General features: G+C 41.4%; 1 protein-coding gene, 1 long non-coding RNA gene and 4 pseudogenes across 4 annotated transcripts; 4 read left to right on the top strand and 2 right to left on the bottom strand.

The window, feature by feature from the left end:
• Positions 1-48,127: 48,127 nt before the first annotated feature.
• On the top strand, positions 48,128-50,388 carry LOC100429333 (malate dehydrogenase, cytoplasmic pseudogene; annotated as a pseudogene).
• A 21,330-nt stretch (positions 50,389-71,718) lies between these two features.
• On the top strand, positions 71,719-90,817 carry MYLIP (myosin regulatory light chain interacting protein). 2 transcript variants are annotated; one of them, NM_001261795.2, is made up of 7 exons: positions 71,943-72,048; positions 73,195-73,385; positions 84,147-84,332; positions 85,246-85,443; positions 85,925-86,089; positions 87,119-87,539; positions 89,215-89,408. In NM_001261795.2, exons 1-7 carry the CDS (start codon positions 71,962-71,964, stop codon positions 89,302-89,304), a joined length of 1,338 nt encoding a protein of 445 aa, NP_001248724.1. In that variant the 5' UTR covers positions 71,943-71,961; the 3' UTR covers positions 89,305-89,408. The 2 variants fall into 2 exon arrangements, with proteins under 2 accessions (XP_014991041.1, NP_001248724.1); XM_015135555.3 differs by lacking the exon at positions 85,246-85,443 and having other exon boundaries at positions 71,719-72,048; positions 89,215-90,817.
• A 126-nt stretch (positions 90,818-90,943) lies between these two features.
• LOC114677954 (small nucleolar RNA U3) lies at positions 90,944-91,024 on the bottom strand (annotated as a pseudogene).
• A 12,946-nt stretch (positions 91,025-103,970) lies between these two features.
• Positions 103,971-104,841, top strand: LOC114677757 (p53 apoptosis effector related to PMP-22 pseudogene; annotated as a pseudogene).
• Positions 104,842-105,403: 562 nt separating this feature from the next.
• LOC114677692 (uncharacterized) lies at positions 105,404-132,461 on the bottom strand. 2 transcript variants are annotated; one of them, XR_013416812.1, is made up of 4 exons: positions 132,401-132,461; positions 111,895-112,000; positions 110,935-110,993; positions 105,404-105,993 (listed from the first exon to the last, which is right to left on the bottom strand). It is a non-coding gene; the product is annotated as an uncharacterized LOC114677692 (long non-coding RNA). The 2 variants fall into 2 exon arrangements; XR_013416811.1 differs by lacking the exon at positions 132,401-132,461 and adding an exon at positions 123,567-123,911.
• LOC100424487 (large ribosomal subunit protein mL42 pseudogene) lies at positions 114,872-115,260 on the top strand (annotated as a pseudogene).
• Positions 132,462-144,179: the final 11,718 nt, after the last annotated feature.

Genomic DNA, 144,179 nt, shown 5'->3' with positions numbered 1-144,179 from the left:
CTTAGCTTCTATTAGTCATCTTTGACTCATTCTTGTACCTCCTGCATCCAGCTCACTGCCAAGACTTACTGATTCTATCTCTATCTCTTATATCACCTCCACTTTTGTTTTTTTGTTTTTGTTTCTTTGACATGGAGTTTCGCTCTTGTTGCCCAGGCTGGAGTGCAATGGCACAATCTCAGCTCACTGCAACCTCCACCTCTAAGGTTCAAATGATTCTCCTGCCTCAGCCTTCCGAGTAGCTGGGATTACAGGTGTGAGCCACGCCCAGCTAATTTTGTATTTTTAGTAGAAGCAGGGTTTCTCCATGTTGGTCAGGCTGCTCTCGAACTCCCCACCTCAGGTGATCCGCCCACCTCAGGTGATCCGCCCACCTCAGCCTCCCAAAGTGCTGGGATTACAGGCATGAGCCACCGTGCCCGGCCCACTTTTTTTTTTTTTTTTTCAATTCCTACTGTGCTGTCCTGATTCAGGCAGATCCTCCTTATTTCTGATCTGAATTCCTATAGCACATTCCACATTGGCCTCCTCACCCTTTATTTTCTCTCTTTCCAGTCCATTCTGTATACTGAGACTAAATTAATCTTCCAGAACTGCAGTTCACATCACAGCCCTCTCTTGGGCAAAACCCTGTGAGTGCCCAGTGTCTGTAGAATGAAGCTCCTGGCATCAAAGCTGTCCAGCGTAGGCCCAACAGACTCTGACTCCCACGATTCTCCTGAACGTCCTCTGTACCTCCAGCCCTAGCATGAGGCATGCATTTGAACAGAACATCGTGTGTGCCTCCATACCATCCCCTTCTTCCACACGGGATACCTCTGTTTCCCTCCTCCTCTTCCCTCTCCTTCACTTCCTCACTACGGACTCACCTGAACATTTCTGCTTGCTACAATTATAGGTATTCTTTATGTCTGAGCTTAAATGCCGCCTCTATGAATCAGCCTCCTTCCATCTCATCAAACAGATTCTATTTCTCATCCTTTGAATCCCTACAGCACATTCTGGATATTTATATAAAGTAATTTTCCCTCTGTGGTACAGCCACGTGTGTTTGTGTAATCTTCCCCTCACCGCTGTGAGTTTTCTAGGTCCTGGCCCTATGTCTTATCCATCGTTGTCTCCACTGCAGTCCCTAAGTGCTGTTGTAGAATTTAGCCTAGATTGAGAACTCAATACATGTTTATTGAGTGAAAGATGTTTATTGATATTAAAAATGTTAATGTTTCAATATCCAATGTAAACACAAAAACAAAAGATGGTTGGGATAAAGTCTTAAGACATGAGAGGCCAAGACTAAGAATTCAAGAATATGTTTCCAGCACTGAGCTGCGCCTACCTGGCATGTATAATATATAATTATTGTGGAGGTAGTGTCACGTAGCCTCTCAAGGCAGATAGAAGATATTCCTTAAAGAATCCCTTGCTGTTTGTCCTGATTATGAATGACTTTTCCCAGGCACTTGTGTTCCTAGAAGGGAGTAGACTCCCTGGTAGTGGCACCCTGAAGTGCTTATTTTCCTCAGTAAATTAATCAACCGGGGCTTTGGTTTGCAAATCAGACCAGTGTGGAATCTTCTTTCAGGGCCTGATCCTTGCTGGCAGAGTGCCAAAGGCTTCTAGGTGTGCAGACAGCCAAGACCTTAGTTCTATACTTAGATGCCATAGAAGAGTGAAAAACCAAGACAAAAACCAAACAAGTGGAAATATCATCCTTTAATAATCTTCCTCTCCTTTTCTTAAAACAAGACTAAATGCTCCTTTGGGACTCTAGTACTTCAGGATCTTCTGATTCATGCCAAACCGACGTAAATCATCTCTCCTGCCCTCTGCTCAGGACCAAGAGGAAAGTTTCAAGGACAGGGCATGGGAGTGGGGGCGTAGGACCAGAAGGTTACATAAAGCAAGAGCTGGGGAGAACCCTCTGCCCACCCAGGCCCTCCATCTTTCCCTTAAAAACCTGTATTCCTTCCAATCCTCCTTGCTCCTGTTGAGCCATCCCCACTTTTTCCTTGGGCTGTTTGTCTCTGCCTGGGAGTCTGAATGTCAGGCTGTGTGTGTCTGTGTGCATCTGTCTCTGCTAATCTGTGATGCTATTAAAGTCGTTGGGATTGTAAACACATATATCAATATGCAAATTTATGCAACAACTAATGCGTAACTTAGCATTTTACTTTTGAGCCAAAAGACTACACATGACTACTTACAATGATTCTATGTCCCCCAGAAACTTTTGGGTATGAAAAAAACAAATCTCTGCAGCTCATCTGGTTTAGCCATTGTCTCTGTTGTTGTTTCAGTCACCAGGAGAAAGCAGTCAGGGAATGTTAGCAAAAGGGCTGAAGACTGTGGAATCCGCCCTAAAAAAGAAAGCAAAAAAGAGAAGTGTACAAACTGCTAGCATATGGAAGCCAAGAAGGGAAACTTCATACTGAAGACACTGAGCATAATCATTTTTAAATGGCAATGTGAGCTGGAAAATGTTTTGCTAACCAGTCTTTGGAGGATTGAGCTCTACACTAGAGAAGGAGGAATCAATAATCTTAAATGACCTGAGAAGAAAGCAAATAGCTGGAAATACTCATACACACCATAGAATTAATGAGTAAAGCAAGCTCCAGTTTGCTATATGGGTCTACGTACTTAGAAGAATAGATTTTTTATGCAAGTAAAGTCCTGGTACTTCCTATTTATTTTATTATTCGATAAATCAAGAGACTTAAAGGATCTAGCTATTTTGAGACCTTTGTTATATTTTTAAAAATCAAAAAAGTTTTATTCTCAATTTTCTGCCCTTACCATCCAAGGACAGCCAAGGTCACTTCTCACTGCTAGAACAGACCCATTCTGTAATGTCAGATACTCAAGCTAATGATTCAGGGATTGAGTTTCTTGTCAACTAGCTTCAAATTCATATGTTAAACAATTCTCAGAGGAAGCCTGACTAGTCAAGCAGGTGCTCCAAGCCCCCAAGGGAAGGGGAAAGAGGCTTGGACGGGCCTGTAGGTATAGTGGAAAGCTTGGGCTGCTCAGCTGCTCATGAGTAAACAAAAATGAGAAGGGACAGGAGAGGCAGCTCTGCCCAGCATTTTACATACAGAGATGTTTTGCTGTGCAGTTGCCTCTGTGACACAGCCAATTTCTTATCTTCTCTGCCTCCTTTTCTCTCCTTAGGTTCAGTTGGCTCTAGAATTCCCTCTGACAGGGCTTTTTATGGTGTCCACAATGTGTCAGTTAGGATCATTTTGGGCTACATCTAACAAAAAGCCAACTGCAGAGGCCTCACCAAAGGGGGCTTTAGTTTTTCTAGCTGAATGAAAAGTCCACATGTTGGCAGAGCAGGGCAGAGACTTGAGGAAGCCATGGAGGGTCCTTCAACCAGAGTCCTTCTAGTTTCTTGCTCTGCTGTCCTGACTGTGGTTTTTGTCTTCCTGGTTGCAGGCTGGGTACTACAGGTGAGGCAGCCAGGTGGGAGGGAGTCCTTGGAGAAACTCCAACCAGCCTGCCCACCGGGGTGGAGCCACAGGAAGTTCACAACATTTGCAGCAGGGAGGAGCCTGGCCCCTCCTCTTCCTGTGTGGAACCTGGGATTCAAACGACATCTAGCAGGAGACTCTGGCCTTGTGGAGAGTCCCTGTTTCCCCCTTTTCTTCCTTTTCACCCAATAAAACCCTGCTTTACTCACCCTTCAAACTGTCTGTGAACCTAAATTTTCATGGCCATGGGACAGACAAGGATCCTGTCTTTAGCTGGGCTAAGGAAAAGTCCTGCAACACAGGTACAGAAATGGTGTAGGAAGAAGTGGGAAAGGAAGAAGGAAAGGGAGTATGCTAGCTGAGCCTTTCTCTTTTCATGAGATAAACAATAGATTCCCAGAAGCCCCTCCCTATAGACTTCAGTTTTGTCACCAATCCGGGTCACATGGCTACTCCTACCCATAAGAGGGCCCAAGGGAGTAAGCATTTTTAACTGAGCCCATCATCATCCTGAATGAATTTACCTTCTCTTTGTAAAAAAGGAGTCGACATTGGGTAAGCAATGAATTAATCAAGACTGTTTTCCTGAGCAGTTATCAAATGCGAGGGTGGTGCAGGGTGTCATCTACATTAGAAGATGTGTCTTACACCTTTCTATTATACAATGAACAAAGTGTTACTTAACAAATGTGTGTTGATTTAGGTTAAATTCAAATAGGTCAGACAGAGGAGCCATAATTTCAATCAGACCCTGAAATCTAAGTGAAATGCAGGTAGGGAAGAATATATGGAAGGATATTTCAACCTGAGACAATCATCTAAAGCTGTGGACTCAAGTTTTTTTCTACCAAACACACTAGACCAATGATATATTTAAGTGTGATGCATGTCACCCATTTTTAATAAAGTGCATATGAAGGCAAATGAAGGTAACATCACAAGGAAACCCTGGAATTCTCTTTGCTTTCTTTAAGACCCTGACAAGCAACTGTATTTATTTTTATTTTTTTATTTTTTTTACTCTTTGAGACTGTGTCTCGCTCTGTCACCCAGGCTGGAGTGCAGTGGCACAATCTTGGCTCACTGCAACCTCCACCTCCCGCGTTCAAGCAATTCTCCTGCCTCAGCCTCCCAAGTAGCTGGGACTACAGGTGTGCACCACCACGCCCAGCTAATGTTTGTATTTTTAGTAGAGACAGGATTTCACCATGTTAGCCAGGATGGTCTCGATCTCTTGACCTCGTGATCTGCCCACCTTGGCCTCCCAAAGTGAAGTATCTGTATTTTAAGTACTACCAGTGACTCCCATTCTGTTGATTGCAGTAAAAAATGTCTACTTCTAGTTGTTATGGTCCCTTTCAACACCAAGGGAACCGCCTCTTGGATATGCTTAAGCATGTAAATGGTAGCATAAAGAAAATGTTTCCCTTTATAAGTAGCACCTCACTGAGACTTGTTTCTCTGTCAAATGAGTCCACTGAACCAATATCTGCTTTTCTTTCTAACTCAAAACTAGAGTGGATGTCAGTCATCCTGAAATGAGGATGAAAGAAATTGCAGTGTCTTCCCCTCAATTGCTATAGCAGGGGATGTACATTGACTAGCTTCGGACTGGCTTCATGAACACGTCCTGTGCAGTTACACAGGGCCCTGCACTTCGTTTAAAGCTCTGTTGCCACCATCTTGAAACTTGAGGAGTTTTTTGACAAGGAACCCTGTGTTTTCCTTTGTCATTGGGCCCACACGTTACGTAGCTACTGTTATAGGCCATTATAGGAGAGTGCCTAAGAAGTCAGGCATGGAGTGGGCATGTCTAGCCCAAATCTCTGGTCTAATTTCTACTAGCTGAGCAATTTTCACAAATGATTTCACCTCTCTAAACCTCAGCTTTACCACCTGTAAAGTAATGATGATGATAATTGTATCAACATCACAAGGTTGTTGGAAGAATCAAATATGATAATGTGTTTAAAAAAATACTGAGTACTGGCCGGGTGCGGTGACTCACGCCTGTAATCCCAGCACTTTGGGAGGCCAAAGCCAGTGGATCACAAGGTCAGGAGATTGAGACCATCCTGGCTAACACGGTGAAACCCCGTCTCTACTAAAAATGCAAAAAAATTCTTTGGGCGTGGTGGCGGGCTCCTGTAGTCCCAGTTACTCAAGAGGCTGAGGCAGGAGAATGGCATGAACCCAGGAGGTGGAGCTTGCAGTGAGCCAAGATCGCACCACTGCTCTCCCGCCTGGATGACAGAGCAACACTCCGTCTAAAAAAAAAAAAAAATTAAAAAAAAAAATACTGATTACAGCACCTGAAACATATCAGGTACACAATAAAAAACAACAATTATGATTTGCTACATTTCATATATTAAATTTATTCAGCAAAATATTTATTGAGCACCTACTATGTGCCAGGCACTGTCCTAGATACTTGGGATAAGTCTGTGAATAAAATAGACCAAGATTTCCACCCTAGGCCTGGGAGAGGACTTTCACAACAAGCCCAGTGAATATAAGTGAATGTAATTGGAGGTAAGAGGTAAATGGGTAAAGAAAAAACAAGGCAGGATAAACAGGGTAAGGCAGATGGAGAGGACAGTTCGCAGCATCAAATGAGGAGCTTCAATGAAAAGACTTAAAGAGGTCAGCGAACTCTTCTGGGAGAAAAGTATTCGAGAAGAGGTTTCCTCAGTAATGGAGGGCAATGCTTAACAGAGCCTCCACTAAAAGTTATATTCTTCCCAGTAAAGGCTGGATAAGTCCATCCACCAGCAATCCCTCTCCACAGCACAGAGGAAATACTTTGTAATTAGTCATTGCTAAAACATTTTATAGAGTTGGAGGTTGCAACTCAAGCATTGGCATACATTTATAACACCCAATTAGGGAAACAGTTCATTTTATTAAAGTGTAGTTTTGAGGAATAAAAACAGAGACAGAACATTTGTTATTTTTATTTTTTATTTTTTTTGAGATGGAGTTTCACTCTTTTACCCAGGATGGAGTATAGTGGGGCGATCTCTGCTCAATGAAACCCTCATCTTCCGGTTTTAAGTGATTCTCTTGCCTCAGCCTCCCGAGTAGCTAGGATTACAGGCACCCACCATCATGCCCAGCTAATTTCTGTACTTTTGGTAGAGACGGAGTTTCATCACTTTGGCCAGGCTAGTCTTGAACTCCTGATCTGCCCACCTTAGCCTCCCAAAGTTTTGGGATTACAGGCATGAGCCACCATACATACAAGTATTTAAAATAACCAAGAGAAGAGTTTCTTCTGAACTGACAAGTCCAGGATGTGAACAACTGGGCCAGCATGGATGATGAAAGATCGAAGGCCCAGTAGGCATTAATGAAGAGAGAAGACCAAGACCAAGCCAGGACCATGGTGCTCCTCTCAGCCACACCTGGCAAAGCTTTGTCATGGGGAGGAATTGTTAGAAAGCACCAGACCCACTCTGTATCCATCCTGTGTGCTATCGGTGGTAGGTTTTGCATAGCAAACAGTTTAGAATATTCTATTAATATGTCATTCCAGAATATGGGATCTGTTCTGCTTAAGGTATAATTAAGTAGATGACCAACTGGCAATTACCACCATAATCCTGGTATCTAGGCTAAAAAGAATAACAAAGCAACCTCTTTTATAGAATAGATCCTAAACAAGATCTGCTGTTATGTGAGAGTGCCAAATTGATCCTAAACAAGATCTGTTGTTATGTGAGAGTGCCAAATTACCAAGTCAACCAGAAGAGGCGGAGGAAGAAGGCAAGGAGGGCTAGAAGGAGGAGGAGAAGGAAGGAAGGAAGGAAGGAAGAAAGGAAGGAAGGAAGGAAGGAAGGAAGGAAGGAAGGAAGGAAGGAAGGAAGGAAGGAAGGAAGGGAGGGAGGGAGGGAGGGAGGGAGGGAGGGAGGGAGGGAGGGACAGAGGGAGGGAGGAGAGAGGAAGAGAGGGAGGAGAAAAGCCACACAAAAATTTTGAGTTCCTAGTCATACCATTTGAGGCTTGTGTGTGCTGTTAGGGAAACCTCCTACTTTGATGTAAAGAAGAGGAGCCACAGACAAATTGTCAACTTATAGAGTGTTGAAAATATAAGTCCAAAACCGAAATATAATGGAGTCAATTTTAAATCTTTCACTGAACAAAAGTAAAAGAAACCATGAAGTGAGTATAATTTGACATTCCAAAGACAATATTCCTGCAACTGGTGTATGGGATAATTAGATGTTCACAATAGAAATTTCAACACTATAGTGGTTTGGTCTCTGCAGTAAAATCTTAATAATTTAAATCCCACTAATGCACATAAGAACTGAGCTAAACTTTACCTTTGTACCATCTATGAGGAAACAGATTGCTTAGCAAATTAAATATGAATAAGGATTTAGATGGGTTATTTAACTTACCAAGAAAGCAAAATGCTCCTTAGCAGCACCACTCACATTTAATGTATTAATTAAGGTAAAAATTGGAAAATTGTGTCAGTGTATATTACTGGCTAAAACTTCACTTATTTTAAATACAGTATTGAGTAATGTAGATCACACTTCTTTATTTTAAATTAGTGAACTTTATATCCTTTTAGGCAGATTCTAGGTCTGGCTAAGGCCCATAGGAAAGAGCATCGAATTGCCTAGTCCTGGAGTTAATACAGACGATGATTCTGTCTGGTAATTTCTTCTCAAGCTAACTTGCCGTGAGAATGGAGTCTCTGTTTTCCAACACATCTTTGAAAACAAGCTCTAAAAGGCTGACATGTGGCAACTGTCAAGCTCCCACCTGAATTCTAGTTCCCTGGACATGGAAACTCTTTTTAACCAGCTTTGCACATTTTTCACTAACAAATGATTTCTCCAGCTCCAGCATTGTGCCGCGACTCATCTGCTTTCCTAAGCACAGTCCACATGCAGGCAGTTGTTCTTGTCATAAATCCGCTGTGCCGTTTGGTCTCCTGTGTGATACTGTCTGTGACACATGAGGTGCCTTCCCTCTGCAGTAATACCCTCATTCACCATGCTCAGCCACAGGGTTTGTTTGAGCTGAGCACTGGGGTTAATTGCCCACCTGTCCTCAGAGACTGGCCAGCCCTTCTCAGACGTCTTTCATGCTGGCTGAACCCAGGGGATGACTACCCTAAGGGCAGTGCTCAAAGGGAAAGAACAAAGGGAAGGAAATGGCTGGCACTTCATTTTCTTTGGGAATGAAGGGAAGTGGATGATGTAGCCACAAGCTTAGTCACTTCCTCGAATCTGTTCAAGGATAATTGAGATGCATTAAATCCTTCTGAAAAGAAATGGGAGAGTGCTGAATTTTACCTGTTCCCCGAGTCAAAGGCATCCCTAGCAAGATAGTCTCTTCCCATAACAAACACACACACAAGAACACATCAAGTGCAAAAACATAGAGAGCGACAATATCACTAATCATCAGAGAACTGCAAATGAAAACCACAGTGAGATACCATTTCATACCCATGGGATGATGACTATCAAAAAAAAAAAAACGGACGATAATAATTGGTGAGGATGTAGATAAATTGGAGCCCTTTTGCATTGCTGGTAGGAATGAAAAATGGAGCAGCCACTGTGGAAAAGAGGATGGCAGTTCCTCAAAAATTAAATTCCACTTCTAGATATAAACTCAAAAACATTGAAGGCAGCATCCCAATAGATAGTTTCATCCTCATAATCATAGTACCATTACACACAATAGCCAAAAGATAGGAACAACCAACTGTGTTCAACTGATGACTAGATAAACAAAAATATGATATGTCCACACAGTGGAATGATATTCAGTCACATAATGGAATGGAAGTGTGATGCGTGTTACAACATGTATGTACCTTGAGGACATTATGCTCTGTGAAATAAGCCAGTCACGAAAGGGCAAATACTGTATGATTCTGCTGTATGATTGTACTGTATGATTCTGCTCATATGAGATACCTAGTCAAATTCATAGGGACATAAAGTAGTGGTGGTTGCCAGGAGGTGTTGGTGGGGGGAAATGGGAGTCTTTGTTTAAAGGGTACAGAGTTTCGGTTTGAGACAATGAAAAGTAATTTAGAGGTGGATTGTGGTGATGCTTTCAGAACAATTTTTTTTTCTTTTTGAGTCTCACTCTGTCACCCAGGCTGGAGTGCAGTGGTGCAATCTCAGCTCACTGCAACCGCCACCTCCCAGGTGCAAGCGATTCTCCTGCCTCAGTCTCCCAAAGTGCTGGGATTACAGGTGTGAATCATCATGCCCGGCCTTGCAGAACAATTTTGATATACCTAATGCCAGTGAACTGTACCCTTTAAAGTGGTTAAAATGGCACATTTTACGATGTGTGTATTTTACCACACACACACACACACACACACACACACACACACAAACCCATGAAGAAGAAATGTGAGCAACAGGACAGAGGGCTTCAGTAAGACTCATTTCTTTCGCAAAAGGGGAACTTACACGAAAAATTGCTTTTGCCTATTCCTTACAAAGTCAAAATGGAACTTGCCCTTCATTCTTACTGGTTGAAAAATCTTTCACAGAGTATTTGGTGAATTGAATCTTATCGTAAAATCAGATAAGAATGTTTAGAAATCCAGCCCATTAAAGGAAATTATACAATTTTACAGGTCAGCTAGATAAAATGTTTTCCTTCTATTTTCATAGTCCATATCAACTGTTTCCCTGAGGAAGGTGGGTGCATGGAAGGAACACCTTGGGTGCCATCTCACGTGTCAAGGCTACATTGGTGGGGGCAGGGGAGCCACTGCCAGAGGCACCAAGCAGGAGGATGACCCAACACAGAACATGCCACCACTGATGCCAAGAGAAGCGGAACAGGGCCATGCCAGGGTCAAGGTATACCTGGGCTAAGTTCAGACTTGTTAGGTGAGCACCTTGGGGCTGGGCTTGTTATTTTTAACTAGTTGTGCCCTGCCTGCCTTGTGGCTATCTCTTGTCCATTTTATTTTTATATTTTATTTTATTTATTTTATTTTATTTTTTGGGACAGAGTCTCACTGTGTCACCCAGGCTGGAGTGCAGTGGTGTCATCTTGGCTTACTGCCGTCTCTGCCTCCTGAGCTCAAGTTGTCCTCCTGCCTCAGCCTTCTGAGAGGCTCGGACTGCAGGCATGCGCCACTATGTCTGGCTAATTTTTTTGCATTTTTTATGGAGATGAGGTGTCACCATGTTGCCCAGGCTGGTCTCAAACTCCTGAGCTTAAGCGATTCTCCCACCGCGGCCTCCCAAATTGCTGGGATTACAGGTGTCAGCCACTACATCTGGTCCTATTGTCCATTTTACAAAGGCCAGTCCAGTTAGTGTTTGTCAAATCAGGTTAAATAAGGTAAATTTATCTCTTTATTTTCTATAAATAATTAATGATTTTTAAAATTATGAAAGAAAATTAAACCTGCAGTAACAACTCTTGTCAAAAACCTCTGTCGTTGAAAAACCTCCATAGTAACATTAGTCAGAAAGAGAAAGCTTTGAAGTAGGATGATTCACTTCTTTTATGCATATAACTGTAGCATGTTACATAATAGGTCTAGAGCACGTTTTATCTTGTTCAAAGAACATATAGTTCTAATCTCAGGATGTAAAAACACGAACCATTTCATATACAATCACAGACCTCTCTATGGCTGTCTGTGTATTTGGGATGGAAAGTCTTTAAATTGTCATGTTTGGGCCTAAGAAACTAAGGGAATTAAAAATATATATATTGGCATGACAGCAGCTTGGTAAAATTGGAGCAATTATTTTTGGTGGGTAGTATCACTGTCCTCTGTTGGGTGGTTTTTCCAGTTTTCATTATTAGGGCTCAGCAAACTTAAATGATTTTTCATCTTTGTGACGCGCAGCAGAATTTCACACTCAGCTTTCTGTCAACATCTAAATCAACCTGAAGATAGAGTTATTGCTTCTGCTTTCACTGGGTCCTCTAGCTCAGGGAGATTTCTGCTGTTTTTGCAGAAATTTGAATGACCAACACTCCCTAGAAAGCCAAGGGCTTCACAAATTTTTTTTTGCCTGTTTCTTTTCTTTAAAACAACACTTTGAATAATGGTGACAGGGTATACGTTTAAATATGGGTTCTTTGAGTAAGTTTCACTGTTTTTAAAGTTATCTTCATTATGTAACTTCCCTTCCTGAGCCTTGAAAGCCCACAGAGAATTTGCTAGGATAGAAACTACTGAGGTCTTCCATTTCTGGAAATATTGTGGATAAGCTACTCTGGACAACCTGCCTTCTGAAATAACTTGAAATGCTGGAGAAGCTTTATAAAAATCACTGAAAGTGCATCACTGAGCTGGCAATAAAGTAAGAAATCCAGAGAGGCCAAACATGCAGAGATGTCAGCAAGCAGCCAAGCTGGCTCTCACCCTGGCAGCAGGGCCAAGCCCCAGCAACTTGAAGCTTCGGCTTTGACAGATGCGTGGGGATACAGGGACAGAAAAGCAAAGACACCTGCCCACCCAAGGTGGCATCCTGATAACAGACTCTAATAAAGCTGGAATGCCACAGGACTATTCTCATTGTAAGGGCCTATCAGAAATAAACCTGCCTTACAGATGGAAACCACAAGGAAAAATGCCACTTCCAGCATGGGTTTGGGTGGAAGGGAGGACAATTCTACTCCAATAGAAGTCGAAAGCTAACTCTTGCAGATTTGCTGCCCAAATTCACCCTACATGTGTTGTCCTACAAACTTCCAGCTAATAATTTATTTTAAAGCATCATGGGTTTGTAATACCCCCAGTAGCCTGGAAGAAGCCAACACAAATACTTGCTGCATGAACCAGAAGGAATTATCTATCAATCCTCAAAAAAAAATTACTAATAAAACATGAACTTATAATCACACACACATATATATAGACAGACACAGACACACACACACACAACAAAGAAGCCACCACATGCAAGAGCCAGCAGAAACAACACATAGCAAAATCAAACTCATGGTAATTTTAGATTTTAGATAATTTTAGACTTAGATATGGGCATAGACTAAAAATGAAACATGATTTAACTATTTGAAAATATAAAAGCGACCAAAGCATGAATAAGAGACAGTAAAACAAATAGAGCTAGGGAAAGGAAAGAAATATTTATGTTATTTATAAACTATAACTATATATTTATATGCCCCATATCTATTTATTTAAAATATAAATATATTTATAAATATATAAATAAGTATAAATATATTTACAAATAAATATTTATTTATTTATAAAATATAAATTAACATGTAAATCCTGAGGGACTCACCAATAGTGGATTAGACCCAGTTTAAAAAAGAAATTAGTGTGGTGGCTCATGCCTGTAATCCAGCACTTTGGGAGGCCGAGGCAGGTGGATCATCTGAGGTCAGGAGTTCAAGACCAGCCTGGTCAACATGGTGAAATCTCGTCTCTACTAAAAATACAAAAATTAGCCAGCATGGTGGCAGACGCCTGTAGTCCCAGCTACTTGGGAGGCTGAGGAAGGAGAATCTCTTGAACCTGGGTGGTGGAGGTTGCAGTGAGCCAATATCGTGCCACTGCACTCCAGCCTGGGCAACAGAGCAAGACTCCATCCCATCTCCCCACCAAAAAAAAAAGAAGAAGAAGAAGAAAGAAAAGAAATTAGTGAACTGGAAAGCTGATTTGAACAAATTTCTCAAAGTGCATCATGGAGCAACAAAGAAATGAAAAATGTAAACAATTAATAAGGGTCTTAGAGACTAGAAAGAACAGAGTTCATATACACCCCATTGCAATTTATTAATAGAATAGACAGAATGAGAGAGAGAGGAGATGTTTAAAGAGATAGAGGTTCCAAAATTATAGCAAGATATCAATCTTCAGATTTTAAAATCCAAACAAAATACAGTGGACATATATATTAGAGTCATGTCATTCTCTGCTTAAAAATAATAACCATTTATTGATAGAGTACTATGTGCAGGTATTATCACAGCATTTTATAATATGGAGTGACTTCATAGTCACAGACTCAGGCATGCAAAAATGTGTCTTTATCTTTGAAAAACTCAATGCGATGTTTTGTCTCCAAGCTGTATTCTGTCTGCTGGAGATACTTAATTCTGTTGCTTCCATGGAAACTCAGTCCATTTGAGTGAGTGAATTCTCGGTCAATTCAGACTTGTAACTCAGTCACTTTCAGGTTGAAATTTCCCTCTTGCTTGTTCCCCAGCCTTTGTCCCCACAAGGTGTGGAGTTGTCGGCTTTTGTACTCAAGTCAGTAGTTTTCAACCCTGGCTGCCTATTAAAATCAGCCGAGATGCTTTTGAAAACTACCAAAGACCAGTCTCCCCATGAGATATTTTGATCTCAAAGGTCTGGGGTGGAATATTCTGCAAGGCTGAAAATCCCTGATCTAAGCATGAGATGGGCTCCCTACCGCAGGTCCACCTGGCCTCGTCTGGTTCTTGCCCAGCAGGTGAGCAGCAGCCTTCTCAACTGTAACACACACATGAGCTCCCTCCGATCTTCTTAAACTGTAGATTCTGAGACAGAAGCTCTGGGGTAGGGCCTGCAGTTCTGCATTTCTAACACATGCACAGGTGATGCTGATGCTGCCAGTCTTTGAGCACCACACTTTAGGTAAGTAGCAAGGGAGGACAGAACAAACCGGATCTGTGGTTACCAACCTTGACTCCACATTGAAATTACATGGGGGTATCTCCCCTCAGGCTGCCATAACAAAGTACTGTAGACTGAGTGGTTTTAAACAACAAAAATGTATTTCCCACAGTTTTGGAGACTGGAAGTCCGACATTGGGCACCAACATGGTGGGGTTTTGGTGAGGGCTCTCTTCCATTGTAGATGGCCAACTTCTCCTTGTATCCTCACATGGCAGAAAGAGAGCGGGCTAGCTCTTGGTCTTTCTTTCCTTCCTTTTTTTTTTTTTTTTTTTTTTGAGACAGGGTCTCTAGGGTCTCACTCTGTCGCCCAGGCTGGAGTACAGTGGTGCAATATTGGCTCACAGCTGCCTCGTCTTCCGGGTTCAAGCGATTCTCCTGCTTCAGCTGCCTGAGTAGCTAGGGTTACAGGTGTGCATCATCACACCCAGCTAGCTTTTTGTGTTTTTAGTAGAGACAGGGTTTCACGATGTTGGCCAGGCTGGTCTTGAACTCCTGACCTCAAGTGATCTGCCCGCCTTGGCCTCCCAAAGTGCTGGGATTACAGGTGCGAGCCACTGTGCCCGGCTTCTCTGGTCTTTTCTTATTAGGGCACCAGTCCCATCTTAATGGTTTCACTCTCATTGTCTAATCACCTCCCAAAGGCTAAACACCATCACATCAGGATTAGGGTTTCAACATATAAATGTGGGGAGTCCATGGTAAGGAGCTTTAAAATATAATACAGTCATGCCTTGGTATATGCAGGGGATCAGCTCCAGAACGCCCCTCCACCACCACATAACCAAAATCCACGCATGCTCAGGTTCCATAGTCAGCCCCGAGGAACCCATATATATGAAAATTCCCTATTCTCAAGTTTTGCATCCCGGGAATACCGTATTTTCCATCTACTTGGTTGAAAAAAATCCGTGTATAAGTGGAACCATGCAGTTCAAATTTAGGTTGTTCATGGGTCAACTGTAATGCTTGCATAGCACGGTCAGAGATTCTGAATGATGAGACCAGAGTGTGGCTCAGCCCTGAGAATTGCCGAAGCTCCCATGATGGAGAACGTCTGTTGTAGAAGATGGGAAATCTACCGATGCTGACACTGCTTCCCCTGGGCTCCCTGGTTCTGGGTATCTGCTCAAATGACAGTTGCCACTCTAAGACCCCTGCAGGCCCACGGACCCCTCACTACTCTTGTCTCTCTCTCACATTCTGCTGACTTCTTCCTCCCACTGGGGACCTTGGGAACTCTGAGATGTGCAGCAGCCACCACCCTCTCATTTAGGAGATGCAGGAGTCCTAGGGCAGCCAACGATCACTTGCCCTGCTCTTCACTATCCTTAGGACAAGCGACTCTAGGATGTCTCAGTGGGCCTGTGGGAGAGGAGGCTTCTCTCACATCCACCAAACTTCACACTAAAGAGGCTGCTAGGACCTTTTCCTGCCCTCTCAGATTTGCCCTGGCAGGACAGGACGACCCATATCTAAGTTTTCTTGATGCTTCTAACTCTCATCTTCCTCCCTGGATCAGGGACAGGGCTCTCTATCTCACTGGGGATGGAAAGCATGGAAACTCTTTTCTCCCTGTTCATCCCCCCTTTTATAGGTGTTGTCTTACAACATCAAGGTGCTTTTAAATTTAAAAGCAAAGCAACTGGTGTGGAGACACAGAATGTGTGTGACTTAGCCAAGGATACTTGGTCAGTAGGTGAAGAGCCAGGAGCCAGGAGCTCATTCTTGTCACTGCCACCCCCAGGGGTGTCACAGCAGCCTCCTCATCACCTTCCTTGTCACCATGCCCTATTTTCTGAGTTAACATCTGGTACCTTTAAACTATACATCAACCCTCCACATGTAGCTTAGAATGCTTCAGAAGGCTGAGGATGGAGAAGAAACTGAGTTCACCGGTCACAGAAGAGAACATATTCTCTGTTCCTTTCTTGTCACTCATTCTCATTCTTTTTGCCTCACACTATTTCTCCCCAGAATCTTCTAGCCATATAAGCAAGTGAACTTAAAAAAAAGATTGGTGTATTTTTAAAAGATTAATGAGTTCATCATGGCCTGAAAACCAAAATCTTGATGCTGAAAATCAAAATCTCTGTCAAAACCTTCATTCTGGTGGTAAATATTCCTGATGCTATATTATATGTAAAAAAACTGGGACATAGAAATGTAGGTGTATTAATTCAAGATTAGAGGAGAGAGGAAGGCCTGTGCTCACATTAAGAATAACTACTTGGCATTACAGAGTCTTATTTCTTTTACAGTCATATAGGATTGCCAGGCTCTAGTCAACAGTGATGTGAATTCAGCTGTGAGTCAAAGATATTTTTACAATTCATAATCTTATATGTATTTTTGTTTTACTTGTGGCAAGGAATGATGTTGGGTAATTCCAGCTGTGACTGCACAAGGCAAATATCTTAGGCTGAATGATACCATATGGCTGACAAAAGAGTGTGTGTGTGTGTGTGTGTGTGTGTGTGTATGTATGTGTATATGTGATTTTCATGTTCCACAGATCCCAATTATAAGGAAAGATACAATATGAAAATATTTTGAAACAGATAAAATTCATCTCTTTATGAAATCTCTTAGAAGCAAAAATTTAAGTCACTAAAAACAGTAATTCTAGAATAAGTCTTTTCAGAACTGAAGATATTTGTTGCAGGATGCTTTCTTGGCCTCATTTCTTGCCCAAAAGCTGTGGAAAATTAAGGATAGTGGAGTGAGAAGTAGCCTAGTAATAAAGCTCTTGTTGGCTCAGCGACTCACATACTGACAGTTAACAAAGTCAGTGTAGCCCTCTGGGTTCCGGAAGGGCTCACCTCATTGTTACTAGAGAGAGATTATTTTCTATGTTTCATGACATCAGAAAAATAAGTTAGTCATAAGCCTCTCCTTACTACACTGCATAAAGTATTTTTAAGTGTTTAATGTGAATATTTAGTATTTAATATTCAATGTCTCCCATATATGGCATGATAAAGAATTATTAATAAGTGCTAGTGAAAAGAAACATCCTTTATGTTTATGAAGCTTGTTAGACGTTCAAAGCATGTCTCTTCTATCTTCACATGACCCCTTAAAACTATATATTCCCTGCTTATGACGTTTTCTTGTTAGGAATTAAAGAGCTTCCATGTGAAATGAAAATCAATGTGTTCATGTGACAATGGCCTAATGGGCATTGATTAATTCTATTTAAATTCGATTGCTGAATTTAGGATCAAAATGTGACTCAGGGGATACAGGATGATGGGACAACAGGGGTTGGGGGACTGCCTACGTAGGCTGGAACTTCGGTGGGTTTTCCACCAGCCTCTGCCTTTTCCCTCTACTGCAAAAGCTGGAAAGAAATGGGGATTGACTGATGCTACGGTGGGTAAAACTTTCCTAGCCACCATTGGGAGGAAAATAAATTACTCTTAATCTTATATTTCTAGAGCCAAACACAGTTGACCCTTGAGTAACATAGGCTTGAATTGCAGGGGCCCACTTATATGTGAAACTTTTTCAATTAAAGTTACGCCATGTACCTGTCCCTCCTGCTTCCCCTTCCACCTCCTCCACCCCTTCTGCCTCTGCTACCCTGAGACAACAAGACCAACCCCTCCTCCTCTTCAGCCTACCCAAGGTGAAGACCATGAGAATGAAGACCTTTATGATAATCCACTTCTACCTAATGAATAGTAAATATAACTTCTCTTCCTTATAATTTTCTTAATAATATTCTTTTTTCCAGCTTACTTTATTGTAAAAATAAAGTATATAATACATATAACATACAAAATATATGTTAATTGACACATATATAATCGGTAAGGCTTCTGGTCAATAGTAGGTTATTAGTAGTTCAGTTCTGGGGGAATAAAAGTTATACATGGATTTCAACTGTGTGTGAAATTCCATCTGGGGGCGCCCCTAACCCCCAGGTTGTTCAAGGGTCAGCTACACACCCAGTATCCCTCAATTTAAGGCCTATCTGCTTAATCACAATAATTCAATCATAGCCAACATGCTTCTGACTATTATAGAATATGAACTCAGGAATTGTGTCTACTTTGTTGTATCCTTAATACTTAATATAGAACCATGTACACAACAGATAATCTAAAAGTCTTTGTTAAATAAAAGAATAAATAGATTTTCATAGAATCGAAAGACTGGAAATCTATGGAAATCTGTCCCTTAGGTTGTTTTCAGCTGCAGGTAACAGAAAACTCAGAGTAACTTCAGAGCTGGTCAACAGAGAAATTCCATGATACCATCAAGGCCTGGGGTTTCTTCATTTCTCATTCTGCCCTCCAGAATGTTGGCTTCATCGTGATTATCTTCTAGATTTTAGGGTGACTTCCTTGAGGAAATGCAGCTGCAGGATTCCCTGTTTGTGTTTCGAGAGAGAGAAGCTGCCAAGAGTTCTTCCTTTCAGCCAAATTGAGCTGAATCAGGCCACCTGCCTGTTTCTTAATCACTATCTGACCCCTCAGGTCTGGGTCCCTGATGCAGCCACACATGGGAGGTATAGGATTAACATGATTGATTTAACCTAATCAGTGTCTACTCTGAAACAGATCTCTTCTGCATACGCTATTGCTCTTCTGCAATGGATGAGAAAGGGGACGGAGTTGGGGAATCAACTGCAATGTCCACCTAGAGGAAGAGGTGCAACTAGAGATTTAGTTACATAGTTCACATCCAAATAAAGTGATGGTTGTCACATTTTTCCAACCAGTGCTGGAATTAGTAGTGTCTCTTTACAAATATGAAAAGTATCTCCAGCCAGGCGTGGTGGCTTACGTCTGTAATCCCAACGCTTTGGGAGGCCAAGGTGGGCAGATCACCTGAGATCGGGGGTTCAAGACCAGATTGGTCAACATGGTGAAACCCCGTCTCTACTAAAAATACAAAAATTAGCCAGGCATGAAGGCAGGCACCTGTAATCCCAGCTACTCAGGAGGCTGAGGCAGGAGAATCACTTGAACCCAGGAGGAGGAGGTTGCAGTGAGCCAAGATCATACCGCTGTACTCCAGCCTGGGCTGGGCAACAACAGCGAGACTCCATCTCAAAAAAAAAAAGAAAAGAAAAGAAAAGAAAAAAAACTCTCCATCAAAGGTCTATGCTATGGATACCTAGAGTGCTCTTCAATCCCACACAACAGATGAGCAAATCTGGAGTTTAAATTGTGGCTATTGTTTTGTTACTATTGTTATTATGGCTGGGGACCCAGAAACTAAGTGTCCCTTTATTAATGGATTCAGAAGAGCTTGAACCTAAGACAAGGCTCCAAGAAAATGGATATCTGCTTCACCAGCTCCTCTAAGTACCTCTAGATTTTAAATCTTGTGCAAAGCATACTTAGATGAGAAGTACAGGGAGAAAGCTCAACAGAGCAAGCCAGTTCTGCAGAGAAAATTACTCACCGCTACTTGCAAGAGGACAGAGAACATAAATGGAATGAATGGACAGGGCTGGGCTGTCCCCCAGGAGTCAGTTCTTGCCTAGGTCTAAGACAAGAAACACAGAGTAAGAAGATGGAACTTGTGCATTTATCTTTGAGTCACACTAACCCCACCCATTAGTAAAATACTGCCCAATGAAGCCCAAATACACCCAATAATATTATCAACTTATCCTCCCTTGTGGGGGACACAGACGAAGTTCTGGTGTCAGATGTTCCCCTCTCATACAGTTAGGAGATATTACAGATTAACTGATATCTACAAAGCACTTGACAGTTTGTATTCACAAGAACTCTCTGAGTTTTTCTTCCCCCTTATTCTGTGCACAGTGACAACTACTGCCCATTTTACAGATGAAGAGACTGAGATTCAAGACTAACCAGATTTTATCAATTCCACAGCAGGTGCTCATGGGACACTAGGCTCTGAAAAAGGAAACCAAGCTATCTAAATTTAGAATAAATTGTTTAATAATTGCAAAGGGAGGAAGTGAACAATAAGGGTCAGCTTGTCTAGAAGCTTGCTCCTCAAAGTGAGCTCCAGGAACCAATAGCACCAGCATCACCCATGAGACCTTGTTAGAAATGCAGAATTTTAGGCCCCAGCCCAGACCTGGTCCATCTGAATTTTAGTAAGTTACCTAGAGGATCCAAAAGTACATTAAAATATGGGAAGTATGTATCTAGAAGGGTCTAGAAGAGATGGTACACTGTCTGGGGCATTTTATCTTCTACTGGAGATTAGGAAGTGGGGACCCAAGGGAGAGGGTATACTGCAAGGACACTGAATGGATGGACTTGAGGATTCAGGGGTGACAAGATGCTTTCTGGGGAGTCAATGATGGGCATTAGACAGTCATACAGCACAGACTGAGGTCTCCTCTATTAGCTTCTGCCTCTGTGTTCAGGGAATTTCTATGCTGCCCAGACTGATAAAGCATTCCATGGGAGTGCTCTGGACATACTTTGGTTGGTGCAAGGTTGGCAAGGCAATTATTCAGCTACATCTTGGTCTTCACCTTTGCTCATGCAAAGTCTGTTACCATGATTGCAAAAATCTTTGCAAACTGCAGGTCAAACTCTCCAGGCAACAGGTAAGGAGATTTTTATATTTTCTCTTTTCTCTCTTATATAAAAGGAGAGGCAAGAGTATTTCTTCCTGCACATTGTAAATTAGTTCAGGCCCTATGGAAAGAAGTTTGCAGATTTCTCAAAGAACTAAAAATAGAATTACCATTCGACCCAGCAATCAATCTCATTAATGGATATATACCCAAAGGAAAATAAATCATTCTACCAAAATACACATGCACATGTATGTTCCTCACAGCACTATTCACAGTGGCAAAGTCATGGGATCAACCTAGGTGCCTATCAACAGTGGACTGGATAAAGAAAATGCAGTACATATAGAGCATGAACTACTACTCAGCCATACAAAGAATGAAATCATGTCCTTTGCAGCAATGTGGATGCAGCTGGAGGTCATTATCCTAAGTGAATTAAACACAGGAGCAGAAAACCAAATACCACATGCTCTCACTTATAAGGGAGCTAGACATTGGGTACACATGGACATAAAGATGGAAACAGCAGACACTGGGGACTCCAAAAGAGGGGAGGTGGGGACAGGAGCAGGGGTTGCAAAACTACCTGTTAGGTACTATGCTCCTTACTTGAGTGACAGGATCAGTCACACCCCAAACTTCAGCATTACACAATAAGCTCATGTAACAAACTTGCACATGTACCCCTTGAATCTAAATTTTTTTTAAAAAAAGAATATTTCCTCCTACAGAAGTGGTAACAGTTATGACCTAGCTTCACCATTTCCCGAGGCAAGACGAGTACACTTAAGTCTCTTTTCAAGAAAAGTTATCCCAAGAAGTCCAGTGTGCAAAGCATGCGAAGGGATGATAATAATAATCATAGAAATCAAGTCGTCCAAGAAAATTGGATTTTAATAACTGCTCTGTAAGGCTGGCATAGCCATCTGAAGTAAGGGAGGGGCCCAGCATATACCAGAGGACCAAATGCTAAAGAGAGTCATCATTTCCGCTCAATTACCTTCTGTAAGTTCACACAAGGAATTGTGTTTCATTTTTATGCTTCACCAAAACTCTCAGAAAAGACAGATTCTAAAAGCCAAAATATCCCCCTCCATAAAAAGCCCTTTCACATAATCAAGGCTTTTATTTCAGCTTTTACAATACTCTTTGCCCTTCTGTGCTTTGTCCTGAAATCTCATAAAACCAAGATTTGGCTCTTTTATAATTCATGGCATGTGATGTTCTTGGCCCTTGAAATTTCTTTAGAAAAAAAAGTGATTACATAGTTCAGTTCTGTTGCATGGGGCAGAGAGTCTTTATTTTTCCATGAAAGTCAAGGATTTAGACTTTTCCTGATAAAGTCAGGCGCCTATATACTGCTCTCTCAGAGCAAAGTCAAACAGAGGAATATAATCAAGTGTCACTATTTTGTTTAACTAACTGGGTACGAGACCAGAGTAAAGCAATAAAAAGTTTGAGTTATGGACTCCACTTTAAAGAAATACAATTTTATTGCTTTCAAGTATATAGAAAACTCAAATTAGGCCAATCAAGCAGTGTTAGATAAAGGTCCTTCGAGGATTTTCTTTAGCAAATAAACAAGGAAGAATTATAATGATCACAGTTCACTGAATAATTAATATTTTCCATTACACGCGTTTGTTATTATTACAGTAATGCCACTGGTTTATTATCAGCTCACCAATACTCCTGATTTATTTTTATTCCTTAACAATCTTGCTTCTAAATATCACAAGAACAGAAAACCAAACACCACATGTTCTCACTCATAGGTAGGAACTGAACAATGAGATCACTTGGACTCAGGAAGGGGAACATCACACACCGGGGCCTATCATGGGGAGGGGGGAGGGGGGAGGGATTGCATTGGGAGTTATACCTGATGTAAATGATGAGTTGATGGGTGCTGACGAGTTGATGGGTGCAGCACACCAACATGGCACAAGTATACATATGTAACACACCTGCACGTTATGCACATGTACCCTAGAACTTAAAGTATAATAATAATAAATTAATTAAAAAAAAAATCTTGCTTCTATAGCAAAACTCCCCAGTTTGTTCATTTAAGTGATTGTAAAATTTTCCGTTTAATCTTTTTTACACTTTTAATTTGCCCAACAAAGGTTGATTTCAACTTTACCACTTTATAATCAAGATTTAAAGGGAGACAATGGGTCTGTAACTAAATGATTTTTAACTCTAATTTGACGATTTTTTTTTTTCTATCAATGTGGTTTAGTTCGGCGGGGGGGGAATAAAAATAAGACCTGAGTAGAAATCAAATTATTTACCCTCCCTGATCTTATTTCTTCCTCAGATTGGGATTGCAAGATACCTCAAAAGATTGTGTTGGGATGAAATAGGATTGATGTATATTAGTATTTTGCTTACTGTTCTGTTGACAGAGAGGCAGTATTCAAATGTTGGATATCATTATTAATAATACGTTAAACTCTAGATTAATGAAGCCCAAGTTAATGACTTTTTCTTTTATGTATGAAAAGAACTTGTTCAGTCAGACATTTTTCTATGATGAATCACTCCTTTTCAGTAAGGAAGGTTATTGGTAATTCCCCTATCTTTTTCAGGCCTCTAGAGCGCTACCCTGTTTGCAAAGTATTACCCATGGTTTAGAAAAACAAACCTCTTTTTGGGGATCCAAATTAAGGTCTGCCTTCTCCAAGAAATGTGCTGTGATTACTTCATTTCAGCTATTTCTCTGCCTCCTCTGATTGACTACACCCTGCAACTGGATGAAATTTAACAAACACAGACAGTCTTGACTCAACGAGTTTTCCACTTTATGATGGTGCAAAAACAATATGCATTCAGTAGAAGCCATACTTTGAACTTTGAATTTTGATCTTTTTCCAGGCTAGCAATATGTGGTACGACACTGTCTCATGTAGCTAGGCGGTGGCAGCCCCCAATCAGTCACTCAATCATAAAGGTAAACACCTGATACGCTACAGCAGGCTGTGCTGCCCATGATTTTGCCCAGCTTTAGGCTAATGTAAGTGTCCTGAGCACATTTCAGGGAGGTTGGGCTAAGCTATGATGCTCAGTTGGTTAGGTGTATCAAATGCGTTTTCGACCTACAATGATTTCAACTTCAGATGGGTTTATTAGGACACGGTTAAGTCGAGGAACATCTGTACTGAAAATGCTCTAAGGTTAAGACACCATCCTGGATGCTGGGGTAGGCCGTGAGGAGTGAGAAGGTCACGGGCTCCAACGTGAAGAGAGGGTCAAAGGACAAATCCAACAGAGAAGCTCTCCAGGCCCCAGAATTCATAATCTACTGAAGGGCACACGTCGGACATTTATACCATATGAGGCAAGTAGTGGTAAATGAAAAATAGAAACAGAAAATGTTGAGTGTACAGAAAGAAGAGATTCACTCTGACTGAGAGCGTCTAGGAAGCCTTCTTAAGGAGAGGGGATTCTAGCAAAGTCTTGAAAGGTGTATTCAATCTGGGGAAGAAGTTAGATCCGCAGTTAGACCCAAGCTGCTGGATCTGGGGTAGGATTGCAGAACACTAGGGAAAGGAAGGAAGCTGGACCATGGGGCGTCTAGTGGGATGGACTCTTGACACAGGTAGACACCTGTGTCCCTAAACCAAAGTGTGCCAAGTATCACCATTCTTTACTCTGCTTGAATCAACTTAACCTAGACTCTGAGCTTCTATGTCACCGAGCAGGTGGAAGTCCTATCTCAGCCATGACAGGCTTTTCTCTCTATCCCTAGGAGTATACAATGCTTTTAGGGACCACAGAAAAAAGGAGCAGAGGCGTCTATGCTCCAGTCCATCACAGTCAGCACTGAGGTCTTCAGAGTCAAAGCCTGGGAGATCATATGAACGCTTGCTCCTTTCAGACGGAGAGTGAGGAGAAGGCATCTTTGCCTTCGCTGGCATCCCAGGGCTACAGTTCAGCCTCTCTAGACCCAAAATTCGGTCATTTCCCTCTTAGGCCTCTCACCTTCCTGGGACTTTACCCAAGAGGTAGCCACTCCCAGGACTTCTATCTCCTCTCTACTTGGGAAAAATCACTGACTCTCTCTTCCTCTAATTTCTAAGATAATGCTTTAATCTTCTTCCCACCTCAGGGATCACTATAGTTGTATGAGTCCATCTAGGCTGCTATAACAGAATCCCATAGACTGGGTGGCTTCAGGAAAAAACATCTCTTTCTCACAGTTTTGGAAGCTAGGAAGTCCAAGATCAAGGTACTGGCTTATTCAGTTCTTTGCAAGGGCCTTCATCCTGGCTTGGAGACAACCACCTTCTCGCTCTGTGCTCACCTGGCCTGACCTGGGTGGCAAAGAGAGCTCTCTTCCTCTTCTTCTCAGGGCACTGATACCATCATAAGGATCCCATTCTCATGACCACATCTAAACCTGCTTATCTCCCAAAGGCTCCACCTCTAAGTATCATCATATGGGGTTACAGATTCAACACATGAATTTCAGGGAGACACAAACACTCAGTCCATAACAATAATATGTGCAATGAGCTTAGGTTTTTGCAAACTGCGGGAATGCTGTCAGCTCTGCAATGCAAGGAGTAGGAACAGTCCAGCTCTTTGTTTGAAACAGGTGGAAGAGTGGAAATACAGAAAACAAAGCTCAAGGTAACAGTATCTCAGGAACGAAATCAGCCACGTGGCTTATAGCTTTTCTCATATGGCTGTATTTTGCTGTTACTTCCCTTTTTATTTGGATGAATTTTCAACCCAATTGTATCATATATACCTTGAGGCCAATAAATATGCTTTACATTTTTTCATCCCCTGTGGCACTGAGGCAAGTTGTATGATTAGAGAAAACACTGATGAATTTTTGTTGAGTGACAAGAAATGAATGTTCTCCAAGTCTCCCAAGGATACTACCCAGGGCGGGCTCTATGTGGAAAGCAGTCTATGGCTTCTCATGAATATGGCATTTCCAACCATGTCCCAACACACACACAGATGTACACGCACACACTCCTTAGAGCACACATCAATCAATAAATAAGAATCTCAAAGTCACAGAAGAGTTTCTCATTTTGGATGTTATTTCCCTTTTAGCTTTAGGTGATGGAGAAAGTGGCACTTACTATCACTGCAAAATGTTCTAATTTGCTGTGTGACCGTCATACGGGTAATTTACCCAATAGAAAAGGTATCAGATATAGAAGAAAGACTATGCCCCCTTGAAACCACATTTCCAAAGGTTGCTGTAGTTGAGAGTCAGGAGGAACAGTAAGTTGGATAAGTCTTCATTATCATTATAATTTAAACCCAGTCTATAAGATCCCCTTCATCTCTACAAAAGCACATGCCAACTAGAATACACACACAGGCATGCGCGTGCGCACACGCATGCACACACACACACAACTAGAATTCTAAATAGATGTTGTATTGGTTTCCTATGGATAGAAATATATTTATTGTAACGTTACTGCAAACTTAGTGGCTTAAACAACAGAAATTTATTCTCTCACAATTTTGGACTCCAGAAGTCCAAAATCAGTATCACTGGACCAAAATCAGGGTGTTTGCTGGGCTACACTCCATCCTGAGGCTCTAAGGCAGGATCCATTCCTGGCCTCTTTCAGCTTTTGGTGGCTATAGTATTCCTTGGCTTGTGGCCACATCACTCCCATCATCCAGGTCAACATTATCGAGTCTCTCTCTGCTCCATCTTCACATTTCCTTCTTTTCTTATGTCAGATCTCTTTCTGCTTCCCTCTTATGAGGATACAGGTCATTGCACTTAGAGCCACCTGCATAGCCCAGGACCATCTCATGACCTCAAGATCCTTAATCACATCTGCAAAGCCCCCTTTTTCTTACCAATTCAGGTAACATTCACAGGTTCCAAGGATTAGGATGTAGATATTTTGGGGAGGCCACTTTTCATCCTACCACAGAGGTGTTCTTATACCAACTCCAGAGCTCCCCTAAACAGTAATTATTAACAGGACAATTATCCAGTGTGTAGACTATTTGGACATTTTGCTTTTCTATTTTATTATTCTCTGGCCTTTCTGGGCCACATTGTTCTAAGAGTAGAGAGATGAAACTCAAAGGGTCAATTTAACAATTAAATTAATGAAAGGTTGATGAGTAGCTTTTCCTTGCATTGCAACTCTGACAAATGGTTGATGAGTAGTTTAATTCGTTGGCTAAAATGAATATAATATTACCTGAGATTTGTTTATTCCTTGCTCAATTTAACTCAGATAATCAAGAATCAATAATAGAGAGTTGGGAACCCAAAAGGTAGATCAAATAAATCATTCATTTTCTATTTGTGTTTTCTTTAGGCTCTCCTCTTGCTAGTTTCACAAATTATAAATTAATGAACCATGCAGAAGTAGACTGTGAAATCTGTCCTCACGGGCAGGAGTCTCAGTTCTGTTTCTGTTTACTCTGGAATTACTCTGGCCAGTCACTGTGGGAAGTTTGAAAAATGATAAGAATGAATCTATTTATTTCTTTATATTACACTAGGATTCTTTAAACATAATGGATCTAATGAATCCAGTTTCTTTGTTTAACAAAAACTTCAGAAAGTGCTTTTGTATTTCTAATAAATATTTAATGATGTGGGTTTAAATATTTATAAATTCATTCATTCATTTATCTGTTTATTCGGCCACTATTTAATCAATGCCAACTGTGTGTTTGCCACTGTTCTGGTCACTGGGGTACCTTAAAAGTCTGAATGTACCTTGCAGTACTCTTAAAGCAAAGCTTAAATACTGGGAGAATCTAATTTATGTGAGTTGGTTTGCACTCCTAAGATCCTAGGAAGAAGGATGTTAAAGAAATCTAAGTCAACATTGGCCTTGGCTCACTCCTTCAGGTATCAGGCAGCTCTAGCAGTGCTGTGTTGTGGATAGAAGTGCCTCTTTCCAACTCCCACTAGCTTGACTGCATTGGATAGAAAGCTCTGATATGGTTTGGCTATGTCCCCACCCAAATCTCATATTGAATTGTAGCTCCCATAATCTCCATGTGCCATGGAGGGACCCCATGGGACGTAATTGAATCATGGAGGCCGGTCTTGCCTGTGCTGTTCTCATGATAGTGAATAAGTCTCACAAGATCTGATGGTTTTATAAAGGGCAGTTCCCCTGCACAAGCTCTCTTGCCTGCTGCCATGTAGGACATGCCTTTGTTCTTCCCTCACCTTCCACCATGATTGTGAGGCCTCCTCAGTCATGTGGAACTGAGTCCATTAAACCTCTGTTTCTTTATAAGTTACTCAATCTCAGGTATTGCTTCACAGCAGTATGAAGATGGACTAATACAAGCTCTAAAGCTAGGATAGTGACTGGAAGGCCCCCGTTCGGAGGGTTTAAACTTATGTTTCAACAACCCAACGTAAAATGAAGATCTGATCAATTAACCAGGTGATTGAATTGAGGAAGATAGCCAACCAAAGTTATTCTAACTCTGGAAAGAAATTTTTTACCACCTTCACGTTCCAATAGATGAATCAGATGAATAGTGATTATTATCACATTAGCAGTATAAATGCCTATGTGATTCAGTGTTGTGAATACACACACTTCAATTTTGCCTAGGTATTTTCATTATTCTCTGTACCTCCATCATAACTCCACTGTGTATGCTTATGATTTTTATCATTATAAATAAGTTATTACTCAGACAATAAACTTATTTCTTTATTAAAACTCTTTATTTAGGATGGTTGTATTAGGTTGTATTTAATCTCTTTATTAAGATGATTGGCTTTCTGAATTATTTTGATATGCACTGAAAACAAGAAGTAAATAAATATAACTTAGAAAAAACAATAGGGAAAGAGATTGAAAGGAAGGTTAGATTTCACCATCTTGGCACTGAGCATGTGTCCAACCCAGAAAACAGGAATTCTCTCCTTCTTTTCAGAATGACTATGTTTTGGCAGGCAAAACTGCCACTAATTTATTGATTTCTTCTCTTCCTGTTAAAAAAATAGTGAATATTTCACTTAAGCCTAACTTGTAAGTATCAAGACAAAAATACTATGACATCGCCTTAGTATTTTTTTGAGTTGACATTTGCACAACTCAAACATCCTATCTACTTTTTAACCAAGGATTGTGTATTATTGAAATTGGGTGGCTGTGTTTTACCTCTTTGCTCAGATGTGTTTACGAAAACCATTGAGGGCAGGCATGGTGGTTCGCACATATGAACCCAGCACATTGGGAGGCTGAGACAGGAGGATTACTTGAGCCCAGGAGTTTGAGACCAGCCTGGGCAATAAAGGAACACCCTATCTCTTAAAAAATCTTTCTTAAAAAATTAGCCAGGCATGGCTAAGGGCATACCTATAGTCTTAGCTATTTGGGAGGCTGACACAGGAGGATTGCTTGAGCCCAGGAGTTTGAAGCTACAGTGAGCTACTCTTGTGCCACTGCCCTCCATCTTGGGCAACAGAGAGAAACCCTGTCTCTAAAAACAAAAATAAAGAAAAGGGTTGAGTACAAATAAGCATTTATTGGGAAACAGTTGTCAGTTTCCAGCCTTTGACCATCTTCCATTCCTCCCCCTGAATATTTCTTCCTGAATGATTGGTCAGGTGACAGCTTTAAGACTTAGCTCAAACCCATTGGAGCCTGGCTGTCCAGATGACCTGGTGTGGCTGGAAAGGATTTTGCCCTCCATGGACGTGACACTGTGGGATGATGTCAAGGGCTCTGGGGTGGGACAGAAACAAGTGGAAACTGGATCTGCCTGTCACTAGCTACTTGACCAGGGCCAAGAGATTTTTCCCTTTCTGAGTTGCCAATTTCTCCACTGTGAACTGCACACAGTCGTAAGTACAGTGGTCACTGAGTGGGTGTAGTGGGCCTGCTGAGAGAATTCATTTAACCTTCTTCAGGCTCAGGGAATGCCCACCTAGTGGGGCTTCTCTGCATCCTGTTCCTCTGGCCCTTGTCCCAGTCCTCTGCACTCTACCATGAGGAAAATCAAACTGAATTTTGATTCAGTTTGGGCCGCGTCTTTAACAGAAGCCCTATCTCTAGCAATCCTGTACTTTGTCTCTGGTTAGTGCACAAGGATTAATGTACTTCAGGTTTTACCTTTTCCTTTGGACTGTGAATTCCGTCAGGCCACAGAGTTTGACACACTCATCTTTGTCTTCCCGCCATCTTACCCAACACCTGGAGAGGTACAGCTGTTTCATAAGTGTATGTTGAAATGAAATAAAATGAATGTAGTACATGGCAGAAGGTTGTCTCTTTTAAATATGAATATAGATGAATCTATGCATTCATGCATGCATCAAATTTATATTGATTACTTCTTGTGTGAAAGGTCTCCAAGCTCTCTCCTCAGCTTCAAATATGTAGAAACCTTCTGTTGAGCTGATGAGGAAAAAGAAACATAAATTTTTTAAACGACCTGTCTAAGGTAATTAAGTTATTAAAATGCTTTTTCAGTGCAAAACACTATTATCTATCTATGCATATGTATACCAGGTTCAGACTCTCTTTTTCTACTTAGGTTATGGGGAAAAGCTCATCAGCTTCAGTTGAGATTTTCATTGCTTTGAAGAACTCATTCCTAATTTTCATTGCCTTAAAAAATGATAAAAACTTCTTCGTTATTTTTATCACATTTTTGTCACATGCATTTATTGTCTTCTCTGCAGTCTCGCTATGCATCCCTCAACAGCCTCGTGACTCCACCGTGTTTTTGCATTGGGTCCTCTGGGGGAGTAGAACAATATGGCCAACACTCACGAAGCACTTATTGTGTGTGAGGTATTTTATTGTAAGCACTTTACACTTAATAACTCATATTTACCTTCTGAGGTAGGTTAAGAAAAAAAAAGGTAGGTAGATAGTTTTTGCATCTGCAAAGCCCCACTTTGCAGATGAAAAAATTGACGTTAAGTAACTTGCTCAAAGCCCCACATTTGGTAAGCTATGGAGCTGGAATTTGAACCCAAGCAGTCCGTCATTAGAATCAGTGCCCATGACCACCATGCTCCACAGCCACAGGCTACAATGAAGATGGTGCATTGGACACATTTGAATGTAATCCACATGCAGATAGGGTTTGCATATGCTAGTGGGAAAACCCTTTGAATACTACCAGGACTCTATCATCTAGTCAATCTGTAACACCCAGAGGGAGTTCACATTTTTCTGTACTGCCATCCGGCGTAATGTCAGCTCTGTATTCAGGCACAGGAGGAGATATAGTGGTGGATACTCAATAAGTACTTACAAAATATGAAGGATCACTAAATAGGAAAAGCAGATATTAATACCTTCACCTCTGTGGTTGTAATCAGTAGGCCTCCCTTTCATGAGATAAGGAATTACTTTATAATGTCAATGTTTTTCTATAAATCTATGTTGGGCCATTCTTGCATTACTATAAAGAAATACCTAAGCTGGGTAACTTATAAGAAAAGAGGTTTGGGTCGGGTGGGGTGGCTCACACCTATAATCCCAGCACTTTGGGAGGCTGAGACGGGTGGATCACCTGAGGTTGGGAGTTCAAGACCAGCCTGACCAAAATGGAGAAACCCTGTCTCTACTAAAAATGCAAAATTAGCTGGCCATGGTGGCACATGCCTGTAATCCCAGCTACTTGGGAGGCTGAGGCAGGAGAATCATTTGAACTCGAGAGGTGGAGGTTGTGGTGAGCTGGGATAGGCGACAGGAGCGAAACTCTATTTCAAAAGAAAAAAAAAAAAAGAGGTTGGACTGATGACGAGTCTGCAGGGTGTACAGGAAGCGTGGCACCAGCATCTGCTTCTAGGGAGGCCTCAGGAAGCTTAAAAATCATGGTGGAAGATAAAGGGGAACAGGGACTTCATATGGTGAAAGCAAAAGCAAGGAGAAGAGAGCCAGTGGTAGGAGGAGGTGCCACGGTTTACAACAACCAGACCTCGCAAGGATTCACTCACTAACAAGAGGACAGCACCAAAGCATGAAGGATCTGCCCTGATGACCCAAACACCTCCCACCAGGCCCCACCTCCAACACTGGGGATTACAATTCAACATGAGATACTGGGGGGATAGCCAAACGAGATCAGTATCCTTGAATGCAGCAGAATGTAGTGATCCTCTCAAACTGAGTGTAAGGGTTTGCTGTACAAAGAATATTACTCATGGCCTCTTTATTTACACTGGTGTGTTGGAATTTAAGTTGGCTGTTGCTGTAGTTTGATGTTCAGCCACTTGCAATCTTGGCTAGCTAACATAAACTCAGACGTTTGGAGTCATACAGAGATTCTTGTTTCCAATGTAGTATGTAATTAGTGACTTGGTGTGGGGGTGTCAATTTGATGACTTCAATATCTGTTACCTAAACATATAAAAAAATACAGTCTGTTTCAGTCTTACAGACTGTTATAAAACCAAATGAGGTCATGCCTGTGAACTGCTTTCAGCTCTTTGGTGGAAAATACATTATAAACAGTATGTCTTCTTCTTATACATAATAACTTTGCTGGGGAAGAGCTCAAAATTACCTTACATGGAATATAAGATATTCATGGAGGTATTTGGAAATTTATGTCAGTCTCCCTTGTACTTATTTTTGGAAATGGCAATTTTTCCCAAATAAGACATAGAAACTTATATGGGCAAATGTGGACTGTTAGAATAAAGTTTTCCTTTATCTAAAATTCTTTCCAAAACTAGACAAACAAGTAAAACCAGGTATGGGGGGGGTGTGTGTGTATGTGTAATTTTTATGAGAATTACAAATTGGGTCTGTTGATCTCAGGAGCTATCAATCACTATATAATCAGAGAAGAAAATGACTTGATGCTAGTGTCTTTGTACGGTAGTTGTTTCTGAACTATACTGTATTGCTTTCCTATCATGCACATTGATATGTACACTGAGGTTCATTCTGCATTTGCAAAATAACTCATGAACAAGCCAATGTTCAAGATAATTCGAGTGAAAATAACATCATAAATGTGTAATAACTATCTAACTATACTGAATCCTGGCATGTTGGGAACTGGCAGAGGCCAGTCCTGGATGTGCTCGCTCACTAACTGGGATCCTAGGTTGTTTGAGAACCTGGAGGCAATGTCATGAGCAGGCAACATGATCGCTCTGACTGACCCGGCCATGAGGCACCCAAAGCCCCATCAGAGGCTTTGGAGATGCCATAGGCCAGGTGTGAGGCTGAGATGGGCACCAGATGAGTGACCAAGGGCCTGGCACAAAGGGCCCTGCATGGATTTAGCAGAGCATTCCCAGCCATTTCAGCTGGCTTCTATGCCTACCTGCTTGGGAAGATTTCCCTCCTTGGCAACTTAACAGGCACTAGACAAACTTGGCCAGATATTTGGAGCAAACAGAAGCAGTTCTACAGATCTGTACTGCAATTATTTGTTTCACACAGATAAATAAAAACTGGGATCAAAACTTTGATCAAGAGAAATAAGTTATTAATCCCCCCAGAATTTTAAAAATTCATTTCTGAATCAATTTCATTAGAACAGAAATAAGTCTACCTCAATGGGACAGATATGGAGAGTAGTCTGAAATGAATGGAAAACTAGCTTGCAGTGCTGTCTGGTGGGTGTTGATAACAATGAGGTGCTTCTTTTACCAAAGCAGTGTGTCCAGGGCAGGTGACATGCTCAGAGATCAGGGTAGGGCAGGACTTCAGGGGGTGCCTGGCCAGCAGGAAAGATAATTGTTCATTTTACAGTTTGACCTCAGGTCTAAAGAATCTGCCCGGGGCTGGCCTTGAAGAAGGTTGCATCGTCCCTGCTTTCTGGCAAAGGTAGACTTTCTTATTTGAATCCTAAAGGCTAAAAGAAAAAGAAGAAAAAGAAATTGTCATTAATAACTGTTGGTGACCTAAAACGTTACACGTCATTCAAACTAATATTCCTGTTGAATGTTGTTATTACATGTCACTCAAACTAATATTCCTGTTGAACATCGTTATTTAATTACATTCAAATGATTGACTTGCTTATTATACTAATGAAAGAAAGAAAAACTGGTAAGTGGAAACCTATCAGTGAAATGGTGCTTCTGACTCAAGAGACTTATCAGTAGAATGACCCCATAAAGTTTTCACCTCAAGTAAGGCAAAGCCATATAAGGAAAAAATTCAGCCGGGCATGGTGGTTCATGCCTGTGATCCCAGCATTTTGGGACACCAAAGTAAGTGGATTTCTTGGGCCAGGAGTTCAAGACCAGCCTGGGCAGCATAGTGAGACCCCTTTTAGTTTATTTGTTGTTGTTGTTGTTGTTGTTAGTGTTTATCTATGTCTTGTTATATTTTTACCCCAAATACGCTATTTGTATTAACTATTTTCAGTTCATAGAATGTGGATGTATTTCCATGGCAGTAAGTTTTTCTGTATAATCCATATAATCATTTCAATGGGTGCATTATATTCTATAATATGAATCCCTCATCATTTAGCTGATCTTAAATTTTAATCTTTTTATTGAACATCCAGGTTTACTTTCTCTTTTTGAACAAAATACAGATGGTAATTCCTATGTATATCTTTGTTTTCTTGCTTAGTGAGGGTAGAAACAAGGTCTCTTGTTTATTGCTGCATTCCCAGGAATTAATAAAGCACACAGTAGACATGTAGTATAATAAATATGAACTGAGTGAATTAATGGCCTGGTTATTTCCATAGGATTAGGAGTGGGACCTGATGGTAAGGCAGGCAGCCTGGTGATTGGGGTGGTTGAGCTGCTTGTGGCAGGGACCAGAAGTCATTTAGGTTTGCTGACGCTAGAGGTTGCCTGGGAGAGAGGAAGAGGCACAAAACTGGAGTTGACTTCTTCAGATATTCGCTGAATGCCTACTGTACACATAAGGGCAGGAAATAAAAATCACTTCCTCTCTTGCTTTGTTTTTCCAAAGTGGTCAATCTCCCTCCTGCAGGAAACCAACGTTTAAGGCCAGTTTCAGGCCAGTGTTCCTTGTCCTTTTCACCCTGTTATGCCAGCAGTAAGTAGAGAAGAATGGCAAAGAGCCTACCAGATTTAAGTCTCTACCACTTACTGGCTCTGTGACCTTCAGTTGCCTAACCCCTGGAACACTGGTCTTATCTCTGCAATATAGGGGTGATAATAATAGCTAATAATAATAGTTGTTGTACCTTGCAGGGAGTAAGAGATTAAGTGTTAAATCTTGCTAGCTAATATTATTATGGATTCGGTAAGCTTCCATAGGTTCCCTTTCATCCTTTTCCGTGAGAGAAAGCCACTGGAAGCCCCAGACAAACCAATTTACTGACACATGTGTATATGTTGAGTTTTCTAAAACACAATTATTTTATGGATTAGGGACCATCTGCAGCTACACTGGTTGTACAGTAACACACTCTTTGATTGAGCAGAGAAATTTTTGTTCTTGTTCTCCTAGCTTTTAAGTCATGCTTTTTCACCACATAGCTATTAATAAACAACAGTGCCTGGCACCTTGGTGAAAAGAGTCACTATTTACCAACACCCCCAGCCCTACTCCCACCCTCTTATAGTAGGAGAAGAGGTCTGTATGAGCTCAATGGAAAGCTGTTTCTGAGCTTGGGGTTGGGAGAACAAGCTGCAAAATGTCCGTTACGGGGTCCAGAATTTCAATGCATGTTGCTTTTTCAAAATAGAATAAATTGTTCATTTCTTCTCTGCTGACCACAGGTAACTCAAAGGTAACCCTAAAGCCGCGAAAGAGAAGGAAGGAAAGTGAGTCCTGACGCGGAATAAGCAGTATTGTATATTACTGAAAGATGTGGAGCTCTGAATATAAAAAGATAGAGAGTTAAGGGCCGGGCACTGTGGCTCACACCTATAATCCCAACACTTTGGGAGGCCAAGGCAGGTGGATTGCCTGAGGTCAGAAGTTTGAGATAAGCCTGACCAACATGGCGAAACCCCATCTCTACCAAAACAAAAACAAAAATTAGCCAGGCGAGGTGGTGCATACCTGTAATCTCAGCTACTCAGGAGACTGAGGCAGGAGAATCGCTTGAACCCAGGAGGCGGAGGTTGCAGTGAGCTGAGACCACGCCATTGCACTCCAGCCTGGGCAACAGAGCAAGACTCTGTCTCAAAAAAAAAAAAAAGAAGAAGAAGAAGAAGAAGAGAGAGAGAGAGAGAGTTAAAAGACAGAGAGTATGGTTTACTTTAAGAAAAATTCTTGAATTCCCCACCAAAAGATCTTTCTTCTTTTCTTTGAGATGAAGTTTTGCTTTCGTTGCCCAGGCTGGAGTGTAGTAGCGTGATCTCGGCTCACTGCAACCTCCACTTCCCAGGTTCAAGCAATTCTTCTGCCTTAGCTTCCTGAGTAGCTGGGATTACAGGCGCCCATCACCATGCCCAGCTAATTTTTTTTTTTTTTTTTGTATTTTTAGTAGAGACAGTTTCACCATGTTGGCCAGGCTGGTCTTGAACTCCTGACCTCAGGTGATCTATCTGCCTTGGCCTCCCAAAGTGCCGAGATTACAGGTGTGAGTCACCACGCCCGGCCCCAAAAGATCTTTAAAAATGGCATTTCTTAGAATCCCATCAAGTTCCAAGGTGTAGAGTTAGAAGATGACAGGTATATGTCTCAGGGACTTACCAACTGGAGCAGGAGCTGCAGGCTACTGGTGGTAGACAGAAGACCAGGTCATGTGTTCAACTTGAATCTTGGTGATGGGGCAGGTGACCATTCTTCTCTTGAATTTAAGGAGCCATTGATAAAACAACTGTTAAATGTTAAACACCTACCTTGGAGTCACAGAAGAGACTCCAGGCATCACCCCACCTAAATCTCTATTAGTCAATTGTAACAAAACAGGCCATTATAGGTTGAACATCCCTAATCCAAAAATCTGAAATCCAAAATGTTCCAAAATCTGAAACTTTGTGAGCACTGACATGACACCACAAGTGGGAAATTCCACACCTGACCTCCTGAGACAGGTTGCAGTCAAAACACAAACTTCTTTCATATGCAAAATCATGAATGATGTTATATAAAACCACCTTCAGGCTACGTGTATGAGGTGTGTATGAAACATAAATAAATTCTGTGTTTAGATTTGGGTCCCAACCCCAAGATATCTCATTATGTATAGTACAAATATTCCAAAATTTGAAGAAAATGCAAGGAGGTTTCAACTCTTTCCAGCTGTCTTCTTCCATCCCCTAGAGCAGAGATTGCTGTCATCAACAATCACTTCTATTCCAAGTCCCTTCTTGGCAAAAGTGTGGGCTTCCAGACCAAAACTGGACTGTTATAATCATATCTATACCAGCCAAGTGAGCGGCTGCATGGATTCTCCAGAAAGACCACCTCGGTCCCAGTGGACTGTGCCCTATGCAACTCTCTTGACCATCCTCAGAGAAAGATGCATTCAGTGTAATTTGGCCCTGTACTACTTCCAAAGACCTTCAGTTACCAAGCCACAGCACATCAAAGCTACCATCAAAACATAATGAGGCTGGTATTCTAAAACGTTCAAAAAAAGAAACCCGAATAATCCAGCCCTTGGTATAAACAGGCTTTTATTCTCAAGTCAGGAAGATAAACTGATACATATGCTTCCATTAAAAGGTTGACAAACTACTAAAAATATAGCATATGTACTTAGAATGTTTGCTTTCATCCTTGAGGTCAATATCAACTGGATTTATAATATTCCACACTTCAGATATTGACATTGGGATGAGTGAAAAATAACTTTAGTAAAATGTTTTTTTATTGTACCCTTAAAAACAAAAACAAAAAGGGGCTGACTATTCTGCAAATTTTGGATACCAATTAAGACCTCAGAAAGTCTGGAGGGAACCACAGTTTCCAAAGCCTGCTGGCAGCGTTAGCCTAAGAGAGCAAGTGGCATGCACAAGTGACTGAATCAAGACCACAACAAAGTATGGAAGAACTGGGCGGACAGCATCAGGAGTATTGGCAGGAACTTGAAAACCACCAGACTGGTTCCCATTGCAGTGTGCAATAAATAGTCTTCCCTTTGCTTACAGTTATAGTTCGCTGCTCCCTGTGAGGAAGGCCCTCCTTCCCCTCTTCTCTCCTTGTCCACCCCGCTTAGGTGTCTCTTTCACTGATGATAAATAATGAAAATCCTTGGCAAGGTATAATCATAGCCTGATGACTACACTAAGTATGTGCATTTGTACATCTGAGGGTCAGGGCGATGAAGAGGGAAACCAGTCCCTCTGTAATCAAAATAACTTGATAACACATATCATATATTATAAATATTTAAAACACAGTTAACAAAAATATTTCTGATTATTTTACTCCCTCAAGGGCATAGGCCCTTTGTTCAACAAATATCATGCCTCCCTTTCTTCTAAAATGTATATCTGAATCTCTTTTCAGACATGAACCTCACTTTGTTTATTACCTTTGATTTCAAAATGTACATTTGAGGCCGGCGCAGTGGCTCATGCCTGTAATCCCAGCACTTTTTGGAGCTGAGACGGGTGGATTACTTGAGGTCAGGAGTTCGAGACTAGCCTGGCCAACATGGTAAAACTCCATCTCTACTAAAAATATAAAAATTAGACAGGCATGGGGGTGCGCACATGTGGTCCCAGCTACTCAGGAGGCTGAGGCACAACAATCGCTTGAACTCAGGAAGCGTAGGTTACAGTGAGCCAAGATGACACAACAGCACTCCAGCCTGGGCGATAGAGCGAGACTCCATCTCCAAAAAAAAAAAAAAAAAAAAAAGTATGTTTGAATCTGGTCTCAAAATACGTACTAGAGTTTGTATTGTATGTTTATTAACTTTTGAGTCCAAGGATTATTTTCTTTGTAGACTGCAAAACAATTTCCAGAAAGGTGGTGAGGAGGAGGGCTTAGGTTGTACTCAGAATAGAACACTTGGAAAAATTATATGTTACGAATTCAGAGGGAGCTGTCACCAGGCTGGTGGATGTCCAACTCATTTCTTCCTGAATGTAGATTTTTTTTTAAGGGAATGGCGAAAGCCATATTAAAAAGAAATTCACTAGTAGCAAGAGTATGTGCTAACACAGATCTTCAGAAGATTTTAAAAGCTTACTTAACACCTTCATAAATCCAAAGCGTGGAAGTATGAACAAAAGTGTTATGAAGAGCTGCTGAGTCCAGCTACCATTCCTTTTTCAAGTCTCTTACTTTAACAACACCTACCTGTGTTTTTCCATTTACATTACAAATTAGAAGAAAGTTAGTACGAGACAGACCCTTGCTTCCTTAAATGGCAAGAGTGAGGGCAAGGGCAAAGCCAGTTGATGAGTTAAGTTATTTATTATTGCCTGCATTTACTTATTCATTCATTCATTTATTCAACGCTGAAAGATTGCCTTTTGTTGGGCCAGACCCCATGCCCAGCACCATATAAATAAGGCTTTGTGTGGTGAGATAAGGAAAAATTAAAGTAAGTACTATATGACAAGCAAAATAATGGAAGGAGATGTAAGAGAAGTACAGAGAAAAGATGGCTTAATTCTACTTGGGAGAAATTACTCAAAGGAGATCTCTGGGGACTTCAGCTGGTATTAAAGAATGAAGATGTCTTTCATTGGGTTTTAGAGGGAAGGAAGGAAGATTCTAGGCAGAAACAAGAGAAAGCCCAAGTGCACAGAGACATGATTCAGCATGGCACGCTTAGGAAATTTCAACTGTCACTGGAGCACAGTTTGCAAGGGAGAAAGCAGCAATAGATGAGGCTAAAATTTCAGATAATATCCAATTGGAAGTCAAAGTTATTTTTGAAGCAATGGAAGCTGTTGAAGGGTTGCTTGTAGGATATGCTCCGGTCAGATTTTCATTTAGAGGGATCAGTCTGGTGACAGTCTTGGGGTTGGATGAGACGGAGAAGCAGCAGAGAGTTTATCGGCAATAATCCTTGTGACAGAGGGCGGAGCCCAAGCAAAGGCTGGGGCAGTGGGATGGGGAGAACGTGTATTCAGTAAATATTTGGGGGTAGCATCAGCAGGTCTCTAGCCGTAGATGGATGGTACCATAGGTAAAGTCAGAAAGTTGGGAAACCTGCAGCAGTCTCAGTTGCTGGCTTGTATTCATTATAGTAGGCCAGACTAGTGCTTCTCACACAGTTGTAGGGAGCTTTTACTTTCAATTTGTGATCACACTCACTGCCCATGAGTAGTATGTCACTCGTGCCATATGCAACTCACTACAGGAGTTCATCAGTACTCAACCCGGTTATACCCTGCTCAACGAGATGAATCCACTCATGACACTTAGGTAAATGGTAGTATCAAATTATTATAAAAGCTTCTTAATGCTTTACTCTCGAAACTATGCTTCTCTTATTGTGGACTAGTAATAAATTGTTCATAAATCAGCACCAATTCATGAACTACACTTTGAATAGCTAGATTATGATTAAAAAGTACATTTAAAATCGTCCCCAAATCTCAATGGCTTAACACAAGGGAAGTCTGTTCCTTGCTCACTGTTAACTGTCTGCACCTGGTTGATAAGTAGTTCTCCTCCACTTGGTGACTCAGAGACCCAGGCTCCTTGCACATTCTGTGCACCATTCTCTAGGGCCTTCTCTCAGATCCAGATCTATCTGCCAAAAAATAAAACGACATGGAGGAGAAACATCCACTTCTTAAAAACTGTGACCCAGAATGGCTCATATCACTTCCACTCACATTCCGTGGGTTAGAACTCAGTTGCATGGCCACACCTAATTGCAAAGGAGACTGGGAAAGGTAGTCCAGTATTATACCCAGGACAAAGAGGAAGTGAACTGGGGGGTTGGGAGACAGTCCACGGACTCGGACACGTGAGTGTTCTAGATGGTACTCAGAATGACGCTGCTAACAAACCACATAATTCCTTCCAGAAAATATATTCAGCCTGAGGTGCGGTGAAGCCAAAGACAGACTCCTCAGAGGAGTTCAAGGCTTCCCCACAGTCCTGAGCTTCAACCTATCTCACAGCTTTGTTTGGATTAGGGACAGTTCAGATACAAGCGAAGGCACATCTATAGCTTTTGCACAAGGCATACGTGCATGGTTAATTAAATATGCAAGGAGTGCCACATGCATATGCATGGACACTCAGAGGTTGTTTATTACCTTTGATTTCAAAATATATGTTTGAGGCTGGCATATTGTGAATGGACTGGTTCACACTGTGCAGGAATAGATGCCCCTTTAAGCCCAAAGATTTACAATCTTCGTATCTCTACATACGGCTTTTATCTTGGCATTATTTGGCAGTCTTGAGAGTCAAAAGCATACCTTTTGAGGTGGGTCAAGTTGATCGTTCTTACAAGACAGACTAGGGGCTTGGAGAGAAAAACAAGATCATTTACAGCAAAGGCTGAGCCTCTAAAATGTTCAATGTGGATTTAGACTTATTTGTTCCCACTTATTCACTGACTAAATAGCCTCTTGGTTCATTAGTTTTAAGTGCTACAGCTAAATCATTCACATTTCATAGAAAATGTAATGAATGCAATTTAAAATGTCACCCAAATAAAGAAATGTAAAAATGTCACCACCACTCTCTGAGTCCTCTTTAGTGCTTTTCCCAATTCAACAATTAGTTTCCTTTACTACCTTTCCATTTTCTCTGCAATATCCTAAAAATGGAATTGAGGCAAACATTTTAAAGGATCATTGGGTTAAATTCCAGACACTTAAGGAAAAGGTTGCCATCCTCTTCAGAAAACAACTCCTTGTGCCACTATGTGACAATGCATCAAATATTTTAATACAATTGCTAAGAAGACAGTAGTTTTGGACCTGGCACAGTGGCTCATGCCTGTAATCCCAGCATTTTGGGAGGCCGAGGTGGGTGCATCACTTGAGCTCAGGAGTTCGAGACCAGCCTGAGCAAAAAAGTGAAACCCCGTCTCTAAAAAAAATACAAAACAATTAGCCAGGCATGGTGGTGCACGCCTGAAATCCCAGCAACTCAGGAGGCTGATGTGGGAGGATGGCTTAAGCCCAGGAGGCAGAGGTTGCAGTGAACCAGGATTGTGTCATTGCACTCCAGCCTGGGTGAGAGAGCCAGACCTTGTCTCAAAAAAAAAAAAAAAAAAAAAAAAAAGGAGGAGGAAGAAGAAGACAGTAGTCTTTGTGGAGGTGTGGAGTTGGAATCCCTATCTGAGCTTCTCCATCTTCTAGCTCTGTGACCTGGGCAAGTGACCAAATCTGAGCCCGGGCTTCCTCTTCTGTGAGATTTGGGCAACCCCACAGGGTTATTGTCTTCAGTCACATGTGACACCAAAGCCTGGCATGTAGCACACACTCAAGGAATGGTGGGTCTACTATTGTGGCAGTGGTTTGTGCCCATCAGAGAGAGACTTTAGAGGCCAAACTCCACTCTTCAATCAGTAAGCATCACAGGGATCTACCATTGTCCACTGTCTCCCAGTCTCTATTCTGGGAAGGATAGGGAGGAAGCAGAGCATGGTTGCTGCCTTGCTGCATGGCAGGATGTATCCATTTGCTGGGGATGCAATAGCAAAGCACCACAAACTGCATGGCTTAAAACAACAGAAACAGTCTCTCACAGTCCTGGGAGCAAGAAGTCTGAAATGAAGCTGTTGGCAGGGTTGGTTCCTACTAGAGATTCTGAGGGAGAATCTGCTTCCTTCTCACCCACCTTCTGGGGGCTGTTGGCAGTCCATGGCATTCCTTGGTAGGTGTGTAGCTGCATCACCCCAGTCTCTGCATCTGTCTTCACATGGTCTTCTTCCTTGTGCATGACTGTGTCTGCTTTCTCTCTTTTAAGAACATCTGTCATTGAATTCAATCTCACATTCTAATCTGTTGTGAATGGATATGGTTTGGCTGTGTCCCCACCCAAATCTTGTGTTGAACTGTAGTTCCCATAATCCCCACGTGTTGCAGTTGGGGCCCAGTGGGAGGTGATTGAATCATGGGGGCAGCTACCTCCATGCTGTTCTCATGATAGTGAGTGAGTTCTCATGAGATCTAATGGTTTTATTTGGAGCTTTCCCCAACTTCGCTCTGCACTTCTCCTTGCTGCTGTCACGTGAAGAGGGACATGTTTGTTTCCCCTTCTGCTGTGATTGTAAGTTTCCTGAGGCTTCCCCAGCCATGCAGAATGGTGAGTCAATTAAACCTCTTTCCTTGATAAATTACCCAGTCTGGGGTATGCCTTTGTTAGCAGCATGAGAATGGACTAATACATGAACTCATCTTAACCTGATTACATCTGCAAAGACTTTCCAAATAAGGTCACACTCATGGGTCTGGGAGTTAGGACTTCAACATATCTTTGGGGACCATCACTCAAACCGTAACACAAAGGACAGCAAAGAAGCAGCCATTCTTTCTCTTTGTGGTGTTTGATTTCCACAGTGCCCTGGAATCCCTTTCACCCATTGCCTTGGCAAAGGTGTAGCAGGGACAAGAAAGCATTTCCCAGAGAGAATCTAGGGTCGGTTAACCTGCACTAAGCATCACTTGGGCCACTTACCCATTGAAACCAGAGCAGTACCTGGAAGCATCCTGGATGAAAGCTCACTTCCCTCTTTTTTCCTTGACAAGTTTCAGAGAGGAACCTAGTGTTGTCCACAGCTGTCTCCATATCTTCTTCCTTTTGTGCTCTATCTCACCTCCTGCACTGAGGATAGTGGCAGGGACATATAAATTTTTCTCCAAGAAATATACTGTCTACTTCCAACACTGCCCCATGCAGCTAGCAAGAAGTTCTAGGACTCAATCATATGGGATCTTTCTCGAAACCTGCTTAACTATCTGCATTAATAATCAGCTTGAGGTCAGAATGGGTAAGAGTTGGTGGTGTTCATCAGCACTCCAAGGTTAGTACACATTGCCACACTTCAATTCCTATATTTTCTCTTTGGTCTTTAGGCTCACCTATGTGGAAAGAAAGACATACATGACATGAAACTTAAAAAATTATTTGCATGCATGAATAAAACATCATTTAAAAGTAATCAAATTGCTTTAATAAAGTTTTTTTTATTCTGAATTGTGAGCACATTGCGAGCATTTGTGAGGGCCTGGGATAAAGAACAGGTGCTTGCAGCAGCTGTTTAAATTTTGCCAGGATCAGCAATGACCCCAAAGCCTGTGGCAATTACCCTCACTGACAAGTTGTCTTAAAAGATATGACAATAAGGGGGCTCACCTTCCCAAATTCATCTTAGATACCCATTTTCCTTGTTGTTAACATGATGCTTTTTTACAGATAATCAAAGGGAAGTAGGCCATGGTGTCTGCGTTACTGACTTGTTGAACTATTACTGCTTTACTCAGCCTTTCTTTGTAATTATGAGGTGAGAATAAAAGGTGATAAAGCACAGGTTTTTCTGGAAACAGCAATGCACTTACATTTCCCATTTGTATCTTACTGGGCTCTTTTAAATTGTTCAGAGCCCTCAAGAGAGGCCACATTCACACCAAAACATTCAGACCAAATGAAGACATAAACAATGCACTTTCTCTAATCGTTGAACCCAGTTAGACAACATCTGATGTAAAGCACAAGAATGAAGTCAGCCTGCAGAGGATTAAATCTGCCAGGCAGCACAGCTGCAGGTCAAACTCTCTTCTAAGGTCAGACTCAAAGACCAACAAAAGACCAACAGGTGTGTAAAGTCTGGTAGGTTAAAGGTCTTGCTTGCCGTAGATATAGCATGGGGGAACAAGAGAGCCAAAGGTTTTGTTGAGACTTGTTAACTACAACTATAAGAGTTAAAAGTTGAGTTTGGATGTTGCTATACTTAGCTTATTCAAAGGATTATCTTATTTAGTTTTCTCTACCACTCAGAGATCTTTAAGATAATAGTAATAAGGCTATTATCTTAAAAGGCAGGTACCAACATGGATTCCAAGCACAAAGAAATTATATCAATGGAAAATATAGCAATTTTAACTTAGATTGTTAGATATATTCTATTTTTATGCCAAAATGAAATGCCCAAAGGAAGAATATGAAATCCATGTTATTTTAGTTATACAGGAAGCTAGTCTATTCTTGCTGTTATTGTTTTTGTATGATAAAACTTATAAGAAAATGAAAGTATGATTTTTATAAGAACAAATAATAAAACATCTAGAAGCACAAAATATTTCCCCTTTAAAAAATATTATTTGAAAGTAAAAGACTGGAACTGTTGTCTTTAAACTGAGTTGTTTCCTTGTTTGGTCTGATATATTACTGAAATTTACGGTTTTATCCTAAGGTGGAATTGACTAAAATTTAGCATGTAGAGAATATAAAAATCTTTAAATAAACATTTAGAACTTAGGCACGACCAGGCGTAGTGGCTCACGCCTATAATCTCAGCACTTTGGGAGACTGAGCCAGGTGGATCACTTGAGGTCAGGAGTTCGAGACCAGCCTGGCCAACATGGTGAAACCCCGTCTCTACTAAAAATACAAAAATTAGCAGGGCATGGTGGTGCGTGCCTATAATCCCAGCTACACAGGAGGCTGAGGCAGGAGAATCACTTGAATCCGGGAGGCAGAGGTTGCAGTGAGCCAAGATGGCACCACTGCACTCCAGCCTGGGTGACAGAGTAAGACTCTGTCTCAAATAATAAATAAATAAATAAATAAATAAATAAATAAATAAATAAAACCTAGGCACTGAGTTTACCAAAACATATATACTTGTTGTAACAAATATATATAGATAGATCGTTAAGTGGTAGCTAATGAGGGGGAAGCTATGAGTTTTAGCTTTGTTAATTCATCATTGACTTCAACCTAACGTGTGATATATAAGGATGAATTCTTTCCATTTATTTTATTCACCAAGAGAATGCTTTCTACTGTGGGACTGAATGAGTGGCAGATTATCTTTCTTTGGCGGCCATAAAATGCCAAATAGTACTTGTGGTACAAGTACCTGGATCACAGAAGCATACTGCGTGGTCATTTCCATTTTCCTTTTCTGTTTTGTAAATGGAAAATAACAGACTTGATGGTCCATGGTTCCACTGACCTCCACCCCACAGATGCTCTGCCAGATGTCTGGGAAAGCACATGATAAACTACTTGCTACCCAGGGGATGGCATCATTCTGATGTTCGGTGTTTTCCTTCGCTTTTGGCCCTGGGTCTCTGGAGCGCGGGCCAAGGGATCTGATCCCAGCGTGATCCTATTTCAACCCCTGGATGCTGGGAGCGTCCCAGCTAGAAGTTTTGTGAATTACCATACCAGATGGTGAGGGTCACGGTTCTCCAACTGGGGCTGAGTTTTATTACTGCTAAATTAATAACAGTGATTGACACAATAGGAGCTAACAAGAGATTTTTCCCTTCATTCGGGCCACTGTTAATTCTAGCATCTGTAGACATTAATTTCTTTAAATTAATTAGAATATTTGGTAATGCAGGGCAGCAAGGGGGATGGTGTGGTGGGGGGCAGCAACAATGATAGAATTTTGTAGACTTCTTTGAGTCCTGGTAAGAAAACTCAGTAAGAACATACTCTTATTGTGTCCTGAAAACTGGTTAGTTATTATGCTCCCTAAAGAAACAAGACTCTTCATGCTAATTTCTGTCTTACTGCTTCCTCTGGTTAAGAACATCAGATTAATGAAGTATTGTATTACAGCAATCATTTGTTGGGAAAGTACCAGCCTGATTTGGTGTAGGCAGGAGGAGTGAGGGCAGGAACAGGGGGTTGATCCCAACATGATGCCAGAGGTTTATTTATGAACCACTTAGACTGTACCTGTTTAATTAAAGACGGATTTTCTCATTTTGGGGGTAGAGCCAGGAGTAGGTATACCTTCTGCTATGCTCGGAGTGGGCTGGTACTCGTGAGGTACGAGTGAAACACAGTAAACTTAAATGCCACCTTCCATTAGATTGCTAGCAAAAAATGACTAGAGATTCTGTGTTTCACTGCTCCCGGAGGAGTGCTGAACATGGGAGAGGAAGGGGGCACATCCACAAAACCTGCAGGCAGATCTAGGGGACAAGCTGCACTACCACAAATCTGGGCGGGTACCTCTCAGCAGCAACTCCAACTGGGTTGTCACCTCAGTCAGCCCTGGAGAGACAGCCACCATGTTCTCTCTATTTTTGGAGTCACGTGTCATTGAGAATCCCCAAGCACAAGCAATCCTCCAGTTTTTTCAAAATATGTAGCTATACACCAAAAACATTCTTCAGGTTTTAATGTATTACTTGCAACTAAATTCAAACTGCTGCCCTAAATTTGAGTTGGATGGGCCAGCGTGATATTTTAGGCTCACCAGCTGGCTCAGGGTAGTCTGCAGACCAAAGGCAGGCAGGCTTGTTACAAAGCAGCGTTATTTGAGAAAAAATACCCCAAAAGTGCTAGGATTCTCACAGAGTTAATATCCAAAGTTTCCAGAGTTTCAATGGACATTCCAAGATTACTGGGTTTCATGGAAAAACCAAATGAGGGATACTCTCCCCAGCTTTTCATTCTTGAGTACAACCTAAAAATGGCATCATACAGCCAAGACTCACCCACTTCAGACTAAGAGACATAAAATCACTTCCTGATCAAACCTGTATTAATTTAGAAGCTTCTATATTATTGAATGTCAAGCTTGTCCAACTCATGGCCCACAGGCCACATGCTGCTAAGGATGGTTTTGAATGTGGCCAAACACAAATTTGTAAACTTTCTTAAAACATTATGATATGTTTTTTGCAATTTTTTTTTTTTTTTAGTTCATCAGCTATCATTAGTGTTGCTGTATTTTATGTGTGGCCCAAGACAATTCGTTGTCCAGTATGGACCGGGGAAGCAAAAAGCTTGGACATGCCTGCTGTATTAATATCTATCTATCTATCTATATAAAAATTATATACACATAATATATTATATATATTATATATATATAGTGGGTGCTTAGTGCCTGAATCCCTTCTCTGGAGATTGCAGGAAGCAGTAGGATAACCTGGAGAGAATTCTGGGAGTAGCAGATATGGGTTCTTCCACTGGCCCAGAACTTGTTGTGTAATCTTAGGCAAATGCCTTAAAATCTCTGGGCCTACTTTCCCAGTCTGCACAGTGAAAAATTACATCTGGGTCTCTTAAGAACTGACTCATCTCTAAAACTCTAGGAATATCTCATCATACTATAGGCCAGAAAAATTGTTTAGCATTCATTTTCAAATCCTATATCTAGAAACATGCTTGAGGTCCCTTTATGTGTTGAGTCAATATTTGCCTAGGAGAAGCTCCACAGGAATATTTTAGAGGGGTAGTGACTTACGCAGAAAAGCAGAACTCTTAAGTGTTTCATCACATTACTGGTGTCTTTCACAAGACTGTTTCTTCTTCTTCCTTTTATTCTTGAACATTAAAATGTTGTTAAAGATTGTGTCAGCCACGAGGCCACAAGTGTGAAGCAGAGTTGAGTTTGCCTGCATGAGAATGGGTTAACGTCACCCCTCTAAAGTGGGTTGTTTTAGTCTCTCCACAATTTACAAATAAATTTTGTATTTTACCTAAGCTAGTAGAAAGTAACCATTTTTAACCAGTAATGGGAGATGAAAGTATGCGCATGTATGTTTAATGTATGTTTATACACATATGCAAATATATTTGTGTATATATGAAGGCCATGCTAATTATCATCACAAGTTAAAGTACCATATTCCACCTCAATAATGCTTTAAAAATATAACGCAAAATATACAATATTTATAAAAAAAAGTTTTAATGGGAAAAAGTTCTAAAACCACAAGATATATTCAAATCAAGACTTAAAATACTTTTCTTAAGTCTCTCCTACCTGTCTCATTTCAGACTTCAGTAAACCAGCTCTTTTTTTTTTTTTTTTTTTTTGAGACAGAATTTCGCTCTTGTTGCCCAATCTGGAGTGCAATGGCAAGATCTCGGCTCACCACAACCTCCGCCTCCCAGGTTCAGGCAATTCTCCTGCCTCAGACTCCTGAGTAGTTGGAGAGGCTTGCGCCACCAAGCCCGGATAATTTTGTATTCTTTTTAGTAGACACGGGGTTTCTCCATGTTGGCCAGGTTGGTCTCGAACTCCCAACCTCAGGTGATCCACTGCTTTGGCCTCCCAAAGTGTTAGGATTACAGTTGTGAGCCACTGTGCCCAGCCACAAGCCGGATTTTCTTTTACTGGTCCTAAACTTGAAAAATGATTTTGACTTAAGTTTTCTGGGCACTTCTGTCCTGAGAAGTTTCCCTACAGTCTCAATATTATGATGACAGTCTCATATTGAAGAAGACTGCTCTAAGCAAGTCTAGATTCAGAGAACTAGGGATTCTCCTTCCCCAGTTCCACACAACACCAGATATTTTTCAGGGGTGTGTGTGTGTATGTGTGTGTGTTTGCGTGCATGTTTTCCCTCTCTTGTTTTAGCTTAACCAAACAAAAGCAGCAATGCCAACTATTTACTTACCATTCCAACATACCTAAGTATGGTACAATAAAAATATTCTAACCTGTTGTATCACAGTAGCTCTAATACCAATCTTCAAGTTATATTCAGCATCTGCCACAAGTCACATTTGTTTTTGATGTAAGTTGAGTTTACTCATGTGCCTATGAAATGGAATCATTTTTATTATTTATAGTGTATGATTTACCTGCTGTACGAATATTTTTGCAGCTTTTTGTATGTGCCAGCTACTTTTCTGAGCACTGGGTATTCAAAAAGCCAAATCAAACAAAATATAAATATATGGTGCTAAAGGCGGTCACAAGTCAGTTGTGCAGTAGAGGTAACCTGACTCCCTGAGGCTCACTTTGCAAGTGCTAAAATTGTCACACAGTTCCCCCTTGTCTGAACCAATCCCAGTCCTTGTGACTAGGGCAGCTGGTCAAATCATATATTCACTGCTAAACAGTATTATAAATGCATCTGTCTTTGGTAAAGATTAGCCTATCATTCTTGTTCCATTGGATATCACCCCTGTGCTTGTTGTCCTGAACAGTGTCCTAATGGAACAGCAAGACTGTGCCCTTCCCCTCCCGAAAGATGTCATCCAAACAAATAAAGAAGTTGCCTTCAAAGACCTGGATGTGGCCATTCTCTTGGACTCTGTGCCAAGAAGGAAAGGTGTAGAGAGGAAAGATTTACTGAAAATGTAAAAATCTTCAAATGGCAGGGTGCAGCCTTGGAGAAATATGACAAGAAGTTCATTAAGGTTATTGCTATGGGAAACCCAGCCAGTATCAACTGCCTGACTGCCTCCAAGTTGGCTCCATCCAGCTTCAAGGAGAACTTCAGTTGCTTGACTTGTTTGGATCACAACCAAACTCGAGCTCAAATTACTCTTAAACCTGGTGACTGCCGACAGTGCAAAGAATGTTACACATCTGGGGAAACCATTCCTTGACACAGTATCCAGATGTCAACCAAGCCAAGGTGAAGTTGCAAGGAAAAGAAGTTGTTTATGAAGCTCTGAAACATGACAGCTGGCCCCAGGGAGAATTCACGACTGTGCAGCAACATGGTCCTGCTGTCCTCAAGGCTTGAAAACCATCCAGGGCAATGTCCACTACAAGAGCCGTCTCCAACCACCTCAGAGACATCCGGCTTGGAACCCCATAGGGAGAGTCTGTGTCCACTGGGGTTGTCTCTGATAGTGACTCCTGTGGTATTCCCAGTCATCGTTCTACTCATTCTCTGTTGTATTCAAGAGTAAGACCTGGACATTTGTTGAAGCTCTCTCTATTAATGATTCCTCATGTAAGAAGATGGATCTTACTGCAAAGGAACTGGCAGGGAAGAAAAAGAAACTGCTTTAGAATTGCTTTCCTCTGTCTGACTATAAATCATTTTGATGTTACTAAATGCCCCAAACAGGAGAATCTAAATGTCGTCTTTGACGCTAGTACTAAATAGTAATACTGCTATGTGTAAATTACTCGTGAAAAACAACATGTTTTGAAGATTATGTGCTTCTCAGGACAGACCTGTGAGTGACAGTTTATTATCATGCCATTAATCCTGCATTCTAACTAAAAATATATGTTCAAATAAAAAATAATAAAGGCAGTCACAGGTTCCACTCTCTCTGATAGACACTCATTCCATCCAGATTTTGCTTCTTCTCATTTCCTTCAGAAATAGATCCTAAAATGTACAGAGTCCAAGCAATGTGTGAAGTTCTATCCACATCTTCTTACCAGGCCAACCTACTTTAAAAATATGCAAACAGTGTTTGTGTGTGCATAAGTAAGATCAAAATTTATCACCATAATTCCAAGGTGCAAAAAAATGAGAGATTTTCTTTAATTGACCTTATCTTGCTCTCGTTCTCTAAAATGCTTTATTTTTGTCAACTGAAAAGTAACAAATTCTTTTAACGCACTGTGCAGAGTTAACACGGCAGGCCTGAGATTGCTATCTTTAGAAAGCCCTGCTTGCGAGGTTGGCCCTTGGCTGGTGTGCAGGAATTTGGATTTGGGGAGGGTTTCCACCATTCCCAGAACGGATAAGAAGGACTCACTGTGCCTAAACTATACAAATTATATGGTTTCTGCCAAACAACCTCTTTCCTTGTTTGGGGGTCTGGAATTTGGGTATGTGCCAGGCAGTGCCTAGTGACCCGCCCCCAATAAAAACCATAGATCCTAAGCCTCTAATGAGCTTCCCTGGTAAACAACACTTCAGACCTGAGGTCACAACTTATTGCTGGAGGAATTAAGTGTGTCCTATGTGATTCTGGTGGGAAAGGATCCTTGGAAGCTTGTGTCTGACTTCCCTGGACTTCGCCCCATGCGTCTTTTCCCTTGGCTGCTTGTGCCTGGCATTCTCCTGCTGTAATAAATCTTAGCCATGGGTATGACTCTATGTTGAGTCCTGTGAGTTCCCCTAGTAAATCCCTGAACTGGAGGTGGACTTGGGACCCCTGGACACATAGTAATTATTGAGGTGTCCTATGTGCTGAGCACTTCTCTGGGAGCTGAGGATATAGTAGTGAGCAAAACAAAAATCCCTGCCCCATGGATTTTACATGCCTTGGGGGTGAGAGGGTGGAGAAGGAGAGGAAGGAGACAGGCCATACAAAACAGACAAGTAAATTGTGTAATGTGCCTGACAATGAGAAGTGCTATGGAGGAAAATAAAGCCAGAAAGGAGGTAGGCAATAAGGCCTGTCACTTTAAATAGGGGAGTCATAGAAGGCTTTGAGTTAAGATCAGTAGGAGAAGGGGTAGGAATATCTGGGGACAAGGCTTTCTAAGCAAAGGGAACAGCTGGTGCTACAGGCCCTGAGCTGCAAGCATGTTCAGTTCGGGGACAGCAAGGAGGCCAGTGTGGCTGCAGGGCAGGGAGCCACAGGTCGGAGGGGTAGAATATGAGACCCAAGAGTACAGAGGGCTGGATCAGGTGGGCCATTGCCAGCTTTCTGGCTTTTATTCTGAGTGAGGCAGGAAGTCATTAGAGGGCTGTGAGCAGAGGAGCGACATTAAAAGGTTTGTTTTTAAAAGTATCACTGTGGCTATTGATGGAGAATACATTATAGGGTGGCAAAAGCAGAAGTAGGAAGGACGGTCAGGAGATTATTGTAATAACCTGGGACTCATGGGTGAATTAGATATGTGATGGGGGAAAAAAGGGGGAGTCAATAATGATTCCAGGGCTTTGAGCCTGAGAACTTGATGAAGTTGCCGTTTACTTTGGGGAAACTGAGGAAACAACAGTTTTGAAGGGGAAGGAGAAGAGAGAAATTGGAATTTTTTTTTTTTTTTAGAGATGGAGTTTTATGTTGTCACCCTGCTGAAGTGTTGTGGCACAATCTTGGTTTGTTGCAGCCTCGAACTCTTGGACTCAAGCAATCCTCTCACTTGAGCCTCCCAAGTGTCTGGGACTACAGGCATGCACCACCACACCTGGCTAATTTTTGTATTTTTTTGTAGAGATGAGGTCTCCTTATGTTGCCCAGGCTGGTCTCGAACTACCGGGCTCAAGCAATCTTCCCACCTCGGCCTTCCAAAGTGCTGGGATTACAGGCGTGAGCTACTGCTCCCAGCATGGAAATTTGGATTTTAGATGTGTTAAATTTGAGATGCTTAACAGTCTAGTAAAACCATACGGTTGATATTTCTATTTTGTAGATGAGGAAACTGAGGCACAGAGAGGTTAAATGATTTGCTCAGGGCCACACATCTGAGAAGGTTTCAAATCCTCAGTCTGGTTCCAGCATGCATTCTCTCAACCCCTCCACTATACTGGACTTGCAATCTTCTAAGCTAAAATGACTTCCCATGATGCAATAATAGATATACATTAATAACAAATACGTAAATATTATTCAAATAAGATTAATACAATATAATAAATAACAAATACTTATTTGTAAATATTATTATTATTATTATTATTATTTTGAGACAGAGTTTCACTCCTTGTTGCCCAGGCTGGAGTGCAATGGCACAATCTCGGCTCACGGCAACCTCCGCCTCCTGGGTTGAGGTGATTCTCCTGCCTCAGCCTGCCATGTAGCTGGGATTACAGGCATGAGCCACCACACCCAGCTAATATTTGTATTTTTAGTAGAGACGGGGTTTCTCCATGTTGGTCAGGCTGGTCTCGAACTCCCGACCTCAGGTGATCTGCCTGCCTTGGCCTCCCAAAGTGCTGGGATTACAGGTGTGAGCCATTGCGCCCAGCCTGTAAATATTATTTATTTGCAGTTTGTTAGCATACGGATGGCTACTAAGTAATCGATAAAAAGTTTTCCCCAGGAAGCTGTCTATTGGAAACAGAAGTTTCAAGACCGTGCATTGCCATTTGATATCGTTGTTCTGCCTATAATTAATGAACGATAACCTAATAATACAATAAAGAGAACAGAGGAAAGAAAAAAGGGAAAAAATATTGTTTAAAACCCTAGGAAGACTCCCACACTATAAGAGTACATATGCACAAGGTTAGTCTTTGCAGTGTTATCTGTAATTGCAAAGTATGGGAAATGCCCTGAATGCCTGAACAGAAAAGTGGTCAAACTACAGTATGTACACACAATGGAGAATAATGCAACTGTAAAATAGAATGAAGTGACCCGTATGAACTGATAGTGATTTCCAAAATATATTGTTTAGTTTTTCTAAAAAAAGCAAAGTCCAAAACAATGACCGATAGTAGACTACTTTTCAGTTAGGAAAGAAAGGAATTTATATATATGTGAATATACTTACTTTTTCAAAAAGGTATACCAAGCATGAAAGATATTGTTCACCCACTAGAGAACGGTATGAAACAAACGAGGGGAGGCCGGGCGCAGTGGCTCACGCCTGTAATCCCAGCACTTTGGGAGGCTGAGGTGGGCAGATCATGAGGTCAGGAGATGGAGACCATCCTGGCTAACACGGTGAAACCCCGTCTCTACTAAAAATACAAAAAAATTAGCTGGGCGTGATGGCGGGCACCTGTAGTCCCAGCTACTTGGGAGGCTGAGGCAGGAGAATGGCGTGAACCCGGGAGGCGGAGCTTGCGGTGAGCGGAGATTGTGCCACTGCACTCCAGCCTGGGCGACAAAGTGAGACTCTGTCTCCAAAAAAAGAAAAAAAAAAAAAAAAGAAAGAAAGAAAGAAACGAGGGGGCACCATCACTTTTCTGAGTGTATGTTTTTATATAATTTTGACATTTGATCCATGTAAATGTTTTACATACTTTCAAAATAATAATAAGAATAAAATCGACAGGGGGAAAGCCCTAAAATGGAAAGTACCCAGAAACAAACCTAATGCGTTTCAAATGAATAACAAACCACACTGGGGGAGAAGAGGAAAGAAGGATTCAACCCAAGGGAACTTTGAACACAGTGTTCCAATTACATACTCTCAGATTAAAGGCAAAAAGAACTCTAAACAAATATTGAACTCTAGTTAATAGGTCTTTTGCAGTGGAACGACTGAGCAATTCTAAAACTGGTTTCAGTGAGTTTTACGATTTAACCTAGATTAACAATGGGTGCCAGGTCTCACTATCAGAAATGGGAGCTACAGGCCGGGCACGGTGGCTCACACTTGTAATCGCAACACTTTGGGAGGCCAAGGTAGGCAGATCACTTGAGACCAGGAGTTTGAAACCAGCCTGGCCAACATGGTGAAACCCTGTCTCTATTAAAAATACCACTGGAGTGCCACTGAACTCCAGCCTGGGTGACGGAGTGAGACTCTGTCAAAAAAAAAAAAGACAAAAAGAAAGAAAGAATACCTATAAATATGGAAAAGTAAAATTATAGAACGAAACTTGTGGTGTTGAACTGGAATTGGAAATATTACTATAAACTTCTGGGGTTTTTGTTTTGTTTTGGTTTTGTTTTTGTTTTTGGACCATGTCTTGCTCTGTCTCCCAGGCTGGAGTGCAGCGGCGCAGTCTTGGCTCACTGCAACCTCCACCTCTCTGGTTCAAGCAATTCCCCTGCCTCAGCCTCCCGAGTAGCTGGGATTACAGGCACATACCACCACATCCAGCTAATTTTTTTGTATTTTTAGTAGAGACGGGGTTTCACCATGTTGGCCAGACTGGTCTTGAACTCCTGACCTCAGGCAACCCACCCGCCTCAGCCTCCCAAAGTGCTGGGATTACAGGTGTGAGCCATCGCGCCCAGCCAAACTCCTGGTTTTTAAGACAGATAGATAGGTTCATGGATGGATGGATGGACGGATGGATGGCAGACATTGATAGAGATAAGCATGTGTGTAGATGTGTCATCAGTAATCCCTGCTGCCCAGTCTTTTCATGACTGAAGGATTTATTACCAAAAATGCTGGAAACATTGTTGGCTAACAGGTCTCAGCTGCCAGCCCTTTTCGGAATTGCCTTAGCTATTGCCTTAGCTCTCTTGCCTAGAGAGCCACCTTGCCCGACTTCATGAACCCTTCCTAGGGAGGCTCATATTCAATGACTGATTGACTCAGGGGTATGAAGGCCTGAATCCCTCATCCCAACTCAGAACAACTCTAAAGGAACATCCAGCATCAGAGCTCCCATGGGATCAACTGAGGGCTGTCTTCTCCCTGTGCCCCATCCTGCTTCCTTCCCTTGCATTCCATAGTGGTTCATCCCTAGAGCACTCCCTAACAAACGTTCTGCTCACTAATTTCTGTCTGCGTTCAGTTCTCAGGGAACCCTTCCTGTAAACCGCATGTGTGAGTGCACACACACACACACACACACACATTCACATCCTAGCTCTTTCTGCTGAAAGGGCCTAGAAGCAATGACACTCCTGTAGCAATGAGCACTCCTAGTGCTCAAATATTGATATCTAAACATTATTTCCGATTAGCAGGGTGTGGTAGTACACACCTGTGGTCACGGCCACTCGGAGGGCTGAGGTGGTAGAACCACTGGAGCCTGGGAGGTTGAGGCTGCAGTGGGCCGAGATCCCATGGCTGCAGTCCAGCATGGGCAACAGGGTGAGAGACCCTGTCTCAAAAACAAAACAAAACAACAATTATTCTCCACTAAAAGGAACAACGGCTCCTTGGAGAAATGGCTGATTCCAGGGTTGGAAAAGAGAAAATAAAAAATGATCCTGAAACATCTTGAACCAGAAAGTAAAGAAGTGTTCAAAGAAGGATGGGGCCATGTCAAAAGAACACGGGAAATAGCTTGAAGGGTTCCCACTAGCCAAATCTTGTACAATTTGAGCATCAAAATAATGACAGTAACAAAGTATAGCTCACTGAATAAAATAAGAATCCATGAGTCTATACTGTGATAAGTAAATAAATGAATAAATAAACGAATAAATCGATGAGAAGGAAAAGCTCTTTACTGTAGTAGAACACCAGCAAAAAATCTAGAAGAAATGAAGTGATAGTCACCACTTGACAAACCTCATTGTTATGGTTGACTTGGGCAAGAATTATCAATGGATGTTAAAAACTATTGGGTAAGAGTTTTGGTGAGGAATAGAATATAATCTATACTATGTAATCTCAAAGTATCTTCCCACAAAGTACTTATCAGTTGCAAGGGGTAAGGGGAAAGGCAGGGGGGAATAATACCCTTACTCCAGGGAAACTGGGTAGATAGCATCTTAACTTAATGATCAAAGTTAACATCACCCATAATGGAATAAATTTACATCCTGCCTCCTGATATCATGCACGGAGAATACAACATCACTCGTGTGGTACTCCTGCCAAAAATGTATAACCTCAATCTAATCTGAGGAAACATTAAGAACACCCAATTGAGAGACATTCTACAAAATAACTGGCCTGTATTTGTCAAAAATATCAAGGTTATCAAGGACAGACTGAGGAGCTATTCCAGATTAAAGGCGACTAAAGAGATTTGGCAATGTGTGATCCTGGAGTGAACTCCTAGATTTTTTTCTTCCTCTATTTTATCTTATTTTCACTATACAGGACATTATTGGGACAATTAACAAAATTTGAATAAAGTCTACAGATCAGAAAATACTATTTTATTAGTGTTCATTTCCTGTTTTAATAAATTATACTGTGGTTACTTTAGGAGAATGTCCTTGTTCTTAGGAAATACATACTGAAGTGTTTAGGAATAAGAGGGAATCATGTCTTCAATCTACTCTCAAATATTATATAAAAGTATCACACACACACACAAGAATAAAGCAAATGTGGTAAAATGTTAACCATTGGGGAATCTGGATGAAGGGAATAGAAAACAACCTCTGTACAAAGAACTCTTTGTACTGTTCTTGCAACTTTCTGCATGTCTGAATTATTTCAAAATAAATAAATGTTTAAAACGTATAGAGGCCATTATTTTTTATTCTGGTAGAAACAAACGTTACCATCTTAACCATTTCTTGTTGTACAGCTCAGTAAGGTTAAGAATATTGCACATTGTTGTGAAACAAAGCTCCAGAACTTTTTCATCTTGCAAAACTAAAACTCTGTACCCATTAAACAGCAACTCCCTGTTCTCCTCCAATTCCTGGCAACACCCATTCTACTTTTTGTTTCTGCACATTTGAGTACTCTAGATACATCATGTAAGTGGAATTGTACAGTATCTTTCTTTTTGTGACTGGCTTATCTCATTTAACAAAAGTCCTCAGGGTTCATCCATGTTGTAGCATGTGACGAGATTTCCTTCATTTTTAAGGCTGAATAATATTCCATTGTAGACTGCACTTTCTTTATCCATTCATCTGCAGATGGGCATCTGGGTTGCATCCACCAGAGGCAACTTTTGAGTATCTTGCTTGATTGTCTGCAAAATCGAAGATATTCACTACTAGGGAAAAAATAAACTGCTAGAGAAAAAAAAAGTTTACAAGTTTGGGGATGTATATTCACTAAGATGAAAAATTTAAACAAGCTGAATCAGAAAACTAAATAAGTATGCTAGATCAAATTTTCAGTATTCTACTGCTATACGTAGATGCTATTTCAGAGTATATGCTATATAGGCTCTGGTGCAATATCAAAAATATTTTTAAATATTGTAATTGGAAAAGTAGAAGATAGTTATACCTACCAAATGATTACAACTGAAGGTGACTTGCCATAGTTTAGAAATGTTGATATGTTTTTTCAAAATTATTGTAAAGATGATTTAGTATTTTATGTAGATTTTTAGAATATTTTTTACTTTAACATGGCAAAGGAAATGCAGAAATGATTTTAATATACATTTCCATGCAGTCACTGCATAGATATTTTAAGATAATACATTTAACAATTCATTTAAAAGAGGGAAGTATCACTAGAGTCATTATTTGAATAACTTTTGTGCAGTTGTCATTGAAATTTAATACTTTCTATGTGTTTATTTCATGTTTGTAAATATGTAACTTTACTGCATCTGGAAGCTGCATTGATAGTTTTATTTTTAGAAATCATTACATTAACTTGAGAGAAACTACCTTAACCAAGCAATCAAGGTTGTCAATGTCGTGTTTCCATCCTGCATCCTTTCATAAGACACAATGAGAATGTCACTTCGGCTCTGTGGAAATCTTACCCAAAACTTATACTTATTGTTGAATGTTTCATGAGAAAACATCAGACAAATTCAAACTGAGGGAGAGTCTACAAAAATACCTGGCCAGAACTCTTCAAAAGTGTCAAGGACATGGAAAAGGGGGCAAGTCTGAGAAACTGTCACAGATCTGGAGCACCTAAGGATAACTGACAATTAACGTAATATCTTGGAGGGAATCCTGGAAGAGAAAAAGAACATTAGTACAGAAACTAGTGAAATCCAAAAGATGTCTATAGCTTCCTTAATAGTAATATATAATGTCAGTTTCCTAGTTTTGACAAATGTATAGTAGTTATAAGATGTTAAAATTAGAGGAAACTGGGCGAAGGGTATATGAAAACTCTGTACTATACCAAATTTACAAATTATTCTAATTAAAAAGTTCAACAGATTCTATTAATATAAATTTATTCATAAGATTGCTAAAATCTAACTTGCTTTGAAAGTTGAACACTTATTCCCTCAAAAAGTATTTAAAGTGCCTCTCTGCTATGTGTCAGTTCAGAAAGGACTAAGTTAGCCCACTGAATACATTATTAAACAGAAGCACTCAGATTATTATTAGCCCGCATGACATCCCATTTTCTACTTTCAAGACCAGAGGGGAGAAAATTTTTGAAAGCTTTTATTGGAAGTGGAGGAAACCAGATAATGAAACTACAAACATAAAATAAGAATCAGTGATGATTCCATTCAAACATGGAGTTTTGAAGAATATTAACTATTAAGAAGTTGGACTGATGACCTGGAAAATAACCTCTGATTGAGGAAAAAAGGCTACACTATTTAGTATATATACACATACCTACTTAGTATATATACACATATAACAGTCACAAAGATAAAATCCTTTACTTCCTCTCATCTGTATAACTTTAGATTGTATTTAGAAAAGCTATATAATGTACAATTTAAGTCACAATCAGGAAGGTGGAGACTAAAAAAGGAAAGACATTATTTTATGGAAACAAAGTGATAAAATAGGAGAAGAAAATCCCACAACTGGCATAATTAGAAGTCTATAATTTTAAAACTCTGCACTTAATCTTAAAATCAGTATTTTTGGGGGCTGTCTGTGGTGGCTCACACCTGTAATCCCAGCACTTTGGGAGGTCAAGGCAGGTAGATCACCTGAGGTCAGGAGTTTGAGACCAGCCTGACCAATATGGTGAAACCCCATCTCTACTAAAAATACAAAAATCAGCCAGGCATGTTGGCAGGTACCTGTAATCCCAGCTACTTGGGAGGCTGAGGCAGGAGGATTGCTTGAATCCAGGAGGCAGAGGTCACAGTGAGCCAAGATCATACCACTGTATTCCGACCTGAGTGACAGAGTGAGATTCTGTCACAAAAAGAAAGAAAAAAAAAAGTCAATATTTTAACTCAAAGAAATCATTTACCATAAGCCTATTTTGCTAATACTTTTGCTGTTGTTTTTAAGGTAAAAGTCTAACTAAGCCCACCAATAATGAAATTGCCAAAGTGCGTTTAGTGACTTTTTAGTAGTTAGTAAAATGAAATGTCATGTAGAAATAACCTCCTATTTAGACATGTAGTCCATACTTGATCATCTACAGCTGTCTACTTTGAGTTACATGTTCCATTCATAATCTACAAGTTTTCTTCTGCTGTTCAGCTACTATATTACCTACTTGGATTATATTAGTAGCCAGGACTCTGCTAAATATCTGGCTACCATAACAGGCTTACCTTGTGGGAGCCCAAGATAGAGGGTTATTTAGGACAGTTGTGCCTGGTTCACTACAAAAATAAATCAGGTCCAACAGCAATGACAAAAATGTGGCCCAGGTTAAATATTTTCTCACATATTCAACAAAAAATAAAGGGAAAAAATATGAATTTGAAACCAATAGAATTAAACTCCAAATGAAATAGAATAATTCTAGTTTTGATAATGAAGTTTCAGAATACATACACTAGCCAAAAATGATTTTGATTATTCATCAAGTATGCTTCACTAAAGATGAATATACTAGGGACAAATTCTTTCTTAGGTAGCAGTAAGAAATTGGGAAAATGATTTTGTATATAACCTAATCTAACAGCCTCCCGGCTGGGCTCTGTCACCCAGGCTAGAGTGCAGTAGCACAATCTCTGCTCACCGCAACCTCCGCCTCCCAGGTTCAAGCGATTCTCCTGCCTCAACTCCTGAGTAGCTGAGAGTACAATTGTAATAATAGCCAGTATTTATTGTAGGCTTTCTGGGTGCCAAGGACTCTGTATAATTTCACTTAATCCTCACCAAAATCAAACAAGCAAGCAAATTCCTCAAAGATTAGGAAACCTTGAGTAGGGTTCTGCCTTAATATTTGTCCTGGGACATTGAGATGGTATTATTATAATTAGCAAGATTCAAAGGATTTCATGTAATTAGAGCATATAGTGTTTTAAAAAATGAGAAGCATGGATTTAGTAGAATTTAAAGAGAGGCAGAACTTCCTAATATCTTTCCAGTAACCTACTTGTCCAAATAAAAATACCTGCTAAACATCATTTGGGAAAATAACCTGAACAGTTAATTAGTATCTTGAATTGACAAAGTGGGCAGAATAATATTAATATTTATCCTTTGAAGTGCAACTAATGGAGTCTCGGTCTATTCATATTGGAGGTTTATATCAAAGTTTAATGTTCTTGGTTAGTTTAAAATATCTCATTAATATTTTAACTAATTCTAAAAAACTGCCACACTTGAATATTTTTAGGTATTATTTTTAGATAACAAAAGCCATGGACACTCATTAAAATAAAGTTTAAAATTATGTAAAGTCAGATAGTTTTTTTTTTTTTTTTTTTTGAGACAGGGTCTTGCTCTGTTGCCCAGGCTGGAGTGTGCAGTGGTGTGATCTCGACTCACTGCAACCTCCACCTCCTGGATTCAAGAGATTCTCCTGCCTCAGCCTCCTGAGTAGCTGGGACTACAGGCGTGTGCCACCACGCCCGGCTAATTTTTTGTATTTTTAGTAAAGACAGGGTTTCACCATGTTGGCCAGGCTGGTCTCGAGCTCCTGACCTCGTGATCCGCCCACCTTGGCCTCCCAAAGTGCTGGGATTACAGACATGAGCCATCATGCCTGGCCCAGATAGTTCTTTTCTTTAAAATTTCTTTTTGTAAATAGCTACCAGACAAAACAATCATGGCCAACATGAGTGTATGTCCTTCTGCGTTATTTTTCTGTATAGATTTCGTGTGCATTTAATATTCTTGTCACAATATTCTGCTGGTTGTTAAAACTTTATTCAGCGGTGAAGCAATGAGGGAGAGGAGGAGATAAGACATCACCCTAAAGTCTTTGCCAGCTCCATCAGCAGCTCGGGCAGGTTCTGTCTGCAATCTGTTCTTTTCTTAGATGATTTTTGATGAATGAGGGGGTTGTTGAGCCCCCAGCTGCTGTTCCCTCAGAGGTCTGCTTGCTCTTGGGTAAAATATGGGGACAAAGGCTGATAGTGCTTTGAAGTATGTACCTACTCCCTTAGGGCTGGAGTGTTTGAAAACATCTACACAGGACTCACTTATGTGCTGCTTACATATTTTTCCTGCCATTGAGTCAATGTGACACTTCATTTTCCATTGCCACAATAGTCGGGCAGGAAAGCTGCAAACAGGAACACGAACGGGAGAGCTGAGAGGCAGCCAGGCGATGTCCTCAACTGACCACAGTCTCATTATTAGAGAAGGTAGAAAGGTTATTTAAGTCGGAGGAATCGAATAGTCCCAGTGGATGAGAGATGGAATAGTGACTAGTGAGCTCCTTTTGTAGTTTACTGCTTTTAGGGACAGCATCCACTGAAGGCTTGCATAGCTCTGAGAAACCTGCAATGTGAAGGTTAGGCCAAGGCGAAATGGCCAATTCTTAACAAAGTTGACTTGCAACCCATCTAACTGGAATTTGATGGGGGGAAAAGCGTGGCCCAACAAGTCAAGGCACAAGTAAGTCTCTAACCTGTTGTCCTTATGATCTTCAAATAAGAGTCCAGATCTAAAAGCCTCTTATATGACCATGAATTTAGATCTGTCCTAGAAAACAGTAAGAGTGTGTGAGGGACATTAAAGAGGTCTGGCTCTTAATAAATCTTTTGTTCAACTTCTCAATGCATGTTACATTCTGCTATCTTTGCTTTTACCTTAAAAATGATTATTCACAAATTGAGGGATATCATACAAGATCTGTACTCTTCAAAATGCCAATGTCATAAAAGACAAAGAAAAGACTGATGAGTTGTTCCAGATTAAGGGAAGATAAAGAGACTGACAATCTGAATGCAACACATAATCCAGGAGGTTTTCTTTTGCTATAAAAGACATTAATGGAACAATTGGTATAATATGAATAAGGTCCAGATATTAGATAATAGTACAGTAAGGATAAAATGTTAACATCTAAGGACTCGTATGAAAATATATGAAAAGTGTTTGTACTATTATTTTCTGAAGTCCAAAATTCTTTCAGATAAAAAAATAATAAAAAAGATACCCTTTAATTGTTAAAAAAAAAAAAAAATGTCTAAGATGGTTTTAGTAACATCATATAGGCCAGGTGCAGTGGCTTACTCCTGTAATGCTAGCACTTTGGGAGGCCAAGGTGGGTGGAGCTTGTGAGTTCAGGAGTTCAAGACCAGCCTAGGCAACACGGCAAAACCCTGTCTCTACAAAAACTATAAAAATTAGCCGGGTGTGGTGGCACATGCCTGTAGTCCCAGCTACTCGGGAGGCTGAGAGATGGGAGTATTCCTTGAGCCTGGGAGGTCGAGGTTGCAGTGAGCCATGATTGCAGCACAGCACTCCAGGCTGGGTGACAGACAGAGACCCTGGCTCAAAAAGAAAAAAAAAAAAAAATCACACAAATATTACAAGGCACCACTGTAAATACCTAGGATAGTTTCAATTATTGCTAATATGTGTTTTCTTTTTCATGACATTCACCAACATTCTATTGACAAAATATAATTTTTCAGTTACAATAAGGAACAATCTAACTGGCCTTACAATATGAGTATCACCTGGAGCAGCACATCCCATCAGTCATCTGCTAGCAAGAACTGTCTCCTAAGAAAACGGATTTACACAGCAGGACGTCAAATGGATGACAAAGGCAGGTAACACAGGCAAGCAATTTAAAGGAATAATATCATTTTTGCACTGCACATTTGAAAATCACTTTTCTAAGTATTTTTGCCTCGTTATCTGTTTTTATACTTTGCATATATATACCATTTTTGGCTTGCCGTTTTTCAAGTAAACATTTTCACAGCTAGATGAGATTTTTTAAATATATATATTTGAAGCTGGTTAAAAACAACTACAATCTGAGAAAGACCTCTTATTGACTAAAGTGGAGCTTAAAAAGGGAGAGAAGGATTTGGTTTGTCTCCAAGTGCCTAGAAATGTAAGCGATGCTTATTTTTAATCTATCGCAATCCTGTATCTAAGACCTTCCTCGGACAATCTATGATAAATCAAAATATCTTTGTCATGACAAGAACAGTGATATCCACCCAGGTAGAATCTTGATTTCATGAGTATGTATTTGACATAATTTACTATGGAAAAGTGAATTAAAACTTTGCATTACAAGTCTTTCCATCTAAACTAGACCCCAAGATCAAGAGATTTGGTGTTTATCTTCCTTATATCTGTCATTGGTGGCCAGGTTCTGAGAAGAACAAAGATTTTAAAAGATGACAGAAAAGAGAAAAATAACCATGAATTTTAACTTTCATTATTTTGAAAAGGAGGTGGATTCAAATGTAAGGGTTTCTCACACAGACAATTCCTCAATTACTTGCCTATTTAATTCTATTCAGTCTTCAAAACAAGAAGACAGTAAGCTCAGTAATTTTTGGCAATAGATATAATTCAGATGACATTGTTATTCTGCCTGTCACTCCCTCTTATCTCCCAGATCATTTCTCCCTGCCCCAGACACACTGACCTCAGAACCCTCGAAAGCTTCCTGCATGGACAGTTCCTCTATTTGGAAGGCATTTTGCACAGATACCCATCCATAGCACTTGTCCATCCCTCCATCACCTGCTTACAGTCTTGCTTCTGTAACTTTCTTCATGAGCATTCCACGGCCGGTGTATCCAAAACTGCAAATCATGCCTTGCCCACCTCCCCATGTGCCCTATGCCCCTTCCTGGCTTTGTTTTTCTGTTTAGCTGGTAGGTGTTCTAACCAGCTGATCTGTAATGACTCCTCTCCCTCAGGCCTAAGCATGCCCTCTATAAAGGACAGAGGGGCCAACAAGATTCATTGTGTGAGTTTAGTGGGGATGGCTGTTCCCAATATTAATGGCACATTAGGGAGCCCCAACTTTCCAGAGAAAAAGCAACAACTGTTAGAAATGTTACAGATATACCAAGGGTATGCTAAATCAACCAGCGACGTATGTTGTGAAAGTGACAAGCTTTTGATCAAGATAGAAAACAAGATAAAAACTATGAGCGTTTTAGGATGAGGCACCTTCTCATTAAAGTTCACTTACACCATCTCTGCCCAGCTTCTTTACTGCTATTGATATTTGCATAGTTTATAACACTCGGTATGCAAACCTTACCCTCCTTCAGTTATTCAGTGTTGTGTCCTTCTGTGTTCTCTGAAATTGTGATTATTTGAAAATGATTTGAAAATGAAGGTCTCCTATCTCCCTCGCAATCTCTCAGTGGCTATTCATATCTAGCATCCTCTGTCAACTGTTTTCCTCTGTTTCTCTACTTCTCTCCTCTTCTCTCACCCGGTTCAGAATTCATGGACAAGATTGCATGGGAAGCCATGGGCATTCCAGGGTAAGGAGAAGCACGCTGGTTCCTCCCTACCTACACTGTCCCTCTGAAACAGACATCTCTGTTCTCAGAGCTTAGGAACACAGCAAAGATTAGGGACAGACTGCGGACATTTCTCAGGTTGCCAAAAGCAAGAGATTCTGCTCTTCCTTGGGTCCAGATTTGCTGGAGAACAGGAGTCCAAGCATGTGCTCCTCAGTGGTTGGTGTAAAGCCGGTGCCCACTAACAGTTGGGCCAGATAGGTACCTTGAAGCCCGGAAAGCAAACCAAATCTCGCATTGAGCTACCTGGTTTTTGTGTAGTTGCCCTTGGAAATTCCTTAGTCTTATCTCTGGACAGAGTAAGGTGGGAATGGCCTCAGGCCCCCCTTGGGTCTGAGTTTTAAAGCATCCCACAAGGCCAGTGCAGAGGCAATAGTATTAAACAGTAATTCCAAGAGAGTAATTCTAGAGAAAGGTGGAATGACCAGCTGCTCAAACTACATGGAATGTTCACTTCTTATCTCCCACCTTGGAAGATCTGGTTTTTAATTTCATTCAGGAAGACAGAAATGTTTGTGTACTCTCACACACGTTTCACATCTCAATGCATTTTCTATATCGTGGGCAAGTTCAAATGCATATCTATTAATGTTAACCTCAGAAAAGAACTGTTAGTTCATCAACTGAGATTCAGGCTTGAGTTGGAGCCTCAGGCAGATTGGTTGTCTGTTCTCTATTCTGTGGCTTCCAACTGCATCCCTAGCATCAGTGAGTCCCCAGCCTCATTCAAAACTAGAATGATGGTGAACTCTGCTGTGGGAGGCTATGCACCTATGTATCACTACCCTTGATAAGTAACTCAAAAACACGTGCCTATTGATCATTTCTGTAAGTAAAAGGTAGGCATCAAAAACATTGTTGTTAAACAAAATGTACCAAGTTGGAATTTTCTCCCGGCTCTGAGCATCTCTCAACGAAATGACACATGCTAAACAAATAAGCATATCACAAAATGTGACCTTTCAGGGCATTTTAGTAGTGAGAAAGAAGACAAACACAAGAAAGGTTAGTAGTCCAGAGAAGAAAAGGAGAGAGCTGAGAAACAGTAATAGTTGTAATTATTTTTGTGTGGTGGTTGTTCTTTCTGGTTATAACTTTCCTAATAGTCATAATACCAGGTTTAGATTTGGAACTCTGTGTCCAAGTCTCTCTTGCTCTCTTAATGTATTTCTGGAAATTAACAAGCAGTATTTGATTATAACATGATAAATATTTAGAGACCATCATATGCAAAATACAAGAGTGAAACATCAATACTAAAGAGAAATGTCTGATAAAATTATAGGTACTTCATTTTTTGCCTTATACTTTTCTCTTTTCCAAGTATTCTACAATGAAGAGTAACTCTCCTAATTAGAAATTTTTTTAACTGCCTGCTAATTAAAACAATGCCATTTCAGATCTCCCAGAGTTTTTAACATGAGTGCTGCCTATTCCTGCTTCATTCCTTCTTTTTCTCTTCAAACAGCCAGTTTCAGAAATGAGATGTTCCGGTTTGATGGTAGGCCAGGATCAAATTAAACTGCTCCTGAGTTTCACAAGTCTAATATTTCAAATGAGAGATTTCAGCTCATTTGACACATTCTAACGTGCTTGTGTTTGATGAAGCATTACTTATGTGAACCATTAGCTTGAATAATGTGTGAAAGCAAAACGATGGGTTTTTTAGGCAGTCACTAATTGTTCTTCCCTCGGTGCTTCTACAAATGAACCTTGAGAGGCAAAAAGAAGGGTGTGGCAGGTGATGAAGGCTGTCCTTCTCTGGAGACCCAGCACAGGGTTCCTGCTGTGGTACACGCAGTGTTGAGAATGCAGTGTGCAGATAGGTACCTAGCCATCCGGATCAGACCCAGGGCTCAATCAGAAGGAAGATTTTGCAGCCAAATGATCATCACATCCCACAAATACGATCTAGTGCTCAGTCTTGAGTCCTAGTATGTGAGACAGAGAAAATCCGTGGTGCTCGGGTGTGTCTGAACAGCTAGGACTCCACTGGGTTTGCCAACTCTACTGTCTAGTTATGGTTTCTATTTTTAAATTCTGTATTCATACAGCTGACCTTTTTTTTTTTTTTTTTTTTTTTTTTACTATGCTGGTTAATTTTAATGCTATCTTTAAAAGATGAGAGCTAATTGAGAGAAAAAGAGAGCAGACACAGATAACTTGGGCATCTCTCTGGCTTCAGTCACGGCTCAATCCAATATAGTTCCCACCCCGGGTGTTCAGAGTCTCTTATTTTGGAGTTAGACCCAGCTGGGGCTTGAAACTGGCTCCAGACGTTCAGTAGCATTAGCAGATGGTGGAATCCTCGAGGAAGTAATTCTACTGTGGGTTTTCTATTCCCTAACCAGGTCTTTTGAGCATAATGTGCTTTCTCACCAGCTCACTCAGCCTCCTCGTTCTGTAACTAACCAGTCTCTCCCTAGCTCTACTCAAGGAAGAAATTACAAAACAGAGATGAGAGAAAAGACAGCGAGAGACAGCGAGGAGAGAGAGGGGTCATGGTTCAATATATTCCATACATGCTAGTGGGAAGCAGAATTTTTTTTTTTTTTTTTTTTTTTCTTCCTGGTCATAAGGATTCCTTACTGCCCGCCCCTCCTACCCTCAAGTGCCATTTTCCTATTTTTAGCTTTGTTTTTTGTTTTAAGAAATCCTTCTCTTCAGTCTTATCTGGTGATTCTTAATTTCAAAACCACTGAATCTTCACCAACCATCCTACAGCAGAAGCACTATCTGGGTTTGGATTAGAAATATCCCTGTCACGAGCGCAGTGGCTCACGCCTGTAATCCCAACTCTTTGGGAGGCAGAGGCAAGAGGGTCGCTTGAGCCCAGGAGTTCAAGACCAACCTGAGCAACGTAGCGAGAACCCCATCTCTACAAAAAAATACAAAAATTAGCCGGGTGTCGTGGCACCTGCTTGTGGTCCCAGCTATCTGGAGGCTGATGCGGGAAGACTGCTTGAGCCCAGCAGTTGGAGGCTGCAGTGAGCTATGTTCATAACACTGCCTGCCCTCCAGCCTGGCAACAGAGCTATACTCTGTCTCTGAAAAAAAATTAAAAAAAAAAATTCTTTGTAAATCTTATACTTCCAACTATTTTGCAAATGACAATTGTTAAAAATAGTTTGGGGTGGTGGCTCACACCTGTTATCCCAGCTCTTTGGGAGGCCAAGGTGGGCAGATCATTTGAGGTCAGGAGTTCGAGACCAGCCTGACCAACATGGCAAAACCCCGTCTCTACTAAAAATACAAAAAATTAGCCGGGTGTGGGGGCATGGGCCTGTAATCCCAGCTACTCGGGAGGCTAAGGTAGGAGAATTGCTTGAACCAGGGAGTCGAAGGCTACAGTGAGCCAAAATCATGCCATTGCACTCCAGCCTGGGTAACAAGAACAAAACTCTGTCTAAAAACAACAACAATAACAGTATTAAAAATGTGGAGTTTTGTTTGATTTTTGTTTTGTTTGGCACAGGGCCTCACTCCCTTCTGCCAGGCTGGAGTGCAGTGGTGAGATCACAACTGACTGAAGCCTGGACTTTCTGGGCTCAATCCATCCTCCCACCTCAGCACCCTGAGTAACTGGGACTACAGACACATGCCATCATGCCTGGCTAACTTTTTGTATTTTCAGTAGAGACAGGGTTTTGCCATTTTTCCCAGGCTGGTCTCAAACTCCTGGGCTCAAGGGATCTGCCTGCCTTGGCCTCCCAAAGTGCTGGGATTACAGGCATGAGCCACCACACCCAGCCAAAAAGTTTTAAACAAATTAAAGCATGTCAGATTTTACCTATCCTTCTACAAACTATTTTACAAGCTTAGATTTTTTTAAAACAATGAAATCATACTTGCAAAAGAAAAATCCCTGCTAAAACCAAAAATCTAAGTTATTTGTAAAGTAGTCCGCGAAGTGGGTATTTGGTTTGGGTTTTTGCTTGTTTTATTTTATTTATTTATTTTTTTATTTTTTCTTGACCAACCAATATTTCCCCATTCTACTCATTTCCACACCTGGTCCCATTGATTTCTATGAGTTTCCAGTCAGCCAGCTTTAGTTTCTGTTGTTCATAAACAAAAATACTAACCAATACAACTGGTCTCCCTATTGCCCCTTGCCTCTTCTTCCTGTTCTGAAACTTGTAGCAATTAAGCATAAATTAGACAAGGAATGAACCAAATGCTATCTCCCAGATAAATTCCCCAGATTATTAGTAAACTGGAATTCAGGGAATAGGCACCGCAGCTAATACAAGAAGGGACTATTTCAGCCCACAATAGCATGAGGTGTATTTATAAGACAGAAAGATGTAAGAATGCACCTGTCCCTCTGCAACAGTGGGGGTTAGGACTTGGACAGTTTACCGTTTTACTCAGTCAGCTTTAGCAAAGAACTGTGTGTGGGAGGATACCTCCTTTTTTTTAGCCTTGGGCTCTGATATCGTACCTACTTGATCAGAAATAAAGGCCACTAACAGATCCTTGGGACTTGTGAAGCAGGGTAGGGACAGGAAAAGTCATCATTAAGCAGTGACAGAGCTGACCTTATAGCCTCCCTTACATGCACGGAGACGTTCAAATGCTTTTGTGAACATGATTGTCTTTGCTTTGCTTCCCAACAATTCTGGGTGGAGACAGAGCAGATATTCCTGTCTCCATTTTACTGTTGACAACACCAAGCTTCAGACAGATGAAGTAAGTTTTCTCTTTTTTTTTTTTTCTTTCGTTGTTTTCTTTTTGTTGTTGTTGTTCAGACAGGGCCTTTTGCTTTGTCGCCTAGACTGGAGTACACTAGCGGGATCACAGCACACGGCAGCCTCGAACTCCCAGGCTCAACTGATCCTCCCACCTCAGCCTCCCGTGTCGCTGAGACTACAGGCAGGAGCCACCACACCCGGCTAATTTTTTTGTATTTTGTGTAGAGATGGGGTTTCACTATGTTGCCCAGTCTGGTCTCAAACTGCTGGGCTCAGGTGATCCTCCTGCCTCGGCCTTCCAAAGTGCTGGGATTACAGGTGTGAGCCATCAAGCTGGCCTGAAGTAAGTTTTCTAAGTTTCCATGGCTGAAACCCACATCATCTGGCTTTTATAAAGAAATAAAAAAGGTAGCCTATGTAATGTATTGGCAAAGAGGAACAAGCGGTAAATGAGTGAATAGTTGTAGACCTTTAATAGCTACTATTGCAGTAATGCCACCTGTTAGGTCAGGAGATGGGCATCTTACCTTAAGACAAGGACAACATCTGGTTGCCTGGGAGAAGGGACAGGCAGGGTATCAGATGCTGAATGAATGTTTAATGAATGAGTGAGATAAGGCAGGAGATAGAATGAGCAACCTGAGAGAAGGCCTGGTGCCCTGTAAGGAGTTTTGATTCAGCAGAACGAGTAAGGAGAAGCCCTTCTGGAGGGTAACACACCAGCACTAGACCAAGACACCTGGCTCACTGGTCAACTGCAAAAACTTTCATACTCAGACTGTTTTTCTCAATGATGAGGTCTTAATAAGGAACAACGATTATGCCTCCCAGCAACCCACTGTGGCTAAGCCTGGTGGAAAACAGTCTTTTTCCTTTCTTTTTTTTTTTCTTTGAGACAGAGTTTTTTGCTCTTGTTGCCCAGGATAGAGTGCAGTGACACAATCTCAGCTCAGCTCACTACAACCTCCGCCTCCTGGGTTCAAGCGATTCTCCTGCCTCAGCCTCCCAGGTAGCTGGGATTACAGGTGCCTGCCACCACGCCTGGCTTTTTTTTTTTTTAGTAGAGACAGGGTTTCACCATTTTGGCCAGGCTGGTCTCGAACTCCTGACCTCAGGTGATCCGCCTACCTCGGCCTCCCAAAGTGCTGGCATGAGCCACCATGCCCGGCCGAAAACAGTTTCCTTTAGGCTTTCGGTTGCTCCTTTTCCTTTTTGCTTTCACAACCGAAATGCGTGCTCGGAGTGATCCAAGATATCTGAAGAACAGTGGCAGCTTGCAGGTGTTTAATCACCGTAAATTCGAGATGGCAGAAAGGCGTCCCCGCCTGGAGCCCCAGGCGATCGCTCACTCCGAGCAGCGTCGCCCAGCGGGCAGAGGCGGCGGGTGTGCTCCCGTGCCTCCTGCCCTTCCCGCAGCACTTGGCGCGCGGAAGCTGCCACCTCCCGGGGCGGCCGGGGGAACTCAGCCGGCGCTGGGAGGCGGGGGCCGCGGTCGAGGGGCGCCGCTATTGGCTGACCGGGCGGGGGAGGAGGGGCGGGGAGACCGTGATTGGCGGGGACCCGAGCTGAAGGGGGCGGGGCCGCTATATCAGAAGAGTCCCTGTCGCGGCGCAGGCAGTTGAGCTGCTGGAGTGCGGCGCCACCGCGGAGGACAGGGGGAGCTGGCGGGCAGCGGGTGAGGGGGTGGCGGGGACGCGAGTGGCGGCCGCGGGGCGCAGGACAAGGGTCCGCAGAGCTGCAGCCTTCGAGGGCCAGCCCTCTCCGAGTCCGGGGCTGGGTCCCAGCCGTGACAAGGCGGCAGCCCTGCGCACACCAAAGAGAAGGCGGCTGTGGCGGCAGCGGCAGCGGCAGCCCCAGCCATGCTGTGTTATGTGACGAGGCCGGACGCGGTGCTGATGGAGGTGGAGGTGGAGGCGAAAGCCAACGGCGAGGACTGCCTCAACCAGGTGAGGGCGAGGGGCAAGAGGGGGCCCCGGAGGGTCCTGCGAGACCGAGGGGCCTCGCAGCGAAGCCTGGCACCCTGGCGCGCCGCCTACTAGGGGCCGGGAGGCACTGCGGCTGCAGCCGGGGAGGAGCGCGTCCCCTCCTCTCCACGGGCGTGGGGCGCGCGGTCTCCTCCTGGCGTGCGTGGGGTGCGCGGAGAAAGCGTGCAGCGGGGGTCCCCAGCGCTGAGGGCCTGGCGCAGCCCGCAGCCGGGATCCACCCCCCAGCCCCCCATCATCCCCCCAGTCCAGCACTTTCCCGGAAGAAGGCGGCTCCGCACACCTGCGGCAGGTATGTGCGTGATACCGCCTGTCGGGTCCCCGCGGCGCCTGGCAGTGCCACCCGCGTGCCAGGATGGAATGGAGTGACTCGAAGCAGTCTCGGGCCCCAGGGGTTCTTGGCAGATAAGCCGGGCCCTTGTCTCACGCTGCTTCTCAGGCTGCTGCTCTCAAATGCACCGTTCACCTGCATCTCCGGGTTTGCGGGGGACGGGAGGAATAGGTTTGGGTCATCTATTGCTCGGTTGTTTTTAAGCATGTGGTTCCTTAAGAATGAGGGAGATCGGTGCCAAATAGCGCATAGGTGGTATGGCAGACAGCAAATGTGATCCCAGGAAAACGCTATACCCTCAACCCCTCTAGCTCTGAGATGTTTGGGAAACCGCTTGTGAAGCTTAGCTGACACTTGTGGCGTGTTGCCTCAATGTGTTTGATTTTTGGAGTCCAGATGGTTAAAATTGCCCAGATAATAAGTCGCCAAAAATCAGCTGTGCAGAGTATGCTGGTGGAGGGAATTCCGGTCATTGGAATGAGACGGAAAATACCCTGTAGTTTTCCCTCCTCATCTTTTGGAAGGCTACTTTTGAGGACTCTTTTTTTCTCTATTGCAATTGGTCATGCCCTAGATGTTAAAAGGAATTATGAGTCTCCATACTATAGGTCGTAGTTTGGTGTCGTTGGAGCCGTAGAACTTTGTTTTTCCAGTTTAGATCAGGAATTGTAACACTACTGAACTTTGTAAAAAGTACCAGCAGTCGGCCTCCGGGAGTCGTTGGGTTTGCTTTGACATGTACCATTTGCTCATCCAGGCTGCATTCCTTTTTGTTTTAGGTGTGCAGGCGACTGGGAATCATAGAAGTTGATTATTTTGGACTGCAGTTTACGGGTAGCAAAGGTGAAAGTTTATGGCTAAACCTGAGGAACCGGATCTCCCAGCAGATAGATGGGCTAGCCCCTTACAGGCTTAAACTGAGAGTCAAGTTCTTCGTGGAGCCTCATCTCATCTTACAGGAGCAGACTAGGTAAAGTGAGCTAAAATAAACCACTGTCAAATAGACCTTTGGTTCCCTTTAGAAGGGCCGCTGCACCTTCCCAGAGATACTCACAGGCAAGTTTGTTTTGATGCGGAGTTCCATCTTAACTTACGTTTTCCATGCCAGTCCTTTTGTTGAGGTGAAGAGGGAGCTACCTACTTGGTCCGAGTGCATTTTCCAATTCATTTTTTAGTTTTTCTTGTCTTTACAAACTTGACGGGTGAGCAGAGTTGAATTCTTACGAACACTTCAGATAAGTGCTACCCCAGAAAAAAAAAGAAAGAAAAACCACCTGACCCGACTGACTGACTTCCTGATAGCATCATCTAATGCCCGATAGTAACCTCTGCCTCAGCAGTGTTACTATAGGTCATTGCAGACTGTTCTAACAGAAAGCAGGAAACAGTTCCTCTTGGGTTACTTAAACTTGGTCAGTTTCTTCAGCCTAGTGTCAGATTACAGTGTGCAGCCAAGAGTTCTGTTTGACTTCATGCAGAATTTTTAAAGCTTTTAAGTTTCTTGAAAATGTAATTTCATGAACTCTTCTGAGGCTGCTGTAACTGAATTCCAACCCACAGATACGTTACACAGGATTGGTGAGTTTAGATTGAATTTATCTCTCTACGTTGTAAAACACCACCAGCAGTGGTAGACAACTGAAGCATGTAGTCTCATTTTTCACACAAAGTATGTTCTCCCCTGGACTCACTCTAATACTTTTCTCAAGAACGAGCCAAACTAGGAAATTGATATTTAATATTTATTGAAAGGCAGGAGACTTCAATCTTACAGTGGCATATAAAAAATTAAAAAGGAAAACAGCTACTTTAAAGACATAGCAAACTTTGGATCTAAGTTCTAATGCTTTTCATAATTCTTTGGCTGAGAAATATGCCATGCATGTGAAAAATGTGATTCTAAAAATTTTAAGTAATGATGAAGGAGCGTTATCCTTTAACAGTTTTTTACATGACATTTGCTTGTTTGTTTTACCCAAGGACTGATAAAAACTCATTTTGAAAAACTATTCATTTGAATTTGAAATCTCCACTTTGCCTTGTAATCGAGCTTTAAAGGTTGAGGCAGATGTTTAATTTTGTTTCTGAATGAAGATGGTATATTGAATTCTTGGTACTCCTGAAAATATCTTGCAAAATATTCAAGTGATTGCATGCTTCAGGATGTTTTAGCTGTGTGTATTAATCAGAATAGGCTTTTAAATATGATTATTTAAAGCTGATTTGTGAAAGCTTTGTGCTTCACTGTCATAACTTGCAGTCGAATACAAGATATAACACAACATACTGGAATTTTCATTGTGTAGTCCTATTATGATTTTGTAATTATTTCAAGATCTCTAGATGCAACCCAGTTTTGATGGCACAAATTTATTTTTTAAATCTTCAGAAGCTTGAAGTACCAAATAACTGCATTTAAACAATGGCTGCAGTGATAATAGCATAATACATTTGTTGTATTCAGACTTTATAATTGACTAGTAGATGGTCTCTACCTGTGCTTTCCTGTAATTGGATTAGTAACTATTATCAAATCAATTTTATTCATGTAAGAAATAGGGACATTTTATGAATTATAACTCAAATCAAATTTCCTGTCTTGGTTTCTCCTTTATTGATTCAATGGACTTGGACTCTTGAGATTCATAATAGTACTCAAAGAATGTACATACCTAGTTCAACTAGGTAATTTTAATTGATTTTAATTCCTTTTTGAAATTGCATTGAAAAGTTAGTGTGGCCTTAACTTTTAGCTTGCTTTTAATATATTGGTGAATTTTACTTGGTTTTGTGGGGTTGGCTGAAATACATAACTGACACTTAAGTTTTAGTAACTAAAGTGATTTGTAATTAGCATTTATACCTCTTAATTAGGACATCAGAAGCTGTACTGGATCCAGTTTACAATTAGCATTGTTTTTGCATGCATGAAACTATAGAACAAAAATACTTATATTTACAAATGCTAGCAAATGAAGCTGGTTCATAAACTTCTTTGATGTTTAATTATTTGTTGTAAAATACTTACATAAAATGCCATGAATATACAATAGGTCTGTTTATGTAGTGAGTAAATTTAGCTTTGACAATCCAGTTATGAGAGGTGATTTTTTTACTCTTTTCTAAATCATGAGAGTGCATGTAGTATAGTACACTGAAAGTGTCTAGACAGTTTATTAAATGGTGCTGAAATATCCTGGCAGAGTTGTCCTCTGGGGACAATCAAGGTAGCCAAGTTGGGGAGGGCAGTTAACATATTAGTTCATATCAGATTAGGGAGGCCCTTGTGAGAATGATGGGCAGGAAGGCCTGTTTGTCAAAGGACAGCACCAGGGAACCAGGCAGAAGCCCTGTATTGTAGTTTCAGCTCTGCCACCAACTACCAGCCATCCAGACTGCCATGGGCCCAGCTCTGCATCCTACTTGAAAGCCCCTGAAGAGATGGTTTCTAAATTTCTCTTAGCAATAACTTTTTTCTTTGCTTTCGTGTCCTCTTTATATTATTTTCCTTAATGTTTTCCTAAATATGTGTCTCCGAAAACAGAAAAAGCACATCAAGTGTTTGTTTGCTTAGAATGGTAGGTAGAGTTCTGATTTGGCCTAATTTTAGATTTGATTCTTCTATCTAGATTATGCTTTGCTCTTGAATATGAACCTCAAATGTAAAAGGAGAGTCTTACTTTTCAGCTGGCATATTTCAGCGATGGAGACAGCAGGCATTTTCAGCAGATGTTTGTGATGCCATGGAATAAAATGAATAGTGAAACAAATTAATGTATTCTGGAAGTAGATCTGAAATAATAATCATCTTGGAAATTCTTGCCCTTCAAAGGCTTTGAGTTTACTGCAATTCTGACTGGATTTTGTCAACATTTTCAAAACCAGAGATTAGAGAAGTATATGCTTCATCTTCACAATGGTAATTATACTATCCACTGCCAATAAAAATCTGTGTTTTTTTCCTGACTTAGCCACGTTTTAGCAGAGCTCTGAAGTCTTTGCTAGGAGATGTTTTGCTTAGGTAAGGCTCACCAATACATGGATTCTCTTTTCCAGAAAACAACCCCAGTCCAAGAGCTCTGTGAGTCCCAAACTAAATGTTCACAGAAATGCTATAATCCTGGATGTTAAATTTCATCCAGATTTCAATGATGCCAGCAGTGATGAGTTTGACTCTGACTCGTCCCTTGTTAAATCTGTCCTATTCTGACCTCAGCTCCATCCTCAGCCCTTGGGAAAGCCTTCTCTAGCCTTGCTTGGGAGACTAAACTCCCCCAGGACATCATGTATCTTTCCTTTACGGCATTTAATGAGCTTATAATACTACATATACTTATGTGGCAATTTGTTTATTATCAGTCACTCTAATAACCTAAACTCCATTAAACAGAAAGCTGATCAACGTTGTATTCCCAGAATCTAATAATAAGTGCCTGTTGCATATTTGTTGAATCATCGAATTAAGAACTTGGAAGTAAACAAAAATGGAGTTAACTGATATAAATTCTCCTAACAGATGTTGAGATGTTTTTCACTTTGCTTCTATAAACTGAAAAGTTGAGAGTATCTCAAAGAAACCTCACCATTTAAAAAATGTTTTATAGTGATTATTTTCTACTTGAACTTAACTTAGAGCTTCCTCACATTCTTTTGCTTCCTTTCTTTCACCCCCTCCACCCCATCCTAGACCATGTGTTTATTGTGGCTATTAGTTCTTTCCTAAAAGAAACTACCACTTATCTGGGCCGTCTATGAAGGTCAGATAGTTTTCAAGTTATAGCATCACTTTAACTGCAACCCATTTATAGTCCTAAGTACATATTAATTAGGTATTTCCGTCTTCCAACAAAAATCATTTTTAGATGTGGAAATCTAGGAAAGATTGCATGCCCAAACACAAAATAGGCCCTGGAAAGTAAAAACAGTAAAAGCAGCCATGTGGTTATTTCCAAAGAAAGTATTTAATCAAATTTTGAATTTCTGATTTAATTTTTTCTTTTGTTAAGGCTATAGGATGTTTGTGTTATTATATGTGTTTATTTCAGCCAAGGAACACCTGTCTGGGTACCTTTAGGCCCTTTTTGACTTTCTGGTGCTTATATATTTGTATGAAATATTCAAAGAAGGTTTTTAAAATGTCATTTAAAATTAAATCTGAGCATTTAGAAGGCACCTAGGGTCAGACTCAGGGTGACCAGTGTTGAGCAGCTGTAGGGACACTGGGTGTGTTTCCTCTGAATGGTGTCCCACTGTGGCCTGTTCCCAGCCCTCTTCTGTACCAGCAGCAGGACCTAGCAAGTAACTCAGGATGTAAAAAGATGATGAGGTCTGAAAATTCCTGAACCTTCCCGGCCTCATGGAATAAATGTACCAAAAGGCATTCCTGGCTAATCTAGATTGTTGAGAAAGAGATTGTAGTTAACACTTTTAGATTTCAGGACTGCCTAGATTGGTGTTTGCCTAGGATAGGTATCTACTGTGAGTGAATAAGCACATTTTTTTAGAAGTGCAGATTTTCTGCTTTCAATTCGAAGTGTTCTTCTGGTGTGGGTTGTGATCACTTTTGAAGTTGGAAATTTTCTCAGCTGCTGCCCTCCACATCTTTTAACCGCTTTAGAGCAGGAACACTTTCATCAGTGATTCTCGTTTTGTACTTTCGGCTTTGAAAAGGATCTCCTTAAGCCTACGTAGAGGCCTAACTTGGTAATTATTTGGCTGTGACAAGTTTCTCAGTGGCATGCCCTCCAGGAAGTAGATAGATGTGGTGGTTCATGTTAGATATGGCTAGTTATTTGAATCCTTGACCCTAAGGGATTTTTACTAGTGTTTCTTTATTAAGTTCTTATGAAAATTTTCAAACATACAGGAAAATTGGAGATTTTTTACAGGGAACACCTATATATATACACACTATATATGTGCGCGCACACACACTATATATGTACACTATCTATATGTACACTATATATTCTATATAGTGTATATATACTATATATCTACTTTAGTATGTATTACATATTCATCCATTTATCAGTCTTCTACCCACCCATCAATCTGTCTTACTTTTTAGATGCATTTCAAAATAAGTTGTATATAAGTATGTTTCACCCTAAATACTTCAGCATGCATAACATTAACTAGAACTCAATGTTTGCAGTTTTTTCTTTTGATGTAAAATTTATGTAAATCCTAATTGCACCATTTAATGATTTTTGACAAACGGCTGTGCTTGTTTAAATAAAACTGCTATCAAAATTTAAAACATCCTCACTCCAGAAAGTTCCCTCAAGCCCTTCTGCAGTCAACCCCTCCCCTTCTTCCCCACCCCCGTCCGCCGCCTGCCACACCTCTGTCATGTGTTCATCTACCAGAGATGAGCTATGCCTGTGCAGCTTTATCTATATGGAATCTTGTGGTATGCACTCTTTGATGTCTGGCTTATTTTGTTCATCACAGATTTTTCGAGATCCATCCACATTGTCGTACCTATCAGTGGTTGGTTCTTTTATATTGCTGGATAGTATTCCATTGAATGACTCTAGTGTTTGTTTATCCATACTCCTAATAATGAACACCTGTTTTCCAGCTAGTATGAATAAAGCTGCCATAAACATTCTAGTATGTACCTTTTTTTTTTTTTGTAGACACATATTTTCATTTCTCTTGAATAAATAAATACCTAAGAGTAGAATAGCTGTGTCATGGAGTAAGTAATCATTTCATTTTATAACTGCCAGACCTTTTCCCAAAGCTATTTGGCAATTGTGCTATTCTGTACTCCCAGCAAGAATGTAAGAGTCGAGTTCCTCCACATACCTGCCAGCTTTCTGGTGGGTGTGTAGTGGTAGAGTGTTGTGGTTTTAATTTGCATTTCTCTGACAATTAATATTAAACACTGGTTCATGTTTTTATTGGCCTTTCATGTATCTTTTTCAAAGTATCCAAGTCATTTACTCATTTTTGTTGTTTGCCTTTTTTTTTTTTTTTTTTTTTTGAGTTGTACAAATTCTTCATGTACCCTAGATACCAGTCCTTTGTCAGATACATGTTTTGTAAATGTATTTCCTCCTGTGGCTTACCTGTTTTTCTGGTGCCTTTTATGAGTAGAAGTTTTTAATTCTGGTGAAGCCTAATTGATCCACTTTCTTCTTTTGTGATTTTTGCTGTGTCCTGAGAAACCTTTGCTACCTGGAAGTCATGAAGATACTCTTACGTTTAGTTTTTAAAGCGTTACGATTTTAGCTTTTACATTTAGGCCCATGATCCATCTTGAACTGACTTGTGTTTTACTGAAATGAAAGATACAAAACAGAAAACTCTCATAGCAATTCTGTTGTGATTTGAGAGTTTTTAAATATAACTTGGCAGTCAAAGTTTGGTTTAAAATAAACTGTGGTTAGGTGACTCACTGGACTGAAGCGGGCTGACTGATGATGACAGTGGCTTCTGACAAGGGGAGAGCAGAACCAGCCATTACTCCCTATGGCTAGAGTCAGCCGTGGCTTTCCAGGAGAAATACAGTTCAATTATTGGTAATTGAGAGTTTGAAAAAAAAAAATAGCCACTTAACTGTTTTAAAGATGTAGGTTAGTTCTTAAATTTTGAGTTTAATAATGAATCTGGATATAGTTATTTTACATTTGTCATTAAAAGCTCTTCAAAATGGTGTAATTGGTGAGGTCACTGGAGGGCAGTAACTGAGAGGGATCCTCTGTGATGCGCAGATCAATAGCTTCCAATTGGTTTGCAGGAAGTTCTGCTTTGATTCCTCGATAATTGCTTTATGAGACAAGCCAGTGTTTAGAGGAAAGTTCTCTGATTACAACTCTTAAAAGATAAATGATCTAACTTCATTCCTTAGCACTGTAAGAAGGAATTAATTTTTAAAAGAGAGAAAATTTGAAGTACTTTGAAAGAAAAATACAGTAAGAATATGTGATTCATTTTTAAAATTAAAATTTGGCATATCCTCACATTCACTCCATTAAAAAAAAAATCGTCCATAATGCTCAGTAAATGTTAATTCATTTGTGCCCATGATGCCAGGACATGAGTTAGCCGTAATCTTATGCCTGGGGCCCCAAAATGTGATCTATGTATTAAAAATGTCAGTTTTCTCAGTAGCTGGGTGAAACTTAGAGTCATGAATTAGAAGGTATAACCCGAAGAATGTTTAAAAGGTGCAGTTCGAGCTTAATTTGTGCTCATAGGACATATTCATGGACATTTGCTTAAGACAAAGAAAACAGTTTTTTCCAAAGGCTTTCTTTCTGTTTGTGATTCTAGGATGTAGCCTATATTGAATTGAATATGTAATCTACTTTTGATCTTTAGTGCAAGAGCATTCACTGCAGGCACAACTTCTTTGACCTCTTCTGCTTGTTTTGATATGATTGGTAACCTTTCGCCTACTTTACAAAAAAAAAAAAAAAGAGGGGGCAAAACCCAGGAGCCCAGATAGTTACAATCCAGATGGTTTGAGAGGAAAATACTAAGAGAAAATACTTGATTCAAAACCACCCATGAATATTGAGCCATCATTGAAGTTCTTGTTAGAAACGTATCTCTGAGCTCTGCTATCCTCTGTCTTGGAAAGAGCCTGTTAGAGTGCTGACCTTTGCTACTAGTACTCCGTCATACTGTTCTCCTGGAGAACATAAACTTGTCACCCAAAAGGTAGATTGTGGCTGGAGTTATTTTGATGGGATATGTCTCTTCATTCTAAAAGGCTATATGTCCATCTAAAAAGGAACTCTCAGACATGTTTACCCTATAACCCCAGCTTAGGGCTGGGCACAGAGGCAATGCAAGACAAATATTTATTGACTGGAAATGAAAAGGTTGCTTTATAGCCATGAAACTGCAAAATGCAGGAAGGGCCTATCAGAAAGCTGACATTGACAGTAAGGAGAAGGATCTTTCATGCTTATCAGGCATCCTCTGCAGTCCAGGCTAGAATGTGGAGTATGTCCAAAAGGTCAGTCATCCCCCTTGCTAGACCTTTTCTTAAATTCTGGCCCATATGCTGAGAAGGATCAGTGGTGCTCTCAGGCTGCCTGCCACCTGTTTACATTCTGTTACTGCTTCTTTGCCTTTGATTTTGGCCACTGTCTCTCCAGAAGTGTAGGCATGGACAGGTTGCAAAAAGACGGGGAATTGATTCAAAACTCTTCTTACTATTTAGTAAAGCAGGAGCTAGTCTCTAACTTTAGACTTGAAAAATAAGTTAAAAGTCACTTTTGCCTGTAATCCCAGCACTTTGGGAGGCCGAGGTAGGAAGATCACAAGGTCAGGAGATTGAAACCATCCTGGCTAACACGGTGAAACCCTGTCTCTACTAAAAATACAAAAATTAGACGGGCATGGTGGTGGGTACCTGTAGTCCCAGCTACTCAGGAGGCTGAGGCAGGAGAATCGCTTGAACCCGGGAAGTGGAGGTTGCAGTGAGCCGAGATCATGCCACTGCACTCCAGCCTGGGTGACAGAGCAAGACACCATCTCAAAAAAAAAAAAAAAAAAAAAAGACGCCACTTTTACATAAGCAGTAATTAAACTAAGAAGACTTAGTTTGTGGCAATATTCTTCAAATCTTTCAGAGCATAATTTCTTCTTTAACATAAGCATAGATACAGATTTTAGTTTCCTAACAGCATGCCTCCACCCCAGTTGAATACAGAGATGGGTACATTCACCAAGATGACGTTTATCAAATGGTCATCTAAGAAACCTTTTGAGGCCTGCAACAGTGTGGTAAACCATGGCTTGCTGAGAATGCTAGATCTCAGTCCTCAGAGAGCTATTTTACAGCAAGTTATTTTTGTGGTGATTCCTTTGCCCCAATGGGGGCTCCCTTCTCAGTTTAGCAGTATGTCAGAAATACTTTAAAGATTAGCAGATGTTTGGGTTAATAAAAAGCATGTTTATCTTCTTTCAGGCTATTACACATTCTTACTATGATTTCTTTACAGGGACTTTGAAAAAAGAAAAAAACTGTAGTATTTGGTCATCATTTTAAATATTTCTTTATCATTACAGAATGCACAAAACATTGAATTTAAACACTTCTTAGTGAAAATAAGATTAATGGCTCTTGTCAGCCAGACATTTTAGACTCTAAGTGTAGCACTTCCTTAGATTTGTAGCCTCACTGTCTCCTCTTAGCTGATTCTTACTCGTTCATGTTCCTCTACCTGGAATGTCAGACACAGATATATTATAAACAGAAGCAGTGTTAGGGACATCGCACCTGGCCAAAGTTATAATTCATTTGTTACTGGGAGGAATATTGTGGCAATATTAACCTTGTTTGAGAGGTTATGACAAGTCATCAAAGGAAGGTTAAAACTTCACATTGGCCAGGGACACATGTTATAACTGAGGCCAATCTGTCTACAGCAGTTTAGATGCTCTTCAGAGTTTTGGGCAGTGTGACGAGTATCTGAATTTTACAGGAGTTTTTAAGTGTGGCATACCTTTTAGTAAATGTATAGTATTGTATACAACTAGGAGAGGCTCAAGCAGGATGAAACTAAGGCTGGAAAGTAAACTAATCACACATAATATGCAGTTTTATGTACATTTTTGGAGCGCTCTGATGTTCGAGGCACTTAAGAAGTCATATATAATATACATGTTATGTCAAATACTGTAGTAGAGGAATAGAGGATTTGCATGTGATACAGACCAATGGGTATCCAAGCAAGGGGACAGAAAGAATGGCCATCAGGACAGAGGGAGCAGCAAGACCAGAGACACCATGGCATGAACATGCTTCCTGGATTTTCCAGAGAGGAACTGTTCCCTCTCCTGGGGCATAGCAGCTGCAGGGAATGACAGGAGACGTGGCTGGAAAGCTGGGGCCAGATGGCGGAGACTCCTCAGCTCCACGTTAATGACGTGCTCCCTTGGCAAGCCGTACAGATCCCTTGAAGGATTTTGAGCAGAGAAATGACAAGTTTACACTAGAAACAAGCAGCATGGAAGGTAGGCTGCCTGCATGGAGTCTGGAGGAGGAGAGCAGCTCAGAGAATAGCGTAAATTCTTCCTGCAAGTAGTATTGAGGAGGTACAAACAGGAGCATAGAACTGGATTTAAATAGTTTTCAGAGACAAGAAAGTCAAGTGAAATTGGACAGAGTCCAAAGTCAGTCTGTGGTCTCCATTGGGAGAAAAGGGCTTTGGAAAGAATATATGGAGTTTGGTTTTGAATGAGCCAAAATTGAGGTAGTGAAGAATATCCAGGTGGTGAAGCCTATAGGAGATTGGACATTTTTCCTGTGATTCTTAGGAGAGAAGCTGGCACTGAGACTAGAGATAGGGGTATCATTTGAATAAAGGTGAGAATTTTGTCTTTATGTATAGGGTTCCTTAAGATTCTATGAGAATCTATGTCAAGATACATTTTTTCTGATTAAAATAATTTATTTTAAAACACTATAATGCAGAAATGTGTATGTGTAATTATTTTGTTTTGTAGCCTTAATGTTACCAAACTTGTATTAAATAAGTTTATCTTGTTTTTGAGTCACAACTTTTATTCCAAAGAAACTCAGTTCTTACTTTGATTTTGTCTTAATACTGATGGTTTTTTTTTTAAAGTTCTTTAATGTTAAGCATTTTCAGTGTGACTTTTTAAATTGCTCTCCTTAAAAGTGACTGTGGAATTGCTAAGTAGGCTGAGATTGATGTCAGGTTATCCCCAAGCGTAACCTCACTCTCACCTTGCTCTGCAGGCATATCTTTTTCTTGCACATCAAGGAGGCCCTCTTGGCAGGCCACCTTTTGTGTTCCCCAGAGCAGGCAGTGGAACTCAGTGCCCTCCTGGCCCAGACCAAGTTTGGAGACTACAACCAGAACACTGCCAAGTATAACTATGAGGAGCTGTGTGCCAAGGAGCTCTCCTCTGCCACCTTGAACAGGTGAGGCTGCCATCAGGGCGACTGCTTATATTCATAGAGCTATCAAATGTATGAGCATTTCCAGAAGAAGATGAATCTGTGGTACATACACATAATTCATGAGGTTAAGACTGGGCCATTGCCCAATTTAACCAAGTATTTTTTAAAAATTTGTTAGCCTTTTACTTGAAAAATATATAAACACAATATGAAATGCTATATAATGAGAATTTTTTAAATGTCTGCCTTTAAGTACAAATCTCCTAAAATAAAAAAATCTATTATGTATATTGGTGTTTTCTTCATCCCAGCAAGAATTAAACCAGGAGATCTAATAGGCATTTTAGTTATCTATTCCTGAATAACAAGTTACCCCAAATCTTAGTGGCTCAAAACAACAAAAATTGTCTCACAGTTCTGTAGGTCAGAAATCTGGCCATGTCTTGGCTGGGTCCTCTGGCTCATGAGACAGTAGTCAAGCTGCAGGTGGAACTCTGTCTCATCTGAAGGCTCAACAGAGGGTGGCCTCCATGCCAAGTTGACTCCTGTGGTTTGTTGGCCTGCCTTCTTCCCTGGCTACAGGGGCCTCAGGGGTCAGCTTTATACTTATAAACTATATGTGGACAAATGCATGAGACTTTCCAATATGTAAATTTGACTTATGTATATTTTTAGAGACTTTCCATAATTCTTCAATTCATCACCCATCCAGCATCCCCAAAGTGTTTTTACCAAGTATTTAATAGTTGAGATCCCAGTGTCTTAGAGGTTTTTTACAGTAAGTTCGCTAAATACATGAAACATCAGTAATACATAAGTTTTAAGCTGTTGTGATTCATCAGTGTTAGTATATTTCACTTGTGAAGACTACATGGGTTTATCTCTAAAGTTAATATCTGTATACTTAATTCTCTGTCCTCTTGGTGTCCTCCAGCATTGTTGCAAAACATAAGGAGTTAGAGGGGACCAGCCAGGCTTCAGCTGAATACCAAGTTTTGCAGATTGTGTCGGCAATGGAAAACTATGGCATAGAATGGCATTCTGTGAGGGATAGCGAAGGGCAGAAACTGCTCATTGGGGTTGGACCTGAAGGAATCTCAATTTGTAAAGATGACTTTAGCCCAATTAATAGGTAAGCCAAGACTTAACTTTTTTTGACCTAAGCATGTGTATACATCTGTAGCTCTCAACATAATAGAAAGTAGGAAGGGATTTACTTGACAGTCAGCTCTTAGGAATGAAATATTTCATTTTGGTATGTATATTAATTTTATTCAGGCCTGAATAACCATTTTAAATGTTACTCAAGGTATACAATGTGGCAGAGTTAACATTTTCCAAATAACCCATTCACTGCCATAAAAAACTTGTTTTCACCTCTAGACATGCATGTGTACACACCCAGCACTTGCTCCTACACTTCCCTCCACATATGCCCAACTGCTTTTCACTGTATCTTTATGACGAGGCAGCATCATGGTGATGTGATAGCCCCAGAGGAAGCGTCTGATTTTTCTCCTAGGTCATGAGCAAATGGGGATCCCACAAAAGCACACACATGGTGAATAATCAGTCCTTCTAGATCTGCTTTCTTTTCTCTTCCCGTCTCTTAGGATAGCTTATCCTGTGGTGCAGATGGCCACCCAGTCAGGAAAGAATGTATATTTGACGGTCACCAAGGAGTCTGGGAACAGCATTGTGCTCTTGTTTAAAATGATCAGCACCAGGGCGGCCAGCGGGCTCTACAGAGCGATAACAGAGACGCACGCGTTCTACAGGCACGTATCTCATGTGCTTGGTCACCTCAGCACCGCAGTTCTAAGGTTTTTAGGTGACAGCCAGGTTTCTACAGTTCCTTGGATTGTTGTGTCAATGAGTCTAGTACAGAATTTAGGAAATTCTGAACATTTTGTTTCTGCAGTAGCAGTGGAGTCCTTGTTAATGTAGTCTTGTTTTACCCACAGAAGGTGCATGTGTGTGAGCCACACAAACACATTCTCTGCTTGCCTCCTACCATATTTTCTTATGCCGTTAATCTAGACACAAAGTGTGTTAGGAGATTTCTACGCCTATTTAATCAATACAACAACCCTAAGAGGTTAAGTATTATTACCCTAATGTTAAAGATGAGGGAACTGGGAGAATAAATATTTACTTAGTCTAGCACTCAGGTTCAAAGCCAAGTTTGACTACCCTAAAGGTAACCCTGAGTGGGTGGGCCTGCTCCACTGCCCAGGAGAAGGATAGCACAGGTCATCTTTTCTTTCTGGCAGAGCTGCTATCCTGAATCCTCACTGTGTACGAAAGGATTTTTTAATAACAATATTGATCCCCTCATTTCAGAGGGTGCTTTGAAGCCAAGTTGTGATTGGACTCAGGTATTTGGACAATTAAAGTTCAGAAATTTAAGTCGTAGGCATCTTTAAACTTTATTTATGTTAAAATAGATATACAACTTGTGAAACAGAATGGAATATTTGTAGACATTTCTAACATAAAAGCCAAGACTTCAAGGCAGATGCCCTTTTTCTTCCATAAGCAACTTGACTCGGTAGCATCTGTCCTGGGGAGGAGGTATGTGCTCACTGCCCTCTGTATTTACTGCTTTATGGAAACCATAACGTTAGGAGACGTTAGGGAAACAGGTGTAATCACTGAGGATATCTGCCAGATGTAAAACTGGAAGGACTTACTTTCATACGTGCAGACAAGAATATGAAACATCTGCTTGTTCTTGTTGACAACAGCTAATAAGGGGGCTGCTGGGCTCTTTGGTGTTAAAGTAGATGTTCAATCTTGCCTTGCAGGTGTGACACAGTGACCAGCGCCGTCATGATGCAGTATAGCCGTGACTTGAAGGGCCACTTGGCATCTCTGTTTCTGAATGAAAACATTAACCTTGGCAAGAAATATGTCTTTGATATTAAAAGAACATCAAAGGAGGTGTATGACCATGCCAGGAGGGCTCTGTACAATGCTGGCGTTGTGGACCTCGTTTCAAGAAGCAACCAGAGCCCTTCACACTCGCCTCTGAAGTCCTCAGAAAGCAGCATGAACTGCAGCAGCTGTGAGGGCCTCAGCTGCCAGCAGACCCGGGCGCTGCAGGAGAAGCTGCGCAAGCTGAAGGAAGCCATGCTGTGCATGGTGTGCTGCGAGGAGGAGATCAACTCCACCTTCTGTCCCTGTGGCCATACTGTGTGCTGTGAGAGCTGCGCCACCCAGCTACAGGTAGGGGAGTCAGCTGCCCACTTTTGCCTGCAGCCTCACCTATACCTCCTGTTAATGGGGAGTAGGAGCCAGGTACTGGCTTGCTCGTGCACCGACGGGAAATGCCCATCTTCACCCGGAAACGGTCTTTGTACTTGGTGACCTAAAAGGTATCGACCTTTAGAAACATTTTAGATGAGTGTACTATTTTCAACAACATAATTACTCCAAATTATACAGTGTTTTCAAGTTCTGAAAATGAGGCTCAGATTCCTGGGTAATGTACCTAGTTAGCAGCTGACCTGAGGACTAGAATCCAGGCCTCCTGAGGCCTGGCCCAGGGCTGCTTCCTCTATTTCAAGTTGCCTCCCTTTTTCTGACACTTAGGAGGATGGTCTTTATTACTTAAGATATTTGGGAAAGAGGCCAGGCGCGGTGGCTCAAGCCTGTAATCCCAGCACTTTGGGAGGCCGAGACGGGCAGATCACGAGGTCAGGAGATCGAGACCATCCTGGCTAACCCGGTGAAACCCCGTCTCTACTAAAAAATACAAAAAAAAACTAGCCGGGCGAGGTGGCGGTTGCCTGTAGTCCCAGCTACTGGAGAGGCTGAGGCAGGAGAATGGCGTAAACTCGGGAGGCGGAGCTTGCAGTGAGCTGAGATCCGGCCACTGCACTGCAGCCTGGATGACAGAGCGAGACTCCGTCTCAAAAAAAAAAAAAAAAAAAAAAAAAAAGATATTTGGGAAAGAATACTTCTCAATTATCCATGGATGGGTTGTTGACTCTGTGATATTAGTGATTAATTTCCTTTTATGATTGCAAATGCCTCAAGGGCATATGGGTTGACTGTTATTTATTAGCAAGTCAAACTAATTTTAATATTAACAACAATAAAAAGAGAACTCACATATAGTTTTCTTCCTTTCTTGCATGAAGAAGAATTTTAAATTTCCTCTTATAATAAGTTTTTTCAATTTGTTTTTATTTCTCAGGTGTTTGCCAAATGTCACTATGGTTTTATGTAAAACTGATCCTAAATAATACTTAGTCCTTCAGAAGCTGCTAATTTCAGAGCTAATAAGACCAAACAACCCCTGTGTCCTTTCCCCAGAAGCAGTCATAGGCTTGTCTTTTTCTGCCCACCCAGTCCAACTCTCATCCGTAAGTCTCTCCTGAGGGCTGATGATGGGCACGGACTTTCTGAGAAGTCAGCCAGGAATGTGGAGCTGCCACCTACGGCGAGGAGCAGAGCCACCCTCCCTGGCCATGCGGGCATCAGCCCAGAAATGTTGGCCTGACTCAGTCAGCTGAGCTAAGGACACACAATTTCAAGAAGGGTCTGCTGCATTGCTGCCTGAAGTGTTCTAGTCTACTCACGTAGAGACCACACTCTGCACAGAAAGACGCCTTCAGTAATTGCTTTACTCAATGTACTTTGTTTAGTGTTTGACTAAAAATATAATTAATTTCCTTCAGTTTATACTCTTTCATAATATTTATGTTTAAGCCCTTGTAAAGTATAAACTTTCAAACTTGTGAGACAGCAAAGATCTCTATCATTTGAAAGCTAGAAATCACTGTGATCACAATTGATTTAGAAAATTAAATGCACTAGAGACCGGGGGTGCACGCAGAGACACAGGACCCCACCAAGGCTTGCATGCTAACAGAGACTGTTGGCTTTTCTTTTCCAGTCATGTCCCGTCTGCAGGTCGCATGTGGAGCACGTCCAGCACGTCTATCTGCCAACCCACACCAGTCTTCTCAATCTGACTGTAATCTAATCTGTTGTGCTTTTATTGGACTTGCCATGTTTCCATGAACTGCACTATTATAAACTATAAAAATGATAGATTGTGGAGAAAGTAATTACTCCAACACCCATCTGCCACGCAATGTTAAAAAAAAAAAAAAAAAAAAAAGGAGAAAAATAACACAGCTACTCCTCACTGCAAAAACATATCCATGTGTAGAATCAACAACTGCAGTGGTGGGGACCAGGAGGAGCTCTGGGACGCAGACACGTTCCTTGGATGTTGATTTTTTTTATGATCAAGTAAAAGAATAGGTAAAGTCTTTGATGTCAGTGAAGTGGCAACATAGCCAAAAAGTTGGGTACCTTTTAGGAAATGATGTTGTAAGTCTCCTTAATGTATCCCGAGGTAAGTTTCCTACTGGCAGCAGGTTTTGTAAGAATTACTTTTAAGAATTTCGTTCTTTTTGTATGGTCATGGAGCTCCAACCATTTTTAATAGGAAAGTTTTCCGTAAGTCGTCGTTTTAATGTCATTTCTGTCTTTATAACTTGATCAAGAATGATTGGAAGGCAAACAGATTTACAAATCAATTCTGTGACTTTTAAAAAGTTGAAGATGTCAGATCTAAACCAGTGTGGCTAGTAAAAAGCAGCTCACTCAATGTGGGTGGCTCCCTATTCCTTTATGCTCCCTCTATCCCTACCCCCACAAGGCTTTCGATTATAAAATACTACCAATTTTGTTATAAGATTACTGTGGAGTAGTCAAGGACTCCCCGGGCCTTCTGCGCTGGTGGAATATTTTATTTCGGACTGAAAACAGAGAGCACTCTCCTTGGGAAGGGAAAGCAGAGCTTGCTGAGTGAGAGACGGAGCCTCATGGTGTACAACTGAGGGTAGTTAACTCATCACTTCTCCCAAGCACTCGATCCAGCTTCACCCACTGGTGTTGCTTTCCTTGAACTGTCAAGCCTTTTATAGCCTTACCATAAGTATTTAGATATTGTGTCCTTTTCTGTGTTTTGTTTTTCTTTGGGGGTGGGGGTGGGGGGAGGTTTTGTTGTAAAGTAACTGCTTAAGTATTAACTTTGGGTTGTCCCCTCTGTATGTTTCAAAGGGGTTTTGGTTCTTTTTGCTTCTGTATTCTTAAACATGTTTTCCACTCCCACTTGGGCATTTTGGAAGCTGGTCAGCTAGCAGGTTTTCTGGGATGTCGGGAGACCTAGATGACCTTATCGGGTGCAATACTAGCTGAGGTAAAGCTAGAAACCTACACTGTCACTTTACTGAGATTTCTGAGTATACTTTTCATATTGCCTTAATGTAGCAGTAATGTGTGTATGCATTTGTTTCTTTGCACAGACATTTTGTCAAATATTAAAACTCTACTTTTTTATGGCACATATTAGCATATAAGCCTTTATTCCAAGAGGTATTTATTTTTTCACTTGTAAAAAAATAATGTTTCCACGTAAAGAACTCTGTTATATCCTAGAGGACTCTGTCTTTTTATATTCAGGATAATAAAGACTTTAAAGCAAACATGGATGTGTGTATTGTCATAGTTATTGTCATTTAAGCCAGTTTTATTTCATTTCAAAGAAATAAGCAAGGGGTAACATCACAGTTGGTATCTAATTTGCTCCTACCTGGAATTTTTTTTTTTTTTTAATAATATCAGTGCTCTACAAATTCAGAGAAACTTCTCTAGTAACAAACTATAGAAATGATCCTTGAGAGTATAGTCTTCCTTTTTTTTCAAGAAAATTTGAAAATATTTAGGGTATTGGTTCTAATGGAGCTCACTTCACCTAGTTACTCTCTTATTTATGTTTTTGGGTGGTTGGGTTGTAATGTAGTAGAAAATGGGGTCATGTACATAAGCAGATGAAAAGAAAAAATTAGGAAAAGTATTGGAAGCTATTGGAGAAGGAAGGAAGTGGCAAAGTTGGAAGTTAACAATTAAAAAATCCAGCTGGTGCTTGTGCTGCTGGTGTGTGGCCCGCTCAAGACAGGGGAGTGGCCTAGGTCACAGCAGTAAGGGCCTCGGGCTACAGAAGCTCGGACTGTATTCCCGCAGGACTGCTGGTCTACTCTTGCTAGGCCCTAACTGCTCTATGCTTGCCAGTGCATGGTTGTCTGTTTCTTCAGAAATACATTTTGGAGTAAAGAATATTGTACATAATATATATAAGCGATCATTATCTGTAGCAATTGGAGGAAGTAAATTTATTTTATTTAATTGGAGGCGGGGGATTTGTTTTTACTGTGCCTATAACGTTACTAAGTCAATCTTCCATTAATTTCTAGGAATTAACTCATTTGTTCATTCAACACATTTATTGAAATCTAAGTTATTGAGCCCCTGGAAATTTAACAGTCATCAAGACATAAATGATTCTGGATGCCTGTATCATGTACTTAGCCTGTAACATGTACTTTTGTCTCTGCATGGAAGTTAGATAATATTCAGAATCCAAGAATATTGGCATCAGGCATACCAGTCTTAAAATGCTAGCCAGGTTGATGGAGGGATGGATGGATGACAGGCCGACAAATAGATAAGATGTTATATATTGTTCACCCCACTAGACCATATGGATGCCTTAAGCTCAGTGACTAACATGAAAACCACTATATTACATGGTGGCATCATAGAACTAGAAGGGAAGTGCAGCGGAGGCACAAGAGGCAGGGATTCATTCTGCTTAGGAGCCAAGGGTAAAGGTGCTTCACAAAAAAGATCACTGAGTAGAGCGTTGACATTCTAGTTGGAAAAAGAAAGTGCATAGCCCATGCCAGGGCTGGAGCGCAGACTGCTGGGGCTGGCCCACCCCCTGCATGTCAGTGAAGTGGTAAGAAATTGGGCTCTGAAGGAACATGTGAAGTAGAGTCACAGTGGTGGGGAATCTTGAATTCCTGGTTTAACGTGGACATGGTTCTCCACTGCCTTCAGAACAAGGAACTTTTGGGACAGGGGTGGCAATCAGATCTGGTTCTTGCACAGAGAAGGGGTCCAAGAGTAGGAAGAGAACAGTGGCAGAGAACTCAATTTTGACCATCTGTCAACATGAAAAAAATGAGACAGAGTCAAAATACTTTAGAAATATGGTCAGCATTACCGAGAGAGACAAGTCATACGAAAATCCTGTTTCTGGCTTGGAATAGATAGCCTTTAATGGAGAGACAAAAAAGGGAGCAAGTCCTGAACATAGAAAGGAAATTGCAACAGGGTTTGGCCACGCATTTGAGATGCCTGGTGATGGGCAAACCTGGAGGCAGTTGAAAGTTTGGGTTGGAACTTCCAGAGGATGAAGATAAAGAGAAACATGTAGTGGCCATTACATTTCATTGATATTTGAAGTCATGACGACTTAGAAGTCATCTATAGGAGTGTGAAAGGGGGGAAAGAATGAAGCTGAGTGTGTGTCAAGGACCCACATCTAAAGGACCCACATCTAAAGTGAACAGTGAGACTATGAAGGTATTTGAGAAAGAACCGGCAATGGGATAGGGATAACGAGGGGCAGAAAGCTAAGCCAGGAGGCAGCTGCAAAGAGGCGGTCAGCTGTGTTAGGACTGCTGCAGGGTCAAGGAGGGGGAGTACCAAGAAAGCCATAACATGTGGCAATATGAGGAAGTGTCAGGGCTTAAGAAAGAGTGGGTGCATGTCCAGAAGTGAGGGGATACTACAAGGTTACCAGTTTGCAGTGTGCCATGTTGGTGTGCTGCACCCATGAACTCGTCATTTACATTAGGTATATCTCCTAATGCTATCCCTCTCCCCTCCCCCTACCCCACAACAGGCCCCGGTGTGTGATGTTCCCCTTCCAAGCATGCACCACTGTAGTACATAGGAGAGGCCCTCCTCTCCTCTATGCCTACCCAGGGCCTCCCGTTTAAAACACAAAATCAATGTTCTCACTCATAGGTGGGAACTGAACAATGATTTTGTGCTTTAAATGCGAGGCCCTGGGTAGGCATAGAGGAGAAGAGGGCCCCTCCTATGTACTACAGTGGTGCATGCTTGTAGTCCCAGCTTCTCAGAGGCTGAGACGAAAGGATTGCTTAAGACCAGGAGCTCGAGAAGCGAGGGTGAACGAAGATTCAGCTAAGGGGACAAGAGAGGAATAAATGAAGAGCCTGGATCTTTGGAACACTGGAGAAACTGAAGACTCAACAGGCTGATCTGCCAAAGGTAAAATTTACGGGACTTGAACAAAAGCATTCTTTGGTCTTTTTATTAAGGGTTTCAAAAATCAGTGATGAAACTAGAGAGTTATTCCCATCCTACCCCATTCCAGTATGTTTACTGTATATTTATCTTGTCACAAGATGAGCTCATGCAACGCTGGGAAGTTCTGGGGGGAGGTTCCCCTTACCTCTGCCATTGAACACCATGTATCAGAAGCCCCACAGGAGAGCACACATGGGTAAACGCATTAGCTCTTCGAAGAACAACATGAGAAAAAAGGTATGCCCTGTAGAACAGAAGTGTGGGGAAATTTCCAAACACAAGCATTAAAGAAAGTGCAGCGGTGGTTCACGCCTGTAACCCCAGCACTTTGGGAGGTCGAGGCAGGTGGATCATGAGGTCAGAAGATCGAGACCATCCTGGCTAACACAGTGAAACCCTGTCTCTACTAAAAAAATACAAAAAATCAGCCAGGCATGGTGGCGGGCGCCTGTAGTCCCGGCAACTTGGGAGGCTGAGGCAGGAGAATGGTGTGAACCCGAGAGGCGGAGCTTGCAGTGAGCCGAGAACTCGCCACTGCACTCCAGACTGGGCAACAGAGCGAGACTCAGTTTCAAAAACAAAAAGTGCATGCACACGTCACTGCATTTGCATGCGTGCCTGAAGAAGGAGGGATCCAGGGATGTTGGTGTGTTTAGAGAGCCAAGAATAAATTAGGAAAGTTGAAATTTTTAATACCGTCTGACCAAGCGATGGGGAAAGGTACCTAAGTGGAATTTAAGCACAATCCAAATTTAAGACAAAAACACAATCATTCTTGTCTTTCTCACTGCTTATCACATTGAGTGCCTTCTCATAGACATTCCAAAACATTGAAAATTACTTTTATTCCTATCTGCAGAATCTTCTTGAAATTCATTTATTTAAAAACTGCAGGATATTAAAGAGTTAGCCCTATGCCTCTTCAAAACAAAGCTATGTCAGGACCACACAAATGATACAGATTGAACAGACCTCAAAGAAAAAATACGCTTTAAGCAAAAGCTAAACATCTGTTGTTCATAAAGCTTGCCATAGTGCTAAGGGCAAGAAAAACTTAAAGGGGTAAGCTCTTTTTTCTATCAAGGAGCGATTCTTCTAGTTGAGGAGAAGGTATCTATGTGAAACAAAAAGATAAGCAGTTCTAAAACCAAAACTAATGAATATATAGATATATGTGTATTATATATGTATTCTTATATGAAGGGGTGCCAGTGAATGGGGGAGCACTTTTTAAAGTGGGTAAGTTGTTCTTTGTCTTGAAGTAAGTACAGGATTTGGACTGATGGAAAGGGAAAGCATGAGAATGCAAAAGAGCCCACAGGCGAGGAGCAAAGGATATGAGAGAGGACAGCAGTAGAGCCAGTTCATGAAGAGACGTGACTGCTGGAATAAAGATTTCAGCTTTGCTTTGATACGTGCGTAAAAGCTACAGTAAGGTGTTTATATGTTTGATTCATGTGGGCTTTTATTCCTTAACTTGGGCATTGATTTACTAATTCAGCAAGTGCAGTGCACATTACATACCTAGAATACATCAGGCTCTCTGTTAGGGCTAGGGCAGTGGTTCTGGATCAGGGGCAATATTGGCCCCCAGGAAGCACTGAGCACTGTCTGGAGATGTTCTTCAAGGGTCGCAATGCGGGTAGGTGGCTACTAGCATTTAGTGGGTAGAGGGCCCGAATGCTGCTAAACCTCCTACAATGCACAGAATAACACCCCCCACAGCAAAGAATATTGAAATTTCCAGCCCCAAACATCAATATTGCTGCTGTTGAGAAACCCTGGGCTGCATGGTACAGGTATCTGAGATGTAGTTCTTACCTGCTCTGGGAATCCAAGGGCAGTTGAGGCTGTAAACTAATAATTCCACTCTAGTAAGTTCCCACAATCGAAGCAGGTATCAGGTACTATGGAAGAGCAGAAGATGCCACTCGCTCTGCTTCAGGTTGGAAGGTGTCCTGGAGGAAAGTTGCATTGGAGAGGAGTCTTGGAAGGTGAGCCAGAGCTTGCCAGGTAGGGAAGGTGGGTGGAAGGAGCCAGTTCAAAAATGTAGCATATTTGGGGGCCAGTGGGCAGTTTGGCATGACTGAAATACAGCGTATGTGGTTGGATGGGTTGGGATGAAATAATGGGAGATGGGGTTGGGAAGTTAGGTTGGGGTCTTATCCAGGAAGGTGCTAGAGGCCCTGGTAACCCCTACTCCCAGCCCTACTGATAAGGTCAGTGTCCACAAAGATCATAAAAGGGAATCAAGAAGTGCTGGCTTCCTCAGTTCTGTTCACTGCACTCTTGTCTCTTGTCCATAGATCTTACTTCCTAGCCTGGGCTCTGCCGAGCATGTGTCCTCTGAGTTTTTAGTAAAGTAAAGGGAATAGCAAAATAAAACCATTGCTAGTAATGTACCCTAGAGATGGAAGCTGTCAGGTAATCATTTAGAATTTAAAAGCTCGTCTCCACATTCCTTCAGATGAAGAAAACGGTAGGATAAAAATATAGCACAGCTTATTAGTAACATCTTACCCATTTTTTCCCTAAATGGTTAGAACACGCTGCCTTTCCGTGCTCTGTACATCAGCGTTTCCGTTATTAAAGCTATTTTTCAGTTCTAAATCCTAGGAGGATTTTCCCCATGAATTTAACATGACTAAGGAAACTTGCTCCAGGGTAAAACTTTGCTGCAAATTATCTGAGATAGGCTTCTTAATAAAGAGACCAAAAATGAATCATAGCCTTTTAGTAGTTTCAAATGTGGAGTTACCGTTCTCCTTCATCCCCACTATCATGATTATTCATAATGGAAACGGGCCAGCTTTATAAATAATTACACACAACAAAAGTCCTTTGTGTTCAACGCTGGAGGCTGCTGCTGATGCGGGCCGGGAGAGTGTGTGTGCAAGAGTTAAGGGAGAGAGCACACAAGCCAGGCAAAGCTGTGGCGTCTAAGCTTCTCAAAAGGTCATCCCTACACATGAGGTACGACACCCCTAGACCCAGGCAGCACGTTCTGAAATGGCACTCGGGTTACCTGTTCAAGCCCAAGGCCCTACAAATGTATCGCCATGATTTTCCTGGTCTTTAGATCTCATATAGGCTCTTGTAAATGCAAGTGTGACTTACACAAATGAACAATTGTACTAGAAAAGCAAACTATTAAAACAGCTTTATAAATCCCTCCGAGCACCCTCTCTTCTCTTCCCTCGCTGCAGGACAAAGGGTAAGCCATACCCCTATGCTTTTGTCTGTGGGAGCCATGAGCCCCACCTCTACTTCAGTAATAGATACTAGAGAGCTTTTTCCTCTTCATATCACCTCTATGTTTGAAAGCTCTTTCTCCTTTAAAAAAATTAATTTTTCTTTTTTTTTTTAAGGAGATGGAGGAGTCTTGCCATGTTGTCCAAGCTGGTCTCAAACTCCCAGACCTCAGCCTCTCGAGTAGCTTCGTCTACAGGAACATGCCATCTTTCTCCTTTTAAGAAGAAGCCATGCCTCCCTTCTCCCCTCTGGTATTTAACCTAAATTTACATGCCGTACTTAAGGATCTTTGGTGGAGTCCCTGAGCGGGTGGTTCTAAAGGTCTGATGGGAATTGGTTCATTTCATTCTCATAACATGTCTATGAAGCAGAGATTCTCCTTGGCCTCATTTTACAGATGAGGACCTGAGGCACAGAGAGCCGGAGTGACTTGATCAAGGTCACAGAGCTGGAAAGAGGAGAGCCAGGAGTCACATACAGGGCTCCAAGTGTTCCCCACCCCCACCCAACCCACAGCACTGCTTCTGAGGGGCAGCCTTACACATGGCCAGGGATGCTTCAAAAGGTTTACCTTACCACAGACCATCTGAAGGGATGAAATGGCCAGTACACTTGTTCTCTTTGTTTTTGTTTTGCTTTGCTTTTAAGGAGTGTGACTAACAGCCCAGACCCTCTCCACTAGTGCCCTGGAGTTTGAGGGCACAACCTTTGATTGCACCAGTCCTCATTAGCAAGGGCTCTTTTGGCTTCCCCCTTTGGGCAGCCCCATCCCAGCCCAGGAAGCCATTTTACAGCAATATATGTGTATACATTAATTACCATGCATTTTTATGGAGAAAACACCTTAAAGAAACAGTTAGAAGGCAGACAGGTAAATCAAATGGGATGACAATTCTGGGATCTCCAGTGCTCTTTTTGACTGACTGAAAGGACTATAGAAAACAACTGAAGGACTTCAGTCCTGGCAAGCCTTCGCGGTTTCAGAGTTTCCACGTTATTACTCATCTCCTTACTGGCCCTTCTCCTCCCAGCTTCGAATTTCCACCACTAAGCCCTGGGGAGAGAACAAGAGCTGTGGGCCAGTCAGGCCTTAGCAGGGAGGCAGAGAATGCATGCACGGCCTTCAGCTGTGCAGCGGACCCCCAAGGGCAGCTCCTGTTCCAGGCCCACACCCACCGGGAATCTGGCCAAAAGACCAGAGCCAACTCCACAAAGCACTTCTGAGAAATGGATATTTCACTCAAGGCTTTGAGGAAAGATTCTCATTATATAGGAAATGTGGCAAAAAAAAAATACCTAAAACCCCCTAACTTAAGCATCTCTGTTCCTCCCTTCCAGACACAATAAACAGCAACAGAGAGAGGGGCAGAAGAATGAACCTAATGACTAAAGGAAGGACAAAGTGGAAGAAGATAAAGAACAAGGGAATAAAAAACACTTTTCTGTGAATGTAGGTGAACCAAGTATCTTTGTTGGCTGAGTTAGCAAAGGGGAAGTCTATGGGGAGATGACAGTGAAGCAGGAAATTTCCCTGACCCCTTTGCAGATGGGAACTGGAGTGCAGGTGCTGGAGCTAGCCGGCTGCTTCGGCACCAGCAGGGGCAAACTCCACTCACTCGAATCCATTGCTCTCAGCCCCTCGCGGGAGGGAACACACAGGTGAGTGGATGCAGGAACCGGGGTGAGCGCTTTCAGGCACCAGCAGGAGCAAAACTTTGTGTGGGTCCTGTGGCAGCATCTAGAGGGGAGAACTTGTGATGCTGTCCACAGACAACTGAAGTATTAAACAACTCAGTGTTGCAGTGAGCCGAGACCGCGCCACTGCACTCCAGCCTGGGCGACAGAGCGAGACTCCGCCTCAAACAAAAAAAACAAAAAACAGGCCGGGCGCGGTGGCTCAAGCCTGTAATCCCAGCACTTTGGGAGGCCGAGACGGGCGGATCACGAGGTCAGGAGATCAAGACCATCCTGGCTAACACGGTGAAACCCTGTCTCTACTAAAAAAAAAATACAAAAAACTAGCCGGGCGAGGTGGCGGGCGCCTGTAGTCCCAGCTACTCGGGAGGCTGAGGCAGGAGAATGGCGTAAACCCGGGAGGCGGAGCTTGCAGTGAGCCGAGACCGCGCCACTGCACTCCAGCCTGGGCGACAGAGCGAGACTCCGCCTCAAACAAAAAAAAACAAAAAACAAAAAACAAAAACAAACAAAAAAAAAACAAATAAACAGCTCAGTGGGCCCTCTGCCTTTTTGCATGAGGTAGTTGCTTTCCACCAGCAAGGGCAGAAGGTCAGTGTGACAGCCTTTGGAATCTGTACCTGTGGCACCTGATCTCTTGTTCAGTGTCCAGGAAAAAATCAGGTAGCATGAACAAATTGAAGAGTGGTGAATGTGGAGGATTTTATTGCTGAGGAAAGTGATGAAAGTGATGAAGGGAAGCTGAAAGGGGATGGAGCAGGAAGCTATGCTGTCAAGCTGTCTCTCTGATGTCAAGCTGCTTCTCTCCAACAGCCAGCTGCTTCTCCTCCCTCTGACAGCTGAGCCTGGGGGTTTTATGGGCACAAGACTGGGGGCAGGGTAGGCAGTGGGTGGTTTTGGAAAAGGCAAAATTCCAGCCAGAAAACAGAGATGTAAACTCTCACTTTGGGCCACGGTATGGGTTTTTCAGCTTGAGGATGGGGCCCTCACCATGGACTTGCCCTCTTCTGCCCAGAATTTCTCAGCCTCCTGTCCCTATCAACAGTAAAATAAACACGTGAAATTAACATATTTGCTGCTTCTCTTCTCTTTGTGGCTCTGCATTACTTACGAACCATGAGGGTAAATTTCAACGGCAGGAGAGTGAAGGTGGTGGGATTCTTTCCAAAATTTCTCTGACCATCTCTATGCAGTTTGTCAAGAGAAGGAAGACACAAGCTGCACCTCTTACTGCAGGCCTTACTGAGGCTTTATGCAAGAAATCAATTACAAGTTATCAATTTCTTTATGCAAGAAATCAATTACAAGTTGCTCAACTACAGCTGTAAAAGGAGGATAAGTCTATCTAGCAGAGCCTCAGTTTACTGTCCTAGAACTTGAATATCCATGGCTTGGGAATAAAGGAATGATCACATTTGAATGCAAATGTCCAGGGAAAGCAGATGTAGCTTGTTATCTTGAATAATCTGAGTAATAAGACAATGCCACCTGTTACTTAATGAAAACCAAAGACTGTCCTTGCCTCAATGCCCTAGATGCCAGCCACAAGGGCCAGCACCGTTCCAGGTGTCTCCCTACACATGGACAAGCATTTCATCTGCCAGTCTTGCATCTGTAAACACATCTGCTCAGGACATTCCCTGCACAAAACACTCAGTAACTCCCCATAGCATGCAGAGTTCAACTCATACTCCTCAGCCTGGCAGTAAAAGCCTTTCATCACTTAACATCTACATAACTTTCCATCTCAGGTCCCTGTCCCACCTGCCATTCCACCCACTATTGAGGCTGGCATCAGCTACTCAGCTCCCTGAATGTGCTTTGCATCCCCCTCTCTTCTCACTCCTGGACTTTTGCTGAAATGTTTCAGATGCTTAGGGAGCGCTTTTCTCTTGCTTCCCTGTACTGCAGCGATATTCACCTGACCTAAACTTTCTTCAGGGGCCAGCTTAAATCTCACTACTTGCCAAATTCTTCCATGCAAAATCAATTTCTTCCTCCATTGTAATACCATAGCACTTTGCACCAACACATACCATCAGAGGCGTGTATGTGTGTTTCATGCATATGCCTAGATTACAAAAGTTCCTTCATAGCATTTACCATTATGTGGCATATTATACATTTACTTATGTATTTTGTATTGTCTGTCTCCTCTTCCAGAAAGTACAAAAATTTTGTATGCTTTATTACTGCATTCCCAATGCCTAGAACAGTGCCTAGCAGATAGTAAAGGCTCAATAAATATTTGCTAAATAAATAGATGAATGGGAGCCTAGAGATCCCAGACTGTCTTGTTCATCTCCTCATCACCCCAGAGTGGCTGGCGAAGTGCTTTGCACATGCTTCTTGAATCTGACTGGATGGAAGAGCTGGCCACCTGGGTTTGGCTATGTACATCTCCTCTGCTTTGAACAGAAGACATGGATTTAACTGCCAGTTACGCAGCTGCGATAAGCCAGGCAGACATGATGGGGGCTGAGACTCATACAGGAAACCCCTAGGTTAATGGGCAGCCCTAATTGCTAAATCTAATTAGGAAGGAAATCAGTTAAATTAGGAATCCTTCATGTAAGAAAACCAAACAAAAAGCTGTTGAGCAAAATTTTTCATTCTTCGTTCGCTTTAATCAGCTTCCTTGAAGAAGAAGAGAGGATAGCAGGATTTCAGGAGGAGTGTTTTATTGGGCTAAAAGCCATGCTCCCACGACTACAGAACCCCAAAAAGAAAGAACAACATGGTCTTTGGCCACTAGGTTCCTCTTTGGCATGTGCTCTGGAGGAAGCTGCCTCGTCACCTCTCCAAAGAGCCTGAGGATTATCGCTGTGAAAGCTCAGGCTCTCAGGCTTGAATCGTTGCCAACAGGCTTCCAATTTGAAGGGCTGATCCTCTTAATTGAGCAAAAGCACACCGTCCCCACCTCCCCCCACTGAAGCAAGCGACGCAGAAGCACCATGCAATTCACCTCTACTGCTGAAGCGGTTACTTGTGTGGTCTTCAGTCATTTGGTCCGGAAAGACTGATATTTTTCTCAATATTTGCCATTTTAATGTGTTTGCATCATCATCTTCTGCAGCACCTTAAGTAACACAGAGCTGCCTCTTTCTTTTTTCTTGAGAAACCCATCAGATAGATATGAAAACAAAGAGATACAATAATATGAATATCCCTAAGAATTACCATCAATACCAACAGGATTGATATTTGTGAAAAACTATATATACATCTATACAGTATATTCAAGGCAAATATTCAGGAAGCAGAGTGGTCACATTAGTATCAGCTCCATCAGGATTCTACGTAAGCTCTTTCACAAACCTTGTGAACTGGGACAAGTCGAATAAGCTCTCTAAACTTTGACTTCCTCATCTGTAAAATAGGAATAAAGATAATACCTGTTCATGGTCATTTTGTGAAGATGAAATGAGATAATGCCATAAAGCACTAAACACTGTGCCCAGAATATAGTAACCACTCCGTACATGGTGATTGAATACATTAATAGGCTGCCAGGCATCCTCCAACCACTGGCCCAGACTGGCTACATTTCTGAGACAATGAGACTTATCCTCAAAACAACTGGGTCCTGAGGCTATGTTTACAGCTGTGCTGGTTGCACCATTCAAAGTTTATGCCTCAAGGATCTAGATATTGACTATTACAATTTTACAGGAAATTATCACAATTTCCCAAGAGATGGAAAAAAAGCATCGTGAGGAGTGGGGAGACTTTTTCCACTTTGCACAAAGGCACTCTACGAACAAGCCCTGGCCCTGGGCAGTAAAGACAAGCATTGGCGCCAGCCCCCTGGAAGAAAGCAACTCAAGTTAGATGACTGTTGTTTTAGCCACAGTTGGGCATTCATGGGACTCTAAACACTGTAAGTATTGTGGAATAGGGCTCAAAAGCTGCTCTCACTGGACGGTCTTTTTGGTTTGTAAATGTTAGCTAACCGTGTTTGCTGTCCTTATTATAATTATTATCTTATTTTACTAGATTCTTTGTTGTGTCCAAGCAGTCTGTTCTGTTCAAACACAGTGACCATATCTTTTCATCAGCACAATCCACCTGCCATAATAACGATGAAAAGGCCACCCAAGCTCCCACCACACCATCCTGAAGCCAGTCAGTCTAGCCTGGAATAAGGCTCTCTGCAGACTCAGCCTTCCTTTTTGGAATGGGAACATGTTCTGAATCTGGACAGAGGACTTGAATACCCTCAGGCTGTCTAGCTGAGGGTTGGCAAGAAGGATGAACAGAATAAAGCAAGGAATGTGAGCCCAGGGGATCAAAAGGAACCATCAGGGCAACTACCGCACAGCAACCAGAGATGGGCGTCTGGAATGGTCACCTGAGCAAGGGGTCCTGGGAGCCACAAATAGTCATAAGGACACGGCAGGCCACAGCTCCAGAGTGGGAGCCTCTCGCTTCTTCAAACCCTGATAATATGCTGTCCGTAGCTCCCTATATTAGACTTATACATTGCCTGCTCACCCTCCTGGAAGTTTGTTCATACAAACGTGTAAGAACCATGACTCTGTCCTCCCTCTCACTTGTTTCTACCACAGTAGTAAATCCATGCTGGTTGAGCATAAACCTATCCACTCTCTTTCATCCTATACCTTTCTCTGTCTTGATTGTAGTGATGGTGATCACACAACTGTATGAATTTGTCAAAACCCTAGAGCCATATATACCACAAAGAGTGAATATTACTGAGTGCAAATTAAGAGAGGAGGGTTATGGCAGTCGCTGTTGATTGCCTGCACAACAGCGCTTCTCCCTGACTGCTTCTTTTCTCTCAAAACCCTGATTTTATTTTATTCAGCCTCCTTTAGGGGAGGCTAAACTTTCCCAGCCTCATGGGGATACATCTCGATTAATCTAAACCAATCGGGAATTCGATTCCTCCTGTCACTGATTGGTTTGAAAATGGCATTTGAGAAGATTCTTTTTTTTTTTTTTTTTTTTTTTTTTGAGACAGAGTCTCGCTTAGTCGCCCAGGCTGGAGTGCAATGGTGCGATCTCGGCTCACTGCAAGCTCCGCCTCCCGGGTTCACGCCATTCTCCTGCCTCAGCCTCCCGAGTAGCTGGGACTACAGGCGCCCGCCCCCTCGCCCGGCTAATTTTTTGCATTTTTAGTAGAGACGGGGTTTCACCGTGTTAGCCAGGATGGTTTCGATCTCCTGACCTCGTGATCCGCCCGCCTCGGCCTCCCAAAGTGCTGGGATTCTTGCCAATCTAAGGTGTGAGGGTCTGTGCCAGGTGCGGTGGCTCACGCCTGTAATTCCAGCACTTTGGGAGGCCGAGGCAGGCAGATCACTTGAGGTCAGGAGTTCGAGACCAGTCTGGCCAACATGGTGAAATCCCGCCTCTACAAAAAACACAAAAATTAGTTGGGTGTGGTGGCGGGTGCCTGAAATCCCAGCTACTCAGGAGGCTGAGGTGGGAGAATCACTTGAACCCAGGAGGCAGAGGTTGCCTTGAACCAAGATCATGCCACTGCATTCCAGTCTGGGTAACAGAGCAAAACTAAAACTAAAAATGAAAATAAAAACAAAATTAACCTAAAACATTTTTTAAATAAGATGTGGAAGCTTCTGCTCAGGTTCTCTTTACAAAGGTGCTTCACCCGGCTCTCTGCTGCCACCCGAGCCGATTATGGACCAGGGCCTGGCGGGGCTCCTGCCCTGTGCTATAGCCTTTGACATCATCACACTGGCTGGCGGGGGCTGGCTGCAGGCGAGTGACCACATCTGCACATCCTCGCTGGAGTGGAGACACTCCCACAAGGGCGGCCGCCAGGGTCTCGTGGGGGAAGAAATGGCGAAGAGCAGCTGCTATGCTCCTCTGTGGCTCTGTCACCCTCGAGATCTGTTCCATCCTCTGCTTCTTTGCCCTCTATGGATCCCAAGCGCTTGTCTTCGTAGGAGTGACTGGAGCCTCTCGCTCTGGCTGCTGTGTTCCGGATCATCCTTCTGGTAATACACCCGTGAAGTACACCCAGACCTTCAACCTTCATGCCAAGCCTGCTGTCACATCTATAACTGGACTGACAGCTTCAGATGGGTGCCCACAATTATCCTGACCGGCTGTGCCTTCTCCTGCTGCTGCCTCCCAAACTGCGAAGATGACCTCCTGGGCAACTTCAGACCAAGTACTTACATACATCACCTCAAGTGGGGAATGAGAGAGGGAGAAAATTGCTGGTGGGAAGATGGATTTAGAGGAAGGAACTAGTTGCAATCCATCAGAAGCCATGCTATACGATTAGAGCCCAGTTAAACTTGAGATGAAAATATCAAGCCGTTTTTTATCCTTAGGCTGTTTTCCCAGGCTGCTTTGAACCTATTTTTTGGCAGTTGATGTCACTAAACTAGTCAAAAATGCTAGCACAATTTGGGAGAAAATATTTCTTAAATACTGTTATAATTTCATGTTCTTTTTTGATACATGTTTTGTGAAGTTAAACAAGACTTTCTTTCTTCTAATTACCTCTATTTGACAATATTTCCTTATATTATCCATAGCATTTATACCACATTTGTAAAAGAATATGAATATCAAACTTACCTCTTTATATAGTAAAAATGAGAAGGCTTTCAAGATTTAATAATCTGATCAAATTTTTGTTTTTTCTAGATGGAATGGACTGAGTCTATAAAGGGCTAAAAAAGGAAGATATTGGTAAAAATTGTCAGTGACCAAACATTCCAAAAAAAATGCAAGAAGATAAATATTTTTGCAACCCTCCATCTACTTAAAGAAGCAAAATAGTTTCCTACAGGCATAACATTTGTGAGAATTTGTTATTACTATCCTGCATAACAGATTTTTTGCTAAGCTTCACGTTAACTTGATGTACCACCCAAGAACGTATTCTTTCATGGCCAAGGCCTGTGTGGTAGTCAGGCCTCCCTAAGAAGTGAAACGTGAAAATGAAATTTTCTCTTTTGAAGTGGTTTATGGGGTTAGGGTGTGGGAAAATGCTGTATTAATAAATCTGTCCTGTTTTATGTCTAATGTTCAGGCCCAGAGCAGACCAGATTGAAAGATGGACTGGGTCTAATTCATCATGACTGATAGATTTGATTAGATTGTGTAGTGAAGCATTAGAAGGGCTATTCCTATCACAAAAAGTGCCATTCCAACAGCCTAGGGGTAAGAAATGGCTTGATTTTTGTTTTCATCTCAGGTTTAACTAGGCTCTAATTGTGTAAATACAGCTTCTGATAGATTGCAACTGTAAGCCAAAACAACATACAGTTAAAAATGTGGTCTTCCTTGGTAAATAGATCCAAAATGTCTAATGTAAAACATGCAACAGAAGATTTAAGGAGTGTGAGTTTCTCTCAATGACATATATATATCCAGAGGATTTTTATCTTGTTTGTACTTATACAATGAAATTCATTTTGCGGTCGGGCACGGTGGCTCACGCCTGTAATCCCAGCACTTTGGGAGGCCGAGGTGGGAGGATTGCTTGAGTCCAGGAGTTCTAGACCAGCCTGGGTAACATAGTGAGACCTCATCTCTAAAAACAAAAAAATAAAGAAAAAAAGAAAATCATTTTATATATCAAATCATTATTTTGTAAGTTGTGAAATAAGCAATTGCAGTTTTCAGTATGATTTTTCCCCCAATAACCAGGTATTCTAATTTTTAAAAAGAGCTAGGGGGCGGGGATTCAGCAAGATTATGTGCCCTCTGCTTTTCTGGCTTTTAGTATTGTGTAAGGATGTAATGCCTGGAGCTGCCACTGCAATCTTGTGAAGATGAGGGGTGCTAGCACACATGATGAGGATGGCAGACCCGATAGGTGGAAAGATCTAGCTCATCCTGACAACATTAAGCAGCTGAACTCACTGATCCCAGAACTTCAGGCCACCCCATCCAGCCCTTACCATCTCCTGTCCTACTGCCATGGGAGGTAATACACTTTCTGCTTATTGTTGAAGCTGCTTTATTTGATTTTCCTATTACCTGCAGCCAAAAGCATTGTGATTAATACACTGGTCCCATGCTGCTAGAAATGAATCATGCCTCCTGTAGGGTTGTATCCAACAACAAACACATGGCAGGTGTCTGTTTTGTCATCCACAAGATGCAACGTGTTTGTTTCGCAGAAATTGTCTCTATCACCTGTGGGCTTTTGCTACCCATGGAGCTACTTGTACCTAATTCAACCAATTAAAAAAAAATGCTAGAAACTTAAGCCAACAAAGCTGTCAAAATTTGTCTTGGGTTCTTGGGTTAGACAACTTGTTGAGATTTTATGATACGTTTCCTTTTTTCTCCTCTTTTTCTAGGTTCTTTCCTGCTGGGTGCAGAACACTCAATTATCACCTTCTCATGTGTGTAGGCTCCCTCACTGAGTCAGCTCTCACCGGGGCCTTCCCATGACTTTTTTGTTGTCTTTATCTGTCTAAAGCTTCATCTTCCTTTGACATTTATCTTCATCTGGAAATTCTATATTCTTCCTTTTCCTCTTGTCTTCATCTTACATAGAATCAACATTGTCCACTGAAAGTTATGTTTAAGAAGCAATGTTAACAAAACTATCATGAAGTCCCTTGTACCTTGTTAAAAATCACTTTATTCATCACTTTGTTGTTTTTTCAAATATATTTTTCTCTGGATTGAAACTGCTTACCATGCAGGTCATTGGAAGTCTCTTTATTCCCATCAAACTCTTTTTCAGGTTTGACATCTTTGTCCTCTATTAACTCAACTTTGAGTGTCTCCGTTTTAATTCAACAGAAAAAGCTCCTCCCCTATCCTTCCAGCCCCATGACTGTAAGATAAAAAATTTCCTGCTACAGACATCTTGCAGGCAATGTGCCAGGCAGGCAATGCATCAAACAGCCTACATTGATCAGAACTCAGCCCTTGTCATATATCTCTTCCTAAAATGCCTAGCAGAATAATTTATTGAGTACATGGCTCAATAACTTAAATTGTTTTGAATTAAATCAAATTAAAGTTTTACAGTCACTGCTGGAGGGAGAACAGGCAACATGTATGAATTTTCACTGTTTGGGAGCATATGGAAAAAAACATCAATAGTAGTAGCCTCTTAAGATCCCAGTGGCTAGACTCAGCCTACCCATGACAGTCAAAAGTTTACTATTTATGATGTGGATTATCTCATACCAGTCCATTGCTTCACTTTCTACTGGCTGACACCTCTGGTATATTTCATCCTTTCTTCTTCTTTTTCTCTTTTTAGAGACAGGGTCACCCAGGCTGCAGCACAGTGGCATACTCATAGCTCACTGCAGCCTCGCTCCTGAACTCAAGTGATCCTCCCACCTCAGCTGACCAAGTAGCTGGGACTAGAGGCATGCACCACCACACTGAGCTAAGCACCTTTGATTCTAATACTGAAAATATCATTATAAAATATCTAGTAGGTATGGATTAATGAATGAGTTAAATGGCAGGTGTCTGACCTTAATAAGTAAAGGTTTGGGGACACCAGGGAGATGGTAATATCTGGGATCTTCTTAGCCCTCATTACCAGGACAAAAAGAAACAAAATGAAGTTTCTCAAAATGCCCATTTAGTACATTATTTTTATTGTAATAAACATATAGCTTTTTCAGATCTTATTTTTGTTCCTTCTATTGTTAGTCCTGAGTCCCTGTGGTGACAGCCAGATTTCATTTCATTCATTCATTTATTCATTCTGACCATCACATGGGGGCCAAGCACTGTGGTGGGTACTCGGGGCACACCAGTGAACAGAACAGACAAAGCCCTGTCCTCTTGGAGTTTACATTCTAGTGCAGGCAACATAGAAATATAATAAATCCATAAACTCAGGAAGAGCTCAGTTCTTTTTAGATCAATAAGGCCTAACTGTGAACTGTGAACTGTGAACTGTGAACTGTGAAGGGACGGCTTCCCTGAAGAGGTACCGAGACCTCATTTTAAAAGAAGAATTTTTATTTTTGGACATTCTTTAGATATTGACTTCTTCTGTTCTCTAGTAGAAGTATCTTGCAGCAAGGAATAGAAAGACTGAAGTCAGTTGATGTGATATTGGGAAAGTCCTGTCTTTTGCTTCTCTGGGCCCCTGTGTGGACTTCTGTGAATGAAAGAATAAAAAAAAAACAACAAAGTGTTTTTCCTATCCTCTCACTCAACAACAATCAACACAGAAGACTTCTGTGCCCTCTGGGCAAGAAGAAGTTTGTGGATATTTCTCCCAACCCACAGCCAATCAATCCATCCATCAATCCCGCAGAGGACACTAGCTGGGTGTCCTCTTGATTCAATTCAATTCTGATGCTATCTACCTGGAGACAGCATCAGATCCCACAGGTTGAGGGCTCAGTCCCACGAAACTGCCCTCCACCAACCCAGGATCCTCTCCTTTTTTTAGGGCCCATTGATGAGCAACCTTAATTCCATATGGAACCTTAATTCCCCCCTGCCAAGTGAGGGGGAAAAACACACCCAAAGCGTTTCCTCTATTCTCTCACTTAACAACAATCAACACAGAAGACTCCTGTGACCCAACTGAGGAGGTGTTTCTCCCATGCACCAAGCAAGCAAATAATTCCTCAGTGGACACCAACGGGGTGTCCTCCAATTCAATTTGATTCTGATGCTATCTACCTGGAGAGAGTGTCAGATCCCACAGGTTGAGGGCTCAGACCCACAAGACTGCCCCACCCCGCAACACACACACCTTCCCATGCAGATCGCAAGCCCCAGGTTGTATTATCTGTGCTTCTGACCAACTAGCTATACATTGGAGTACTCACAACCCTCCCGGGTTCACTTAATTTGTTATGGCAGCTCACAGACCTCAGGGAAACACTTAAGTTTTCCTGTTTGTTATAAAGGATGTTACAAAGGATACAGATGAAGAGATATGGAGGGCAAGGCATGCAGGAAGGGGCACAGAGCTTTCAAGCCCTCCCTGGGCACACCACCTTCTAGCCACCTTCCAGGAACCTCCACTATCTGGAGGTTCAGCTACCTGGAAGATGCCAGAACCTAGTCCTTTTTGATTTTTATGAAACCTTCATGAGGGAGGCATGATTGACTAAGTCATTGGTCATTGGTGACCAACATAATCTTCGGCCCTTCTCCCCTTCCCAAGGTTTTGGGGTGGGGCTAATAGTCCCAACCCTCTAATCTTGTCTTGGTCTTTCTGGTGACGAACCCCAACCTGAAGCTACCTAGGAACCCAAAGCTATCAGTCAACTCAATAGCACACACAAATTCATTTGTTACTTTGAAGATTCCAAGGATTTTAGGAGTCGTATGCCAGGAAAACTGGAAGATAACCAAGTACTGTATATACTTCACAATATGACAGCCTCACTTTCCATGATAACAAAATAAGGATATTAGATAATCAACAAGGCTCTCTGTAGCTCTGAAATATTAACACTGTGATTTTATGGAACACATGTAAGAAATCCTCTGGCTTATTTTTTTTATTTGACTTTTCCAATAGTTAACGTCTTTTTTAAATATCAGAAATCTAACTGGTCAATACTCTTTTTAAATGAGCTTGTCTATCAGATCACCTCATTGTATACATTTATTATAGTGAAGTTGCTGCAATCTTAGCATTTCTGTGAACTGGAGAACATGATTCAGACTTGATGACACGGTCCAAAGTAACTGGGGAACATATCTCGGTAGGGTTTAGATTGTCAATCAATGAAATCAAGGAGGTATCTAAAGGAGTTCTGATCTTGCCTAATAGAAAAAGTTCAGGAAACACAGGAGAGAAATAAGCTTAAAAAAAAAAGAAAAAATCTCTGGAGGCAGTAGGATCTGACCAGGAAAAACCACCACTAAAATGTTTGCAAGTGCCAGGGGGAAGGAGGTAACATTCCTCATATTTACAGACCTTTGAAGCGCATTTTAACTTGGGAACTTTATGGACATAAGGATAAGTCCAGGGCTGCCTGGTTACGGGTTGGGTCTCATTACTCCCTAGTTAACAATTCACATTTTAAAATGAAAGAGCCAGATTTGAATGTAATCCTGTCTTTAGGCTTGAAGAGAAGTAAAATGCTATTTTTATCTAATACATAAGTAAAAGCAAGAAAATCCCCTCCAGAGAGTGAAAGATGTTCATGACTCTATTGTAATTTCTGTCTGCAAATGTGTGAAAGAAACTTTCAGGGGAAAAATGTTCCAGAAAGTAACCTTTTAAATGTTAAACCACTGCACTTGAGAAGCAAGATAAAGAGCTTTGTACCCCAAGCTATTTCTCTGTTCCTTTTTCCTGAGCTAAACCTCCTGTGTAATAATTTCTTCGGAATGCTTTGTTCTGAAGAGATGTTTCATGTGGCTGGTGCCTCGTCTCAGTAATCAAAGGCACACTGAGGCAGATTTGGCCTTTGGAAAACAACCTGGATAATGACTGCCTGTAATTATATAAATGCTTAGATAAAAACTGATTTTCCATTTAATTTAATGGAGACAAAACTTAGCACATCCTTACCCAATGCCTCTCCTTGTAAATGGCCACTGTGTCTTCTGGGTAACTTGAGAACCTGGCAACTATAACAGGAACATAGTAAGTGCTTTATAAATAGTTAGCAGATGAATGAATGAATGAGTGAATGCTTAATAAATGTGCTTGATCTGATCCTACAACAATTTTTTTCCTTTTAGAAATTCAACCGTTTAGTCATCATTTTTTGAAGCATATTTCAAAAGTATACTAATATTGAAGGGCGATTAACAGAAAGCAACTGACACTATGTCTTCGTTAATGCTGTCCCCACTTCCCAAATAAATTTCATGGTTTATAGCTCTCCAGAGGTGAGGGAACAAAGCCACCTGGGAGAAAAGTATCTGCTGGGGTTTTTGTTTTTTGTGTTTCTAAAACTGCCTCAAATTCAGAAAAAAACGCCATAGTTTTCATGGCTATGGGGTCCACACTCTAGTCTCTGTGCAGAATCTTTCCCTAACGACTGGACTTGTTTTGGCAGCCCTCAGGGTAAGTTACCCTCCTCCCTAGCCCTCAGCAATCACAGAGGCTTAACTCAAATTCTTCTTGTAGAAATGGGATGTGCACTTGGTCTTGCCACTTGAAGAAAAAATGTTTAAACACTGCACAGTTTACCAGATCTTACTTTGATGTGTTCTCTGGGGTTAGCCAAACAAAGGGAGAAGGTCTAAGTAAACTGTTGAAGGCTTTCAGCCAATGCTGAAAGTGCAGTGCTGGAACTGCCTTTCCTCAGAGAGAGGGTAACTCTGAGGGTGCAGTTTCTAGATCAAGGCCAGGAGATGCTGACCACAATGGGGGCATGGGTAGAGGGGGATGCCTTAGGCACCACTGAGGAAGCAGAGGAAAGATCTAACCCTGGAGATCTCTTCCTCCTGATTTTTTAGTTTTTCTGGAGAGCCCCTCAGAGTATGGGAAAGTGTATAGCGGACTGGAGTTTGGGAGTGTTACCTTCCTCCCAGCGACCCTCTCCTTTTCTATCCACTTCTTGCTGATACAAAATCTCCAGGTGCAAAATTTTCTTGGTGACCTCTGTGACCAGCTGCAAGCAGCTTCCCTAGAAGGCAAATGTGACCTCAGCATTACACACAGACATTTTCAAAAAATAAAGGATATTATTTAAATTAAGGAACAATTTAAGCAAACGAAAGACAGAATAAGAAACAGACTCTGTGTGCCTACTACCAGGAGTAAACAGACTTGAACATTTTGCTTATTGATATGGTCTGGCTGTGTGTCCCCACCCAAATCTCATCTTGAATTGTAATCCCAACTGTAATCCCCAGGTGTTGGAGAAGGGAACTGTAATCCCAGGTGTTGGAGGAGGTGATTGCATCATGGGGGCAGTTCTCCCATGCTGTTGTCTTGTGATAGTGAGTTCTCAACAATTATCTGACGGTTTTATTAGGGTCTGTTCCCCGTTTGCTTTGCACTTCTCTCTCCTGACACCTTGTGAAGAAGGATGGGTTTGCTTTCCCTTCTGCCATGATTGTGTAAGTTTCCTGCGGCCTCCCCAGTCATTTGCAACTGTGAGTCAATTAAACCTCTTTTCTTTATAAATTACCCAGTCTGGGGCAGTTATAGTAGTGTGAAACCGAACTAATACACTTATTTACTTTAGGCCTTTTTTTTTTCTTTTTTTCTTTTTTTTTTTAAGAAGTAAGAGTTTATAGAGTTAAAAAAAAAAACCCTCTCTCAATGGAAGTATCTGCACAGCTATTCTTTCTATTCTTTTTTATCTTTGAATTGCTCATAATTAAAATCAAAATAATTTGTGTATCTGTAAATTGTTTTGATTTTAATTATAAGCATTTCAAAGATAAAAAAGAATGGAAAATAATACAATGACTATATACTCACCATTAAGATTACATGCATGATACTATTTTGTCTTATTTGTTTTAATCTTGTTCTAAATTTTTATTGTGGAAAATTTCAGACACATACAAGAGTAGGAAGAACAGTATAATGAGCTCCATGAACCCATCCACCCAGCTTCAACAATTGTCTACTCATGGACAATCTTGTTTTATCTGTTGGGTAATTATAGATAATATAGATTCTACATTCTCCCATATATCATTTATCTACACGTATTTCATCAGGTATCTTTTAAAGAGAAGAATGTTAAAAAAAACTGCAGTGCCATTATCGTACTTAAACATAGCGATAATTCACTAGTGATTGCTATTAGCCAGTATCCAGTCAATGTTTGAATTTCCAAAAGTTTTATTATAAAAATAATTTTTTTTTCCAGTTTTTGTGTTTGAATGAGGATTCAGATAAGGTCTACACCAAGCTTAAAGCCAACGCGCAGCCTGCAGGCCACATGGGGCCCAGGACAGCTTTGTAAACACAAATTTGTGAACTTTCTTAAAACAGTATGAGATTTTTTTTGCAAATTTTTTCTCTTAGCTCATCAGCTATTGTTAGTGTTAGTGTATTTTAGGTGTGGCCCAAGACAATACTACTTCTTCCAGTGTGACCCAGGGAAGCCAAAAGATTGGACACCCCTCATCTACACATTGACATTGATTTGACAGAGATAGTTATATCTCTTTCTTTCCAATTTTTATTCTTCTAATTGTTTGTTCTTATCTAATTGTATAGACTAGGACCTCCAGCCCAGTATTAAATAGCAGTGGAGATCATGACTATCCCTTGCCTTGCTCCTTAAGTCTCCAGTGTTATCATATTAAATAAGATGCTGGCTTTTGAGCTAAAATACACACACACACACACACACACACATATAATCACATATATAACATATTAAAAAACACATATGAATATAAAGTATACATTATATATTTCAATAAATGATGTACCATATATAACCATATATAATGATATATGTAATTATATATAATCATATGTATTTAAAAAACTAGTCATCAATCTATATTTTGTAAGTGTTATCAGGTACCTTATCTGCCTCTGTGATGATTATATGACCTTTTTCTCTTTAGTTGTCTTAATATGAAGGATTATGTTATTAAATTTTCTAATAATCACTCTTGTTAAAGATGATGTGGATTCCTCTCACAACTAGAATTATAAACGGAAAAGGCTACAAATTATCTCAGAAAAAAAATCTAGATTCCTATTTGATAGGGCAAGAGAATTTATGTACCATATATATGTGTGACTAAAATAATCAACTACTGTTTAATTTTTTAAACCTCCCTGTATAACAACTATAATTAGACATGAGTTTCATATACACCTTTCAGATGCTATTGCCAAGTACATCCCCAGTTTCTAAATATGTTTCTATTCTTTAGCCGAGTAAACAGCAAAAGGTGTTAGAAGGCAAATAAATGTGCAGGGAGACAGAGCAACACATGCCCAGAGTATTTTGTGCTGCCCAAAGCCATCTGGCTTTGAAGAGATTCAAAGGAACAAACATCTGATGTTCAGACACTAAGATGAAAGAGTTAAAGGGCTTCTTCCCAAAAACCCATAACCCTAGACTAATCGTGAGAGAAACATCCTGTGAATCCTAATTAAGGGACATTCCACAAAATTCCTGACCAGGATTTCTCAAAACTATCAAGGTCATCAAAAACAAGGAAAGTCAGAGACACTGTCACAGCCAAGGGGCACCTAAGAGCAAATGACAACTAAATGTAATGTGAGATCCTAGATGGGTTACTGGAACAGAAAAAATATGTTGGGTAAAAACGGAGAAAATATGAATCCATTATGGGCTTTAGTAAATAGTAACAATGTTGATTCATTAATTGTAACAAATGCACCACACAAATGTAAGATGTTAATATTGGCGGCAACAAGATGGCAGACTTGAGCTGAGGAGCTGTCAAGTGATGAAAACTGGTGTGCCTAGAAGCAAATTTTCAAAGCATTTTCTCTTCAAAACATCCTTTTTGAAGATATTTATACCACCTGACAAGCATCTCAACACCCTATGGCTGTAGCAGCAGTAAAATAGATGATAGTAAAGCAAATTGTCTTGAAACATTTATTGCCAATGCAAAATGGAGCTTTATATTGTGTGTGTTATAAATCTATGTATTCTTCTCTACCTGAAGACTATCATTGCAAAGTAGAGCTTGCTGTGACTTCCAATGGCAGGACGTGAGCCTGCTACCACTCTTCTGTGGACATTCCCTATGAACACACAAAACCCATCCTTCAACCAGATTCTGTGCACAATAATGAAGAAATACAAGATCAAGTGCTGAAAACCAGACGGGAAGAAAAACGTGAACACTTTGAGCAAAGACCAATGAGAAAACAACTTAGCAAACGTTCTTTACTGTTACGCACTGTCAGTATCCTCATGGACAGTACTAAAGATGGTGCAAGAAACTAGATCTTCTAAAAGACAGATGACTGAGGTACTCAGGGGAATCAAAGAGAAATGTTCTTCATTTGCCATTTGAGAAAATGCAATCCAGGGTGTTCACTAACATGTTATATAGTAAAGTCAGAATAATGAAATGTCTTTTCATATTAAAAAAACAATAGGGGGTAGTAGGTGTGGAGCATGAGAGGACTGTCAGCACTATCATAATAATTTTTCTGTAAATTCAAAACAGCTGTAAGATTAAAAGTTTATTTTTAAAAGATAAGGGATCTTAAAAAATAATACAGGTACATCTTTTCTCCAGATGCCAAGATAAGTAGAATTATATTCTTGAATTCCCCATCTGCTTTTTTCAAACTACCCACTAGTGCCAGCTCAAGGAGCAGTTTGCTTTTTTCATTTAGAAGTATATTTAGAGGCCAGGCACGGTGGCTCACACCTGTAATCCTACCACTTTGGGAGGCTGACGCCGGTGGATCACCTGAGGTCAAGAGTTCAAGACCAGCGTGGCCAATCTGGTGAAACCCCGTCTCTACAAAAATACAAAAATTAGCCGGGCGTGACAGCAGGTGCCTGTAATCCCAGCTACTCAGGAGGCTGAGGCGGGAGAATCACTTGAACTCGGGAGGTGGAGGTTGTGGTGAGCCGAGATCGCACCATTGCACTCCAGCCTGGGTAACAGAGTGAGACTCAGTGTCAAAAAAAAAAAAAAAAAAAAAAAGGAAGAAGTAGTAGTATATTTAGGCTTGTTTTGGTGAAGGAAAGTGGTAGGTGGAGTGAACTGGAGAAGTGATTTGAGAAAAGCCAAGATGCAGCATCAAAGCCCCAGATGGGACATACTGCCTTCCTCTCATACGCATTCACGAGTCAACAGCTGTCTTTCCCGGTCTCTTTTCTGTCTCTCCATCTTTCCTTTTTTATTTTGAGGAGGTCAGGCCTGCAAATGAAGACAGAAACAATACTACTTGAAAACTTCTTTAGCAGCAGTCCTTGGTGCTCCAGGCTGTGGCACGCTCCTCGGTTTGTTTAGCATTAGCTCTTCAGCTCTGGTCTTTGAGTTCAGTATCTCCCAGGAGGCTTGGCTTTTCTGAGCTTTTATTGTCTTGTTATTCTGCTTACCTGACATGGAGATAAAACCCTCTCGCTCCTTTGTAAGCAGCCTGGAGTCATCGCCCAAAGATGTAACTGAATCTTCCTCAAGATGTCATTCTATAAAAAGGGACCTGGCCCAATGCTTCAGATGTATTTCAAAGACATGAAGGGCACATTTGCTGTCTTCCAGCAAGCCATTTCAGTATATAGTACTTGTTCAGAAAACTTGCCACAAAATCCATTGCAAAAGAATTATTTCAATCAAGAAGCAAAACCATCTGGATTTTTATGACGTACCAAGGTACACCAGTCCAAAGACACAAACACCACAAAGGCCTGGCTTAGATATCATGAACCGTGGCTCTTGTTGAGACAGCTGCTGGGGTCTTGGGCATAGCAGGCTGTGCATGGCTGGCTGTGCGGTCTAGTGCACTTGGTATCTTCACCTTGGCTATAGGTTGCCCTTGACAAGGTTTAGCTCCCTTTCATTTACATTCATCTTCTGCTCAGCTCCTTCCTACCGTATTTTCTTTGAATTGATTCAAAAAAAGGACTGTTCATGGTTTGTTTCTGGTCCAAGACAGTGAGTTCATGGGAACAACACAAAAGCAATTTTAAAAGGAGGAAGCTTTCTCAGGCTTTTGGGGATACTCCTCCAGTGATGGCAGGCTTCTAATCAGGGCAGCTCTGCTGTTTGAGATCACAGCCTGATCTCATGGGGCTTCCTCTTTAACTTTTCAATGCGGAATATTTCAAACTATGGAATATTTCAAAATATTTCTCACACAAAAGCAGAAAGAATCGTATCATGAAACTCCAGGTTGAACATTTATCCACTTAATGGCCAATCTCATTGGATGTATATTTCCAGCCATTCCCTGACCTCCCTTCTTCCCTGGGTTACTCTGAAGCAAACCCAAGATATTATACAATTGCATCTAAAACTATTTTCCTTGCATCTCTAAAAGATTTGGACTCTTTCTGAAAACATAACTATTACTCTTATCACAACAAACAATCCAACAGTAATTCCTTGGCATGTTCAAACATCCAGTGTTCGAATTTGCTCATTGCCTCAAAAATAGTTTTTCTTTGTATTATTTCCTCATTTATTTTATATGTCATTTCAAAGTGGATTAAAATAAGATTTACATATTGCAATTGGTTGATGTATCTCTTTATAAAGTTTCCCTTTTATCTTCCTATACCACATCCTCCCTCCCCCCTCCCCTTTTTTGAGGCTTTTGTTTCTTTTTTTAACATGAATAAGGTGAAGTAAACATTTAAAAATGGAACTCAAGGAGGACAACCAACCAACCAGTAGATGGGATATTTTCCCTTTCTTTTGAAAAGGCGGCTCCCGGCCGGGCGCGGTGGCTCACGCCTGTAATCCCAGCACTTTGGGAGGCCGAGGCGGGCGGATCACAAGGTCAGGAGATCGAGACCACGGTGAAACCCCGTCTCTACTAAAAATACAAAAAATTAGCCGGGCGCGGTTGTGGGCGCCTGTAGTCCCAGCTACTCGGGAGGCTGAGGCAGGAGAATGGCGTGAATCCGGGAGGCGGAGCTTGCAGTGAGCCGAGATCGCGCCACTGCACTCCAGCCTGGGCGACAGAGCGAGACTCCGTCTCAAAAAAAAAAAAAAAAGAAAAGGCGGCTCCCTCTGGCACTGGACAGTGTTTTACTTTGTTCCCACTGACATGCAAGTCCAGCAGGTTTCTCCTTAATTTGCTTGAGGGTTGAAAGGACAGCAGTAAATTCCAGGTCACAAGCAACACTGTCTATTTATTTCTCAGAGTGTTAAACATAAACACCCAGGCCTTGCCTCTCCAGCAATCAGCATTTGTCAATACAGCATTTGTCGATAAGTATACTATGGTTTACAACAGACGTCTGGGCTTTTCTAGTAGCCTATTTTTACCCATTCACACACTCCACTCCAGCTTGCCATCAGTTCAGCTGCAAGAAAAAAACCAAAGGGAAAGAAAGTTGAAATATTTAATTTATTGCCACATGAATCTGTTTGGGTAGCTTCATAGAATCTTAACACGAACCACCTGCAGAGTTGAGATGTTGACACTAAAATGGCACAGCAGGCCCCTTCACAATCCCATCCCCCTTTTCTTTTCCCTTCTTGTCCCACTCACCCCCTAACCCCCAAATGGTTTAATTAAAAAGTCATTTAAGGCGAGCATTGTGGAGAAAGATAGGCCGAGGGTTTCTCACTCTGGGATTTGGTTCAGATTCATGGTCTACACTCAAAAATCGACCACAAAAAATTTGTACTGTTTTCCAAACACTCTCATTTTCCCTATCCCATTATGAACCCATTGTCAGTTCATTTTTCTAAAACTCTGTCTGTCCGTTTGTTTGGAGACAGTCTCGCTCTGTCACCCAGGCTGGAGTGCAGTGGGGCGATCTCAGCTCACTGCAACCTCTGCCTCCCAGGTTCAAACAATTCTCATGTCCCAGCCTCCAGAGTAGCTAGGATTATAAGTGTGGCCAACATGCCTGGCTAATTTTTGTATTTTTGGTAGAGACAGGATCTTGCCATGTTGGCCAGTCTGGTCTCAAACTCCTGACCTCAAGCAATCCACCCGCCTTGACCTCCGAAAGTACTGGGATTACAGGCGGGAGGCACCACACTGGTCTAGAGTTATTGTTTTCTTTCTTCTTAAGCTAGGTCTGGCCATTGACACCCTTCAGTAGCAACTGGAAGAGCGGCTTCTCTGAGAGCACCTCAGAGCCTTGTGTTACGCCCACTGCAAAGCAGGCTGAGGCCTCTGTGCTGCACTGCAGGGGACTTTGCTCTTTCCTCACCACCATTCTCAACATCCCATGTCTCTACTCTGTTTTGGGTGCTCCCACTGGGTTGCCCATGGATTAAAGATTCTTGGTTAGTCAAAGAAAAACAATAGCAGGTCAAGGAACCTGCCCCTATTGTGTCATTTCTAAAACAAAGGACATATCTTGAATTAAAATGGGGTGTGGGGGACTGTCTACTAAGATCTGGAGCTGGCTCTATAAGGAGTAAGATCCTCGTCACGGCCTGCCATTGTGCTGGGGATTCTTTGACCTCTGTGGCCCAGGCTGTGTCTTCAGGTGAATGTAAATCCCTCTGTTAGTACACCTGCAGACAGTCTACATGCTCTGGGGTCTTCAAGACCTGAAATCAATTACTTCTGCAATTTATGACTTTATTTAGGCAACTTTACTTCTCAAAGTATCAGGTTTCTCATCTGTAATAAGGAAAATAATATATATATACTTCATATAGTTGTTGATAAAGGTTGGATTTGCATCCCTGTCCAAATCTCATGTTGAATTGTAATCCCCAATGTTGGAGAAGGGGCCTGTTGGGAGGTGTTTGGGAGTCTCCCCACATGATGGTAGGCATCCCCCTTGCTGTTCTCATGATAGTGAGTTCTCATGAGCACTGGTTGTTTTAAAAGTGCATAGCACCTCCCCCTTTACTCCTTCCCCTGCTCCGGCCTTGTAAGACATGCCTCCTTCCTCCTTCGCCTTCTGCCATGATTGTAAGTTTCCTGAAGCCTCTCCAGACATGCTTCCTGTACAGCCTGCAGAACCATGAGCCAATTAAACCTCTTTTCTTTGTAAATTACCCAGTCACAGGTAGTACTTCATAGCAGTGTGAGAATGGGTTAATATAGTTGTCAGGATAAAATAAGGTAGCACAACCGGCCTACATTAAGAATGTTAGATCCCAGAACCAGAAATACCATTTAACCCAGCAATCCCGTAACTGGGTATATACGCAAAGGATTATAAATCATTCTACTATAAAGACACATGCATGCATATGTTTACTTCAGCACTGTTTACAATAGCAAAGACTTGGAACCAATCCAAATGCCCATCACTGATAGACTGGATAAAGAAAATGTGACATATACACTATAGAATACTATGCAGTCACAAAAAAAAAAAAAAGAGTTCATGTCCTTTGCAGGGACATGGATGAATCTGAAAGCCATCATTCACAGCAAACTAACACAGGAACAGAAAACCAAATGCTGCATGTTCTCACTCATAAGTGGGAGTTGAACAATGAGAACACGTGGACACAGGGAGGGAAACACCACACACCAGGGCCTGTCAGGGGGTGTGTGGCAAGAGAAGAGAGAACATTAGGACAAACATCTAATGCATGCAAGGCTTAAAACCTAGATGATGGGTTGATAGGTGCAGCAAACCACCATGGCACATGTACACCTCTGTAACAAACCTGCATGTTCTGTACATGTATCCCAGAACTTAAAGAAAATTAAATTAAATTTTTAAAAAAGAATGTTATATCCCAACCTTTCCTTTCTTCTCCCACCCCCAAAGAATAATAAATTGCTTATGAGTCAATAAGATGAATTAAGTCTGCCATTGCTTTCCCAACTGTGGCAGAGTCAAAATGAAATAACAGGTTTTGTCAGGGGAAAAGGCTAATGATATAGCCCTGCAGGTTGAGCAATCCCTGGGTCTACAGGGATTTTTAGAATAGGGGATCAGGGAACTAATGGATGGCAAGAAGGGACTGGAGAATGTAAGAGCAAAGAGAAAGGTATAAAAGGTAAGACAGGAGCACCCCAAAGGTAAATGCCCTCTATGTTGGCCATTTTTGCAGCATTTGCTAATTCCTTTTTAAAATTTTTTTTAATTGACAAATAATAATTGTATATATTTATGGGGTACAAGATGAAGCTTTGATATATGTACACACTGTAGAATGATGATATCAAGCCAATTACCATTCTTCACATACTTGTCATTTTTTATGTAGTGAAAACATTTCAAATACATTCTTTTAGCAATTTTGAAATATACAATACATTATCATAACTGCGGTCACCATGCTGTACCATATATCCCGAAAACATATTCCTCCTTTGTAACTGGATCTTTGTACTCTTTGATCAACATCTCCCAATTCCCCACCCCACAGCCCATGCTAGGGGGGTGATTTCATACTCATGTCTATCTCCTTGGAGACCTTCAAAAGTACAGATGCTTGAGAAAGAAAAAATACTCTGGTGGAAATATTATTGGCACTTTTAAGACAATTTAATAAGCTTTCAGTTAGTTTTCCTAGGCCAATGCATATTTTATATAGTAAATGGCAACATCTAAATCTTATAGGTTGTATCAGAGTATCTGTATCTGGTTTTCTCTGGAGAAAACATACGTTAGTTCATCTGTTCGAAGGACACAGCCAAACATCTTTTGAGAATAAGTCATTTTACACTGTGGATATGTGAAGTTACACTCCCTCAGGCAACTACAGGAAACCAGAATTAACCTAAATTTATCTCCAGTAGCAATAAAGTTGATTCAAAATGGTTGAAATATACCCATTTAGTTTATGTAGTCTCATTAGAGCTGTAGACAAGTTTTACGAAACAGACATATTGTGCTATTTCATGTTCTCCACTTTTCCTCATCAGAAAAAAGGAGTCAGAACAAAATGAAATGCCTCCTAAGCACTGATAAATGGTGCCTCACCGGGCCCTTCACAAGCAACCTGAAACTGGGCTGTTATGAGGAACCCATTTTCAGCCGAGGAATCTTACATCCATAAATAACTTGGCCAAGACGAACATGTTAGTAAGGTAGCATAATCAGGATTCCAGCTGTAGTTTGCTGATTCCAAAGTTTGTGATCTTTTCATTGAAGTTATTTGCTTTGCTGTGACAACAAATGAAACAACATATGAGAAAGAGAAAGTGCTTCGTAGGCACTACGACCCTAAGTCTTCCATTTCCATCTTCAAAATTTAAAGAGCACACAATTCAAAGAGCAAGGGGGTTCTAAGGGCCTCCCCTGCAAGGGTACAGAGTTGAAGAAAGGCAAGGCAGTTTCTGAGTATAACACACACAGTCACAAATATTAATACACAAACAAACAGCACACAAGATCACATTAAAGGCTAAATGGGAAAGTAATGTCGATGTTAAAGATGAAACTATTTTAGCTGCCCCTTACCAAATAGTGAGCAGCTGTAGTTAAAAAACTGAAATTATGGAGGCAGAAGAGTGTTTGGGAGTAAGAGATAAAATTTCAAAGAGTTGTTCTGTCTATTTGCAGAAAACAGCAGCCCGGGTAACATATCTCAGCAGACTACCTTGCACATAATAGGTGATTAACAAACATCTGTGGAATGACTTTTTCAAGTTGGCCATTCTAGTAGCAATTATAGTTTGCCATGCAAACAATCTGGCTACGTCTGTTGCTTTTTAGAATAACGCTGGCTAAAATGAATACAGTCATGTGTCAGTTAAAAACAGGGATATTTTCTGAGAAATGTGTCATTAGGCAATTTCTTTACGCAAATCTAGATGGTACAGCCTACCACACACCTAGGCTACACGGTAGAGCCTACTGCTCCCAGGCTACAAACCTGTATAGTTTGCCGCTGTACTGAATACTGTAAGCAATTGCAACACATTGGGTATTTGTGCATTGAAACCTATCCAAACGTAGAAAAGGTGGTCAGGCGATCACTCATGCCTGTCATCCCAGCCTTTTGGGAGGCAGACGTAGGAGGCATGTTTGACGCAAGGAATTTAAGAGCAGCCCTACCAATATAGTAAGACCTCGTCTCTACAAAAAATAAAAATAAAAATTAGCCAGGCCTGGTAACACGTGCCTATGGTCCCAGCTACTTAAGAGGCTGAGGTGGGAGGAATGGTTGAGCCTGGGAGGTTGAGGCTGCAGTGAGCCGTGGTCTCACCACTGCACTCCAGCCTGGGTGACAGAGCCAGACCCCAACTCACAAAAATAAAGAAACATAGAAAAGGTACTGCAAAAATACTTTACTATAATTTTACGGTTAAACAGAAGGCTAACCTGATTAAGCTCACCAAATTGAACCTGCTTGCCTGCTTTTAATTGCTTACTTCTAACTGACCTTAAAATTCCCACTGGCTTCCTTGCAGATAACACAGCTCTGACCCTGAGTCACTGTAGTAACAGTTGCTCAAAGCAGCACCTCTTGTCCAATTCAAGTCTATAGAGACCACCAACTCCTCAACTGGACCCGTGCCGGTGGGTGACCTCTTGACATCAGAGGGCCAAAATTTCCACCCTTACATCATGATAACGCCATCTTTTTCTGCACATGGCTCCTATAATGAACCATGCAGCCTGATTTCGCTTGGGCAGAAATCCTGATTGCATCACCTTTCCTACTCACCACTCGCCTTTCCGCACACTTTACTTTCCATCCCGTAAGTATCCTTAAGACCGTTTTAGGGAGGCAGAGTTGAGACTCGTCCTCCCACCTCCTCGCACAGCAGCCTTATGAATAACGTCTTTTCTCTTTCGCAGAAACCCGTTGTGTCCAGAGTTTATTCCTGCCTGTTGGTTCAGTGTCTCGCTGACTTCAAGAATGAAGCCTCAGACCTTCAAGGAGAGTGTTACACCTCTGAAGTAACTGCCCAAAAAGTGAGCAGCAGCAACATTTATTGTTAAGAAGGAGAAAACAAAGCTTCCTCGGATTGCTGCTGCTGGCTGGGGGGCAGGGGTGGGGTGGAGGGGGCAGCATTTATTTCCTTATTTGTCCCCGCCCATGTTCCATTTCTGTCCTATCAGAGTGCCCTTTTTTCAATCCCCCCCACGATTGGCTACTTTTAGACTCCTGATGATTGGTGCGTTTTAGAGAATGCTGATTGGTGCATTTTACAGAGTGCTAATTGGTCCATTTTACAACCCCCTTGCTAGCTACAGAGTGCTGATTGGTGCATTTTACAATCCTAGCTACAGAGTGCGGATTGGTGCGATCTACAATCCTCTTGTAAGATAGAAAAGTTCTCCAATTCCCCACTCAACCCAGGAAGTCCAGCTGGCTTCACCTCTCAAGGTGGGCACATTGATTGGCTTGTAGCATTCAGGCAGAACAAACCTGTTCACTAACAATGAGACTACTGTTGCAAACATGGTCCATCACTGACTGAATCACTGTTTTGTGGCACATTACTGTACATATTGCTGTTGCCTAAATAAGTCAACAAATCAAAATAGCAGGCTAAACCTGGCAGTCAAAGTGTGGGGCATTCCTGGGCCAAGACCCCTGCAGCAGATAGTTCAAGACTTACTGAAAAGTGTTATTCGGAGTCTCCTTACTCAACGCACCAAAGTAGGAGGTGAATGTGAAAAATAATCTGTAGATCTTCACAATGTCTCTAGGGCTTGGATCTGGGAATTGACGCTGTAGAAGAGGCTGACCTCCAGAAAGACAAGGTTTCTTATGTCCACTCCTTTTCTAAGTTAAAGTTTAAGAACACATTGGAACACAAGTGTTTGTGAAGTACCTACTGTCACCCGTTTTTTTGCAAAACTTATTTTTTGAGCCCAAGAGATTCTTTCCAAGCATGTTTTTCCTGTTAAATTAAAAAAAGAAAAGGAAAAAAAGGTTTTCTGTAGGAAATCTAATCCATATGTTTCTTTCCTTTAGTCTTCAAACTGATGCCTGGTTAATGGGAGTTCATGACCAAATACCTTTCCATTAAAACAAGAAATTATATTTTGTTCACTGTAAACAAATTAAAACTCAGAGATGTTTGAATCTCCTTTGAAGTGTGTTGCCCTAAAACTTCTGTTTTTTCTTTTCTTTTCTTTCTTTTTTGAGACGAAGTCTCTCTGTTGTCCCCCAGGCAGGAGTGCAATGGTGCCATCTTGGCTCAATGCAACCTCCGCCTCCTGGGCTCAAACGATTCTCCTGCCTCAGCCTCCCTAGTAGCCGGGATGACAGGCATGCACCACCACACCAGGCTAATTTTCCTGTTTTTAGTAGAGACGGGGTTTCACTGTGTTAGCCAGGCTGGTCTCTAACTCCTGACCTTGAGTCATTCCTCCGCCTTGGCTTGCCAAAGTGTTGGGATTACAGGCACCCGGCTAAACTTCAAGAGCGATCTAAACTAAAATAACCATTTCCTGAGCCATGCTTTCAATCTCCTGTTTGACTTTTAGAGCTCCTTGTTATATACAAGCCATATACTGAGAATCGGGAACAAAAAGTAATACTGAAGCCACAAGAAAATTAGTTAACCTTATTTGTCTTGTCAATTAACTCTTTAAAATCCTACAGAGCAACTTGAGGACTAGCTGTTCATTCCATTCATGAAAACTGATTGAAACCTTTACCACCACCTAGAGGTCATTGAGCTGTACTGCAAAAACTAAAGTGGCACTGTAAATTCTCAGGCATTTTATGGTTTTTCCATTACCACACCAAACTGACATAATACTGGATCCTTGGGAGAAATAAATGATCCTCATAAAAGAGGCACTTTTTAAACTCCCAAACATAGAGTAAATCAAGGAATGGGAAAGAACAGCTGGGAAAACAGGTTGTTCCAAGAATATCCCTTCCTTGAGCTAAAACTGCCGCTTCCTGTACCAGCAACTAGATTTCGAAGATGCACGTTCAACACCTGCTTCAGAGAGGCAGCCATCAATGCCGCCATCTTGCTTTCTAGTAGAGAATGGCTTGGAAGACAAACAGAAGAGAGTATGTCGAGATCCAACCTTTCAATGGCTGTAGAATTCTGGCGCACCATTCTTTTTATCTTGAACCTGGAATCCTAGTCCATTCTTGATATATTTAGGTAAAACTAGAGTGAGTCAGAAGATGAAAAGTTAGTGTCTCCCATGATTTCATTCCCTCTGGAAAAAAATCATTCAAAAGATGTTTAAAAAACATATCAAAAACTTTCCATCGGAGACTTTGATTAAAAAAAAAAAAAAAAAAAAAAAGGAAGAAAAATGAACAAAAGATCTCTTTTTCTTCCATGTGTTATTTTAGAGAATTAGATTTAGACTTTGCCTCTGAGTAAGAACCTCAGTCTATTTTGTATCTGCAAAGTTGTCCGTTTGACTAGGGTTGCTAGTGACTCTGAAACCACCTTGGGTCTACACTGGATTTCTGTGGCCTTCTATTCCATGGAACTTGGAGAAAAAAAGGTTAGTTATGAGCCATTGGATACCAAGACCCTTCCCACAATCAAATGGACTTCCTGGTTTTGGAATTGATCTCCTTCTGCCTTGGGTTTTAGAGCCCACGGCCAATGTAGCCAACTATTATCTAGTCTGTAGGGAATCTCACCAATCCACAGCTACTTAATAAATGATCCTCAGAGGGCTAAATCATTACAGTGCCACCTCGGGCTCCAGCCTCTTGACAAATAACAGGCCACTGTGAGTACAATGGTGTGCCCATGGGCTACTGCCGAGAATGAGGAAGGGGAGGGCCCTGTGTGTGAGGTCATAAAATGACTGCTCTATAGGCAGTGTCTTTTGAGGCTTGTGAGCAAAATTAACAAGTAGTATGTCAAGAACTAGCCTTCTTCCCAATTGAATGATTTCAAAATGAACTTTCTACAGGTGCAACAGGAAAGTGCGTCTTTACCAGGTTTGCCCACTTTTGTGTCTGGGACTGTGGTAGGGTATGGAATAGTCTTCTGTAGCTAGAAGCTCTCTCCTTTTATAGCAATGCCAGGAACATAGTTGGCTCCAGAGATCTCGGATCATTTCAGCTTTCTGCTCAAGAAAATTGCTCCACACTCAACTTACTTATTTGAAACTCAAAGACAATAAAGTTTACTGAGACATTCTGCTAATGATTAACTGCCTCGGGGCCCAGGATATTTAAATCAGGGTTCAGCAACCTTTTTTCATTTAAAGGAGGCCTTTTAGACCTCCTTGGATGAAAGCAACCAGAGTTGTCCATGGAAAGAATTGGTGTGCTTTAGAAACAAGAGCCCAAAGCAACAGACGAGTGGGCTTGAGGCATCTCTTTTAAATTAGTCGAAATGAGAATGGCAAGAAAAAAGCAATGGAAGAGTTTTGAACATGTTATATTATATATTTGCCATAAAGCCTCTTTCAGTAACACCCAGGATAACAGGGGGAAAAGACTGTCACTGGAAAAGACTGCCACTGGATGAGAATGGCACTGACTGAGTTAGAATTTGTGCTAAGGTGAGAGTCTCTGGAGTTCCACCTGGTGGTTCTACACCTAGATCGGGACAATAATCGAAAGACGGTGCTATGCAAAGACTCATACTCAGAGATGCTTCCTAAACCATAGATAAGCCAAGAAGAGCGCTGAAAGTTACAAGTTAAACCAAGAGCAGGTTGTCTGACCAAACTTTGCAACCCCTAGGGGAAGTCAGAAGGGAAAAAGGAGGAGAGAGCTGGGCCCCCAAGAATATACTGCCCTGGTACCAATTTCAAGATGCATCCTCCTACTAAAAAGGGCCATCCAGACTGTATGTTTTCCATTAAGAAAACTACAATTCACAATCTATTTAAATTACAATGCGAAAGTGAGATTCCAGGACTGAAATGTGAATTTGAGAGGCTTAGCTCTAGTAAAGTGGTTTCCATCAGAAATGGCTGAGAAGTGTGACTTTTGTTTGTTTGTTTGTTTGTCTGTTTAGATTTGGGGATAGGAAGAAGCAGAAATAAAAACTCTTTACACATACTTTAGACTTTGTGATATGAAGACCTGGTATTTCTCTAGAGTTTCAAATGGAGTCTTCTATGATGATGGTGATTGATGTGGTCAAGATTATTACAACGAATTACAACCATTTGTTGGGAATGTTAAGCACCACATAAAGTATTGGATTCATGGGTTTTGTGGTATAGCCTTTTCTAAGGAATTTGGTGTTATCATCTTATGCTGTCACAGTACCGGTTCCCAGACACTCCTTAAAAATATGCAGTCAAAAATACTATTTATAGTGTGGAAACCAAAACATCCATTGTTAAATGAGAGATCTTGGGGCATCCAAGGTGTCATCTGACCAGGGACATTGTCTCCTGACTCTTGTCCTGTTATAGTCACCACGGAATAAAGTTCTCTCCCCACCCTGCCCCTTCCTGCAGTTACCTGTTAATGACACCTAGCTTTCCTGTGCAATTTTAATCATGCTTGCTTGGGCCTCCTCTACCCTCACATTAGTGAAATGACCTGGTCTTGAGCTTGTAGGAGGCAGTGACATCACTGGGTAGAGGGAAGCACAATCCAAGTCTACATGTTCCTCTATGGTTGAAAAGACTGGATTCCCTAACAGTTCTTCCATTCATGGCATTTAACTGTCCTTTCTAAAAGATCACCTTTCACCTTCCCACCACAGAAACTGCAAAGAGCTATAAATTCTTTAAGTTTAAAAAGTTGATATGAAGGAACAAGTCCTTGATTTAGAATTAAAGGTTCTCAGCTTGAAGACTGTCCTATCTTCCCCGTGGCCCAAAGTGTATACTCTCGGCCAGCAGTGGTGACCTACTAGCCACTGCTGTGGTAGAATTTTCCTAACATGTACTAAAACCTGTGAAGTCAAAGAAAAGTGTGGGCCGGGTGCAGTGGCTCACGCCTGTAATCCCAGCACTTTGGGAGGCCTAGGTAGGTGGACCATGAGGTCAAGAGATCGAGACCATCCTGGCCAACATGGTGACACCCTGTCTCTACTAAAAATACAAAAATTAACTGGGCGTGGTGGAGCGCACCTGTAGTCCAGGAGAATCGCTTGAACCTGGGAGCCGGAGGTTGCAGTGAGCTGAGATCGCGCCACTGCACTCCAGCCTGGCAACAGAGCGAGACTCCACCTCAAAAAAAAAAAAAAAAAAAAAAAAGTGTGACCACTGTGCCAGCTCCCCATGCTTTTGCTAGCTAATAACAATTAAAAATTGAATTGAGTTGAGTTGAATTGCATTAAATTGAAATGTCTTGAATGATGGCTGATTCATGCTTGGGTAACAAATGTTTATTCATTTATTCATGCAAGAAAATCCTGCCATCATGAAGCTCATGGTCAAATGAATGTCTTTCAGAAAAGATTCCCAAGGGCACAGTGGGGATGGAGAAAAGCATTAGGAAATCTAAAAAATATAGGGCCCATACTTGCCAAGTAAATATGACAAGGTCAACCTTATCATAGCAATAGAGGGGGAAGTATATTAGAAGCAATGAAAAAATTATACCTAAAATATGGCAACTTGAAATTTTTTAGATTTTGTTTACTGAGGCTTACATTTCTGTGCAACTAAAAGATTTCAAAAAAGGGATACATCAGAGGGATCTTAGGGACATGCTTAAAAATAATGAAGATTTTGGAAGCAAAGCATGTGTTGCAGAGTAGGCTGCTCATTTTGGTTTTGGGTGGAATTATTTCCAGGAACACAGATCGGCTGAGTTCATAAAACAAAAGCTCCAATTCCAACAGTATGGACTTTGAGCAGATTTCACTACTCAGACCAGAACATAAACTTGAAGGGAAACAAACAAGGCTGTATGTCCAACTTGAAACTTTCCAGGACAGGCCACTGGTGCTCAGAAAAGTCTGGGTGGGAAACTGGGGTAGCCTAGTCAGAAGTATTTTGTACACCTTCCCAAAGAGGAATTAGCTGCCCTTCTGTCCTCAACCCGTCAGCTTGATTAAGGGCCTTTGGCAACATGTACTGAATCCTGGCACCATCAAGAAGCCCAAAAGAACAACTGCTCACTTGGTACAGATGGCAGGAAGAAAGATCGGATGGGAGACCTGCTTTGATGCTCCACTGATTTTCTGCAGCAGAATTTCTGCAGCATTTAAGACAAAACGACTTCTTTTTTGCTTGGTTTGAGTGATGTCAGTTTCTGTGAGTCTGAATTATTTACTTAATATGGAAAAGTGGGAGAAGTGTCCCTGTATAATCTTAGAATGTCTGGAAACTCAAGGATAGAGACAAATTAAGCCCTAAAGTTCTTGAATCCTAGGGTCTGGAAATCACTTTGGCTCTTTATAGAGACAGTGAACTGCAGTTAATACACAACCCTCTGTATAAACTGGGAACATTCAGACCCTACGAACAAACTCAATAAATATTTGATGAATGAATGAATGCTCAGACTTCATTTGAGAGAAATCAGTCAACACCATAAGCTTGCAATGGGTCTTTCAGGGCGTGTTTTGGTCCTTTCTCTTCTTTAAGCATCATAGATAACAAATCTTAACTGAACTTGTCTTATCCTAGGACAGCAGTGAAATGAGCCAAAAGTAGGAGTGCCAGGTCTAGATCAGTTACAAAGTGAATAATGAGTCCAGTCACTATTAAATGTTGGTCAAAGTTTGGCAACATGGTTGAGCTCTTCTGAGAAACAGAGATAGTTTAATGACCAGACTCCTGGGGCCAAGAACCAGGAGAAGGAAGCCATGTTCCCTCTGCTCAACCAAACACATTTGCACTGCTTCTTCCAGCAACAATGTACGTCTTCTCATCTGGATTTCTTCACTCTTGCTATCCCAAACTCTGGAAATGCCCTCATATAAAACCCCCACCTGTTGAAATCCAGCTTTGCTTCCTCATCCATCTGAACTCAGAAGCTACCTCCTTCATGAGCCCTTTTCAGTCTGAAGTAATTTCTCCTTCTTTTGAGCCTCTATAGTGCTTTGAATCTCAGGGAACTTAGATAATTCTTTGCAACAATATTATTAGTAAGCTTGTTTTATCCCATCCTACTAGATGGATTATAAGCTTCTGGAGAAAAAAGTACTAGTATTAGTAATACTAATACACATACACACATATACACACTAGATACATACACACACAGTATATATACACAGACATGATCTATATGGTATATGTATATATAAACATATATCATATAATGTATGTAATTTCGTGTATATTTACATTTAGTAGTAGTAATATTATAGTGATTCTTGTCTCCCTTGCCTGCTACAGTCTCAGGAACACAATGGATGTCAATGGACGTTAGTTCAGTAAACTAAGTGCCAACACTTGGCACAGGAAAAGACACCCTATAGAAGGGCTCATTCACCTTTCCTCTGAGAACTTTTTGGTCACCTACTCATGTCATCAAGATGTCAGCAGGGACTCCCTGCCCTCAGAGATTTGATCAACTTGGCCTAAACTCTAATTGTCTGGCTAGGATAAGCTGATGCCTTCCCCATGATTTCTGTCAAACTCTTGCACACACCTTGTTTCCTCCCGCCTCTCTCAGTCTCAGCACTCTCAGATCCCAGCTGCCACTGTTTTGCATCACCTTAAACAGTTTGCTGGCCAGGCATGGTGGTTCCAGCCCCATGATGGAATTCCAGGCATGCTGGAATTCCAGCACTTTGGGAGGTCAGGGCAGGCGGATCCCTTGAGTCTAGGAATTTGAGACCAGGCTGGGAAACATGGTGAAATCCCATCTTTCCAAACAAACCAAGAAAAAAATTACCCAGGCATGGTGGTGCGTGCCTGTGGTCCCAGCTACTCAGGAGGCTGAGGTGGGAGGATGGTTTGAGCCTAGGAAGTGGAGGTTGCAGTGAGCCAAGATTACTCCACTGCTGCACTCCAGCCTGGATGACAGAGTGAGACCCTGTCTCCAAAAATAAACAAACAAACAAATAACAACGACGAAAAACAGCATGCCAATCTGCCTCTTCTCTTGTTTTAGCAGAAGTTCAACCACAGCAAGCATCTCTGATTGTTTTGTAGACTTGATCCCTGTGGTAGCACAGCAGTGTTCCGGTAGGTTCAGGGCCCTCTTACCACTCACTCTTCCCCTCCCCTCATCATTCCAGAGTTCTAAATAAGTCTCTTCTCCCTGCCTTATACAGGCAACTATGCCCATGCCATACCAGGTCCCTCAGGGTTCGCATCTGCTGCCTCAAATAGCTTATTAAAGTATTTCTTCCAGACCCAGACAATACTCTCTCAAGAATTCTGAAACATATTTATTCCCTTCTTTGCCTGCCAATCTGCCATTGTATTGAACCATAATATAAGAAGCCTGTTTAGGGACTCTCCGGTTTTCCATATTCCTAGAGCCAGACTCTACTGAGTACTGCTCTTTTTAGCTTTTTCACCTCAGTCTTCCTGGCTTCCAATTCTTAGCTCCTAGATCTCATTCACTCATTCTTTCATTTATCTGAGTACCTATTATACTACAGACCACGCACTTATTTTACAAAAACAATGAAGACAAATCCCTTGTGTTCAGGGACCTCCTTAAAATTAAGTCTGACTTACCTATTTGCTCAGCTGGTCCAAGGGAAATAGTTCTAGGTGTTACGTGTTATGCTAAAAGGAAGCTGCCCCTTACAACAACCTGAGACTCAGTGACCAAGGTTCAAATTCCTGTGTTTTTAATAGAAACTTGGCCAGGCTGTGGTTTCAGTTTCTTAGATTAGCAGAGGGAATTAGTAATACAATTAAACTTAAGACTAACTGAATGGCAGACCAAAAGAAATAGCTGAAAGCCAGAGTAATTAGCTGAAGGATAAAGAATGAGTTAATTTATCCAGTCATGTTGGAACAGATGAGGACACTCTGAAAATAGCCTTCCTTTTATAACCTTTGGAAATGTTCTTGTTAAGACCAAATATTTCTCTTACTTGAATATAAATACCTCCCTTTAAATATCCTTGAAATGTTTGATGAACATCTAGAGTTAAAACACTATGTACTTTCATTAATTATCAAAGAAGGAGCCAAATATTTTGAAATGCTTGTAATACTTTTAAACAGCCATATCAAGATCAAATCTATTTTCTGACCTATTGAATTATAGAAAAAAGAGAACTAGCTATATTAAAAATAGCGTGGCTTGTGCTGACTCCATAAGGGAAAATATGAAAGGGAATTCATAGTTATTAAGTATTCCTATGCACCAAGTGCTGTGCTGGTCATTTTATGTGGTGTCCTATTACCCCATTATCCACATATCCCTGGGGGAAATCTCCTTAAAGCAGATATTGTATTTTTGTTCCCACTTTACAGATAAGGAGATGGAAGTGAAGAGTGGAACCAAACCTGTGACTGCAAAGCTTATTCTCTTTAACGATGGTTCATTTTCACCAGGGTATTTATTTGTCTCCTTATAGAATCACATGTGAAATCATGACTATCCCCCACCTTTGCAGAATTCCAAAGATACTTTGTCTACAAATTATTAACCTGTAACTCATGATTTCATAGGTAGTTTTATTTGTATGAGGATTATAGTTAGGACATATTAATTTGTAGAAGGAAAACATATTCCTTGTATTTCCTTAGGGAGGTACTAGTCAGAGGGCTATGGAACTGTGGATGGGCTGTTTACCGTCCTTTTTTATCTGAACTTACCACATTTTGTATTAAACAACATCACTAACCTAGCAGCTGATAAAATCTGTCGCTTTAAAACTCAAAGGGATTCTAGAGGTCGTCTGGTCTGGTATTTCTCAAGTGTTGGTCTGTACACAGGCTACGTGAGAATCACTTGGTAAGTGTTTTCAAAACACAGATTCCTGGGGCCCTCCCTGGGCCTTCTTTGCAAAAGCTTAAAGGCAGGACACTGGGAATCTGCATTTTAAGGTTTCTAACTTGATTATTGGGCCTAACCTGATTTTGCAACCTCTTATCCAAGACCATCTCTAACTCAGTGCAGGAATCCCGTCCTACACACCCCTGACCGGTAAGCAGGCAAGGCATTCTCCTCAGGGACACACACATGAACAACATTGGAGAAAGCGTGTTTTTTTGTTTTGTTTTGTATTTTTTTGGAGACAGGGCCTCACTCTGTCACCCAGGCTGGAGTGCAGTGGTATAATCTCAGCTCACTGCAACCTCTGCCTCCTGGGTTCAAGCGATTCTCCTGCCTCAGCCTCGCAAGTAGCTGGGACCACAAGCATGCACCACCATGCCTGGCTAATTTTTTGTATTTTCAATAGAGACAAGAGGCCTCACCATGTTGCCCATGCTGGTCTTGGACTCTTGAGCTCAGGCAATCTGTCCACCTTGGCTTCCCAAAGTGCTAGGATTACAGGGATAAGCCACCACACCCAGCTGGAGAAAGTGTGTTTTAATGGGGTAATAATATCTTTTATTTTATTTATTTTTTGAAGAGAGAAGATCCCATTATGTGGCCTGGGCTGATCTTGAATGCCTGGGCTCAAGTGATCCTCCCTCCCCAGCCTCCTGAGTAGCTGGGATTACAATCATGAGCCACTGCACTCAGCTGCTGGGATAACACTAGGTTTAAAAATCCTTTCTACACCATGGAATACCATGCAGCCATAAAAAAGGATGAGTTCGGCCGGGCGCAGTGGCTCATGCCTGTAATCCTACCACTTTGAGAGGCTGAAGTGGGCGGATCACAATGTCAGGAGGTTGAGACCATCCTGGTGAATATGGTGAAACCCCGTCTCTACTAAAAATACAAAAAAATTAGCTGGGCGTGGTGGTGGGCACCTGTAGTCCCAGCTACTTGGGAGGCTGAGGCAGGAGAATGGCATGAACCCAGGCGGCAGAGCTTGCAGTGAACCGAGATCACGCCACTGAACTCCAACCTGGGCGACAGAGCGAGACTCCGTCCCCAAAAAATCAAAATAAAATAAAAAATAATAAAATAAATAAACAAAAGATGAGTTCATGTCCTTTGCAGTGACATGGATGAAGCTGGAAATCATTGTTCTCAGTAAACTAACACAAGAACAGAAAACCAAACACTGCATATTCTCACTCATAAGTGGAAGTTGAACAATAAGAACACATGGACACAGGGAGGGGAACATCACACACCGAGGCCTGTCGGGGGTGGCGGGCTAGGGAAGGGATAGCATTAGGAGAAATACCTAATGTAGATGACGGGTTGATGGGTGCAGCAAACCACCATGGCACGTGTGTACCTATGTAACAAACCTGCATGTTCTGCACCTGTATCCCAGAACTTAAAGTATAATTAAAGAAAAAAATCGTAATAATGTTTTTCAAAATCCTTTCTAAATTTAATTTAAAATGTTACCTTAAACTTCCATTCATTGTTCTCAACTCGGCCTACAAGAGATACATAAAATACATGGATTCTTTAGAACATCAGCCTTCAGATACTCAGAGACAGCTAATACAGTTTCCCTTGGGTCTTTTCTTCCCTGGGCTAAAATCATTCCTTTAATCTTTTCTAATAGGTCACGAATTCAGTAACCTATTATCTATTAAAAAGACAGTTCATGGAAGATCAAATCCAAGTGGCCAACAAATACAAAAATTAACTAACAGTGGCCGGGCGCGGTGGCTCACGCCTGTAATCCCAGCACTTCAGGAGGCCGAGGCAGGCAGATCACTTGAGGTTGGGAGTTCGAGACAGCCTGACCAACATGGAGAAACCCCATCTCTATTAAAAATACAAAATTAGCTGGGAGTGGTGATGCATGCCTGTAATCCCAGCTACTCGAGAGGTTGAGGCAGGAGAATTGTTTGAACCTGGGAGGTGGAGGTTGTGGTGAGCCAAGATTGCACCATTGCACTCCAGCCTGGTCAACAAGAATAAGACTCCATCTCAAAAAAAAAAAAAAAAAATTAACTAATAGTAAGGAATTCAAATTAAAATAACAATGTAATATTTTCTACCCATTAGAATGGCAAAATGTTCAAAGACCACTACTATTTCTTGTTGCTGGAAATATACAGAGAAGAGTATTCTCTCACATTCCTGGTGAAAATGTAGTCATATAAACTTTATGGGAAACAGTCTAGCTACATCTGTTTAAGTTAAATGCACATAAATATACTGACTTAGCAATTACTCCCCAGACTCTGTCCCTAGAAGAAAAAACTTATGTACCAGAAAATTGCCAAGTTTTGGCAAGAGTGTAGAACAATGAAAACTAACACACACTGGCCGGGTGTGGCGGCTCACGCCTGTAATCCCAGCACTTTGAGAGGCTGAGAGGGGCAGATCACCTGGGGTCTGGAGTTCGAGACCTGCCTGGCCAACATGGCGAAACTCCATCTCTACTAAAAATACAAAAATTAGCCAGGCATGGTGGCACGTGCCTGTAATCCCAGCTACTCGGGAGGCTGAGGCAGGAGAATCGTTTGAACCCAGGAGGCTGAGGTTGCAGTGAGCCGAGATTGTGCCACTGCACTCCAGCCTGGGCAACAGAGTGAGACTCCGTCTTGAAAATAAAAAAAAATTGAAAAAAAAACACACACACTGCTAGTGGCAGTGTGTACTGATGCAATCACTTTGAAATCCTGTTTGCCAGTGTCTTCCAAATCTGAACATATGAATACCTTGCGATGTAGAAATACCACTCTTGGTATATGCTCAATGGAGATGTGTGCATATGCTCACCAGAAGCAATGCAGAAGAATAGTGACTGCAACACTATTCACAGAGGTCTAAACCTGGAAACTAACAGTTATAGTTTGAATGTTTGTCCCCTGCAAAACTCATGTCGAAATTTAATTGCCAGTGGACCAGTATTTAGAGGTGGGCTCTTGAAAAGACGATTAGGCCATAACAGCTCCACCCTCAAGAGTGAGATTGGTGCTGCTATAAAAGGATGAATTTGGCCTTCTGTCACTCTCTCGGCTGCTCTCTTCTGTTATGTAAGGAACAATGTTCCTCCCCTCCAGAGAATGCCATTTTGTATGCTATTCCTTTTAATCCTGGGCTCAGGATTAAAGAGGCCTTGGTCTTGGACTTCCCAGCACCTAGAACTATGATATAAAGTTCTGTTCTTTATAAATTACCCAGTTTCAGGTATCCTGTTATAGCAGAACAAAACGAACAAAGACGATACCCAGTATCTTTGAAGACTAGAATGGCCAGATGGATTCTCATATTCTTTCAGTGGTATACTGTACAGAATAAGAATGAACACTCCAAGCATCAATAGGATTGAATCTCTCAAAAGAAGCCAGGCACAACAGCATACAAATGCATACTTCCATTTATATACAACCTCCAAACACACAAAACATAGAAATTAGAAGGTAGCTGTTAATGACTACAAGTGGATAAGATGAAGGCTTCTGGGGAGCTGGTAATGTTCTATTTCTTGATCTAGAAGCTGATAATATGGGTATGTTCGGTGTAAAAATTCATTGAGCTTCATACCTCCAATTTGTCTACCAGGTTGTTTTTTTCTCCCAAACAAGCACACGCATCAGATTTGTAATGCATTGCTCTTTGAGAAAAACTGTAAATAAAGCAAATGCTGATTAGTTGGATGATGGCCAATAAATTAAAAATCTGTATACCCACATTATGGCTATTACGCAGCCACTAAAATAAATGAATTGGTACTATACCAAATTTACATATAATATCTCATTTGGGGAAGGCAAATGAGAACAAAAACTGCATTGTAGCTGGGTGCAGTGGCTCACATCTATAATCCCAGCACTTTGGGAGGTTGAGGCAGGAGGATCACTTGAACCCAGGAATTTGAGACTAGCCTGAGCAACAGAGTGAGACTCCATCTCTACAAAGAAATAAAAAAATTAGCCAGGCGAGGTGGTGTGCACCTGTGGTTCCAGCTACACGGGAGGCTGAGGCAGAAAGATTGCTTCAGCCTAGGAGGTCAAGGCTGCAGTGAGCTGTGTTCATGCCGCTGCCCTCCAGTCTAGGTGACAGACAGTCTGTCTCAAAACAAAAAGACAACTGCATTGTATATGTTAAACATGTAATCCTCATAACAACCCTAGGATATTGGCACAATTATTATTCCCATTTACAGATGAAGACACAGAGGCAAGAGAGATTACCTAAATAATTCATCTGAAAGTCACAAAGCTGGTATATGGTAGAATTTTTAAAAGCTAGAAATTCCTACCATTTCAATACAGAACCACATCGAGAACTCCTTTTATCAGCATTGAGCCATTAATCAAAACTCTTCAGAAATGAAAATTCCAGAAGATGCAAAGCCAGATAATAATATCACCATCAAGTCAATGGTTAAATGTCTTTCCCAAGACTACTAATAGTTAATATTTGTGGGGTGCTCACCAAGAGTCAGGCACAGGTCCAAGCCCTTAATTTACCTTTCTGTTAAACAATCCTACTGCACATAGACAAGTACTGCTGATCATCTACATCCTATAGATTAATACCCAATTCCAGGTCTCGTTTTCTCTGCCCAATCCTGCCTCTCCAACTTAATGGAATTCACATGAGTTCTGAAGTGGGCAGACCTGGGCCTGCTCAAGTTCCAGCCTCTTATCAGCTATGAACTTCAGGCATGTAAGATAAATAAATCCTGATTATATTGTATTTTTATTTCTTTTCATTCATCTAGGTCAAGCTCAGATGTTATCTGCTCATTCATTCACTCATTCACGCATGCAGTCAGCACAAATTGAGAACTTACATTATGCCAGAGTTGCTGGACTAATAAAAAGATGAGTAACTCATGTTATCTACCCTCTATAAATTTCTGTTCAGTCTTCTGGGAGAGATAGCCTTACAAATGAACATACAAAATATAGTGTCCTATAATATGGTTACTTCCTAAGTTGGAGGAAGAGGAAACAGTCAGCTCTGCCTGGAGAAAAAGAGAAGGAAGACCTTCCAGCCTGAAGAGGAATTCACTCGGCAGCCAAGGAGACTGCATGGGCAAAAATGCAAGAACCATTTACAAGGACAGTGCCATGATCAGATTTGGCTTTCAAACAACTAGACATGGATGTGAACTATAGGTTGACATTTAATTTGACTTTTGAGTAACCTTTAATGTACTTAACTTTTTTGGCCTGGGCTTTTGAACTCATTTGCAGAATTAATTAACTTTTAAAAACATTTTATGGCTGGGCGCTGTGGCTCACGCCTGTAATCCCAGCACTTTGGGAGGCCAAGGCGGGCAGATCACGAGGTCAGGAGATCGAGACCACCCTAGCTAACACGGTGAAACTCCGTCTCCACTAAAAATACAAAAAAAATTAGCCAGGCGTGGTGGCAGGAGTCCCAGTAACTCAGGAGGCTGAGGCAGGAGAATGGTGTGAACCCGGGAGGCGGAGCTTGCAGTGAGAAGAGGTCGTGACACTGCACTCCAGCCTGGGCAACAGTAAGACCCCGTCTCAAAACAAACAAACAAACAAAAACAAACATTCTATTTAGGAATAATTTTAAATGTATAACGGACTGTCAAGAATTCTATGGAGAACTCTCCTATTCCCTTTACCCAAATTCACCAATTTTTATCCATTTTTAACATTTTGCCACATGTGAGCTCTTGTGCATTCATGCACTCTCTCCTCACTCTCTCTGTCTGCACACACACACATTAATTTTTTCTGAATCATTTAAAAGTACTCTGCAGACATCATGATCCTGTACTCCTCAGTGTATATTTTTTCAGTGTATATTTTCTAAGAACAAGACAGTAATAAAATTCAGAAAATCTGATATTGACATAATGCCTTAATCTGTAATCTTATGCCAAATTTACCAATTGTCCTAATAATATCTTTTAAAGCAATTTTTGATACATTATCCAGTCCAATAACACACTGATGTTCCTTAGAGGCTCTAGGGAACAAATGCATTATTTTGAAAACATTTCATTGTCACACATTAATTTATTTTTAATGTGGGCTTTGAATAGTTTATTCAAGAACCAACCACCCCATTCCTCTTAAACAGATCAGCCCAGTCTCGAAAAGACAAGGTTTGTGAAGACACATTTCCTTGCCCATTCTCTGAAGTGTCAAGTTGCTATTTCCAACACATACACACACACAAAATTCAGAGGAAAATATCTGGAAATGTTCCTATTTGTTGTGTGCCAGAGGCCTAGGAGGTGACGAGAAACAAAATTGTTCCCTGCTTCTCTGTCAAAATCCTGGCATGTAGACCCTCTGTTTTCTCAATTAGTTATAGAATTTTAACTGCTGAATGGGCATTCTTTAACCTGAGCTGACCATTTGGAATTTAAAATTAGCAGAGTAATTATATTTACTGGGCCACTGATTCAAGGGAAATTGAGCTCAGCTGATGAATTTGCATGTCGTGAAATGGGTCATGACAGCAGATGGTCTTCCAAGAAGCAAAAATAACTTTGAAGTTGGTTGCTCTTTCTCCTTGACTTCTTTCATTGAACCCTGCTCCAATAATGTGAATGCTGAAAGCAGGTCAAGTGAATTTGGGATGTCTGGATGGATAATCAAGGAGAGTTGCTAGTTGTCAAAGAAGAATATTTTGATCTTAAAATAAATCACCATATATCGAGATCTGAATATAAAGCTAATGCTGTGTTCAATCACCACCATCATTAACATTTATTAAGTGCTACCTCGCACAGGTGCTATTCTAAATGTTTTACCATGTATTGACTTGTCTAATCTGCACCAAAACCTATAAGCAAGGATTATTATCATCTGCATTTTACAAATGAGAAAATTGAAAGTAAGAAAATAAATTGACCACATTCAAATAAAGTGTTTTGGTTTCTGCTTTTTGTTATATGAAATAATTGAAGCCTGAGGAGATTTTGTCTATATTAAACTCAGAAAGGTCATATTTAAATTGTGGTTTCTAAATACCATTTCACACTAAAAGAAACCAGGGCACCTTGGAGAAATGGCTGATTTCATATCTGGAGCTGGAAATGTACAAGATGAGCATAGAACATCTTGTCATACCAAGTGGCAGGAAAATGACTGGGATTTTTTTTTTTAAGGCTCAAGAGCTCTTATTGAGCAAAGAGGAACAGATTTGAGCATCAATAAAGAGGAGAATTAAAATGAATGTAAACCGATAGGAAATGTTTGTTGAAACACATGGACTGTGTTTAAATCCATTGGTTTATAGTAACACCAAAACAGAAACACATTTGGTATTCTTTAGAGGCTCTAGAGAACCAATGCACTGTTTCGAAAACTGATCAATAGGGAGAAAGAATCAAGCATTTTTTTCTTTCCTTTTCTATATGAACTGTATCTCAGTGTAACCAAATATTAAAAAGGGTAAGTTTCTTTTTACATAAGTAATCTACCCAATGAATGAAGAAGGAATAATTAAAATATCACTATTTGAATCACTAAGGAGCTAATGTTTCTCAGCAATGATCAACAATGGCAGGTAACATTTAGAAAGTGACATTTTATGACTCTTGATGGAAGTATTCCACACTACCTATATAATAGTCTTGCAAAAAAAAAAAAAAAAAAGAAATCTGTCCAAGCCTCATATCTAACAGGAAATATAGAGGACAGAGGAACATGTTAAGCAACACTATGGGGATGAAACCAGAAAAATCCACACTATAAGAAACTCAGGACAAAGGGTCTATTTCTTCTATACAACAACAATAACAAGAGCGAAAGACAAATGTAAGGAGGGATAATGTTTACATTAAAAGAGACTTGAGGACTGGGCATGAGGGCTCACAGCTGTAATCCTAACACTTTGGGAGGCTGAGGTGGGAGGATCTCTTGAGCCCAGGAGTTCAAGACCAGCCTGGGCAACATAGCATGACCCTATCTAAATTTTTTAAAAAGAGAGAGAAACTTAAGGACGTAGTATTAGCCAACAGTAACATATAGAGCTTTGTGGATCCTATTTCAAATGCACTTTAAAACAAAAAACAACAAAGCAAATTAGAACCAGAACATTTATAGATAATCAGGAAAATAGGAACATTGATATTAAAGAATTAGAATTATAATTTGGGAGATAAGATGATGATGTAATTATGTTTAAAACAGAATCTTTAGAGATACATACTAAAATATTTTAAATAAAACTATATAGTGTCTACGAGTTGCTTCAAAATAATTGGGAGAAGCCAGGTACAGTGGCCCAAGCTTGAAGTTTCAACTACTCAGCAGGCTGAAGCAGGAGAGATCACTTGAGCCCAGGAGTTTAAGTACACCTTGGGCAACTTAGTGAAACCCTGCCTCTAAAAAAATAAAAATAAAAATAATTGGGAGTGGATGGGGAAATGCATGGGGATATAAAGAAAAAAAATAACTAATAACCATTATTGAGCTGGATGATAAGTATGTGGAGTTCATTATATTATTCTCTCCACTTTCACATATATTTGAAATATTCCATATAAAAACTGTTTTAATATGGTTCACACATCCAGAAATGCAAATTTATTTGTGGCTGTATGATATAATGCAATGTTTCTTAAAATACGTTCTTTGGAACATTAGTTCCAAATAATAGATTGGTTCCCATTAATAGATTTCCTTCATGTAACAGGTTCTGAGATTAGATTAGAAAATGCTGAATTTGGGAGCAAGACAGCTGAATAGAAGGTTCTGGGCCAGGTGCACTGGCTCACAACTGTAATCCCAGCACTGTGGGAGGCTGAGGCAGGCAGATCACCTGAGGTTGGGAGTTTGAGACCAGCCTGACCAACATGGAGAAACCCCATCTCTACTAAAAATACAAAATTAGCCAGGCGTGGTGTAATCCCAGCTACTTGGGAGGCTGAGGCAGGAGAATAGCTTGAACCTGGGAGGCGGAGGTTGCAGTGAGCCGAGATTGCGCCATTGCACTCCAGCCTGGGCAACAAGAGTGAAACTCCATCTCAAATAAAACAAAAAGTGTCTACCAATTGTCTCTGCCCAAGAACATCAAATTTAATAACTATCTACACCAAAAAAAATCACCTTCATAAGAACCAAAAATCAGAAGAGCACCCTCGGTACCTGGTTTTAACTTCTTATGACTGAAAGAGCTACTGATGAGGGTAGGAAAAACAGTCTTGAATGCTGATGATACCTCTCTCTCATACCCTAGTAGTGGTTGTGTAGCTCATGGAAAGAATCTATGTGCTTGGGAGAGGGAGGGCACAGCGATTGTGAGACTTTGCATTGAACTCGGTGCTGCCCTGTCACAGTGGAAAACAAAATCGGGCTGAACCAAGCTGATGCGGATCCAGAGGGAGCATTTAGACCAGCCCTAGCCAGAGGGAAATCGGAATCGCCCATCCCAGCCGTTGAAAATTGAGTTCTGGCAAGCCAACAGCTTTAGCAACCGCAGGCTCAAGTGCTCTGGGGCTCTAAATAAACTTGAAAGGTAGCCTAGGCCACAAGGACTGCAACTCCTAGGCAAGTCCCAGTGCTGAACTTGGCTCAGAGCCAGTGGACTTGTGGGCCATGAGAACTACTGAAACACCACCTGGGGTGTCTAAGGGAGTATTTGTGCTACCCCTCCCACAAATCCAGGCAGCACAGCTTTTGATTCCAAAACAGACCCTTTCTTTCCACCTGAGTAGAGGAGAGGGAAGACTAAAGAGGACTTCATCTTGCATCCTGGACACCAGCTCAGCCACAATAGGGTAGGACACTGGGCAGGTTGTGTGACCCCCATTTCAAGCTCTAGTTCCTACATAACATTTCTAGACATACCCTGAGCCAGAAGGGAACCCACTACCAGAAGGACTCAGGACTGGCAGGATCCATCACCTGTTGACTTGGGCCCTGAATAACCAGCAGGGATACGCAGGCAGTACGCCGTCGGCCTTGTGTGAAATTCTGAGACATGCTGGCTTCAGGTGAAACCCTGAACATTCCCAAATGTGCTGGCTATGGTGAGATACTTTCGCTGTTTGAGAAAAGCAGAGGGAAAAGTAAAAGGGGCTTTGTCTTGCACCATAGGTACCAGCTCAGCTACAGTGAAATAGAGCACAAAGTGGGCTCTTGGGGTCCCTGATTCCAGTCCTTGGACCTTAGATGGCACTTGTGCTGGGCTAGAGGGGAGTCTACTGCACTAAAGGGTGGGTCCTAGGCCTGACGGCATTCTCAACAAGCTGAGTGAAGAGCATTAGGGCCTTAACTGAACATCGGTGATAGCCTGGCAGTACTTCCCATGGGCCTGTGGTGGTGTTGGCCATGGGGTGAGATTTCTCTGCCTGTGGAAAGGACAGGGAAGAATGGGAAGGACTGCATTTCATGATCTGAGTGCCATCTCAGGCACAGTAGAATGGAATACCAGGTAGATTGCTAAGGTTTTTGACTTTGGTCTCTTGCTCCTGGATGACATCGCTGTACCCGCTTAGGGTTTGGGGGAACTCACCAACCTGAA

This window comes from Macaca mulatta, chromosome 4, assembly GCF_049350105.2.
Source record: "Macaca mulatta isolate MMU2019108-1 chromosome 4, T2T-MMU8v2.0, whole genome shotgun sequence".
Lineage (NCBI taxonomy): Eukaryota > Metazoa > Chordata > Mammalia > Primates > Cercopithecidae > Macaca > Macaca mulatta.
This window is presented reverse-complemented; position numbering and strand designations above follow the sequence as displayed.

Coding starts and splice junctions, on each gene's coding strand:
- MYLIP (NM_001261795.2), top strand. CDS start 71,962: ATGCTGTGTTATGTGACGAGGCCGGACGCGGTGCTGATGGAGGTGGAG. Junction 85,444..85,924: donor GACTTTAGCCCAATTAATAG/GTAAGCCAAGAC, acceptor CCCGTCTCTTAG/GATAGCTTATCCTGTGGTGC. Junction 87,540..89,214: donor GCTGCGCCACCCAGCTACAG/GTAGGGGAGTCA, acceptor TTTCTTTTCCAG/TCATGTCCCGTCTGCAGGTC.